The 144,179-nt window shown below is 41.0% G+C and overlaps 4 protein-coding genes across 5 annotated transcripts in view; 2 read left to right on the top strand and 2 right to left on the bottom strand.

The window, feature by feature from the left end:
* ect2 (epithelial cell transforming 2) overlaps positions 1–32,408 on the bottom strand; it is a 34,454-nt gene extending 2,046 nt beyond the window's left edge. The window contains exons 1-25 of one of the 2 annotated variants that reach the window (XM_070909100.1): positions 32,276–32,408; positions 31,433–31,512; positions 27,058–27,150; positions 23,289–23,471; positions 21,994–22,083; positions 21,173–21,280; positions 19,803–19,876; positions 18,991–19,121; positions 18,686–18,801; positions 17,829–17,891; positions 16,844–17,069; positions 16,461–16,652; positions 15,660–15,784; positions 13,688–13,807; positions 13,516–13,584; positions 12,680–12,790; positions 12,308–12,404; positions 12,028–12,109; positions 10,426–10,504; positions 10,031–10,150; positions 8,746–8,884; positions 7,771–7,925; positions 6,432–6,539; positions 4,762–4,896; positions 1,663–2,214 (exon numbers count right to left, since the gene is read on the bottom strand). In XM_070909100.1, coding sequence (XP_070765201.1) covers positions 1,663–2,214; positions 4,762–4,896; positions 6,432–6,539; positions 7,771–7,925; positions 8,746–8,884; positions 10,031–10,150; positions 10,426–10,504; positions 12,028–12,109; positions 12,308–12,404; positions 12,680–12,790; positions 13,516–13,584; positions 13,688–13,807; positions 15,660–15,784; positions 16,461–16,652; positions 16,844–17,069; positions 17,829–17,891; positions 18,686–18,801; positions 18,991–19,121; positions 19,803–19,876; positions 21,173–21,280; positions 21,994–22,083; positions 23,289–23,471; positions 27,058–27,150; positions 31,433–31,512; positions 32,276–32,408 — 3,381 coding nt within the window. Of the gene's footprint in view, positions 1–1,662; positions 2,215–4,761; positions 4,897–6,431; positions 6,540–7,770; positions 7,926–8,745; positions 8,885–10,030; positions 10,151–10,425; positions 10,505–12,027; positions 12,110–12,307; positions 12,405–12,679; positions 12,791–13,515; positions 13,585–13,687; positions 13,808–15,659; positions 15,785–16,460; positions 16,653–16,843; positions 17,070–17,828; positions 17,892–18,685; positions 18,802–18,990; positions 19,122–19,802; positions 19,877–21,172; positions 21,281–21,993; positions 22,084–23,288; positions 23,472–27,057; positions 27,151–31,432; positions 31,513–32,275 lie in introns of those variants that run through there. The other variant, XM_070909102.1, reaches the window with a different exon arrangement.
* A 16,813-nt stretch (positions 32,409–49,221) lies between these two features.
* On the bottom strand, positions 49,222–131,713 carry mcf2l2 (MCF.2 cell line derived transforming sequence-like 2). The gene is made up of 34 exons (XM_070908226.1): positions 131,635–131,713; positions 109,939–110,022; positions 106,701–106,815; positions 105,766–105,856; positions 104,810–104,929; positions 104,459–104,575; positions 104,139–104,288; positions 102,585–102,709; positions 102,358–102,472; positions 101,739–101,858; positions 101,134–101,325; positions 100,344–100,535; positions 100,062–100,248; positions 99,103–99,105; positions 98,633–98,736; positions 97,965–98,053; positions 79,212–79,278; positions 77,037–77,152; positions 73,435–73,504; positions 71,969–72,061; positions 71,665–71,757; positions 69,891–70,013; positions 68,057–68,137; positions 67,258–67,398; positions 65,408–65,500; positions 64,904–64,982; positions 61,072–61,108; positions 60,763–60,860; positions 57,853–58,011; positions 55,519–55,617; positions 52,744–52,815; positions 52,177–52,287; positions 51,086–51,195; positions 49,222–49,341 (listed from the first exon to the last, which is right to left on the bottom strand). The coding sequence occupies exons 1-34, from the start codon at positions 131,711–131,713 to the stop codon at positions 49,222–49,224; spliced, it is 3,645 nt and encodes a 1,214-aa protein (XP_070764327.1).
* b3gnt5a (UDP-GlcNAc:betaGal beta-1,3-N-acetylglucosaminyltransferase 5a) lies at positions 94,711–96,079 on the top strand. The gene has a single exon (XM_070908227.1). It carries the CDS (start codon positions 94,711–94,713, stop codon positions 95,908–95,910), a length of 1,200 nt encoding a protein of 399 aa, XP_070764328.1. The 3' UTR covers positions 95,911–96,079.
* Positions 131,714–134,168: 2,455 nt separating the features above from the next.
* Positions 134,169–141,114, top strand: rfc4 (replication factor C (activator 1) 4). Its single transcript, XM_070909207.1, has 11 exons — positions 134,169–134,293; positions 135,731–135,854; positions 136,270–136,348; positions 137,300–137,379; positions 137,528–137,647; positions 137,807–137,950; positions 138,039–138,159; positions 138,547–138,672; positions 138,973–139,053; positions 139,322–139,435; positions 140,733–141,114. Exons 2-11 carry the CDS (start codon positions 135,739–135,741, stop codon positions 140,826–140,828), a joined length of 1,077 nt encoding a protein of 358 aa, XP_070765308.1. The 5' UTR covers positions 134,169–134,293; positions 135,731–135,738; the 3' UTR covers positions 140,829–141,114.
* Positions 141,115–144,179: the final 3,065 nt, after the last annotated feature.

The raw sequence follows: 144,179 nt of genomic DNA, 5'->3' as shown, positions 1-144,179 counted from the left end.
CGCTGAGCCTATTTGATGATGGGTCAGGTCCGGTCCTGACTTGATTTACAGATCATTTGAGGTAATGGGTCGGTTCTGATACTGAGCTTTGCAGATGTGGTGCGGGTTGCAAACTGGACCAGCTGGGAGATAAAAAAAAGGCCATCAAACCTGTTTTTTTTTTTTTTTGTTTACTATTCACTGATTTGGGTGAAACTGGATCATATTTTATGGAGAAAATATTATAATATATAATATGTATTTTTCATAGCTACTTTGTAAATCGGAGAGAGTTGAGGCCGAGCAGCCGGAGGACATAGACCGTTTTGTGTGTTTTTAATGAGCGAGTACGCATGTCCGCTTACACCGGAGGTCTGTTGAATAGGCGGTCCTTCACCGTGGCCCAGGATGCATTTGCATACACACTGCTAAAAGAATGTGGTCATATTCCAGACCACCTCAGAATGCGGTCTGAGCGACCAGATCTCGAAGCGCCTTGGATGCATTCACAAATGGTATTATTTACTAATTTACCCATTTGTAGAGTGAGTTTATGTATATTTATTTGGTGTGAATTTGTTTCAGTGTATTCTAATGAGAAACAGGGATAGATTAGCAAATGACTACCCCACTAACAAACCTCAGTATGTTTTGACCACACACATTTGAATTCTTAAAATCAAATTGATATGCAAGATAGGAGTGAAATGGGCAATTCCTTGACTGTTGTTTTCTTTGGCAGTTTGCAAGTAAAAAGCATTGTGAAATGGTTCAATGATCTCCATATAGATGACACTGTCATTCTGTTATGTCAAATGCCATTTCTTAAGCATGAATGCCTTTCAGGCGGGGAGAACAGTGTTCACACAATTGGGAACTGGTTAAATGGCTATGGTGAATATGAGACAGCCATCAGCCAAGTGGTTAAAATGTAGAACAGACAACAGGAAGAAGAGAAGTCAGTCTGGCTCGCAGGAATACCTTGACATTTTAACACACAAAGAGCATAGCATTCAAAATGCCTTGACAATTTCATTTTTACTCTTGATATATTCTTCAACTCCACACTTAAATTATTACCTCAGGTTCTTTATGAAGGAACTGTTTAGATTGAAGATCTGTTCATGATTCAATGATATAATGTTCATAGACCTGCCCGTACTAAACTAAAACATTAAAATATTCTATATGTGACTGAGGAGGCTTCCACCTGGACAAACTCGTATGTGCCCGCTCTACCCCAGCCCAGCTCCATTATACCCTTTTGTATAGAGCTCACTATTAAAAGCAGTCACCTAGTGAATATTCCCAACCACCACTACCACCAGTTACTAACCCAGGTGATTCATAGGAACAGAGCTATTCCAAATCAACCCTTAAAACTTCTGCCCTTTGCCTTATGCCAATCTCAAGTGGGGAGGGAAGCATTTCACCCACACTACTTACATATTTCTAACAGCCTCTTAATCACTGGAGTTCAGAGTTCAGCTGTAGAGAAGACCCTTGTTAATCTCATCTATCTTTGTCGTAGGCTCTCAGCTTCTAAGGAGTTGATTTGGGACTAGAAATGCACCGGCAGTGTTTGGATGTTAAAAGGCCGACAGGTAATAAGGATTAATTTGAAATTATAGATCACAATAATGTTTGCTCACGTCAGACTCCAGGACTGAGCTTAGTGATGGTTTAGAGCAGAGTCTCCCTGCGAGGACTGGCCAGGACAGACTTGCGCGGGTCCAAGGGGACAAGGGGATCCCCGTATGACTCGGGAAAGGTCCTGCCTTTGACATTAACAGGCTGAGGAGCCGAGGACCTTGGCTGGAAGCATACAGAGGGTAGGTGTCTGGACACATGCAGGCTAGATTTTGGCTGGGAGTTTTTGGAGTTGAGCTGAGTGGAGTTTCGGACAGCTGGAATGGAAGTGGAGGTGGGACGAGTTGAAGAGGTGGACTGTTGGAGAGTGTAGAGGCCTGAAGGAGGTTGTGCTGGTTGGGTCGATAATGGAGCATGAAGGGTTGACTTGCGTTCTCGGGTGCTAGGGCAGAGGGTTTGGCTGAACTCAGGGGCAGTGTTGGGGCTGGGGCTATGGGGAGGGTTTGGGGTTGGGCTGCAGGGGGTACGCATACAGACAGGGACCCTGGCTCTGACAGGAGGATGGTCCAGAGAGTTAGAGCGCTGCACCACGGCACTGCTCTTGGCAGAATCACTCAAACTGAACGTGGAGGCAGAGCGAGACATCTAGAGTACATAACAGAAGGGAGACACATATGGAGCAGGGATTTACATATCATGACGAAAAATAAGACAAGACAGGGAGAGAATAGACATGCTGAAAGACAAACGACAGAAACACTTGTCTTCATCTGGAACGGCATAGAAGGACAGGGAGAGAATGTATATTACATAAAGTAAGACAGAAAGTTTTCAGGCAGATTAGGGGAGAAACATCTGTAGGGGGAAATTTAAAATCACAGACCAATACTGTAGTTTTAAATACACAATGCACAACAGCCTATGATGTTAAATTGTTAAACACAGGTTTAAAAGAAAGCTCTGATAATCAAATTCAAAGTGTCTTGTTTCAATTAGCAAGTGACTGTTGACTGTGACCCCTCTCCCAAACAGATATTGTCCAATCACAGCCAGGGGCATTTCATACAACATTATTTTGTGGGGTTACAGAAAAAAATCCCCAAAACAAATAAAAAGCCGTGTTCACTGCTAGCACAGTGTAGCATTTCCCCACTGTGTGGCAGCCGGTCCTGGATGGTACCCTGTGAGTGTAGGCTCTGTCCTGCTTGGATTCAAGAGAGTTTACACTCCAACAACCCTAGCCGAACTTGTTATCCTCTACATGGATCATCAACTGGTGGGGATACATGTCTATAGCCATCAATGAGTGTATTTAAGACACAGGTTTACAGGGTTCTCATTTTAAAATGAGACAGCTGAAAGCTTTAGCTTAATTAGCTTGCTAGCTACAGGTGATATAATCTGCTTCTGACAGATGTCATTTCAGCTGGCAAAAGCAACAGTTTCCGGCTTGAAATGAGAAGCCTGCTTTTGTCTCTGTATGAAGAAATGAAAAAGAGGCAGAAACAAAACAGTACATCCTTCCTCCTCCAGAGTAAGTATGGAGTATTTTATATCCTGGTTCTCTGTGGCCAAGTTTGTATCAGCAGCTCCACTAAAGGTCCCTTTCCTGCTCTATTTGTATTAAAAAGGTTCAAGAGGCAAAAAAAAGGGGACAAAACACAATCTGCTTCCACCAATGATGAATTAATCCTTTTATAAATTAATTTAGTGAGAGATGGAATTGATTAGTTGTTAGCAAATTTCACTACTTGTGTATGATCTTTGCATTCTACACAGCAATCAATAATATGCTAATAAACAGTGCATTTCTAAACTCAGTCAATAACTTTTGTGTCCTCAATTGTATTAGTCTTTTTATTTATCCTTGGAGGTGTCAAGTTTCTTTAGATATAAGCACTTTAACTAAATCACTGATTAATTACTGACAATTGAGGATAATAATTAACACAAAATCACAGCTAATTATGGTTCAGAGGCACTTTTGATGAATTAATGAGACTATGGGCGCAATAATAGCCACAGCCATGTGTAATGGTTGTGCGTAAGAAGAATGAATCTTCTTTGCCAGAGAATATTTTCCTGGTCTAAAGGCTGGTGGAGCAGACAGAAGTATATTACTATTTACAGTGTATGCAAACAGGTGATGAAACTGATGAATTGCACTCCAAAATGGACGTGGACATAGACATGCGTGTGGTCCTGTTTATACTACACTGATAGACATACGGTCTACATGCATGTCTGTCTTGTGCATGCGTAGGTTGTTTAAAAGGTTTTTTTTGCCATGCAAAGTTTCCTGGCCAGAATCCAACTGGGGACATTGTGGGAATATGGTTTGCATCTAATATGGGCAAAAAGTCTACAAAAGAATCTACTGCAAAATAAGTCTTAATATTTATCCTTCAATTATTTTGCAATACAGCTGCCAAACACAGCATTTACATCCTTGCATCATTGGAAACAAGGTGATAAGTTAGCTGAGTGATATATTATCATTTATTTATAAGTGTGTAAATGGTGTGAATTATGTTGGAATTTGACTTTTTCCTCACTTCTTAAGAACTGCCTTCCTCCTCTACTTAACAGCCAGTTGTTAATGAAAAAGTATTATTAGTATCAAATTAACCAAACACTGGCCATAACACAAAAAGTGTAGGAAAATAAGTAAGGAAATTGCCAATATAACGCATTCCTACAAAAGAGCATAAAAAGTCCCAGCACATTTAAGAGCAGAAGCCCCTTTCCTGCTTTTTCATGGAGTCAGATCAAAACGACACTGAATGAAAGCTGTTCCATCATGGATTGATGGAGAGATCAATTAACAGGTTCTCCGCAAAAGGAGAAAGAGATGGAAAGAATAGAAAGGAGATGAGGAACAGATGGACAGATAGACCGCCAACAGCCACCCAGTATTAATTGTGACGTGAGACAAAGCAGACACATTGTACACACTTTTGGAAATTCAGTAAACTTAACTTGATAATTAAAAGGTAGTGATTATGAAGTAAGTAAACCAAACCAGATATTGGTCTTTCAATCTCTAAGAACTTGAATATGGGAGAGAGCATCATGTCCTTTTACATTTGTGTTTTAGTCGGGTTCTGACCAAAACAAACTGATAAATAAAAGAAATAAGAAATAACACTTTAACTCAGTGTAGCTATACCATCAGTACAGCTCAAGACTTACAGCGAGCGTGGAGCTGCTGCCGATGCGGTTTTCACAACTCAGCCTCTGGCTTTTCTCGTCCGGAGTATTGTTGGCCATGAACGCCCTCTGGATCACACGTTTCGGGGTCTTTGTGAAAGAAAAAGCCCTCGTCACCTAGCACACACACACACATACACAGAATGTTAGTAATCAATACATTTGTGTTTTGTAAGCGGGTCTTTGTCATAGGTGCCACGTTTTTTGCACTGAACATCTTGGATTTTCTGTCGATAGCACTCTACTTTTGTCTGTTTGCACTTCGTATCCATCACTGCTGAGGCTAATGACATGTTTTTTACATGTTACAAATAACACATCACTTACAGTACTCTTTTGGCAGAGAACCATCTGTACCAGGCACTACATGGTTAGAGCAAAAAATGTCAAAGCTTTCATCGAGTATAGTTTGTTAAATTATAATATTTGATTCCTTAAAAGGGTAACATGGTCAATTAAACAATAAACAATAATAATAATAATAATAATAATAATAACAATACAAAAACATCCAAAGCAGCATCTGATAAGTCATGGTTTATATTTTATAATTTTAGTTTTTTATTTTACATTTTGCCAGTAGTAGTACTATTATATGATAATACTATGTGCCTTTGTCCATTTCATCTGTTTAAGTAGTCATGTATACAATGAATACATGCAAATCAATTTCTTGAACAGATAAAAGCTGTTGACCATATGTGGCTTTTTAAAGTGAATCAGGAAAAGCAGATAACTTCGTAACAGCAAGAAGCAGCTGTCATTCTACCGATTTCTCTTTCTTTAACCTCTCAACCTTCACTGCTCTCAATTGTTCCCTCAAATGTCTTCTTAAGCAGCTTTAAAGTCAGATAAACCACTTTTTTCACAAACTGTTTGATAATGTCACATATCTTTATCCGTATGTTCGAAAGATCCCTTTAGGCTATATCATGCTTCTGTTCTGTTAAATATTCAAATCCTTCAGCTGCCCTCGCCAGATAAACTGGAAAGAGCAGCTAAGAAACATCTAAGGCAGATTTCAATCCCAGCACATTGCTTTATGTCTGCACAATTACATCAAAGGGAAACGTCTGCACTAGATGTCTTGTGCGTAATTTCATTCATGCGTCCGTGTAATTCAGCATGAAACAGTTTGCTTTACCTGGACTACAATTTATAAAGTCGTGGCAGTCTGACCTAGGGCTGTACCCGAATGACGACATTTGGGTCGACTCAGAGTCAGCACTTCAGGTCGATGCGTCTCTCCTGCGTGGCTGCTGACAGCTCTGTTAGTTGAAGAGTCTATCGCACTGGACGGCAGCAGAGGAGGTTGTGCCTAAAGTAGTTTTACCCAACTTTCCTGCTTTCAGCACCGGAGTTGTGAGCGTCAAAGCAGCAAACAGAAACAAGACCCGTAAATATCCTTACATGCAGTCATTCTGTGTTACTCTATGCACAATGACACAGCTGAAAAAAAGGGCAGTGGTTCGACTGACAGAATGAGAGTTGACGCGAGGGCTTCTCAACTTATATTCGAATCATCAATGTTTAGGGGATAGCCCTAGTCTGAACAACGATTGGCTGCTCAACATGTATGTTATAATGACCCACCCCTGGAAAAGGTGCAGTTGGGAAGGTTAATGATGAGAAACTGATTATTTTGCCTTCACCTTTTTAGAGGTCTTCTTAATGGCCCTGGAGGCTTTGCTCAGGGTGCTGTCCATGTCCTTGGTGCTGACCTGTAGTGAGTCTGGGTCTGTACACTGAATCAGGTCCTCCTGGTTACAACACACACAAAGAAAAAATACAGCCTCAGACTTATTATCAGTCCTGACCTGAGGTGTGTAAGTCATGTAATCAATACCAATACATGCATTATGCTTTGCTGTTAAATTAGTTGCAAGAGGGGATGTGAAGTAGAATATACACACACACACAGTCTTTACTTCTCGCTCCCCCCTCCCCCTGCAGTGGGCTTGTTATCAAGCAGGACTCAATTTCTTTGGTATTCACACTGCAGCGCTGACCCAGTGAAAACAGAATTAGGAATGCAGCTGTGAGGCGGCAGGCAGACCAGAGGCCAACATCGCCCACTGCTGCTTGCTCTGCTAAATACAGCAGACAGCCTCACCACCACATCTTCCAGTGGGTCCAATAATGATTAATCAGCCAATAACAAGTAATTTTCTTCATAAACCATTAAAGGATAAAGTTAACAAGTATTTCCCGTGTAGCCCGTATTTCTCTGTGGCCTAGAGCTCGGTTGTTGTCCAAAAACTCTTCAATGGGTGCACTGGATGACATGTTCCTATATTACGATGAACACACACATTTGTAGCGGATGATGATGATGATGAATAATTTTAAATCTTTCATAAAAGAATTGAGTCCAATTCTACCGCTTTCATTGAGAAAGAAATGAACCTACCCTGAAGTTGTCCATATGGCCCGTGGGTCATGAAAAGAGGCTCTGTCATGACTCAAGGATTAACTTCGCCTCAAACACCCTGTCTTCAGATGACATCTGGGTCATTAAACAGACCTCAGAGTGGACACTAATGGAAGTGGAAGTGACAATTGGCCAATTTACGACAGGACTAACCTGATAACTGCTAATACTCCGACCTTCCAGGACGTGGGCAAATTCACATTTAGCACTCTTAATTCTGCATGGCAAAGTCAGTTCCTTTGTTTCCCGAGTTCAGTGTATATTAATGAATATGCTCTGTTTAACTAAGCATCTGAAAAGTAGTTAAGTTTTGTATTCTGTATTTGAAATGGACAGTGGAAGGTTTTCTGTTACAAGCAGTACAGCACTTTTTCCTGGGGCTTCAGGATGGTGACGAGACTAAGACTGGACCAATTTGTTTTTGGAGAGAAAAAGGTTCTTTCTGTATAAACTGCTGTTGACAGAGCTAACACAGCCTCCTTCCCTTCCTGCCAATCTGTCAAACTACCTACTTTCTTTTATTTGCGCAAGTGTGCGCGTGTGAGTGTGAGGCTACTCACCGCATCGGCCCTGCAGATGGTGTTGGCGACATGGCGGCAAAGTGTTCGCAGCCAGACGCTTTTAACTGTTTCTTCTCCGGTCAGTTGGAAGCTGAACAACAAGTTCTCCTGTTCAGTTGGAGGGCGAACCACCAAGGCGAAAGCATTCACACACTCTGACGGGAGGAAGCAAAGAGATGGTCAGTCAGCGATAGAGTGAGAGAGGGAGAATAATGAACAGTGACAAAAAGGAGGGGAGGAGGAAAATCAGCCAGAGATGATATTGAGATGAAGAGATGAGAATGATTGCGGAGGAGTGCTGGATGGGGAGAAAAAGAAGAGAAACAGATGGAACTGTAAGAGCAGAGAGAAGTGGTGGAAGAAAGAAAAATACAGAAGACAAATAAACTTTAGTGCTTCGTCCAAACTCCATAAACATCAGTCATTACTGTTCCTGTGTAAAGACAGCATTTGTCTCTGAACAATGTGTTTTCACATGAAACCACAGGCGTAGACAAAATAAAGGAAACACCACACTAAGTAAGAAACACTTGCTTTCCGGCCTCCTTCACTTATTCCTGCCAGCGTCTCATACCGCATCCTGAAATGTGGGATCCTGATACAGGGCTTGACAGTAATCTGGTTTCCCTTTTCAGCAGCCTTTAGTGCCGTTTTTAGTTAGTTTCAAACATACAGTATGTACATCTCTAATGTACAGTCTTCTGCCTAGACAAAGAATAGTACTAACATTTGACTCTTCTATGAGGCTTCAGCAGTCTGAGTTAGACAAATCCAGTGACTTTGCTAGTTATAAGAAATTGCCAAAGTGACATTAGTAACATCAATGCTTGCTGTGGGATGAAATGATTTTTGAACATACTGGGAAACAGCTTCTGCAATCAACTTTGTTCAAATAAATGGAGCTTTCAGGTATTACAATGGAGTGCAGGTTGAGAAGGGAACATAAAACACCCTCAAATGTTGTCCCTGTGTTACCCTCTGTGTCCTGCAGGTCCAGCACTCTTCGAATCTGGGACAGCGGCATCAGTGCAATGTGTTTGAGCGGAGGCGGAGGTCTCGTCTGTCCCAGTGGACTCTTAAACGTATTGATCGCCTTGTGTCGCTTCCTTGCAATCTGCAGAGACACACACCCAAACACATGCACAAAATGAGACAGCAACTTTGGAGGTAAATGTGAAGACAGGCAACTTCCAAATAACATCCTGTGTGTGTGTGTGTGTGTGTGTGTGTGTGTGTGTGTTGCTTGCGATTTAGAATCGAGTGTGGGTGCATTTTCCAGTGTGTGGGTGAAGCTGCTATTGGTTACTTGGCAATAAATCAATGAGGCCTTCATAGATGTAAATGATGCAACTCATTAATGCCACATTAATTAGCTGCTGCGAAAGACAAAAGAGGGAAGGAGGGAGGAAGAGAGCGATGGGGGGAGAGGATAAAATAGCATGCTACATCATAGGTCACTGTTATTTAGGCAGTGTGAGTGAAGAGGGTGGGAGTGATGATGCAATGAATGCAAGAGTTAATCAATGATTAGTGATGACGGAGGGGAGTGGTGGGGCTAACCACTCTAAAACAACATTCATTCAATATACATACAGGACTACGTGGAAAACTGTCAGAAATCCACACATACATGTTCATTAGGAGGTGTCGCTGCTGATGTAACCAATCAGATAGTGCTGTGGGTGGGACATCAGAGCCAAAGTAGCTAATTTCAATCAATTTTACCCTATCCTTACCCATAAGCCTTTTTTTGCTGATCACAAAGCAAGACATATTTCAATGTTAGATTGCTAATATCTCTTTTCTTTTATTTCATTTTATTAATTACTATTGATATTATTTTGTTTATGAGTGACTTTTTGCTTTGGTAACATGTTTGATCCAAAACAACATGCCAAAAAAGCCAATTAAATTGGAATTGGCCTGTCTTCAAAATATTTAGAAAGCTTTATTTGAGTTTGACAGTCTCTGAACACGATCTACCATCTCTCTGTATCCTACACTCTAACACTATAAAATAGGACCAGGATTTAGATAGTGTAATAAAGTGATGGTACGTGTAATTCAATAACTCAGAAAAGTGGATTTAGTGTTAACACAGCTAATAATTAGCTAATAAGCTAAAAGAAGTAAAAGAAAAAGTCTCGGGTCAGGGCTATAGGCAAAACGTCAGATTAGACTATGATAAAACAGGTAAATTAGGTGTGATTGTCTTCTGTGTAAAATGGTCAAAAGTGTATGTGTTCGTGTGCATTCTCACTTCAAGGCAGTCATTGAAGAGGAAGAGTGTGACATGTTCTCCACGGTCACATGGCTGGTCTCCCAGGGCAATTGTTTCTACTCGGTAAACCAGACTGCGATGGGAGGACAGCAGGTTGGCCTACAGAGAAGACAAAGCACAGAAAGTAAGAAGAAGATGTGGAGACAGACAGAAACAGACAGACAAAGAGAGTGAGAGTGACAAAAACAGGCATACATGGGATCAAATAGGATAATGGTAAAATATTGGTGAGTAGACTGGAAGGTTATGGAGAAAATAACGAGTAGTTATTAGTTGATTCTGAATTATGTCTTCATATTACAGTTTGTTTTGTTATAATTATAGAACTTGGTCTACATAACAGACATGCAAACAACAGCAATCCTCAAACTTACAGGACAGCCATCAACTTCATAAACAACATCAAAGATCTGCTTCTGGCCTTCAGTCTTCCTCTTGTCCTCGTTGATGTGACTGGTGGGAGAGGGAAAGTTAGATTTTAATAATCCATCACTTGTCTTAGTCGTTGATGAAGGAAAAATGCCAAACATTTGCTGGCTCCACCTTCTCAAATGTGAGGATTTGCTGCTTATTTTTGTTTTACATCATTGTGTATTGAACAACAAACAATGTAAAGACATCTCCTTGGACTCTGGGAAATTGTATTGACATCTTGAACTATTTTTTGACCTTTATAGGGTAATCAATTAATTGATTAATTGTAAATATAAATTGACAAATAATCATTAGATGCAGCTCTACTTATGGTTACTAGTACTAGTTCATAGGAACCACAATTAAAAACAACAACTTTCATTCAGCAATTTCATTCTCTAATTGCATTCGTTTACCAATGAAACATTCATCACACTTTTTAAAGTTTAAATAAATCCAACTTTCTCAGGTCTCTGATCTGTTTTCCTCAGAGTTGCTCATAGTTGGAACACAAAGTTGGACCAGATGAAAATGGTAAAAGATTCAAGACCATCAACAGTCAACACCATTTGATTTTCCTGCTCCAAACAGGAGGTTTTCAAGTATTCAATTACAGATTTTCAGAATCAGAATCAGAATCAGAAACTGTTTATTGCCAAGTAACATACATTACAAGGAATTTGCTGTGGTCTGAAGGTGCTATTGTTTGATAACAAATAAGTAGAATATAAAAGCTAAAATAAGAATAAGAATAAAAATAAAAATAAGATAAGATAAATAACAACAGTGCAGTGACCAGAATAAAGTAAAGTGTCCAGATAAAGTGTCCAGTAGGGGGTGAGTGCGTTAATGTAACGCAGTGGGGACAGGGGTGATGTACGTTAATATAACGTATAGCTTGTGTTTGTGTTCTGGGGGGGGGTCAGTGAGAGTTTGTCAGGTAAAACAAGGCAAAACAATGCGCTCCAACAGACCGAGGCAGCCATCCGCGGCGCCATCTTGGATTAGTTATTAGTTATTTTGACCATTTCATGGTTTTATGGTGGAGGCGCCCCACCTTGCCTAAAATAACAAGCACCTCTGCTTTACATTTGATATTTTTATGAAATATAATACGTTTCAGAGGGAAAAGGAACATAGGCACTATTTCATGCAGCATAATTCACGCACATATTTAAAAAGTGAGCCCGTTGTTTTTACCAGTAGAGACCAAGTAGAGGAAAAACGACTCCATCAGTCACAGTCAGGTGGGAATGTAAGAGTTACTTTGATGATCACCAGCTGGACGTACATCAAGTTGAAGTTAGTTTAAGAATAGACTTTTATCAGTACCTCTGTGGTGTTTGGATGACTGACTTATCATACATCACTCGTTTTTTGTTAAATCTTGGCTCAACAATGGTCAATTATTACGTTATTATTAAGTTAAACGTACGTAATGGTCAAGACTTATGGACTTATTAGTATGACAGGAGAGAGTTCTCATGGAACTGTTGTAAATGATCAAACAATGCTAGCTGTGGGATCATCACAAAAGAAAGGCTAAGGTCACGCCAACTCACGTCATGACTTCTTTCAGAGACTCAATTGCTTTCTCCAGCGTTATCTTGTCTGGGTTGTCATCTGACGTATGCTTCTTTATGTCTGCAATGGTGGAAGAAAAGAAAAGTTTGGTAGGAAGTCGACAGGCAGGAAGAGATGAAAATCATTTTGAGAAAGGCGAGCAGAAAAGAATAGAAAGGAAGAGAAATTGCAGACAGGTATCAACTGGAGATAATGGAGGAAGGAAGGATGTAATTAGCACAAGAAATACAAAGGGGTGTGTATGTGAGAGTGTATTACCGTTAAGAAGAAGGGCCACACTTGGCAGCCTCTGTACAGGTCTGATGAGCAGCTCGACCAGTGTCTGCCTGCCGCACTCTGGCTTGGACTGGTTGATCTGTAGAATATGTGTGTGTTAACCCAAGCAACACTGAGTCTGGAAACAAAAGTTTGCAATGTATGCCGACCACCAGCGAAGCAAAGGTCAATTTCGCTCAAGTTGATTGACAAGGCTATAGTTTGTAGTGTTGCTGGGAAATAGTGTCATGTATCATAAGGTTTTCCTGTTTTTCCTAATTTTCTTTGCCACCTCTTGCAAATATTTTATGCAAAATATATATGTGGGTACTATCCACTAGTCAGGCAGATACAGTACAAATGCAAAGGTCATACCTTGAGAAAAGCATGGAAGCGTGGCTTTTGTTTCTCACACCGAACAATGGTCTCCTTGCTCATTTCAAAAAAGTTGACAAAGGGTGGGTAGGCCTTCACCAGCTCTTTAGACTGGAGAGAGAGAAGAGGAGGACAGGTCAGAAGCATGAGGAAGATCCATGGGGAAGATCCATGAGGTTTCATATAGAGGGAAAAAAAACTCTCAATCACAATTTGCTTTGTTTTGTTTAAAGATGTTTTCAAACTAGTCTCATGGAATAGTGCCACCATACTTAAATCCCTCTCTGTAACTGGACAACCATTCTCAATCACCCGATACCTGCCTGTCATCTGCTTTAGTTGTGACTTCATTTTTTGAGTACCAAGAAGTGGCGCATTTGTGTAATAAGCATTTATGCTTAGCAAACCAACCTCACATAAATAAAGAAGATGAATAAAAGCAATATAATCATCGAAGGAGAATTCAACCCATGATGTCATGTCAACACAGCTTCACAGGCAACACATCCCTGAAAAGTGTTCATGAATCATTAAGGCATGATTTTAGCCTTGCAGGCAAAGACCTACCCTCAAACTGTTTTAGTAATTTACCAGAATAAATACTACAAGCCAGATGCCACAGTTCAATCCATATAAGCATGTAGAGACAGTGATACAGTTCATGATCAATGGCCTCGACCTTTTCCAGCTTTGATAGATGATTCGACTTCACTTAGTACAAAAGTTTTATTCCAACAAAACTTTTGAAATACATACTGAACAGCTAGGTGTGTGTGTGTGTGTGTGTAAATAAAATAAAACCATCTGCAGACTAGTAGAGCTTTGTTTGTACTCACATATTTGAGAATGACGTCTCCTACACTCCTGTCTTCTGACCAGTCTGTCAGTAGATCCTCAAGGTCGCTCTGATGAACAAACCATCACACACAGAAAATAACAGGTCTAAAACTAACTACGCAATGATTTAGTCGAGCTTTGTTTTGATAGGAACAGTTGAAGACACACTACCTTTATTCTGGTGTGAACCTCGTAGATGTCTGGAATACTGCCAAATATCGTCTTCATTTCTTCTTGGGCCAGGATGGGTCCGCCCACTTGCTCCTCTTTTTCCAATGGAAGCTTGAAAAGCTTAAAATAAAAACAAATATGAGAGAAGCGCACAAAGACACAAACAGAACTAACTATTATTAATAGCCACAATGTTGCTACTGGGAGACGACTACAGCACCCCTCATCAAGCTCATCAAGACCCAGGGGCAGTGTTGGTGTGGACCGGGGTTTTTAAATTCATCAGCCCAACCCTAGCCTTAAATCATATTAACATCTGCGCCTGCAGATGTAAATCAATAAACTAAATAATGTAACACATTCTGTGGAAAACTATAAATGTCCCAGGATTACATAAGTACCTTATTTTAGGAAAGAAAAGTAGTGAACAAAATGATTTGGCCATCGATAGTACACTGTACCCTGTTAGTGCCATATCCACATTGGCAGTCAACCTGTGTTACTGTTGCTTCATGATGAAAAATGACACCCAATTAGCAGCCTACTGTCTGCTTCTCATCTCAACATTGGCTTATATTATCCGCTGCCTCAGTGAAGGGCTGTAAGATGAAAAAGGAACCTGCTATACTCAGAAATACAGATCAAGTATATTTTGTAACTGTGAAGTGAAAAAGGAGCATGAATTAACTATGAAATAGGCAGTAATCAACAGCACTAGGACTCATGCCCAGCATGCAGTGATTACTAAATGTCTGCATTTTGGAATCAGCCTCAACTGTGTCTTTCTTTGATAAATGGCACGGTAGTGGAGATACAGCGGCATTATAAAGGTGATTTTAGCAGCATGTGGTGAGTTTGTTTTTAGAGGGGAATAACCTTATATTCGCAGATTTAGTTTAAACCGGCCAGCTTTTTGTGAGGACGAGGAACATTTAGGCCCAGAAGAAAACAACAGAGAAGACACATTACAATAGAGGGAGATGGCAGCCGTCCTGCCCACTGTGCCTAATCCAGACACTCTCCAGCAGCGAAGAACTGCTCCGGAGGAAAAGTGACCCCGAGGGGAGCAGCAGCAGGCCGGTTAGACAGCCGACGAGTCTTGTGTTTACTGGGGAAACTATAGCTCACAATCTGTATTAGCACAGCCGCTGGCTGTTTGTTTTACAACCGCAAGAAAAACAAAAACACAACTAGAGCTAGGGCTGCATGATTGTGGCCAAAATGATGATGATGATAAAATGACACGATTTATTTTGATCAATACTGAGATCACCATTATTATCAATATCACAGTTGGTCATGTTCATTTAATGGCAGCCCTAAACAGAGCTACACATAATACTGTTACCTAACCCCAAACTGTTAACTCGGTTAACAGAGCTGTTCTTTTCCGGTGCCAATGTTCTTGCAATGTATTTTCAACAAGTTAGCAAGACTAGTAATGTTAGTTATCAAACCATCCGCAAAAGCAAGTCTTGTGATTGGTTCGCTCACTCCACATGGACGTAACCATTTATGTGCTTGTCCCAGCAATGTAACTGCTTTCATTCACAACACTGAAATGTTACGAGGTCTTGAGGTGGGAAATTGACAGTACAGATTTTCCTGAACATCGATCCCTGTTCCCATTCACACATGACCCCATGCAGGAAATGTTCCTGAACATTTCAGGGGTAAACTGCATGTGTGAAAGGCGCTTAAGATTTTGAAGGGGAGGGAGAGAGAAAGAGAAATGGTCAGGCAGGTCATTTTCTCCCTCACTGGTCAGCTGTTTGACTCTCTGCTGGGACCAACTGATAAGACAGGCCAAGTGAGAGCAAACAAACACACACACACACACACACACACACACACACACACTTAATGATTGTAGCCTAGCCTGAAACTGTTGTCAGGGGCAACCGACTGGCCAACCTATGAGGGAGTGTTAGAATTGTCCACATTGTGCAAACACACAGACACACACAGCTACCTGTAGGACGGTGCTTAAAATGTCTACATAGTTGCTTTCAGTCTGGTAGAGCTCCTTGGAGACCTGCCACCTGGCTGACTGCTTGGACAGAACCGGAGTGGAACTCTTGGATGGCTTCGAACTCTCTGGAGGAAGAAGACAGGCAGGGAGGAAGGCAAGTTGTTAATACTGCATTGAAGCACGGACAGACGCTGCAAAGTTGTTCGTCCACTATTTTTTTTGTCAGCCATTGCAAAGAAATTAGGGCTGAATCAAAATAGCAAATTGTACTGAAATTAAACAACGTGCAGAACAGACACTCAGCGTCTCGTCTTGCTGCTGGCGTTTGTAGCATAGTGTAAATATGTGGCGCTCCTATTGCAAACAATTCAAAAAATAAGCTGGCCTCAAGAAAAAACTTTGGTGGATACAACCACCAAACACTGTTTTCCTGTGTCTTGTCGTTAAGTGTCTGAGTGAAACAAGCAGACTCGCGATTCAACCTGCATTGTGGAATGTCACAAACTCACCCACCACAACACAAAACCACTAACAATGGATGAGGGAGAAAGCTCTGAAAGCTCCTCGCCTCCTGGTGATACTCGTTTGTACTCTATTACACTCATGGCCTGGGCATAATCCAGGGCGTCACTAAACACTTTTTTCAACTCCATTGGTAAAACCAACGCATGACTTATTTATTGTTACCAGAGTTCTTTCATCCTCCCAACAACTACTTTATATTAGCCTCGAAAAGGCTTGATCTCTCCTAACAATATCAGCACAGTCCTTGAAGCACACAGCCTTGAAGCAAATCCTGACCTGCAGAAGTTCCTGGGTGCTGCTGCTGCTCCTTCTCTGGTTGTTGAAGGATACTTGTGCTTAGGTAGGACTTTTTCCTCCTCTCTTCCCTGTCTGTCCTAATCCTCCTTTCCCTGGTTTTCTTTCTTCTTATCCTATTCCTGGTCACAGTATCATCTCCTTTGCTCTCTGAACTGTTCCCTACTCTGTCTTCTGGAACGAAGAGGGGTTCATCTTGTTACTGTTCACTTATAAAGAAGAGAGAATCAACCATAATCACAGAAGAAAAGATCCTCTAAGGTATTGCATTGTTCCATCAATAACTGTCAACCAGAGAAAACAAGAAGGAGATTTAGGGTTGGATCAAGCAGGTGTTTTCCAGTCCCCCACAATTTTCCTCTTACCTGCCAAGGCCTTGCAAGTCTCAGGGGTGTTAGAGATGTCCAGCAGAGAACCCATGGACAGGGAGTGCTCTGCTGACGGCCTTTTGCGTGGTGGAGGGAAGGGGGAGATCTCCGTCTCCTTGGTGAGCTGAGCCAGCGTGTCCCTCAGACGCCGACGCTTACGATTACTGGTGGGGGTGGTGAGGGACAGGAGGGACACTGCCTTCTTCATGGCTGGGCTGTCGTTCTGAAGTAGAGTGGGACAAAAAGAAAAATATATGTAGAAGATATTCAAGATCAGTAAAAAAAAAGGAGCCAACATGAAGGCAAACTGCATGTCTTGCAAATTATGATACGGAAAATGTAAGGGAAAGAATGAAAACACCTTCAAGCAAAAACCTTTTTCCATTGATATCTGTCTATTTTTTTAAGTGTAAATCTTGATTGTTGGTTATAAAATACTGTCGTTCTGGCTAAACTGAATCTTGATCTCAATTGTGCTGTGTAACAGACGGCAGCCATCCCAAAATGTCAAACTTTTGTTGTTGGTTAAGACCAATCCTATTGAGGCTGCCCTGGAATAGCCAAAGTTTTCATAGGTTGGTTAGTCGCAGTTCGTGTGCGTTTCATGTAGTTTGTCCCTCTTCTGATCCCTTACAGACATGACCATATGAGAAAAGTCTTGACGGCTGCAATATTTGACAGCTACAGACGGGCATGTGACCACTAACTGCTGCTAACTGTAGCTGTTGTTAGCTAATTAGCTCAGTTAGCCATTCAGCAGCGCGGGGGGGGGGGGGCAAGGTTTTCAGGAGGAAACTCCAAGAGATGAATGTCTCAGGCATATATCAAAATAAATCAGCTGAAATCTGTGTTTTTGACCTGCTATAGTGTGGCACATCTCATATAACTTGCCAAATTATAAAAAGAGCACACAGAACCCTGATAATGAAACTGTCCTCCTGGAGATACTGGAGGAAACCTGAAATACCCGTAATACACTCACCTTCTTGTAGAAGTACATGGACTCTCCGGCCCGAGCGTCCATCTGAATGCTTCCCCAGAACCACTACCACAGAAGAGAGAAAACGGATTTTACTGAGCTTTGGGTTTGGACAGAGGTAGGTAGAAAAAAGAAAGATTTCATACTGTGGACTCTGCTTATAGTGATCACGTCTGTCCGTGTCCAATTGATCAAACCCAAAATACAGTACAGCTGTAATTCAATTACTGTACTTAGCTCAGTACTTACTGTAGCCTGAGGCCTGGCTCATTTTTGGCAGTTTATCATAAGCTTTGAGGAGATTTTCATTGAGAGAAAATTGTCATGGGAGTAAAGTAAAAAAAATTGTTAAGGAATGATTGTCCCACGCTTTTTGATCCATATAAGAGGTTGATCACTGTAACTATGATCACTATAAATAGTTACTACTGTATCATACGCTTTCCTTTGAAAACCAATAAAACTGGCAGAGTAAAGAAAAGATGATATCGATTGTAGGGTTAACCACCACTCTACCTTGGTTTAAATAGTTCATCCACGGGAAGTGGAAATCTATTATTGATACCTCTCTCTGACAGTGAGACAGAGACAGGGCTAGCAGAGACTGTACGAGACTGTACGTTGCTGTACCAGACGATTTAACCTAAGAGGAATCTTGTTCAGTTGATCATTTGGAATTCTGTCTAGGAGGAAAAAAACTGAGAGGATTCATTATTTTCTTCCTTGTGTCTGTACTGCCTTGCCAGCCAAAACCTCAGCGTATGCCAATTATTCTGCCATGTCCAGATAGTATTTGACCAGTATCACAAAAGGTGTCAAACTCTGAACACTACTCTTTCCGAAAAAACTAAAAGGCCTACCTCCTGTTTCACCACAAAGAGTTTCTTGGAGGGAGAAAAAGGCAGCTCCTTTACTGAGTTTTCCTCCACCACCATGTGTGTACACCTCTCATCTCCAATCTCAAGACAACTGCCACCTTAGACACAGAACAACAGGGAGATAACGATGAAAAAATATATACATGTGCAACAATGTCTGTCTAATGTAAGCCTCTAATGTTATTAGCATGCCTGGCTAATTAGCTTACTCCAGACAGACAGAACCACAACCAAAAAAAACTGCGCCAGTTATACAATGACAGATCACTGTGTGCTGCAGCGCTGACCATGTTTGAGAGTCCTCTCCTCCATGTTGGCCTTCTCTTCATCCGAGAAACCCAAAAAACTGAGGATGCAGTCCTGGAACGGAGGAACTTTGAACTCTGTTCGAAACTCCTCTTCTCCTGCATGAAAGTGCCTTAACACATGAAGGTGGGAGAAACAAGGTTACTATCAAACCATCACGTCAGAGAACCTACTATGCAATAACTATCCTTAAGGAAGCAAAAGGCTAAAAGCTATGCAGAATGAATGAAAAAAATACAGTAGTGTATGTGCTAATTCATAATAGTGTGCGTTTTAATCAAAAGTTAATTCTAAACATGTATTAACTGCAACAACAATAAAATGGTCTAATACTATCATAAAGAGAGACTGACATGAAAACTATATGAATGACATGAACCATTGCTTTTATTATTAGCATATTGGTAGGTGAGTAACAGGGATATATATACATATATAACCATGTATCTGCTGCTATTTGCTTTCTGAAAAACGAAACATTTTTAATAAGAATCTTAAGGATTTTTAAAATATAGCCCATAACCATTGTAGCAACTAATCAATTCCTGTACCAAGAGACGTAGTGTAGGTCGCTTTCGCCTTTTTAATGGCAAAATACACTATACATATATATCGATACGTTGTTATCAGAAAAGTTTAACTCTAAAATATCAATATAGATATCGGTCTCAAAAATCTTACATCAGTAACTTTTTTTTTTAATAAACATGAATAAAAATCGGTTAAAAATCATAAAGCACAAGTTTCAACAGGACAATGGTACATAGGTTTCCTTCAAGGATTTTAAACTTACACGTCATCTCTTCTCTCCCAGGCCTTATGAATCCATGATGGAGTGAGGATGGGCGTGCCCATGCACACTGCCAGCTGACGGATGAGTCACAGTAAGACACAGTAAAGAGAGAAAAGGAAACAAAGCACAAATGAATAAATGTGCAACCAAGAGATGAAGGAGACACAGGGAAACAAAATAACAGACAGAAAGGGCATGACATTTGTATGTGCACAATCTTATAACTATAAGACCTTCAAATAGTTCAACTGTCAATGCTCACAGTATAACACTCTCCCCAGTCTGTTTTCATTACTCCTGATCGCCCACTGTCACTCAGAATCACAATACAAATACGACACTTACAAACAGTTTCCACTTCAGACACAATACTAAAATTAGAATTACCGTACCACGGTTGAATAACTTATGCAACCTATTTTGAGGTCACAATAACCTTTGAGTACGAGAGGCTTGTGGTTGAAACAGTTCCTTTTTTATATGTTTTTCGTTAGCATCCCACTTTCAAACGGAAAACAGCCTTGACTACATGTCACAAAGCCAACAAGTTCTTACTACATTTTGTCTTGTTTTGATAGATCAAAATACACCCTCCACAAGACTGAGAGGGAAAGGGAGATGTGGCGAGGTGAAAAAAGTGAAGGCCATAACAGAGGAGGGAGAAAGAAAGAAAAGAAAAGATTAAACTGAAAACCATTGTCAGAGATGACTGAAAGAAGAACAGCATTAAGCATCATCAAGTGTCAATCTATTCATCCGCCCATCCATCCATCCATCCATCGCTGTGTATCCATATGGAGGACATGTGTTGTACTCCATTTAAAAAGGCAGTGTTTCTCCTGTATGTACAGAGGGTAAAGTGCATATAGGTTCAAATATGACCGTCGCTGCTGAATTTGTATTTTTTTTTTAACCCTTTTACAAGAGAGAGTAGAGGAAAAGAGAGGAGAAGAGAGGAAAAGGGAAGAAATGTTATTTTTTTGTGAGTATCGCACAGTAACGTTACTAGGGATGGGAATCGAGAACTCGTTCCAAATTGTCAGATCCATCGAAATCGTACGCCTATGAGATAATCAATTCCTTTCATCGATGCTGGCATGTTTTTCCGTCAGTTGCGCATTGCAAAACAATGACGTCAAACTCATGCGTCGCTGCAGGAAACTTGCAACAAGAAGTCATGCTGGAAAGGAAGAAAGTGTGGCTTCACTTCACAAAGAAAGATTGCACGCTGTATATTGGATTAAACGTTGATATACATTTTTAACAATATTGCCCAGCCCTACTACACAGGGGTATTAATGTCAGATAAACAGTAAAAAGATTCCAAGATCAGAGTAAACAGAAAAGTAAAAAAGTAAGCATGGACAAACCCTGTATTTCTCTCCATGAGTGGAATAGGCGATGAGATGAGTAACCTTGGTGCTGAAGTCTTTCCGGATGGTCCCACCCATGTGATGAACCAGATTCACCAAGTTCTTCTACATGGAAAACAAAAATACCAAGCACAAGCTTAGCACAAAGAGGGAAAATAATGTGCCGTTTTGATCATGATGGTCCCTGATTAGATGGCGTAAGCAAGCACAGTACATTTCCAAATACCATTTATGCCATGTAGTTGTTTAACAATGAAGACAACAACTCCCATGATCCCATGCTACTTTACAACATCATCAAACTATTTATTTTGTTATTGTTTTGATTGAGACCCATAGCCATATTAAAAAGTTCCCACCAGCACACGAGAGGCTTTTATTGTGAAGAAATACAGGAAATGCATGTGTTCATTATCAAATTAGCTAAACTTTCGATACTGGTTCTATTCTTCAATAAAAACAACACAATCTGGCAATATTTGATCAAGGGATCAGGTTTCAACATTGCAGGGAAGTCTAGCACAAGCAGAAACAATGTTGGATGAATAGCTGCAGGCAACAGGCTCTTACTGCCTTTTCTGTAAACCAGCACATCTTCAACCCATAATCAAGGTAAAAAACTTTGCCGTGATGTGCCATTGAAAAACCCTGTTAGTAAGTGTTCCACTACAATAGGCATACTAAATGAAATGCCATGTCAACTTGAATGATGTTCCCCAAAAAACTTGAGTGCTATCAACAAGAAAAATCTTTCTACGAAGACTGATTGAGATTATCATCCCTCAATCAAAAAAGTTGCATAATGTTAATAAACTCACCATTTTCTCTTTGTTCCTGAAGCCAGTGAAACACAGCGACAGGTTAAGCATGGTGGTACAGTAGAGAGGACGACATGAAAACTGTAGAGGCTGTGGGTAAAGAAAAAAGCAAAACTTTGTTTTAAGTACAAAATGCCATTTTTAAATGCCATTTTGTCTTTTAACAATATGATTTTTTTTTTTTTGTTTTTTTTTTTACATTTCACTGATTGTGCCTTATATGATTACATGTGACAAATAAACTTGGGAGTGCTGGCTGAATGGGCACTAAAACCGGAGCCCGGTGAGCGGGCAATGGAACGTGGCTCAGCAGCCTCCCAGAAGGGGTTGTGTTAGATGGGTTTACTTGTTGCTAACGTAACCACTTACTGCTGCTAACTGTAACTTCATGAGCTCGGTTAGCCATGCAGATAGTGGTCCTATTAGCTGACTCAGCCCCGGGGTGCCTGGAGCAAAACGCAGCAAGAAAACCACTTTGGTACTACATTCCTAGTTGTCGTCGGTCTCAGAGGGTGTGTTCAGTCCCAGTCCGGCCGTGTTCACTGGAAGCTCCCAATCCTGGCAGGGTCAGCTAATAGGGCAGCTAGCTGCATGGCGGGGGGAGGTGGGACATAATGCGCATTCAGCACTATGGCTACTGTATTGCTACGGATACTCTTTAAAATACATATTCATCAATTCAAAAAGGTGCTAAAAGTTTTGATAAATTACTCTTGTTGGCTTCGTCCATGCCAGGACCAGCCCTACTGTCCAACACCTAATAGTTTTTAGGTTAGATAAGTCCCTGAAATGGGTGAAAAATGGCATAACACAATTCCCCCCGTTATCAAGAGATACACATCTTTATGATGCTCTGCACTGCAGTCTAAACCTGCATGTAAGTGTGTGCTGTCTTCAGCTGACAAATGTGCAGAGCACTCTGTCTTGTTGACTGCAGCCAGTCAGGGCATATTGTTCATCTTCAACATCAGCATCCTATTTGAAGTCTCTGTCAGACAGACAGCACAGCAGGCAGACGCAGCTCCCGTTCATCATCCTGTTCAGAGCCATAATGTATTTTTTTGCATCCTGCTCTCTGAAATCAAGGTTCATCTCAGGCCTGTCTCAAGTGGGTCCTCCCCGCATGACAGACAACATATTTCCCTGAGCTTTAGACCAAAGAGGGGAAATGCTGTATTTGAGCTTTCATGGCCTTGAGATTTGAATGAATTTAATTATTTCTTGATTACATCATTATGCCTATGACACATCAAATCTTTTGCTTAAAATAAATATGTTGTGAATCAATTACTTACTTCCTCCTTCGCAGCACAGTGCAGCACAACAGGAGGCCCAATAATGCGGTTGTCATGTTTGTAGAGGTAGTTGTAATCGGGAGAGTCAAAGTCTGTGAGGATGAACACTGTTTCAAATTCAGTGTTGTCTCCATCTCCAAACTCCTGGATGTTGTCTGTAATTATGCACGGGGTGTTGATGTCCTGAAAAGGAAGAATCACAATAAGTGATGGAGTAATGGAGCATGACAGACCGGTAAAGCAAATTTAACATTCAGAAGTGCACAATTAACCAGCAAATTACCAGACAGTGTGAATGAAAGCCTTGTTAGCCTTGTTAGTGAGGCTGTCGGATGTTGGTAATTTATTAGTCAGTTTCATCATAAGCTGATGTTCTCTGTGATTTTTAAAGTATAATACTGGAATTATTTTATATTTCCTTACTGTCAAAAAAATCCCTTGAAAAGACTAAAACCAACAATGTGAGTCCATTAATGTGCCGAATTCACAAGAAGGCCCAAATAATTAATAATGTTATGTTAGGAGCGCTTATAAAGTTCCCTTAACTCAACAGATCACTAAAAAAAGGGAGCTTTGGGACTTTCTCCCTGCAAGACCAAAGAGTATTTTAAGGTTATCGTTTACTGTTTTGTAAAATTTGACATGTTTAGCATCAATAAAACTATAGCATGAGTTTAAGTATTTGTAGCCATCACACAATATATGTGCGTGCGATATGTGAGTGAACGCATATTCATTTAAGTTATTTACGCAAAGCAGCAGCACTTTATTGTTTGCAATTATTACTTTACTGTGGGTCTAAACTCCAACCCATTGGATGTGTTGTATATTAACATTTGGGTGTTGCATTATTGTGTTTTAGGACTTTAGTGCCTTACAGATGTGAACTTTTATTTCACCTCCATGGCATTTTGTCTGGAACTCCCCTTTCTCCCCATTTACAAAACATACTAATGTCAATGATGTTCTCCCTCTACAGTAGCATAGTGTGATACACAGAGGACAAGGAGTCTCCTTCTACAGGATATACAGGTTTGAGGAAAGCTTTGTTTATGCTCAAGCAAGACAAAGTGGAGTGGGCTACCGCAGTGCGCACAGATGTGAAATGTCACTTTGATGCTGATGAATTACCTATGATTTCAATATATAATATATGTAAATTTACAAGCACAACTTTAGACCTCATAATGTTCCTATTTGGAAAAACAAATGTATTCTAGTGAAACGAAGGTTGAAAGGTTTAACACATTGTGAAAAATGTTATTCTGCTGGCAAACTATTTACACAAATGTAGATTTTTAAGATGTCAGTATTTGTGGTAGTCATGTTCTCAGTTGTGTTGTAATTAACTATTGTCATGTTCTACAGAATACTTTTGTATTCAATAAATTGAGGGAAAAAAAAAGCTTCGAACTCTTGAAATGAAAAGCACAGCTGGCGCATAGTCTCAAAAATTGGGAGGTGCACAACAACATGATGCTATGGCTATGTTCATTTCGATAAGGTAACATTCATTAATATGGCTCAATCCTGTTTATTTAATAGTTTGTCGGACAACCACTATGGAACAGAGGAATAACGTATATAAAGCTTTGGATACACCGACAATACTTGTTAGTACGTCCTATTCATTGTTGGTTTTCATCTTCTCAAAGTATTTACTGACAATAAGAAAAATATGGATTCACCAAGCCTTCATGGCCTTCAAGCCTATGTTGAGACCAAATATTGGCATTTTAGTTTTAATAGAGATCCAATTCCTCACTAAAATGAAAGCCAGTAAGTACGCTGCATCACAAGAATGCCAGTAAGCTGTTTGATTTCAAGATTTTTTTGTTATTTTGTGAATTATTTTCTTGCACGCACCAAGGTCTGGGGAGCTCTTAAAACTCCCACAGACATCTTCAATCCATCAAGAACAATATGTGTAGAAAAGACTGCAGTACACAATCATAGTCTTTCTCTGTGTGCCATACAGCAAAATTGCTCTGTCCTGCATTAAAAATCAATTATACCCTCTCAGATGAGAGAATGTGCCGTTTGAATCAATGGCATCAATAACAGAGCAAAGATGAAATCACAAACTAACAGTAGGGCTGCTTATGGGCAGAGCTAGTAGTGCAGGAGGGGTGAAGTTACTTGTACAACCTGTAAACCTGCCCATAAAACAAATTACCTCAGAAATATTTGTTCCAGTAGGTGACACAGGACAGGCAGAAAAAGTAAGGAGGCATTGGCAGAGTGACACAGAGTTAGAATTACATTTGTTATTAGACTGTTAGAATCCACATTGCTTTAGATACCTGTGTGTTAAAGGAATAGTTTAACATTTTAAATACACTCATTTGCTTCATTTCTTAAGGTGAGATGAGGACATCAATATAATACCCTATGTTAGCATAAGGACCTGAAGCAAGAGCAAACAGCTGCCTGACCTGACTCTGACTCAAAAATACACCTACCAACATTTCTATAGCTCTCTGTGAGGCTGCACTTAGGAACATCAGGGATTTGAGCAAATACCAACATCAGCATGCTAACAATGACAATGCTAACATGCTGATTTTAGGCATGTTTACCATGTTCACCATCTTGGTTTAGCATGTAAGCATAAAGTCCTGGCGAGAGGGATACATTGCTGTTTGTCCAGAGATACTTCCAACACAACTTCTGCTAAAATGACAAATTGTTATTTTTAAAAATGTCCAGATTAAACAAGCAAGATATGAAGTGTAAATTAGTGAGCATTAGAGGTGTTGGTACTATAGTGCATTTATTTTAAATTTGGACAAAGCGAAGCTCGTCTGTCCCCTTGCTTGCAGTGTTAAGTTAAGCTAACACCATCCTGACTCTAGCTCTGTAAAGACATAAAATTGTTATAAATCTTCTCATCTCACTCTCAGAGAGAAAGCAAATTTACATATTTGGCAAAATGTTAAACCATTTCATTAACAGGAGATGACACCCAAAAATAAAAGCTTCTTATGCTGCATTCACATGGATTCAGGCAGACGGCAAACCAGATATCATTTTAGTGGACGAGAGCAGGACCTATCGTTTTTCAACAAACATAAACAAGGGATACACCACGTTATGTATGTATATGTTGGATGACCTTACCTTTAGGAGGTAATTTACATTTTGGAGGGAATGGAATATTAAGAGAAAGACGCACTTTATAGTTATATGCATTACTAGAATAATTACATAAGATAATACACACAAAATCATTTTATTTAATTCATTTTATTCCATTCTTGGTAAAACAATATGACATCACCATAGCAACATATTGTCATGCGTGTTTGTTTTGTTTTGCCGTCCAGCCAATTCTGTCTGATTGTTTGTTTGTTTTTTCCAATGCTGTCCAGAAGGTGTTGTCTGTCTGCCGTCTACCTGAATCCATGTGAATGCAGCATTAGATGCAAACTGATTTTCATGGGACTTTTTGCAACTTTAACTTCTGGCCATTTTGCCAGAATGCCATGAAGGTCAATAGAAAGCCTTTTAAGTGCCTTTAATATTACTCCTCAGCCTAGAAACTTGCATTGACATTTGAGTGCAAATCTCCACTAAAGAGCAATCCAGATATCAAGCAGTATATCACATATATTTTTATATCCACCCACAAATCAATTCCCCATCAATGACATGGCCATGCACAATGATTGAGTGAGTACCCAGTGTGAATTAAGACTCATGCAGCACCTCCCCAAGTTCCCATCAAAGTGTCAGATAGTCATACAGAGAGGCAGACACTGTACTGTACCATATTGACTATAGATTTTATCATCATTTTCTCCTCTGCACCCGCCTCGCCTTCTCTTATCTTTACCACTGGTACCTCCATTACTCTGATGGCCTGCAAAAACCAACCAGCAGGAAGTGGATGTCAAACACTGGCATTTGAAAAGACAACAGAAGAAAAAAATGGGGGGGGGGGGGCATAGATGGTTGAGAGAGAATGAGAAACAAAGAAAGAGTAAAAGAGAAAGCCGGAGACAAATTCATACAAATTAACCCCACATGAGGACAAAAGAGAGGATGGCTGGGTTTAGGGATGCAGGAAGGAGGAGGAGAGGAAGAGATGGGGCGGGGTCTGTGTCCTTGCAAACTCTAAAGACAGTGACTTCAAACAAATATGAGGGTGGAGGCTGGGGAGAAGAAATTTCAGTTAAAATGAATATAAAAGTTCAAAGCCTTTGGGAAGGAGGAGAAAAGGAAGAAAAGAAGAGGACAGAAAGGGTAGGGGACGTGAAGAAATGGTGTGGGGGGGGGGCTCTTTTTCAGCATGTTGCATGAACGCTGGCGGCGGGCGGTCAGGCAGGCAATCGGGAGCGCTCTGATGGAGCTGTTGGCAGATGTCTTTGGATGTGGCTGCGCTGCAGATTGGCAGGGAGAAATAGATGATTTAAGCAGAAAGCCTTCAGAAGTGACAGGGCTCAGGAGACCTGGGAAGGAAGTAATTCTAACAGCACTTAGTCTGCCGCCACGCCTCCAAATCACCTTCACATGGTGCTACTCAAAGACACAAAACTATGCTGCTTACTGGAGCGGACAGAAACACGCACTGATAGAAACATAAATATCCCCATGAAACAGTTTACACATTTCAACAGGATGTTATGCTGTATGTTTCAACAGCCTGATCAGGTATATTTTTGTCGTGTTAAAAGGTTAAATATTAACCCGAGGCTTTCTAGGTTCTGTAGTGAGCTCCAGTCCTAGCTTCCAATGTTTCCATCTGCTCACATGACAAATAAGCAGTGCATTTGAATTTGATATTGATCATGTAATTAATTAAAAATAAAAGTCTAACAATTGAAAAAACAAAAACAGTGTTCCCAGATCTGGGAGACAAATCCACCGACGGCCAATTTAGAGCTTTGGAGACCTAAGACAGCATCTAAATTCTGGGCAGAAAAAACTACTGCTACGACCTACATCTACTCACCAACCAATTAGAATAAGACCTGAAATGGCACATAGTACACAAGCAAGCAGCACAAATCTATTACCAAATTTTTTTTCGCTCAAACTCGATTTACAAAAGCAGCATTTCATGTGGCCAACTTTTCAAGCGTCAAATCTAATTTGCATCACAGAGTCCTGGCTTGATGACACAATTGCAGACTCTTTCTTTGAAAAGAGGCTGAACGAGTTTATAGGGAGAACATAGAGAGGCTCTTCCACGAGGGCAAAGCCATGGATGCGTGGAAAGGTGTTAAGACTCTGGCTGGCCTCCTGAACAGCTTTTACTGCAGGTATGACAAGCAAAACGTCATACAGGAGAGGGAGGAGCTGACAATCCACCTCTTGTCAAATGCACTTACTAACGCCAACACAGAGTTTCACCCAGGGGACTTTGAAAGGGTGCTCAGGAGAATAAATCCTAACAAAGCTCCAGGTCCTGACAATATCAGCGGACATCTCTTGAAGGTTTGCCATGAGCAGCTGGCTGAGGTCTTCTGTAATCAACCGCTCACTGTCTGAACACACTCAATGCCACATGGAAATCTTCCATAATCTGCCCAGTCCCCAAGAAAAGTAACTCCACCTGCAATAATGATTATCACCCTGCAACCTTAAGATTGCTGTTGATGAAGGGCTTTGAAAGGCTCATTCTACCCCAGCTAAGGAGGGAGGTTTGTGGGCTCACAGACCTACTCCAGTTGGCCTACAAGCAGCAGAGGTGTAGATGATGCAGCGCTGATTCTAATGCACCACACCCACACACATCAGGAGAAGCCCAAATCATTTGTCAGGATGGTTTTTGTGGAGTATTTAACACTGCACAACCTCACCTAATGGGACAAACTCCTTCAGATGAACATCAACCCCCACCTCATACACCTCATTGTCTCCTCCTCACAGACACAGGGCTAAAGCCAGATTGACACTGGATAATTGGGACCGATGCCAATACCGATATTAGGGAGTAAAACGTTCAACGTCTGTCAGCAGACCTGTGTTGTTTCTGTTGTCACTGCTCTCCACAGCCTTTTGCTGCAAAGAACGGGACCTGTTGATGCCAGAAAATCTAGATGTGTCCACAGATTGATGTGATCACAGCTGTGAAATTACAACAAATTAATTTGCAGCTCTGATCAAAAGTCGTCCTACAGAGTTTCACCAGACTCAACTGAAAGAAAAGACAGAGGCTGGCTAAACGGTCAGCTCTCCATACAGTAAGAAAAAGCCATTATTCTTGCAATTCGGAAACTTGCAGGCATGAACCATTTCATCTCATTTGCTACTACTTCTCTAGCACGCTACTGTTCAATACACGCTAAATGGACAGCGATCCATAGCCTTACACATGTAAACAAACAGCCATACAAGTTGGATGTAGATCCCAAGGCAGCTAACGGCCGTTCCAGGTGACCACTCAGAGTGTTTCAATATTAACCTGGAAATGTACAGAATATATCCCCTTTTTTAAAGTACAATATGTAACAATTAACATGAATTAGTTGCTGTAATGTGCGTTCCCGAGTGCCTGAGCCTCTCTTCAGCTCCCCTACAGCACAAACAGTGTGCAACACTAGCTAACGTAAGTTTACAAATGGAGTCCACTCACATCAACAAACGACCAGCACCCACCAAAACATAAAGTCCACATAGCTTCCTTGCTAACATGGATGAATTACTAGCTAGCTAACTAACATAGCAAAAATACTGTCTTGTGTGGATAACGTCAGCTAATTCATCCTGCTTCGTAACGTTAGCTGATGAAGTGACTTGCAAATGGCAAGCTAGTTTGTATCACGGAGCCAATGGTCCAAATAAAATACAGTAAGATTACATCATTCAGCATAGTCATCTCCTTATTCATCAGAATCACTCCCTGTCAAAGATTATAAGAAAACTGGATGAGATCATTTTCTTTTGCGTCTCACTTGTTAAGCACACACAAACACTTCATGAAAAGCCCTCTAAGCTGAGTGGAGTTGTGAAGTGAGCTGATAATCTCTGTTGGGCTGATATGGTAGTCAGGGAGGGGAGTATGGCTGGGATGTAAACACACCAGCCACAACCAGAAGCGGTTAACAAAAATCACAAGTCACTCATTTCTATGCAGAAGCTACACTTTATTACTGTAGGTTGTGAAGACTCTGCAGGCTGCCAGACTTTACACCCAGACCCCTGTATTAGCACGTCTTATCTTCACAGACCGGCAGATAGGGTGTGTGTGTGTGTGTGTGTGTGTGTGTTTGTGTGTGTTTGTGTGAGAGAGAGAGACTGGAGGAAAGTGTGCTCATTTCTTAAACAAACTGACTTTAATACGCATCTCGACAATCTTACTAAATTAAGAATAACAATAGGCTAAACAAGTCTCCAAGTGCAGAAATATAAGACTAATGGCTATTAACAGAGCTTCTCAGAGAGGTATGCCTCACCTTTAAAAACAACTGAAGATGTTGAACCAAACAACACAATAACTTCCAAGATCCATTATTTGGGGGAAAATCCTGCCTTTCCCCAGACATTTAACTGTAACTGGGTCTGCAAAGAGTGGTATCTGTTAAGTGTACCTAAGTATACAGCATGCTATGGGTCTCTTGTCAACAGACAAGAAATTACTTTTAACAACTTAAAAAGTAGCTATAATAATCTGTGTGGAATTATTTTAAATTGGAAATTGAAAGAAGCCAACAGTCACTGGTTATGTCGTTAATACCAATGATTCATGGGGCAGTAGTGAGGGTTACTTAACACAATGAGGTTCAGGTTTTAAATGAAACTCATTTAAATTAAAATTATTTTCATTATCAATTAATCTGCAAAAGATTTTCTCGATTAATGTCTATAAGATGTCGATGATGAAAAAGAGTAAAAAATAGTCAGCATAATTCCAAAAAGCCAGAGGTGCTGCAATCAAATGTTTGTCCGACCAATAATCCAAAACATTGAACACTCAAATTAAAAATTTAACAAACAATGGACACTGGCAAAAGGTTCTCATCTTTTGACAGTTTTAACCCAGAAGCATCAGTATCGTCCTTCAAAACCCAGTTTTGGTGTCCTACTTATCAAATCGAGAACAGCAGCGAGTTGATGAGCTCAGAGCATAGAGGCCTGCCACCTTAATAGAAGCCAGTGGATCACATTGGACCTTAAGGATTAATACAGGAATGATGTACCTGCAGTGCTTTGACCAGCGCTCCATTTCTGCCCGCTTCTCCCACCAGAACAACCCTTGTCTCCACTTTTGGCAGCATATCTGAGAGAGATGGAGAGCAACAGAGGGACAAGAGTGAACAAGGAGGGAAATGGAATGAGAATGAGACACACACAAAGAAGAATTGGGAGAGAGACAGATCAAGGAGTAGGTCGTCTCTGGGAAGAATAAGTCTTCATTATGACTGAGAGCCAGGGGTTACAGCCAGACAATACAAATATCAATGATTAAGAGGGGAGAGGGGGAAAAAAAGGTTGCATAGAGTGCAGTTTTCATCAACACTGTGTCACAAGGCAGTGTCTGTACACTGTTACAATCCATCATTGGCAGACAGAAAGATCACCCTCTTTGATATTCACAAAGATAGCCCATAGCTTGTGTCTTTTTGGCTGTTCAAAAAGGAGTGTTGAGTCTGTCTGTGATAAATATCCTAGCATTAGGTAGATTGTTTGTTATATGAGACAACTGCCTAACAAAGCAAATTACCTAGAGATGTTACTTGGCTGAAACTCCAGTTATACAAGTATGTAGGTAGCCCACTGCCACTGTATATTACACTAGTGAATGAAAGAATGTAAACACAGTAACTGGGGGGGAATGTGATTAGAAGCCCAAACAGCCTCATCACAAAAGATTTATCCTTGTAGTGTTGCGGTTGTGATGTCAATGGGTGAAATGCGATGCTCAAATATAAATCAAACCTGCTGTTAACTCCTTCTTTCTTTTTTAACAGCAGCATTTTGTTTTGGGTATGTAGAGATATTTAGGGAAAAAAAGAAAAAAATGATGACCCCTGCAGACTGACCTTCCCCGTCTTCACACGCCATGTCCAGAAATATATGGTCCTTGGTGGTTTCGGCTATCCTCGAGTCATAGACAGAAGAATCCACCAACAGACTGCGAGCTGTCCCCAAAGTCACTATGCTGCTGTCAGCCATGGCAGGAACTTAAGGAGACACCAAACTGTCCAAACTATCAAAAGTTACAGGGAATGAACAGAGGGAGACACAGAGGGAGAACACAGAGGGAGAACACAGAGGGAGAACACAGAGGGAGAACACAGCAAGGCAGGGAGGAGAGAGAAAGTATAGCAACAGGGAAGAAAAGGAGAAGGGTGACAACTGTCAAACTAAAGGCAAGAGACACAACTTGGCATGACTTCAAACATAAATACTGCCTGTCAGACAATTCTACCGTTGAGAAAGCAACATATTTGTGAACTATAATAACTTTGGTAAAACTAAGCATAGGGTTAGGGTTATTAATTTGTTTGATTGTTTACATAACAGCAGTCATACCTCTACCGGGTACTTGTCAATGCAATGCAGTAAATCTCAATGCCAACATTAAAAAGTAAAAGAAAAGAAATATTTATGGATATGGCTAAAACAGAGGACAAAAAGTAACATGGTATAAACATCAAACAAGCAACACGCTAACGTTAATGAGGTTATGGCTATGAATAGAATAGTTAACGTTATTTTACTTTCATATAACATAATAGGCAAGATGCCTTAAAATATTAGGAAACTTAATGTAAGGGATGTATCCAACTTTATTTAACGCTAGCCCAGTTAACGTCAGCTGCTTTCACCACAGCACCAAATTCCCTTTGCTTAACGTCACCAGTGGTTAGCTAACGTTAAGTGCTTAACTAGCTAGTAAGTTGCCTTTCCAGCAGAACAATAAAAATAAATTCAAAGTAAAGCAAACTTACCGACTGTTTTGGTGGCTGGTACCTTAGGTTAAAGAACAACAGAAAGAGGAGCTGGCGTGGCGAAACTGGCTGCTAAACCAGTTAAGTTCAATCAGCTCTCTATCTAACTTAGCTAGCAAGCTACCGAGCTACGTTAGTAAGTTCTGTCATCAATACAATGAAAAATTCCTGGGAATCCCTGTTCAACAAATCTGTAACATCTCTCAAGTCCGGTATCAATGCATGTTGCCCTTTAAGCGTGAAAATAGTCCAAATTGTCGAAATGTGGCTGCTTTCGTTTGTTGACGGCTAACTACTTCATAGTAGTCCAGAGAAGGTGTCAGTCTGTTAGAGCTCAATTCAAAAAGCAAGGCAAACAACGGCGCCGCCCGCTGATTGGGCAAGAGGGACGGAAGACCGGCGGCTTCCGTCCGGCGAGGCCAATGATTGGTCCGTTCATTCAAATCACGACGCACACTGTTTGGGTGCCCAGCCCTGCAACCTTCATGTACTGTCGGAAATGTTTTATTACTTTCCGAGACAAAGATAATAGTTGATGTACTAAAACTTAATTTGACATAATCTAATTACTACCTTAACACAATTCTGCCAGCATAATTCAACAGTATAGCTATGTAAATGAAAATATACAACCTAACGATCCACAAAGATTTTTCAATGCAATTTAAAGGTTTATATTCCTTCTGAAAATGTATTTTATAGGCCTTTATACCCACCTAAAGCCTAGTAAAATAAATGATAAGAACCGAACTTGCACGCCTGTTGAAAAATTATGCTTTGTATTCTGCTGCTGTAAAAACATAACTATCTGCTACATGTTACACAAAGCAATAAAAGCAACGTTTACCAAAAACAGTTCTGTTTAGGGGTCTATACTTAGACATAAAACATGATGCGACTTGTCGTTTATAATGATTTGTCATTCTACATGTTGCAGGATGCTGTATTCCTATGGACTCAGACGGCACAGAAAAACAAACAAGCAGTCCGACGGAAGGGCACGCATGACAAAAATGTTGCTATGGTGACATCGTATTGTTTACAAAGAATGGAATAAATAATATTGACTAAAAAAGCCGTATCTATTATTTAATCTGTTGATTCTAGTAATGCACGTAGCTATAATATGCAGCTTTCTCTTGATATTCTATTGCAAACTTAAAATTAATGTTAAATTCCCTCCAAAACGTAAATTCCATGCAAAACGTAAGGTCATTCACTCATTTACAACATGGATAGTGAAAGGAGAACTGCACTGTACCAGCCAATCCCATTGGTTAAGGGAAGCAGGGTGATGGTAATTTCTGAGTTGGCCTACAAAAATATGTCATCCCTGCAGCACTCTGTATGGCAGCCATCTTACTTGGGTCCAGTTTTAAACTTAAGCCTAATACAAATTTGTCAAAATTTAAATCCAAACACACGTCAAATTGCATTGACATCTATACAATCTTTGGTTTTATATTCCCCAAAAAGAGGCACAGCTGTGACGTTTTGTCGTACCCGTATGTGGTCTGGTCTATTTTCACCTGACCTGGATACCCTTTGCAAGTGGCATTTAGAAATATTGAAGTCAGATCATACAGTTTACAAGGAGTACATGCAAAAAATATATATGTACCCGGGGGATTAAGCTATTTTATAGCCTAATGGCACATGTTATATCCTAGATAGTTTTTGGCAACTATGAAAAAAGAAGGTGTAAAACATATTGATATTTCTTATTTCAGAACTCAATCTTAATCATTGCCTTTTTAAAAAAAAAACAACTGACATTTCTCCACAGACCTAGATAATTTGTTCCCTTATTTGTTCATATTCCACAGTAGAACAAGTCATGTGTGATATTGCTGACCCTGAAAAATCAATAAAATATTCAAACTTATTCCAAAAATAATGTATTCCTTGGCTACTTCACTGAATAGCTGCTTTGCATTGATTCCATATTTAAATGTGGTGCTACTGTCTGTAGGTTATCTATAATATTCCCACAGGGTGCATTATAATGCCCATGCAGTACTTGTACAGTACTATGGTTTTCTCTCCTATTTTTCCTAAAATAACAGGATGTTATGTACGCGTTTTCATTTTAACTATGATTATTGAAACACATGCTTCAAAATTTGTGACAGAATCACTTATACCTATAAAACTCACTTTCTCGCTTGCCCTGAAACAACATACCCTGTTGCATTTACTCAGGTGACTGTAATCTTTCTCAGAATTGGTTGTTCCTGTAAACTAAACCTACTAACCCAAAAATAAAATATATGTGAGATGCCTGGATTTCACCTCTCAGACTAAAGGAGAGGTGAAGAGCACATTTCCACAGGGGTTTTGTACGAGCTTTGTGAACTGGCTTTTGTTTCCCCAGCATAGTGAAACAAATGTGTGTTCAGCACACACACGGATGATAAATCCTCTCAGGCAGACAGCAACCCCTCTGCTTGAGGTTAGGCACATCCACATACACACAAAAACAAAACCCATCATTGCATTATTACATTAGCAAATCCACAAATTTTTCTCTTTCTCTTTTTTGTTTGTAAAAATAATCAGGAGAGAATGTAATGTTTATTAATTTAGGGGCATGTATATAGCATGAATCAATGCCACATACGCCAGCATTTGTAGCCTAAGTTAGTTTACAATGCCAGTCCCTACAATTCTGATACTGATCCCTCAACTCAGGGTAGCTGTTGATACCAATTCCCAATCTAATACCAGTGCTCATTTTTCTCCCACTGCGTGGAAGTCATAGGAAAAGTTTTTATCATATGGTGACATGAGGTCAGGGATGAGGCTGGTTTAACTTTTGAGCAGAGAAAAGAACTGATTCTGCGACAAACTGAGCAGGAAAATTGGCTGTTGAGAAATTGTGGAGGGCAGCAGAAATCAAAGGACTTGAGGTGGAGGAGCGTAGGTTAAGTTTAAGTGGACCTGATGCAGGTGTGGGCCATGTCTTCCTTGCTGCTCCTCCTGCTCCTCCTGCTGGTGTTGTTGATGTTGCCAGTAATCTGCGTTGGGTTCCTCGAGACCTGGATACTTTTTTTTGCACTTTTTGAGAGGGTAGTGGTCAGATTCTGACCGCACATTACTTTTACAATGCGTGCAGACAAGTAGAGTGCAGGAAGCTTACTATGCTCTCACTGTGGCTGAAAGTCAAGGTTCTGCAACGGTTAAGGCTGTGGTGTTTAGGGCATACAAGTCGCTGCCCGAGGCGTGTCGGCAGAGGTTTCGGACATGGGAGGCGTCAAGCAAGCAGACGCATGTTGAGTTTGAGCTTTGTGTGATTTGGTGATTTTGGATTAATTTCAACATTTTGTTTCCAGTCACATTGCTCTCTACATCAGTGAGATTAAAGTGAAAACTGCTGCAGAGGCCGCTGGACTGGCAGATGAGTATGTGCTTATACACAGGGGTGGCCGTGAGCACCAAACTTGGGACTGGTTACGGGGGGATTGCAGTACGTTTCGTGCAACAGGTAAATGGGAGGAAGGAGCTAGTCCTAACTTTAACCTTGAGAGCAAGGCTCCCAAAAAGTAGCCTTGGATCACTCGGACCAAATCCTTGTCCTAAAGTAACCGCTTAATGATGCAACAACTTGCTGGAATGACCTGACTTTGGAAAATTGACCTCATCTTTCTGTCTTTGTGAAGGCAAGAAATGGCTTCACCAATAGAATTACAACAATCTGTCACATTACACACTCAAACACACACAGAAGCATGTACACACACACACACTCACACACACACACACACACACAATGATGCAATCAGAGAGACACAAAGTTAAAAAGACAAACAGACACACACACGGTGGCCCTTTGGGTAGCAGCATGTGGTCTCGAGGACAGTAAAGACATTCACTTCCAGCAATTCCTTTGTTTTTCTTCCTCTACTTTGACTTTTGTGAAATCCTTTGTATGCTCGTCGCATTCTTGGGGCTGTCGGACCACTCCTCCAGTCATCTTTCTGACACACGCAGACACAATCTCTGTCTGTCTTTCTGCATTCAGCCCTCAGGAGGTTCACTGTGCAGAACAAAGCTTTATCAAGACCATATCTTCCTCCTACCCAGCTTTGTCCTCTCTGCACTTCAAACCTTTATAGTTCAAGCTCAGTCCTCTTCTTTGACGCTCAGTCACCAAACACACACAAATATAAAGACACACGAAAGTTAAGGGAGACTACCCATTCTTGAGATAAAAGCAGGCCTATAGAGAAATATATCATACACCTCATCAGACTGCATCCGGAAGACATTACAGCTAAAAACGTGTCAATAATATTCTGAATTAAACACATCATTTTTTGTGGAGCTGATGATGGAAATAGTGAACGAGTGAGCCATCTCGCTTCCTTCTCATCTCTGTTGTCCATCAGAGTTGCGGGCAGTGACGAGCCCATGTTGCTTTGTTTAGAAACAAAGAAGTGCCTGAAAGCACAGGCAAGTTAAAGTGTAAGCAACTGTAGCAGAGAATTACTCATTACATAGACTCTACACTATGCTAACCGAATGGCCACAGTTGCAATGAGTCATTGTTACTCTTTTTATAGGATGCGCTGACAACAACAGAAATATAGAACGTCAGCAGCAGAGTTTACAGCCGTGCTACTCTGTACATTACTTTGGCATAGTGATGCTTTAGCGTGTTGGCATGCCAACATTTGCTAATTAGCACTAAACACAAAGTACAGCTGAAGTTGAAGGGAATGTCAATTGTTTTTTTCCCCACAATACTTTTGGTAAGGTTTGGTAAGGACTCAGCCAGGCTCTACATGATGAGCTACTGGGGTAGCACAAATGTCAACCTCATGCAGTCTGCAGTTTGCACTGTATGTTCAATATAAATGTTTCCTCATTATTAAAAAGAACATAATGTGATATATAGTAAGTACTATATAGTAGTTGTATATTAACACAAACACACATATATACAAGCAACTGTAAGCATCCTGATACAATAGCAGCCTTAACTCGTCTCCATGTCAGTGTCTGAGGCCAGACAGACAATCTGGAGCATTAAAGACTTTATAACACACGTCTCCTCTCTTTAAATTATGCTTTCATCTGGGGGCAGTGGAAAGCAGATTAAAAAGTTAGCACCAGTCGCAGACAGAGAGAATACATTATGCTTTAAGTCTAACATTAATAGCTTGTTCTCTTCCCCTTGATGGGGGAGCAGAGGCCCGGTTGGAATGGTAATGATGCAGAGGCTCCACTCCACCACACCTGAGGAGCCACTGATCACTGACAAAAGAACAGAAATACACCAGGGCTTTTCATGATGGCTCTATTTCATCACATATTTCAACATACGGAAAAGCCATTTACACTTATCACCTTGATAGCCATGTCCGCGGCAAAAACAGAGTAAAGTCTGTTTTTACTTCTTCCCCTGCTATTTATTATTTGTATTATTATTATTGGTATTACTCTATTCTAATATAGTCTTAAATCACAATAAAAACAAGCTGTGATGACGTGCAGAGAGGATTCTTGACAGACAGCGAGTAAATTCACCGCCTGCTTGGCGCAGACTTTAATAACATCCCGTTTGAACACCCATCTTTTCTTGACTGGTCTGGAAGAAAGAGAACACAGCTCACATTCCTTCCACATACTTTCCACATCTCTTCCATTCTACCTGCGCTTTTTTTCTCTCTCAGTTTCGGGTGCAGTCTGCATGGTTTAATCTTCTGTTCAGACAATGTTTTCTCACTGTCTTACAAAGTGAAATACTTGTGTTTTTCCTCTTGTTCATAGTTCTACAATGACAACAGAAGCACAGAGAAAGTCAAGGATGACGCAAAGAAATAGTTGTATGATTGCACTCTTGATGACTTGAAAAGATTTCCTCTTGAATGCCAGTAAAAAGAAAGCTGAGTTTGCAGCAACCACATGAATGCTTATGATTTTAGCAGCATTTTCTGAACTTTTTGTTTTTTGTGAAGCAGCAAATGGATTGGGACTGAACAAAGGCGATATTTTGAGCACAAATAATACTTTTCAAGACATCTAACAACTGCTGAATGCGGATCTTCAAATTGTACTACCTTATCATGTAGATGTAGAGAGCCTGGTGATTGAGCTCCGCATATATTAGTAATTTGTACCCTTGAATTATGGTTAAAGGTTTATTACAACTTGGGTTTCATTTTTGTAGTTTTGGCCATTGGTTATATCGTCATTATAACACTGTTCTCATCATAGTAACTTCTTAGTAACTGTGAAGATCTTGGAATGGGACAACAGCACTGAAAATGTGTCCAATGGGGCTAGAAACACCACCAGTAATCAGATGATCAGGCAGGTTGTAAACTAGCCAACAGTTTTTTCAGATTAGCTACCACTTTATTTCAAGGTAAGTCAGAAAGTAAGTACACGGTTCTAAATTAACAATAATCCCTAATTGCACAGGAAAAGTTTGAGTGTGTACAAACACAGAAAGCTGGTCAGCTGCTTGTGTTTCTTGCCCCCTCAGACTTCATTGCAGTGATGTTAATGTGTTCCCAGATCTCAGCAATCGCTTTGCTGAGTACAATGTTATCATTATAAATTGAAAAATGTTATCAGACCTATGAAAATAAAACACAATTTGTAATAAACAGAAGTTTTCTTTTAATATTGTTCACTTATTGCTTTCATTTCATTTGTCCATGTCCCTTCAACACTCTTTATACAGTCGCTACATTAATTAAATAGTGAAAGTCAATGACAATCTAAAATAACCGATTGGATTTATACAGTTTTGTTTTCATTTTGGACTGAAATAGTTTTACTTTGGGTTTTGCTTGTTAAAACCGCTGGTGTTCTCACTGAATTCACAACACCAGGTCAAATTAGGTGGGAAATGGATTACTTTATGGCACAGTTGGAGGGCGCTGCTCCACAGAGCAGAAATGTTTCAAGATATTGAAAAGCGACAAAAGCTGTCACAAAGCCACAAATGTTGTCCTAATCAGAAACCTTGTTTTGCTTGCATGCATAATAGCTGCATCATTTTATCTGGTTAGCTCACCTGGATAATGTAACAGTCGCTCATATCAAAGGATGTTGTCTGATTGTATGTGGTCCTCTGGTACCAACAGTCCTTTTTCAATATGAAGTAACGTGGTCTATAAGAAATGTGGTCTTAATTTTAAATCTACCACCTCTATGCATTTTAAAATTCGGAATACGAAATAAAATAAAAAAACAGGGTGACAAAATCCATATTGTAAATGCATATTATTACAATGAACCAATATGTACATTACAATGACAGATGTGCAATATACAGACTTGATGAATTCTATAATATAGATAAATGGCAATTAAATTGCGGCAGGATGCAGTACAATAGAAATATTTTCTTTACAAAGATACAATATTTTTCATTTAACATAGGATAAACAAAATATACAGCATGTTGAGTACTTCTTTACAGTGAAATTAATATTAATGTATATGACCTTTAATAGAGTTTGGCCTTCTGTTTCAGATTGTAAATCCAGTTTCAGTGTCAAAACATCTGTCTATCTATTTTTCCATCATCCATCCATCCATCTATCCATCCTTCCATGGATCATCCATCCACCACCCACCCATCTACTTAGCCATCCAATCATCCATCCATGCATTTTCTTTGATCGCTTATGAAGGTCAGGATGCTTAAACTCTGACTGATGCCAGTTACTTACTGTAGTTGTATTACTCAGTAACTAAGTCTAACACATTCTGACATGTATTTAGTTATCAGGTGAATCTTGTAATGTCCTTTTGGTTTCTTCCTTCCATTTCCAATAAGTTACAGTGAATAGCCCATAGAATTCAATCTGTCAGCAGAAATACAATACAATACCGAAAAGCCTCCGAGGGAGAATGGTGTGCAAAATACAGCAGTCATACAGAAAATCGATCTTAACTCAAAGAAATATGCAATAAACCAACACTGATGTTTATTTACAATTACCAAGACGTCCTCCCGACCCTCTCTATGAATGAACATTCAGTGTACAGTGCTATCTTCCTGTGAAACCTATACAGCTGATGTTAGGAAACAGCCCAGGTGCTGCTTGCTAAAAAAGCATTTCCCTGAAAAATCACTTGCAGCAAATAACAGTTCCCTGACTTTTTCCACAACATACTGTAGTAGACATGAGCACATGTCAAAGAATGCTTTTCAGTCTACCTGGCCTACAGTGGTGACGTTCACAAATTGCTAACAAATGTTAATATCTCATCAACAAAAGAATTGGTGTAAGTGCTTTCGACATGGACTTTCATGAATGAATCCTATAATGCTGAACTATTGCTTGGATTTAGCCAACAACAACAACCTGGCGCTCAAAAAAAAAAGCAATTTCAAGGTTAGAATACAATCAATCTGGTCTCTGATCAAGTATGCGTCTGAACACTGCTAGCCATGAGCCGATGCTATATGAATGTGGAGATAAATCAACAGGACATGAAGAGATCTGTGTCCATGAATTAATACAATATTCTGAATATTATCCATTGAAAATGAGCTTGCTCACAATGGCATAAAGTCTACACATTGTTCAACATGCTTACAAACTCATATCTTGGTTTCCAATTGCCTGGATAACATCGAAGCTGAGTTATTGACCATGAAGTGTTTATATGCACACAAATCAGAAACACAACGCTTGAACATGTTCTGCCTAGAAATGAGTACAAGTAGCATATCAAGCCACAGAGATACATTTGTTTCCTAAAAAACGACCCCATTAAACCATGTAAAATAAATACTTTTTCTCCTTTAGTGCACAGAGAAGAACGACTGGGTTATAAATTCAAATATGATATCTCTTAACCTCTTGGAACAATTTATACAGATAATTTGCATGTCTACAGGGTCAGAACGGGCACGTTGAGATAATACATCTGATGTAACCTAATGACATTATGTGGGTGCTCTACAAGGGCGAAGAAAGGCAAGCAAGACAACTTCTAGGTTCTTCTGTAGATTGCAGCCACTGTAAAATGTCTGTATTTTGAACCTGAAAAGTTGGAAGCAGCTGAAGGAGGTCAGCGGAGGCAGAACCTGGTCTGAAAGAGTTTATCCAAGTCAGAAATGGGATTTGAGTTTTCAGGTATCCAGCCCAACCACTCGGGAATTGCATTTTCTACAGTACGTAATCTGAATCCATCCAACATTGGGTATAAAGTTCGGAGTCCACATCCATGCAGTCTTCAGTTCTCCACAGTTGGCAGCTGGTACTTCCTTGAATTAAAAGTCTCATATGGCTCTGTGGCATTCAGGCATGTTAAGGTTCCAGATTTTTCCAGAGTTTTCATTGAGAAGCTTCATGAGTGAGAACAACTACAGCTGCAAAACAATAGCAGGCCATATTTGTAGTCCAACATGAAGAACTACAAGTAGAAAACTAATATGTGCTTAAACTCCTCCATAGGAAATTACAGTTGAGTTATCATCCATGTTTGTGATCCAACAAAAATATTTGTAGTCCAATGTAATGAACTACAAAAGTCAGCCATGTTTATGTGCTGTCCTGAAACACATCTCCACACGTACTGGCTTCATTTTCGTTCGAGCTGGAGAGCGCTGCTGTACACAGATCACTGAAGATATCTGGAAAAACAATAAAGATTCAAATCAGATTAAACATTATATGATATAGAAAACAAGCATGGGGAAATATGGACAAACTGTGGCATTCAAACACAGTGTTTCAGAAGAGGGATGCACAGCCTGTACTGCAGTGCCAATAAAATATGACACACCAAAATAAGCAGCTTTAATAGGAGTGTAAAACAAGGAGACATAATAGTGAGGCGTGCCGTATCTGCAACAATATCAGCCAGTAGAGTGCATAAAGAATTATAGGGAGGCCAGACATGGGCAATCAACACAGACAGGTGAAGAGGGCTTTTTGTAAATGGGCTCCACTTAACCAAAATACTGAAGGTCAACTGCTAGAGCGTGGAGTTATGTCCTCCAAGTATGACAAAAAAACCCTCAGAAACAGAGGAAGAAGGAGATGAAGGGAATAGAAGAGGAGGGCAAGTGAGGAGAAGGAGGGGATAGTTGTTTTGAAGAGGGGCGGACAAAGTTCTGTAACAAAACAAGTGAGGCCACGGCAAACATTTCAAGGACCAGCCTTCAAGTCGGCATGAAAGGGAGACGGTGGAGAGATGGATGGAGGACAGAGGGGACATTGAAGCGAGAGAACAGAGAAAGAGCAAAAAGTCCAGGAGTGAATGTTCTGTAAAAAAACCCCAAAAAAAAACCATTATTTATTTTTTTTATTTTATGGCACCAAACCATAAACTTATCAGTAAGGTGTTGCATGTCATGTCATGATTGATATAAAAACATATACACACACGTGGAGCTCTCAATTATCTAAAGAGATGTGAAGCGAGAGCAGCAACTGGATCCATAAGTATTTTGTTAATTGTTAATTCCTATTTTAAAGTTGTTCCTAAACACACGAGTCTCCTGGATAACTTAAATTCAATGTATAGTAACTTTATTGTTTTTGGTTGTAGTCTTAAGTGTTCATTGCATTGATAGTTATTAGCTTTTTACCAAAAAGTCCAAAGACTATTTTTTCTTCCTACATCCACTCCCAGCATCTATAATAGAGAGAGAGACAGAGAGAGAGAGAGAGAGAGAGAGAGAGAGAGATCATGGGGAGAGTGTAGTAGAGTGACATCATGCTCTGATTATTCAACTCAACAAGCCAAAGCTCCTCCATCTCCACCCTTCCATCCAACCTGAACCCCATCCAACAGTCCCTCCCTCTCCCAGAGCAACGGCCCACCCAATCCCTCCCGGCCCAAATTGCATTTGAGAGAGTGACGGAGCGATTGACGAAGTTGGAGTAAAGGAGGGGAGGGAGGAGTGGATGGGTGAGTGAGTGCGTTACAGCAAGGCTGCCAGTGGTTAGTCAGAATAAGCCGTGTTGTTACTTAATGAGTGACCTCCTTCAGATGCTGTCTGCAGTATACTGGACGGGACCCGCCCTGTTTCCTCTGTTAAAAGGTTCTTGACTAGCCTAGAACATGAAACACAATGCAGGGGAGGGTCTTCACTCGCTCACAGGAGGAAAGAAAACACAGTAACATTTTATTTTACAGGTCCCATAGTTTCCATATTTCCTAGAAACGAATTGCTATGTAACAGTAACTGCTTTTCTTCTTTGAACACAAACTTGAGATGGGACAGATATAAAACGGGCAAATAAAACTGAGCAAGTCCAAATCCGTCTCCATCTCCCCAGTAAAGACGCAGAGTGCGTGCCTTCCTGGATGCTGTTAGTGCAAAGGAAGGTCGGAGGCAGTGACGTCTATATCAGTGAGTAATGTCAGGCATTAAATCAATAAATACGGTGTTTGTGTAGGCCTGTAGGAGAACACACATTATTTCTGCTTGCAAACAACAAACAACACACCAGAGTCTACTGACTGTCCTGTCACTGCCACGGTTTTCTAAAGATCAGACTGAGTTTGTTTTTCAGTCAGTTACGATTGCAGTTGTTCAAATAATAATAAAATCATGAGAAACTAATCGGATGTTTGAAGCACACTATTTATCAAGAACCAGGAAGCTTGCGTGGGGTGTTGATAGATAGTGTGCTTGAAAAATCAGAGACCATAGCTTTCAAGATGTTTAAAGAACCAAAAACACAATGTGATCCCTGTTACTTTACACATTAAATAATCTAATAACACTGCAACCCATCTTATATTGTTATGAGAGTAAAACTGTTAATAAAGTAAGCTAAACATTTGAATCCAATTCTATATATGTCGAACTTAACACATATAGTGTGATTTCCTGTGATACATTTAGTTAGTATTTGGCTTTATTATTTGATTTTGAAGCATGCATGCAAACATTAAATGTGCATTTAAGAGCACATAGGAGATACTACTGTACTCTGGACTACAGGAAATTGAAAAAGAAAATCTCTCCACAATCCCCATGGTTGCTGCTCGGCCTCGGTTTCCTGGGGGGAAACTCTGATCTACACAACTATGTGACTACTATATCATTTCATGGTTCATTCCTTACAGCAATTGATGGCCAAGTAAAACACAATTTGAGACCAGTAATGACAAAGAAGCTGTCAATATGTGTTGAATGTGACAATGCGCCATCACTTCCACCATCTTAAAAAGTGATGGGTGCGCTCTTACATATTGAACAATGTTAACTAAGCAAGGAACTGAAAGAAGGTTCTAGACTAAAACATGAAACAGAATATAAAGACTCCCAGAGTAACCAGCAAGTTCAAACATAAAACAGAATGTAATGTTGGTTCTTAACTGGTCTTGGCAGATTATACTTGATGTTCTTGTGAAATCTAAATGAATATTAAAGAAACACAACAAGTAGACAACACAGCTTCCATTGTGTGAGTCTTGATGTGACTTCTCTCTACAAACTGAAAATAGAACACCTTAACAACCTATAGACAGGAAGAAGCTCTGAAGTGCAGCAGCCCCCATGTGACTGACTGACATCAGGACCTGAAACAGAGGATACATTTCTTTCTGGGGAGTAAACACCGGTGTTTCAAGTGGTAAAACACAAGCCTGAAACAAGAAGGGGAAATGTATTTGTGACCGTTTTAGAGAGTTTAACATGAGGCTGCATGTGAGTGATTTGTCACACACACAAAATCAAACCAACTCACTGAAAGTCTCATTGAAAAATTGTTGAAGAAGCATTAGACTAGATGTCCTCACCTTTGAAAATGTTTTGGGGGATAGAAGACCTGAACAGAAACATGTGAAAAGAGACCTAAGCTGGATTTGTGGATTTAAGCCCAGGATGACAGACATGTGGTGCCTTTATTAAAGAGTAACACAACACCAGGCTGAAAAGCAGTGCCCTCTCCGTCTGTTGCACCTCTTACCTACACAGCATCACTGCTGGGTGTGGCACACACGTCTGACCGATGTCACGGTGTCCTGGACATCAATTCAGCAAGGTGAGAAGTTAAACCTCCGCAAAAATAAACATTTTCAGCTGTTAAGCTGCTGTTGAAGCTGAAATTGATATGATTTTATTGAAACCTACAAAAAATGACGGCATCAAAACAAAAAGCTTTCAAGTCCTGAGAAAGAAACACATATTGGACGACTGACAAGGTCAAAAGAATGACAGGTGCACACCACCAGGCAACCTGCGAAACCCTGCAAAAATACTAATGATCATTTGTTGCTATACCAAAGCAGAAATGAACACCTTAATATACAGTTTCATTTAATAAGTTATGGTGCAACTGACAAGAAAAAGGCAATAAAAAATGAAATTGCTAAAATTTGGTGTAATGGTGGTGCAGAGAGTGTATGACGTAATGTGTCATGCAATGACAGCGTTTATTTAAAAAATGCTTCTTTCAACATTTCTGAGCAAATTATAGTCAGGATGAGGTTAGGGAGAGATCCTGGTTATGGGGAATACATTACAGTTAAGGTATGGTTACCGTAAGGCAACTAAAACCCTTGGTAAAAGGTCACACTCCCCCCCCCTGCATTAGCACTGAACATTGGAACTGGACAGAAACCGTGACCTGATGAATCACCTAATATTAATGTAATTCTCAGGCCGGTGCGATTTTATCTCTTAACTTTGTCGGCAGGAACAGCAACTGGCCCAGACTGGAATGGGTTCTGTCCAACTCTGTCTGACCAGTCGTAATCTGCCACCAGCGTGCCACGTAGGAAGTTGCTGCGAGGCATTACACATCAGAGTGAAGTAATTCCCTCTTTCTTCTGCTCATATTGTGACTTAGTGTTGACAGGACGTGGTTGGATGCGCTAATGTGTTCTCAGCCCATATACAAATATACCACACATTGCCGACAGCAAGCCCACACGGGCCGGGATAAGGACGCTGTGTGTGTGTTGTGGGTGTGAAATGAAAGTCTAAATCTGGAAAGGTGCAACACACTCATGGGAAGGGTACGTTAGCAAGCATATTACCGCTTGCGTTGGAAAAAGTCACTGTCAGCAGTGTACACACACAAACACACGCATAAACACACACTTGTCCCAGAGGTCCATCTTTACACACAAGAAGCATGTACCTAAATCCACATGGACAGACACAAATGCATGAACACACACCCATGCACATACATACAGCATATATGAGGGAGTTTACACAGTTAATCAGTCGGTGTATTAAAAGGGAGGACTTAGGAGGTTTTCCTCAAGTGTGGAGGACAGACGAGTGAGTGAGTGAGACCTTTTAGCAGCAAAAACCCACAGAGGCAGACGACAGGAGACGGTTTCAAGGGCTGAAATATGCATGAGCTGATGAAAAATGAGCATTTTTCAAAGCAAGTCGAGCTTTTATCTAACAGAGTGTTAGTCGCTTCCAAATGCAGAGAGCTTGCAGGAGACCAAACCACTCTTTCAGCGACGGATTCCAGAGGCTGTTTCTCCATAAAGGCAGCGGCCTCTGTTTTTCAGCCGAGCCGACAGGATAGATGGTGGTGGTGAGGTGAATGAAACACAGATTTATTATTCAACTGAAGCCATTGTGTTTCCAGCCGCCTCCCTTGATTTGGCAATAGACCATTAGTCACACGTTTTGTTGCTGTATCTCCCACTGCTTCATCAGGGTAATGTTATAGTGAATGAAATTTTAATTCCAAACGAGCCACACTGAGCCTTTAATCCTGGTAGAGAGAGGGAGCAGGGCAGCAGAGGAGCAGCTGTTGCACTAGTCTCATTTCCCTTCTCGGGCTTGGTTGACGAATGTGGACCAAACTCAAGACAGGCTTTTAACCAGGGAAGCCGTGGTATGGGTAATGATTACAGAAAGCAGTGGATTAAGTGGGAAAAAAAGTCTTTCCTTTTGTAAAATTACATAATATCATCAACGCTAATACAATCTTACACAATCCAACATAAGAGCTCTGCATGAAATGCTGCCTTTCTGAAGCTTAATGTCCCATTTTTCTTGATACCCTGTCAGAGAGGACAGAACTCAATATCTGAGGCTGAAGTTTATGGTGTTGTTGTTTTGCGCTGCATTATATTGTAAAGTCCATCCATTCATTTTCTATATCCGTTTATGCTGTTCAGGGTCGTGGGAGGCTGGAGCCCGGCCTGCATTTGGCTAGAGGCAGGGTATACCCGTGGAGTGTCATGAGAGCATGTAGCACATATCACTGGCATGTACTGATGTTCATTTGTCCAGGTTTATATACAGGCTTGGGAATTGTTTGAAATTCATATAATTCAACGGTGCCGCAGCAAAGCGTGTGTTCTAGTATAATGTCAGTAGAGGGGTGCTCAGCAAAGACACATCTTTGCACAGGTAGACTTACTACTATACTGCGGCCTGTGTCACGTTCGGCTGCATTGAGATTGTACAGTTCACTTCAGAGTGCAGGTAACATGAATACGATATGTAGCCACACAGTTCCACAACATGCTGCTCTCTTCTGTCCACCGACCAGTAAAATACTTCTAAGTCTCTCTCAGAGTTTCATAGTCAGTAATATTCCAGAAACGCGAATCTCCGCAGCAGAGACCATAAAGTATTCTATATGTGAAACGGTGAGGCAGAGAAAAAGCACTGTGATCGTAGTTTAGCATGATTATATGCTTTTGCGTCAACAATCTGTTAAAATGATTGCCTGCCTAATTTAAAGGTCCCATATTGTAGGAAGTGAGATTTCCATGTCTTGTTTGATTATAAAGCAGGTCTGGGTTCTGTATATAAATACTGTGAATCAAAACGCTCAGTCCACAGAGAAATGCACACAGCCCGTATTCAGAAACTGTGCCTTTAAACGAGCCGTCATGTCACAACTATACAGTCACTGCACTCAGCCACGCCCCCCCAGCAGGTCATCTGCTCCAGGTACAGCACACCCACCAAGTACAGGGACGCTCATCCACCCGCTCAGTCTGTCTAAGTTATTGGAGCGCTCTGCTCAGGACTACTCTTCAAGTTTTTAGAGGTTGTTCAGTTCGTCTAAAACAACAGTGAACTCTGTCTGAAACAGTTCTATGGTGGAGCCAAGTGGAACTCACCAGTGACCGTTCTCCGCTTCCTCCAGAAACTGGACCAGGTCACCCGTCTCCAGAGAGAGGTCTCGCGCTTCATGAGACTCATAGGTCAGCTGCACCCGGAAACGACCACTGTCACCCTGCAGAGAAAAATGCCACCCTTTGCATTTATTTGAAATCAAATTGACAAATGTCCCCAGCAGCCGATTATATGAGCTGAAGCAATTAACGTTAATTAAGTGAAATGTGGTTATCATGCTTTATCAGCCCTTAAATGCTCTTGGTCATGTCACATCAACTTCAGAATCTCCCTGTTAAACGTTTGTACATACAGTATCATATTCATATCTGGAGCTTTACAATGTAATTGTTTATAATCAGGACCTCCAGTGTTTGGAGCAAGTAGCTGTAGAAAAATAAGACGTGGAAAAGTAATAAGACCTTTTTCAGATGCTTATCTAATCAAAATGTCATATTTTCTGCCGTTCATCTCATGTTCAGGTTGAAGCTACAGTTTGTGAACATGAATTAGGCTGCCACTCAAAACTGTGGTGTTTTTAAAGCTGCAGTCAGAGCCTGCACACTGCTCTTGCTCAGCATCCCAGTTTATTGATCATACTAACGTTACTAACAAGAACAGGAACACATGTTATATTTACAAAAATCGACTACATCGACTGAATGAAAACATCGGCCTTGGAGGTTTCATAAATCATTCAAAGTTGTGTCATCACATTAACTATTGTATTTGTATCTTGAGTGTACCATATAAGGTCTATAAAAACCCAAACCTCAGAGCATGACATGCCATGGAATCTCATCGTTCAGTATTTGGGGGATAAAGTTTGCAAATTAAATATCCAGTAAACCTCTCGTCTATTCAGGATTTTATCAATGTTACCACCTCTCTCTGGCAGAGCCACCTTTCCAACGCACCTGCATCAGAGACAGTTGGACTTCTCCTTGAAAAAAATATAATTTTGGTTGAAATATAGTAATACATATTGTAATAATAGATTATTTAAACCAAAAATACCTAATGTAGCTTTAGTAGCCTTTGACTTACGTTAAATCTGCAATAATTAGGTTTTTTGGTAACTGACAATTTGAGGTTTTGATTACATCAAGACACCAAAGAAAGTTGGTTGTCTCATTTCTGCACTTGTGTCTTGTCTGCAAGTTGCATCCACAGGCAGGATTCACAATTGTTTTCCTGTTGATAAAACTTAATTTGCCGTCTATCGCATGACGCAAACATGTCAAATTCCTTGGGAGAGTGTGTGCGTGCTGAGTGTGTGTGTTGTTGTTATGTCTTGTGTGCCTGTGTGGCTGTCTACTGTGCATCACATAGATTATAATGGATCTGGAAAGGCTGCCATACCCAGCAGACCTGTGCAGCTATAATTCTCCCTGTCTTTCGCCTCTCCTCCCTCGTTTCCTAAATGTCAAATCGTCAGTTCCCGCCGCTAACGAGACACATGTCCACGGGAAATAATTAAGCAGCGAAGTAGCCCTGTTTCAAGGGGATCAGAAGGGGATTTAATAGAAAACACGGGAAAGTGTAGGATGAGTGAAGAGGGACGGTGACGGATCGTAGAATGTGATGATTTATGGCGAAGCTGACGTGACCCAGCAGGACCGGAGGGGGTCGGGCCGAGCTACATGTTTCACTTGGGCCAAGGTTTCACAGTGTTGAGTGGTACTGAACTCGACTGAAATGTCTTGTTTCAATTCAGAATAAAAATATTTGCAACTTTGGGTTTTGTTCAGTTTCACTATTTAAAACATTTTAAAAGTAGGCCCAGTCATGCTCCAAGTGATATCCGGGTTAAACTTTCCTTCATTTTCTGGCCAAAGTGAGCTGCAATCTTGAGTGTCACCTACATTTTTATCGTTGCCTTCCTCTTCTGAAGAGTTGGACGTTTCCTCTGCACTGGAGGGGATCGTCTCAATGTCGTCTGTGTCCATGGAAGGAAGACGCCTCTGGGCCCAGCCTGACGGGAATCAATACAGATTATTAACCACTAAAATGTACTCATGAACGAGGGGATTATCACCATTCCACTTAGCAGATGATGGTGCTTCATTGACAGGAAAGTAACGACGCTATGCAGTTAAGGAATTTGTCTCATGAAAGCTTGATGAGTCTGTTTGCAATAATTAAACCTGTAGCCCGAAAGCATGTAGAACAATTTCTAATACTGTTAACTGATTGTAAATGCATGCCAGAGACGTGGTCGAGCACACTTTATAGAATACTTAATGAGAATTCCTAACTAAGGAAGAGTTCATGCCAAAATGAAAAGTTCCATCTAAACTTCCTTTTAAACATCTAGCCACCCTGAAGCCAAATGATTGTAAGATGGGTCAAAGTCAGCTATTTACCTTGTTATGTAATAGATATTTATCATTGACAATTTGCTGGTTTCTGAGCAAACTTTGCTTGCAACAGGAGAGCAATGCAACAAATGCTTCAAACAACCCATGTTTTCCTGACAAGCGACCTCTTGTGGTCATCCAAATCAATGGTGGAAGTAGCGTGATGTTTTCTTGAGAAGGAGGCCAGGGTTGATTGGTGAACGGTTCATCGCAGTGGGGGCTGGCCATTGGAGGGTGCATAGAATCAGCATAATTATTCTTAAATTTGATTTTCAAATAAGCAAATGAATTCGATTTTGCTTTTAATGCTTTTTGATGGTAAAAGACGATGGAACTAGAGGTTCCATTCCAGCTGAGTGTTTGGAGAACCATTTCTTTAAGACCAATCTGAGGGTAGAAATCAATGTTCCTCAAAAAGAAGATGAAGTTACGCATCCAAAATTGGAAAAATGAAACACTGAGGCAAATAAAATATTGCCCAATACCAAATAATGAACCCAAACAAACTCTTTCTCAACAACTTATCGACACGTAAAGCTGAAATGAATTCCACCAAGAAGATAACCACACACAGATGAGTCCTCCTATGCAGTTACCTGGTTGGGAGGTGGATCTAGGGACAGCTGAGGTGCCGCCAACAGCAGTAGCAGTGCTGTTAGTCATGCTCTGACGTTTCCGGACTGCAGCCATAGCACCACGCAAAGTATCTGGAGGGAAGCCAAATGCTTTATACCATCCTCTTCATCATGGTCGCCACTCAACATCGTCAACCACAACCAAAATGTAAAACGTAAAGGTCCTGATAGATTCAGGAAAATTAAATTCAGTTGATCGAGTAAAGAAAACAACTCGACTCATGCAGAAATCAACCAAGTAGTCAACAGGCCTAAAAACCAACTGACCCCTCACCACACAAAAACTACGACAAAACAATTCATCTGATTCTCTGATTTGATGCTCATGCAACACCCTATCACATCACAAATCACAACACAAGTCAACACAGCAGGCCAGAAATTAAAATACAGAAAGTGAACAGACACACATCATCCACAAATGAAAAAATAAGTTGTGCATAATTAACCAAACAACAGGCTGAAAAGGCTCAGCATGCTCAGAGCCTGTACATTACATACATGACATATTTTTGCATGTTCATGTACCTTCATAACCAAATGGAGTGGGGTCACTCTTTATCTCATGTCTCTTGCTCTTTATGCTAGCAGAGAGGGGACCTGGCCAGGGGAAATAAAAGGAAACTTCATTAGATACTGACAGCATTACCCTAAAACCCCTTTTAGACATGAAATATCACTGATAACACTGAGCTTCCATCTGTTAAAAGTAACAGCTTTTTGTCATTTAGACATACAGTTCTGTAAAAGTTCGTTATGACTTTGTTCAGACCATTATGAAAAGAGCAACAATTCTCACGCGATAATTGCCATCTGGTACACAGAGGAAGCGGTGGCACTGCTGGAGAACAGCAATGAGGTGAAAAAATTATATCAAGAAAAAAGTGTTCCCTTCCTGGTTGGGTGAGTGTGGTTTAGTTTATAACCATCATGAGCGTTGAAGACTGAAGCTCACCACCAATTATCTGCTGTAAATATAGTGCTGGATATTCATACTGTAAGCAGTTGGCATGAATTAAAGTTGAACTCCTTCTTTTTCATGAGGAAAAATATATTTAAAAAAAAACAATTTTTGAGGCTCATCCGGTGTGAAAACAAAATTCCATGAAAGCTTACAAATTGGCTCATAAGTCGCTCTTGGTTTACACTGATTTGATTTCCTTTTGCACCAAAAAATGTAAAATTAAAAATGTTGATTCGATTGCTATGGCAAAAGTTGTGCCTGTTAAACGTTGTGCATGCTATAGCCTGTTTTTTTTATTATGACAGCATTAAATTCAAACTTGGGCAGTGCAGGAAGTGTTATGTATATATAACTAGGTCCTACCTGTTATGACTTTTAAGGATAATTGACTCAAGGGCTTTTTCAAATTTGAGACCTGCATGTAAAAATGCTGGTACATTTGCAGAGTTCAGTGCTTGTCCAAAGCATCACTCCGGTTACAAGTTGGGTCTTATTTTTTTTTAGTTTTGGAATATGCCAACATTGCTACAACAAAGTCCGACGGGGCAAGACATGAGTAGTCAGACGGTCAGGCAGATTGTAAACGAGCCAAAAGGTTAGCCAAATTATCAAGTCAAGTTGGACCGAGTAGTTGTCCCCGTCTCCCTGATGACTCTGTTCTGTCCAAGGTGTGACAGTGCGCCAGCATGAACAATACCAGGACCCTGAAACTAAAGCGGCTAAATGGAATTCAGCCATCATTCATTTTACTTTTTACACTGTGCTTTTCCTGCTGTGACATGTCAAAATGTCTTTTGTGTAAAAGGAAATTTTAACATGGTGAATATAATGTTTTTATTACAGTTAGGAATGATGGCCAAATTAACAAAAGACGACCAATTTTACAAAAAAAGAAAATTATCCTTTAAATAACTCAATTTGCGAATGAGATTAACAGGGTTGATATTAGGAGAGTCAATCCCATCTGCACGACACAAACATATAAAACTACATTGTGGCTCACATATAGCATAGGTACAGTAGTGCCGCTGTATGTGTTTCTATTTTACCAATGAAGCATTATATTCTTTTCTTGATACGAGTGCACAAGGTGGATGAGAATTAATATCAGGGGCCAAAATGCTAACAGCCACATTCCCAACTCCGCTGAGCGCTTTACAGTCAATGTGACCCACAGCGCTCTCATCAGTCGTGTGTTATTGAAACACCCTCGACTGTATGCAGGAAAAAATGAAATACAATAAAAACGAGTGGAAAGAGTTCAAGGGAAAACTTCAGTTGCTCTCTTCTGGTGTTTTTAATTCCTCCCCTGTCTGGTTGAAAATAAACTTCTCATCTGTATTCCTGCGGTAAATTGCACTTCTACTGTCACTTTAAATGTCACCCTGCGTTCCAAATGTCAGCTTATCAAAATTCTTATTTCCTTACTGTCGCTTTTTAAAAAGAATATGTATGACGACTCATTTCAGCTTTTTTTTTTTGCCTTTAACATTGTTTTCATTCTCAGCGAGGCTTGACTTTCTCTATGCATCTCATACATTTCAAGAGAGAAGGAAATGGGGAGAAGGTAATAAGAAAAGTGCTCTCTTTGCCCCCACTCTATACATGTACACACATACGCATGATTTTCTCACCACAGATTCAATCTGAGGGTGTGTTTTGGTCATGACTGACCTGAGAATGTGTGAAATTGCAAATTGGTTGTTGAAAAATGATAACTGAAGGGCAAACCTACCTACCACTGTTTTCTCATCTTTTAAGTGGAAGTTTGGTGTCAACACATTTTTCCACTTCGAAATTAGCCTTGAATATATACTGTACACATATCAAGTCTTAGCATTCCTCCTACTGAGATGTACTGTATAAACCTTACTGTGCATGTATGTGAATGTATTGTCTTTAAAGTCTACCTGAAATCATAATTAGTTATTCTTTTTTCCATTAAAAAAAATCACATCAAAGTGCTTCTTAAATGTATTATTATTGACAAGACGTGTCTATGCTTGTAGCTAAAAAAAGAGAGGCATGCCCAAGAAAGCTAATGTGGGATGTGGTCCACAGCCCTTTTTGTGTCTGCTGTCACACAGCTGTTTTCTTACTAAAGGTCTTCATTTACCCACCTTTCTGTTCAACACTGCACCACTGAATTCAGCGTAATAATTAGCTTTTTACCTGTTGAGCTGCACCACTCTGAGTACAGTATGTGCGCTTTAGCTTGCTGTGTGCGTGACTGTAGGAGTAAAGAATGTGAAGAGAATAGAAAAAGAATAAAAAGAGTATAAAAGCAAGAAAATATATCGTAATAGCAAAACGTGGAGGCAGGAAGGCTATCCAGGTACCTTTTGTGCGTCTCGTAGCGAAGGAGGAGGAGGAGGAGGAGGCGAGAGAGGAGGTAAGAGAGAAGCGGCGGGAAACTTCTGCCTCCTTAGCAGCAGGCTCTATAGCCGGAGAGGGGTCAGGAAGGAGGAAGAGTCATGGAGAAAGAGCGGGGAGGACAGATAGAGCAAAAGGGAGAGGAAATGAAGAAGCAGAGCAGGATGGACAGGGAGATGGGGCGTTACATTGAATACAAATGAAAGGTGACAGTGTAACACAGAATAAAAGAAGGGAAGATGTTATTGGTTTAACATTCTTCACTCCCCGTTTCTTGACACCCATCTTCATAATAATAATAATGACTTATAATAATAATAACAATAATAATAGCAGTTTATCTACTGAGCAGTTATCAAGCATTGCAAATTGCTTTAAAAGTGAAATTCATGAAAGCAAATGGAAGTAAGCAGGAATGCATGAAATAATACAAGCAAAACTAAATAACTAAGCTGAACATTAAAGAGGAAAATCAATACAATGGAGGTGAATAATGTTCCAGTTACTCTTGATAATCCACAGAACACACTGGGAACAGTTTCCATTCTGTTAAGACATATTCATGCTGACATGTTTGCCTCTGGGTGGCGTCCTGGAAAGGATACCACCTGGGAACTCTATAATTCTTCTGGGGGGTTTCAATGCTCACATTGGTGGCGATGAAGAAACCTGAAGTGCAGTGATTGAGAGGGACGGCCGGCCTGATCAGAACTGGAGTGGTGTTTTGTTATTGGACTTCTGTGCTAGTGAGGGATTGGCCATAACAAACACCACGTATGAGCATTGGGTGATTCATAAGTCTACCAAAGGTATCCAAACACCTTAGGCCAAAGATCGATAGTGGTTGTGTCATCAGATATGCAGTCGTATGTCTTGGATACTTGGGTGAAAGCAGAGCTGTCAGCTGATAACCTGCCAGACAGACATGTTAAAGCCACATGTGTAGTGAGGGTGAACTAGGAATGTCCAGCAGAGGCCCCTGTCCACTAGGTCTTCAACTCCCATCTCCGGAAGAATTTCTCATGGATCCTGGGGGAGGTTGAGGACAGGGCCCCGGGTGTGGGAGGAGCATGGGGAGGCTATGGAGAAGGACTTTTTAGTGTGGCATGGAGGGGACAATGCATGGAGCGGCGGAGTGGGGTGGTGGTTCCCATTTTTAAAAAGGGGAACCGAAGAGTTGGAACGCTGTGTCACTGGACGGAGCAGACAGAATGGCCCTTGACTTCAGTCCTTTCTTCAGTGATCCAACATGAAGCAAAGGAAGCTGCAGAGAGACCTCCTGTTAAAGGTGAGTCTATTCAGCAGGAGGACGCATGCCATCGACTGAGCATTGATTTCCATCTCATACAGCCGACGGGACATTCATTGCTCAGATCACTGCGTAGGAGTGTGTGCACTTCCTGTATGACTGCAAAGTGTGTATGTGGCCATTGTACTTACTGCATGAGGGTCAAACATAAATCCAGTCATTTTTTCACTTCCTTTCCCTATAAGGTTGTTGGATTACTGTACTTGGTTTTCTGGACATCTTTGCTTGTCTACTGACTCCATTACCTGACCCACCCACCTCACTTATCAGTCTCATTAGGAGCATGTGTGGCGTGAAGACTGGCTGAATTGCTGCGACATGGAAAGCAGAGTCTGGAATCAGGGCCTGTCTTCCTCCAAAAATGTTAATACTCTTCCAAATGTCAGGAGGGTTCGAATATTAGAGGGTGACATTTAGCGCTGCCTCGCCGCACTGTCACCACTGCTGGGACTCTGATGCAGACGAGATGTAGATTCTCGTTCTTTCTGTCCATCTGTCTTTCTGTCTTAAAATGTTGTCTCTTCAACAGTAGCCCGTCACTCTCTTTCCTAAATCACAGTTTCCTTATTGTAGAGGGGACTGATGCAGACGATACTGACATGAACAGATAAAAGCAAAGAGAGGGGAGTAGAGGGAGATGTGGCCTTTATTATGCTGAAACACTGAGGGCACTTGGATGACTCCTGACAACGAGATACACGCTGAAACAGAAATGTATATAACATTTGAGGAAGAAAAAGGAGAGGACAGCAGCAGTTGTGTGACTGGAGAGAGGAGCCTGAAGTAGAAATAACAGAGGCAATGCTGCTGCTCAGGATGATGACGATCGTCATTATGATGAAGATGAGGAACAGATGAAGAGAACAAAGACCAGATAATGAGGACTATGATGACGACAAAGATGCCAGTGATGATGATGATGATGATGATGATGATGATGACGATGAAGGTGGCATAAGCGAGCACCCCATGTGTCACATCGTGCTGTTACCTGCTGGAAGAGACCTCCTGTTGGAAAGTCCCTGCAAGGTGAAGCGTTTCCTAGCGTTAGCAGCTGAGCGGCCTGATTGGCCGGCCAAAGCATCAACTGAGAGGGAAAGCAAGAGGGAGCAGGAGTTAGTGCAGCGGGGGACGAAGAGAAAGAGCGGGCCTTGAGTGTCGTTTGAAAATGTTCGATATTGATGCCAATATGATCCGTTTCAGTACTGATTCCAAAACAATACTTTTTTTTCGATTCCCTAGTTTGGTATGTTTGGTAGATGTTTTAACCCCAAACTGATCGGTGCATCAGTGATAAATTAAGAACTAAAATGTGGCGCTAGGCGAAATGGCAAACACTTTTATCACAATAAATATTTTTCTTATCAGTCAGTATTGATATACATCGCATTATAAATCACAGTCACTATTTCTGTTGGCCTTAATGACTCACTTAAGCTTAGAATTCCCCATTAGTAAATTCAAAACATAATGTTATATGAGCTGCAAAGAGAAACTCTTTTTAAGTAAATAAATATACAAAAACAAAAAGAAAAAACTGTTATAAATCCTCCAAATGTTTACAGCCAGGGAGCCGAGGGTCAGTCATGCTCATCAGTTAAAATTCAAATTTTTTTTGCTGTGTGTGTTCGCACCAAGTCTTACATGTGTAAATAGCATTATAAAATAGCATTTAGGAAAGTTGCAGTTTGTTGCCTCGCTGCTTGTTCCAGTGGATGGGTATAATTGCTGGTGCACTTGCAATCTGCATTCTTTATTGGGTGATGATGTTGTGAGATGATGAACTTAGTTTGTGGTATTCCAGACCTTTGTTAGCATATGTTCTGAGCATGAGTCTCATCCACTTCGTAGCCAAACAGGGCTTTAAGTAGCCAAATCGCCACACCACCAATGTTTTGTTACCTCGTTTCTCCACAAGAGCTCTTTATGTTTAAGGTTGTTGTAACTGTTGAGCGGTCACTCTTTTTGCCAACACAGTTTCCTGTGAGGGAGCACCTGTCTGTGTATGTATTGACATTGATACAAAATATTAGGATTTGGTGTGTTTAGCTGGCTCAGCCAACCCAGCTGTGCATATTGAGAAATCCGTTCCTACAGAACAGCCACGTTAGATTTGAAATAGATATAGTTTGTCATTGAGGAAATCGGGTCAGTGTTTAAATCGTTTATATTGGCCATCGGTAATAATCTTAAATTAGAAAAGTTTCCTCATTTAGATCAGGAAATATCTGATCAAAGAAAAAGTAAACAAGCCTAAGAATTTAAGCAAGCAAGGTTGTATTGCAGGAAGTGATAGATAGATAGGAAGGGATGATGATAGACTGTTGATATTCTCACTCACTGGAAAGTAACACCAAGGGCTTCCTCACAAGCATGACAGCGTACCTGTTCTGCATCCCTGCATGCTTTGGCCTGGCTGTATGTGCAAGGGTTGATAACTGGCCTTGAGATTGTGTGTGTGTGTATGTGTGTCGGTGTGTGTGTGAGCATGTACTGTCTCACCTGGCCTTTTGTTATTTTTACACTTTGATGCCACAGTAAACTCAGCAATGGATGCAATCTGCATAAATGAAGGTTGGTGTGCAGATATCAGTCACGCACTCTTCATTTAGAGACCGTTGTCATGAATTTATCCCACCTCAGGCCTGTGTTAGTGAGGCGCTACAACACCTGGCTGACTAGATAACTTCCAAAGAGCACAAACATCCAGACTCCCTGCTCACTGTTCTTGGGGACTTCAACAGACCAAAAATCAGCCATGAACTTCCAAAATACAGACAGCATATTAAGTGTCCCACCAAGGATAAAAACACACTGGACCATTGCTACACCACATCAAAGGACGCCTATCGCTCTGTCCCCCATGCAGCTTTGGGACTCTCTGATCACTGTCGGGTTCATCCCTTACAGGCAGAAACTAAAATCTGCGAAGCCTGTGGTCAAGGCTGTGAGTATATGGACCAACAAGGCAAAGCTGGAATTAAAAGCCTGCTTTGACTGAGGCTGCAGCCACAGACCTACAGTACATGAACTCACATACAACAGCAAACCCTGGTTTACAGCTAAACTCAGGCAGCTGTGTCAGGCCAAAGAGGAGGTCTACAGCAGCGAGGACAGAATCCTGTACAACCAGGCCGCAAACACGCTGACAAGCGTCAGTGTGGAGAGGCCTGCAGGACATCACCAGCTACAGGAACCCAACCCCCACACTGTGGAGAACCGTCACCCGCCCGACGGCCTGAATGTCTTTTACTGTAGGTTTGATGAGCCAACATCACCCAGTAACACTAAAACATCCACTAACCTACAAATCATAAATCATATACTTACAGTTTAAAATACACACTGTGCTTTAACATGTACATATCAGCATATATTTACTGTATATATACATGTATACATACATAATTTACATATACTGTACATAACCACCCACTTCATGTATATAAAGTAATTGAAATATTAAATATTAATATTTAGATATATTTATATTCCTTTGCACTATTTTCATAAACACTATATGTTGTTGGTCATTGTTTCTTATTACATATATTTATATACACACTTATTTTTGCTATAATAGTTCTATGTTTGTTCAGCTTTATTGTCCTTGTTTTTTTAGCTGTATGTCTATTTCTATATTCCTGCAATTTGTTCTTGGGACTGTGTGTAAGTACATTGAGAGCAACCAAAGTCGGATTCCTTGTACGTGTACACATGCTAGGCCAAAAAAGCTGATTCTGATTCGGGGAACCTAAAGGGTTCACACTTCATTTCCCATCTGCAGTTTATTTCACTTACTCCAGAAGGTAATAGGAGATGTTTGCTTTTGCAGGACAAAAAATAATAATTTCTAGAGTTTACTTTGGAGTCTTTTCTAAGATAACAAGTGACCTCTCACCTTTCTTCTGCCTCATATTAGGGCTGGGGTTGGTCCTCCTGAAGCCTGACTCTGGACTCGAGGAATCAGACTGTCTCAGCACCATCTTACGCACATTCCTATTGGAGTAGAGGGACAGGTAAAATCGGTGTAAGTCAATGAAATAGCTGAATGTCTAGCAGATTGTCTAGTTAACTTAATTTCCCACTATCCTCATGTTCCCCATCTGTATTGTGGTAGGTGATACATTTTCTAACTCTTATTTTAGCTTTTTTTGTGTTGAGAAGATTCAGTCACTTTGTAGTGTGTGAGATGAAGTTGGTGGCTCACCTCATGGGGGGCCCAAAGATGTTGAGCTGACTGGCTTCTGTGGACACAAGAGAGACATTACATTTACATTACTGTTCATCAAACAACAGCATCTTTAGTGCCCTCCACAGTGACGGTTACAGAAATGATTTGGATGTGGTGAGATTGGGTTCTTCCTTTAATCAACTACCAGCTCCACTGTCTTCAGAGCTAACTGCTGCAAACTGTAGCTGCCAATAGCAAGTTAGCTAAGTTAGCTGTGCAGGTAGCGGTCCTGTTAACGTTACCTGACGTTGCGGTTACTTTGGCAACAAGTAAAGCTACCTGTCCATCTGGAAAAAACATAACTCACAAAGAGTTGAGGCAGAGCAGCCGGAGGACATAAGAGGGGGAAAAGAAATTCAGTCCTTCAGTATTTATACTGGTCCAGTTTCATTAACTCCCTGCCAGATTGCCTCATGTGTTTGCCTTGCTTTGTCTGACCTACCTGTTTGGACCTTCGTCTGATTACCTGGACTTCTGATTACCCTGCCTGCTCCTTGTCAGATTTGTTAGCCTGCAGCTCCACCAGAGCAGCTGTGGCTTCAGTACCTTGCTCAAGGGCACTAATTTCATGTCCTGTCCCATGCAGTGAGTTTAGAGTGTAATCAGGGCCTTGAGGTGGCTACTGTGTCCTGTTTGTAATCCTGTGTCCTTATATTGGTGTCTAGTCCTGTTGAATCTGTGCCCTGCACCGTACAGAACATGAAGGACACAGGACAGGATAGTAGTTAGAAGTACAAACGTGAGTCCTCATTACACAGATGAAGATATTCAAAGAGGTAAACAGATAGTACTGGGCAGTATACAAAAAGATCTAACTCCACTGTTTTTCTGATCAGTTGCAGGATGAATCTCTTACACTAAAAAGCCTCTCTGACACTTCTCTCTCTCCTTCCGTTCTAATATTTGAGTTATTTCCAAAATTTCCCAAACTGCTGCATCAGCTCCATAAGAAAGAAATCAGAACACTAAAGTCACTGGGGATACAGCTTCAGATATCAACCCATATCTGAACAAGAGGCTTCATAAATGCAACGTTAACAAATCTGGCCTGCCACAGGATTCTGCTGTGTGACAAGAAATCTCTAAAGAAGAATCTAGTAAAACAACTGCAGATAGTGAGGCGCAGCCGTGGCCAAATGTATAGCTCACCTAAGTGAAATACCAAGCCCCGTGAATGATCTGGCTTGTCACCTCCTGTTCCAAGCAACCAACGAACCTGTCGCAGAAATGCAGACTCAGCATGGAGCCATTCCACATGCTCAAATCTTGTACTCAGCAAAGGGATGTATATTTTTTCATCATGGATCTAGTAATGTTTTATTCATAACGTCTGGTCACAGCCAACAACAGTCGGAGAGGAGAACCTTAGCAGAAAGTAGCAGCGAGGAGTAACACTGTGCACAGTAACGGACACAGGATGGCATCGAAGTCTGAAGCCTGTACTACGAAGCAGGTTCAACATACCCAGGATACTTTTCGTTATCTGGCTTCACTGAGCCTAACAACTGCGATCCCGCTAAGCAGTCACACCACGGTAGTTATCAACTCTTTAAGTCAACCCACGGGTTTCCCGTTCACATAAAAGGGGGCGGTGTTTGCAGCATCTGACCAACCACAAACATGGACACGTCTACTGGCAGCAGAGCGGCACATTTTACAAACTAAGAGCAAATTATAATATTAAACAAATAGGAAGACATTGAACACATCATCTAGGCTGAAAGCATCACAGCTGCAGCTGCCAAATGCAGGACGGACAGCTGGCAAAAAAATCACCACTGTGTGAATGCAACACTTTTAATATCACTGCCCCATCATTAGGGCACGAGGAGATCTGACTGTAATTACATTTGTGTATTCCATTAAATGAATGTGTTGCTTAGATATATTCTCATGGCGTTTATGACAATTTTCTCATTCTGTCAGCTGCAACCCTGGTGTTTGAAACGGACTTGGGAGTAAATAAAAAAAATATATAAAAGCAATTCAAAGCAGTGAGTAGGCTTACTGTCATCTATTATAAGAACAAGTACAAGGCTTTAGTGCTTCAGTCAGTCTCCAGAATCTATATCTCTCATATGAAACACCGTAAGGGAAAGCCAAAGACTTAAGAGACGCTCTCACGATCCACCGAGCTCCACAGGATCTTCTATGATCGGCGATGCCACTTTCCAAGAGAACTGATTGGTCAGTAGGTGTTGCTTTTATACGACTGACGCTGCTCTGTTATAACAGCTGTCTGTCCTTTTGAATGAGGATTCTATCTGTATTTTACTTTACACATCCCTCACATTAGATTTAATCTCTTCCTCCTTTCTCTTTCTCATCACATTCATGCTATCTCTCTCTCTCTCTCTCTCTCTCTCTCCAGCACACAGTCCGTCCCTCCTTTCATCCCTTCAAACCTCTCTTCATTCCCTCTGTGCTGCCCCTCACTCTTCATATCGACTCTCCAAAATCTCTCTTCTCTCTCTCTCTCTGTCTGTCTCTTTGTCTCCCTCCACCAATCATTCCATCACCCTCCTCTCTTCTCTCCCCATCAATTTCAATCTCCTCCCTCTCCTTTTCCCAGACCCATTTCATTCCCTCTCCCTCTGTCCGTCTTCTCTCCACCCTCCTCACTTGGAGTCAGAGGAGCAAATCACTCTCCCTCACACACTCTGGACCACACTGGACTCAGAGCCTGCTACAGCCTCTGCTCTCCAGGTTTCATGACAGGGCAGCTGTGTTATTAGTCAGTCTGCTCACACACACACACACACACTCACAGGTAGAGTGTGTGGCTCTCAGAGGCTGGTTTTCAGTCGGTCAGGACCACAGAGTCGGACTGATGTTTACTGGTACAAAGAGGGCCGAGAGAGGTAGAAACACACAGGGAGAGCGAGGGGACACAGAGGAAGGTGTGTGTTGCTGTGTGTAAGTGCATATACACATTAGGGTGTTTATGCACTATCTTTACACTCGGGCTGCAAGTATTTATACATTAATCGACGATGAAAATCATTCGATAGTTTGATTATTTTTCTCATTCATCGATAAATTGATTAATCTCTAAAATGTTAGTGAACAGTGAACATCTACTCCCGCTTCACCTACGACTGCACACTTGGACATGGTTCTAATGCCATTATCAACGGTGGCTGACCTCAGCGTACAGGGAGGAGGTCCAGCACCTGGAGGCGACAACAACCTGGCCCTCTACACCAAGAAGACCAAAGAGACGACTGTGGACTTCAAAAGTTTTTGTAGTTGTCTTTCTAACAACTACAAAAATCCTAAACAGACTGTCATCATGTTCGTATGTTGCAATGTCTCTGTCTGCAGTTCACAGACAGTATCAGACAGAGGACATTTCCCTGACTTGGCAGTCGAGAATGACGGGCCTATCTCCAGATTGCAGCAAAGGATGACTCCAAGATGTGCTGATAGATACGGGTGTTGACAAGAACATTTTAATGATAAAGGAAGAAAGAAATTGAGTTGTTGGAGCAGGAAATAATGATAGAGCCATAGCGTGGGGAAAATGTAACAGAAAAACAAACTGAAAAGGTTTTATAAACGTGTGACTGATAATTACATGAAACGTACAGTATAGGAAAACGTCTGGACACAGGATGTGTGGTTAGAGATACAAACAACATGTACGTATGTCAGTATGATGTTAGATGTATGAATAGATTCATATAGTGCCTGTCCTTCAGCTGCAAGTTGGAAGTGAAGTAAGTTCTTATGAAATACATAAAGAAGGAGATATTCTCAAGTGCATGTGTGTGTGTGTGTGTGTGTGTGTGTGTGTGTGTGTGTGTACCTCTGCATGCCTCTAGCTGGCCTGTAAGAACTTTACGAATCTCTGACACCCACATATTTTTCACATCCATGGACGGAGCCTGGGGAAGAATACACACACACACACACACACACACACACACACACACACACACATAAATCAAGAAACATATACAACAAAAGCCTCTCAACACTAATGCTGTTTTTCAGAGTGAAACTGTTTAGTGGGGGTGCTGAGTGATGCAACACTGCCCCCAAGAGGAGGATTGTGGAACAGATCACTGAACGCCTCCTGAGAAGGATCTACGACAAGGCCAGCACCTTGCATGGCAGCCCGGTCACCATCAGATCTGATAGATCTGTAAAGCGCTTTGGGAACCGTTAAGGTTGAAAAACAGCGATATTAGTGAAGTCCATTTAATTCTAATTAGTTACATTCTGTCACTGTTTAAAAGTTAAAAAGCATGACGATGAAGTTGAACATAAGTGAAGACAGGTTTGTCTCGTTCCTCCAGCGTCAACATACCTGAATGATGTAAACCTCCTCTCTGCCGTTGTACCACACCTCAAACTTCTTGCTGTCGCCTTTGACGTTCTCCGTGATCCCCACAGCGCTCATCTGGACAGAGACAGGAGGGCAGACACTGTGAGATGCAGCAAAACTGTATCATCAGCAATGACTGAATGAATACAACCCAAACACACACACTTGCTTGGCACTCCCCAGCCAAACACACACACTTCACGCCCTCTGTTTCCATGGTAAAATATAGTGCACATCGAATACTAAACATAATTCATTATCTTCCAAGACACCCAGGAACCAACCAGTCCTGTGCTGAACAATACCCCAGATTTACTCTCTGTCAGTTCATTTGTGGTCATTTGTTTGAACAAAGCTTTAGTTGGCAAATAAATAACATACAGTACACAATGTTCGCCCAATAATTAAAGGATAAGACGAGCAATATTCTATATTTTTCGTATTGTCAGAAATTCCCATGAAAAAACAAAACCAACAAAGCCTGATGTATCTTCTTCCTCTGTGCCACAGACGTCCATTGTTGTCCAAAAACTATTAAAAACACAATAAGAGAGCCACACTGTTGAAATGAGTGACGTGTTCCTTCATTACCATGAACACACCGTAGGTTATTTTGGCTCAATCCTGCTTATGTCTACACATACGAATATCTGCCACTGAAAATCGTCCCAAACAAACTATTTCCTCTTATTTGAGTAACCTTTGCTAACAACTACAGTTCAAAAATCAAACTATATACAGTATAGTCGTTAATAACGGGCTTCAGCCGGGAATGTTTTTGGATTGGACGGGCCCAGAAGATAGTTGACCACCCGCCCGGAACTCAGCTGGATCCCAAACCGAATCGCCACGTGGGATGGGCAGCTAGCCCACACGAGGAACACCTTCCCCCTCCCTCCAGAGCGACTTCTCCATTGGGACCACCAGCTGAAAGTTTACTTAGTGGCATTGATGCTATAGATTACTAAACCTAATTTAACGTTCAGGAGTAGGATCTCCCTTCATTCAGGTGATTTCACTGGTCAGTTTTAAAGTCTTATCCACTTAGTGGCTTAATGTTTACACAATTAGATACAGCTTTCCAAGACAATCATTCACTGTGTCATCTGGTATAAAATGACCCTCCTATCATGCAATCATGCATTCATTGTCTGCCGTTGTATTCATGGCTTCATTCATGCATTTATTACTTCACCGTGTTCTCCGCATTTATTCATGGTTGCATTTATTCATTCATTTGGATGTTTTGTGGTTATAGTTGTGTGTTTGCAGTCCGCAGTTTAATAAACCTTTCATTCATAAAGAACTTGATTATTATGTGGTTTGAGTGTATGAAGTATTACGGTCACTGTGCACAAGTCAAGAACTCCGGAGCAACCTTTAGACTAAATTCATTAACTTCTCTTTTTCACTTTTTCAAAGGGGGGCGTGCCGAGGTAAACTTAATGCCAGTTAGATTCTGAGGTTCAGCCCTCTACTTCATTTTGTACAATTTGTATTTGTATGCTACATATTTTTGGTGCTGCCTTAATTAAGTATTAACTCTACAAGATAAACAAAACAGGGTCCACAGCTCCACAGCGCTCCACAGAGGTCAATAACTCGACAGGGACCCTTTCATTAACAGTTATTTCAAGTGAAGTCAGGTTGAAGTCAGTTAAGTTCAACTTAAAACCTTTTGGCCTGCAGACACCATTAAAACAAGCAGTTGGGAGTTTTTATAGACCTTCAGATAACAGTGGGGGTCTTTATCACTTTACCACAAATCTAGGAGTGACACAAACAAAAGGGACAGCTGGACAAAGGACCACACACCCCCATGTGTATCTTACCTTGAGTGAGTGTTTGAAGCTGTAGGACGGGGTCTTCTCGTGTCCCTCTGTCGTCTCCTCTCGTTTCTTACAAAACAGCAGCATCTTGTCATACAGGAACAGGTGTCTCTGCATGGGCTTAAACCTGGCCAGGTCCTTCACCTGAAATCAGGTAATCAGTATACTGTATTATCAGTTCACACATCCATCTAATTATAATATTCATGTTAATAAGTGTCAAATTAAGTGTTGACTTTTCAAATCAATCTGCAACCAAACTGCATTACCACACAATGATAATAGTGACCGGCAGAAATACATAACTAATTAACAAATCAATAAATATGGTTCTCAAATTAATTTATTATTTAGTTTTGTTTTATTTAACATTCTTAACATAACAATCTTTAGCATATGCTTTAGGGATGTCAAAGATAACACTCTTTAACATACCTCCATCCAAAATCTAAACATAACTGCACTAAATCCAAGACTCATGAATACACTTTGCCTTTTGCCAAGTGAACAACACTGTTATCTTCTTATCTATCTGACATTCCTTAATGTATGTCAAAAAGTTACCAATCAAATGTTATGTTGTCTTCATTCTTGCGGCTTACAAATGAGTAGTTTTAGAGCATAAATACTCATTTTTTTCTACATGACATCTGAAAGACTCTGTTGAATGAATGGCTGCCTGGAATGGCAGGGAAAACACTCACAAATGTGGTGCAAATGCTCAGCGAAAATGATTTGTAGTTAAAGAGCTAAAACTTGCAAAAACACTGGTGTGGTGCTTTAAAGGAGTGTGGGGTTGTACCTTGCTGTGGCCTCTCTTGTGGTCAGTCCACACACTAAACGATCCCTGCATCAGCAGCTTTCCAAGGTCACTCAGGTTTCCCTGTGAAAAATCAGCAGTCAGGACAGTCAGACTCATTGCAGTCACAGCATTCTGTACATATTTCTTTTGTATGTTGAGTATAATGTTGCTACCTGTACCATTGTCTGTTAATGTTACAAGCTGAAATGCATATTAACCGTACAGTGCACTCCATGCACTCTTTCACAACCTGCACCATGGCTATAGCTATTAGCTATATAATAGCTATGTATCATACATATTCAAAACATTGTATTGGCCTGATATAGACTTTTTGAAGAGAATAAAAAATTCACGAGTGGTCCAGACCTGCCGGACAAGTCATGTATAGAAAAACATTATGCCTTAATCAGACTGAAATTAGTTTAATTATGGTTCCAAAATGAAGAAAACTTAATGTTAAGGGAACATAAGTATGGGCAAAAATAACTTATTAGTAACTTAGATCAAAATCAACAACTTAAAGCAACCTGAGCTCTCTCTGTTGGTCTCTCTTTTTACCTTCTGGGAATGAAACTTGCCCACTAACAGAGCAGAACAAGTCATTTAGGGAGTAATAAAATATTCTTGCATGAGGCCCGATATCTGCTGTTGTGAATACATACACTAAATGTCTTGCGCTAGATTTTATGACCCCTACTTTTCTCAAACATAATTTCCCCCAAAAACATGTTAAAATTTACATTTCATATAGTTTCATAAAAAAAAGGTTTTCTATCATTTTCTTTCAGAGAGTAAGCTTTTCAAATCAAGAGACAGTGTGACAGCTGCACAGCGTGGACCTGGATTCAGCATGTGATGTCAAAATTAATTTCTTTACAGAGGCATTTCATTTCACAGCTTCACAGCTGGGCTACCCCATGATTGAATTTGCCACAATTCAATCGTGGGGTAGCCCAGCGCTGTTATCCGTGGTCAAAGCCATCATGCTAAAAATAACTAAGCGTGTTGAATGCCACACAACGTTAGCTACAGTAGCTGTATGGGTAGTCGACTCATCTAAGTTAGGAAGTTAACATTACATTAGCTAACGTTACTTGCGGCTATTTCATTAGAATAAAATGTAATTTGGAGGACTTGTTGTGTATCGTATAATCTGTTCGAACAGATTGAGCTGAGGATCGTCATTTGGCCCAAAGCTCTAAATTGACTTGTCGGTCAAATCAATCATGTGTGATAAGCAGACTTTGATCCCATGATCGCAGACTGTGTAACCAAGCAGATCCATACCATGACATACATCGCTAAGTCTTTCTTAAAACACACACATCCACGCAACTTCCTCAACTACCCCTCACCTTTTGATGATTTATTAACCAAGTACGGTTTCGACGCCCTGACCTTCTTAAGAATGGTGGCTCACCCCTGAGAGGATTTAGTTAATAAATAATCTGGATCTGAGTTTTAGCTGTGGACAGACTTGTTCTGTGTTTTCAAGGGCTACAGGGAACTATAGGTACATTTTTAAGAATATCTGACGCAACAAGACTGTGTTTCCATTTGAAAGACAGCAAATGCTCCAAAAGATGTTCATACGATCACAAAAATCACATACTGGTAGCTACAAAGAAAATTCTGCAACAAAGAAGTTTTAATAGACAAAACTGAAAATAAAATCAACAAAATATATCTTGGACTGTTATCCCTCTGTGGGATACTTGGGGAGCCTCACGCTGAGTGTTGTGTGCCTGATTTGCGTTCTAGTGTTTAGTGTACTGTACATGATGATGATGATGATGATGATGCTGATGATGAATTCATTCTACATACTGACCTCAAAGCCAGTGATGGCTATCTGGTGCATGGAGTCGTTGACAGACTTGATGATGTCCAGCATGGTTGCTAAAGCCTCCTCCAACTCTGCTGTCCCCTCACCCTTACTGCATTTTAGCATCTCCTGGAAGACAGTCAGGCGAACAGGGGTCAGAAAGATTGAATAAGGATAGAGAGGATAAAAGGGAAACAATCCGCACTGAGCTCCACAGGATCTTCTATGATTGGTTGCCATTTTCCAAGAGATTTGATTGGTCAGTAGGCGGTGCTTTTATACGAGTTTATCGGTGATCTCGAACACAACCTGCTCCGGAGTAAGTTAGGTGTGCAGTCACCATGATGTATGGGCCTCTGGTGTGCTACATCTTTATTTCTCACCTGGCCTGGGAACAAAGTGCTGTGAAGCTCCTGTGCCAGGTTTGGTTGTTTTAAAGGTGTTTACTCTGTGGTTGGTTGGGTCAGTGGTGGACCTAAGGGTGGGGCGTAACACTTGTATACTCACAAATTGTATATTCTGTAACAGCGAGTTGTAGGACGTGCTTAAAACGTTTCAATTACTTCAGAGCTTGGAGCTGAAATCTGCAGATTAGTTACAGATTGGGTGTTTCACCTCTACACTCCAACATGAGGAGCGTAGCAGTAGACGTTTATAACTCTGGGCCCCATGGTGAAAGACTAAAGCCTCATTGTGGCTTCAGCCTCAAAAAAAGAGCTCCTGTGGGGGATTACGTGGAGCAGGCTGAACTAATTATCCAGATAATTGCACAAAATAATGCCCTATTATTAATGTACTGACATATTAGTCCAACAAAATTGAAGTCAAATCAAACAAGCAAGCAAGCAGACAGCAAGAGTCATACAGCTGACAGCATTTTAATGTGCGTGTGTGTGTGTGTGTGTGTATTTGGTGGAGGTAATGGTTAACCTCATAAAGTCCTTGTATCATTCCAAGCCTCAGCCAGCAGCAACAAAAGGAAGCATTGTCAGGTGTGTGAACAATCAAAGGATGTACAATATACAATACATGAGGGAGAAGATGTCCCCTGCATTAATTATAAAACATTTGAATTATAAACGTTTTTTAAAGATTCTTTTTTGGGGGGTCTTTTTGCCTTTGCTGGACAGTGATAAAGAGAGAGGAAAGGTGGGAGATAGAGGGGGGATCACATGCAGCAAAGGGACCTGGGTCGGAATTGAACTTATCATGATGAATCCTATTTTTTTTCACTTTCAGATCATATTTTTTCAGTTCCAGACTTTTGCCATTGATCTGGTGTGTGGGGGGGGGGGGGGGGGGGGGGGGCATGGCATCAGCTGAGCGGGTCGTGGGCTCATGAGCACAACAAATACGGCTAAGGACCTTCCTCAATCACGTTGCCTTCAGGAAACGTAGGTACTGCAAAAAGTGTGACTCAACACTTTCTATACAAAAATATTCACACGATTGGCAGCGACAAAGTTCCATTTAGCAAGCAGTTCAATAAGATTTCCCAGATTGGGCAGTTATCTATATACACCGTATGTAAAGTAAAGTGTCATGAGATAACTTTAGCTGTGATTTGAAGTGGCAAAAGTCAATCCAAGTGTGGCCAAAATTCAACAGAAAAACCAGCGGAGCTACAATCTGACTGCAAGGATGCGTCAAAGTAACAAGCTAGCCAATTACAGCACAGTAAGGTGGGACTTGATGCAAAATACCGAACGGTTCAGAATGATTACATGTACCGTCACCCCATCCCTGCCCAAAGAAAAAAAAAAAAAGGTAAGGTAGTTACCTTGAGCATGAGTTGGTACTTGGTGATCCTCTGGACAGGCTTCAGCAGGTAGGCATCCAGAGACAGTTTGTGGTCCAGTTTCTTCTGGCATTCCTGTTGTCACAAACACCAAACATTCTCCATCAGGAGGGGACACACGCTTGACCTACTTAACTTAGTGTTAAATATTTAACTCACCATATCTTACACAGTTACGTTACAGTTTGATGCTACTGTATATGGGGGCCGAAATAAGGAAAGTTAGGTAATGCAGCTAGAAATTGTTGTTGTCTCCTGAAATTGTGTGTGTGTGTGTGTGTGTTACCTGAAAGAAGAGGCTGTCTCCACACTGTCTCCAGAGGACTTCAGAGCGGGGTTTGTTCTGACAGTACTTCTCATACACCTGAAGCTCTTCTTTCTGACAACACAATGAGGCATGTCTGAGTGAAGAGAGGACCTTAAATAATCTCTTGACAGTTTCTGGTCAGTTTCAGCTGTTGCTGGAATATGAAATGCTTGTAAGTCTCCTCATCTACTCATTCTGTTACTTTGATTAAAAGGAGCCAACTATCACGAGACAGACAGTATATATAACCTGCCATACGTGTTGGAGGAAACATACTGTAACCGCTGCCTGGATTATGGTCGCTGGCAATTTTCTATTTTGTCAAATCAAGAAGATTTGTGAACGATTGGACTTTGACACTTTTATCTGAAACGGACCCACAGAAAACCTACCCGAATAATGATAAAAAAGAAAATAGTCCTACAACCAAAAAGGAACCTATTGGAAGTCGGACATGATCTGAATAGACCCAATCCAACGGAGAAAGAACACCAACACAGATAGCAGCATGATGCTCCATCCATTAAAGTCGAGATGAAACGGCATTTTGAGACTATCTAGCTTCCATATCGTGACCTATTTCCAAGTGAAACAGGAAGGCAGGCGGGACATAATGTTGGGCATTGTGGTTAATGTCATCTTAAGGAGATGGTGTTGTATATTCTTATCCTTCTTGTAATATACACTCCCTGGCCACTTTATTAGACACAGTACACCTGTAAAATCTAATGCAATCCAATACAACGGCTCAACCATCAATTCTACCTTCACGAAGACAATAATGTTCAGTTCAGTCACACTGTCAGGCCGGTATTCATTTAACTATATGTTTATTGTTATTGTATTGCAGTTTGTTGTTTGTTTTCATTACATTGAAAGGTATTTCTAATATTCTCCCCCCCTCATGTTTGTAAATGGGGTGGGCAAAACATTAGAAAGACCTCCTAATATAATGCAGCCCAGTTCAACACTACTGTAAACTACAACCTCAGTAATAAATATATAGTTCATTTAACACCTTTCTGATAGTTTCAATTAAAACTGAACACTATGGGTGAACTATTGGATTGGATTGCATTACATTTTACAGGTGTGGTCACTGAGTGTACTACATACATATTGCATAGCATTGTATACACATGAATGCACATACTCAACTTAGTCTCTCAGATGTGATGTAAGACATTTTCAGATCCTTTACTTGAGAAAAAGTAGTAAAATTACACTATAAAATAATCTACATGTAAATACTGCAAGTGAAAGTACAGAAGAATTATCAGTAAAACATATTTTAAATACTAAATATAATATTTCACTCTAAAATGTAGTGGAGTAAAAGTGTAAACTAACTAAACAGAAACAGAAGCACCTGTAAATTATACTTAAGTGCAGTACTTGGGTGAATGTACTTAGTTACTTTCCGCCACTGTGTCTATGCTACTCACCCTTTTCAGAAAACCGGTTCCCACCAGCTCTGGTTTCTCTGCACAGTTCTCCAGCTCCCTCAGGAATGTGCTGCAGGTCATTTATGAACAAACAGAAGAAGAACACAACACAATGATGAGCTGGAAGCCAAATGACCTAATGCATTAAGTGACTAACCCATTAAACGGACGTCTGTAAGCAGTTTTTAGCTTCAACAAGTCGGACATTCCTTCAGTGCAGTTGCTGTAGTCATTCATTTGGATTTTGGGTAAGTTGGATTCCAACTTCACTCGTCATAAAACACATAAAATATTGATGTGTCAGTTGCTCCAAACACCAATTCAGAGTGCTGTTGTTTATATCATTTCAAATGAAATATAGCCACCCTGTGAAAATACCTGTTGAAATGATTTTATTTAATTTTACACATGAAGGTTGGTTTACTCGTCATGAACAGAACTACTACAGTTGTACAATGTCTTCTGTGGCTCTGAAGGACCTTCATCAAGTCTGAGAAAATAACTCTGACAATGTCATCAAGATAATCTCAGCCTGGACCCGGAGACCACAGAGCATTCACAGAAAAGTCCGAATTACAAACTTGAGGTGTTTGAAAGTTGTGGGCTAAAAGTAGTAGTGACTAAAAGTGAGGATATTTCGGCCTCTTCGATTTTCACCATTCTTTTATAATCTGTCTCTCTGAAGTCTCACAACTTAATGGAAGTGTCATACTAAATAGCTGGAGTACTCCTTTAAAGCAGATGGCGCACAATAATTGGGATCTCGGCTAATTCGTTTATGAAATGCAAAAACCAAGGAGTCCAAAGATGTGGAAAGAATCCCAGGCCGTCTAAGGATGGCTCCACCTAAGACTCTTAGCAGTTACTGTACAAAGAGATGAGAGGAAGTGTTAACAAGTAGACTGGGAGAGAGAGAGAGAGAGAGAGAGAGAGAGAGAGGAAGTGTAAGAAAGAGAGAGGATGAAGATAAAGGAGGAACAACTCTTTGGTTCAGGCCTTCAGGCAGTCTGTAATCTGCATGGGACGCCTGTGATGTCTCTGAGTTGTTCTGCTTGGTGACAGTTGCTTTGAACAATTATCTTGTCGGCACAGACACTTTTGTTTGTACGTGCAGCACAAGCACACATGCTGTGGTTAAATACAGGTATTTACAGGGTGGAGCTACAATTTGAGGAAGTAAACACACATCGGTGCTCTACAGCGCAAATGTGTCCACATGCTGGCTGCACAAAAGTATTGCTGTCTACAAAACTTGATTGTTTGTTATACACTGTCCCCATGAATCTTTATAAGGGCAAAGTGGATGAAATCCAGTTTGTGAGCACAAATTGACTGTTAACTAAATTGCTCGCTCGAACAGCAAATGTCCAGTCAAAGCTAAGCAGCCAAAACTAGGCTTAACAGATCTGTCAAGCCTGCTGGAGTGGTGTGCTTGGGTCATAAGTGGGATGGCCGGTCTCTCTGATCCACACACACAGAACAAATTTGTAAAGAATGGATTAAATAGTGTGTTCGCCTGCTCAAATGTAGACTGAAAATGTTAGCATGTAAAGATGAGTAGCTTACTACCTCCAATAATAACCTGGTGTAACTGCCAAGGCCACGCAGCATGGCTACCTACATTATGTTTCTGGATTACAGGTTATGTTAGAAATATTCCCTCTCAGGACTGGAACAGTTTCCAGTCTCCTTAGCCAGGACAGCATTCCCATTATCAGTTTGTCCTCATCCTCAAAGCCTTAACAACAATAAATAACAATAAAGCTTAAATCTAATTGTTTTTTTCTATAGTAAGCATCCAAACAGGATTATATTAAAACAAATGACATTTTAATGAAATTATTATTGATAATACTGTACAATAAAAGCTAAAAACTAGCTCTACATAGACCATTAACTGGTGAGGATGCTGACTTTTTACCTGGGACAAAAAACAGCTACAGCCTCAGTCTTTTAGCATTATATTATGTATGTAGCCACCAAGTGCACCCTTATACAGCGTATACTTGTTTTCAACAACTACTCTCAATCACTTTCATTGTAGTCATCTTAAAACACACAAGTATCTCAAAACCTTGGCACATAAATCCACAACTATTTGAATGGCTACATCCCCTGAGTAAGTGGGATTTTTTCCCCCCTAAGAGGTCACTTTGTTTTTCTTGTGACGACCTCTCTCCATCCTCCTTGTTAAACAACAACAACAACTCTAAAGTGATTACTCTGCAGTCTGGACACATCCCACACAGACAGCAGTCATGGTGGTCATCGAGAAACAAGTACTAACACTGCCGCTAGAGCAAAGGTGAAATAAGATATAGTATGAAAAGTGTCTCATATCAGAGAACTAATTCGTTTAAAGTATTGCTTCCTCCTATTTATGACTAAAAATTAAAAGGATGAATACATCCCGTAAAAAGGTGCAACAGTTAAAGCTGGAGTCACCGTTATGGAAAGATTGACTGGACATCTCTCCTGATGTGGTGAGGTACCCTCCTGCTCTAAAGTGACACTGAACCTGTCGATGTGAGACTTAAAGTTTGCTTTCAACTGCGGGGAGATCATGCGACTTCAGCTGGAAAGTCACCAAGATGCACTGTCTTGGCTTTATTTGTTGTTCCTCCCACTATTTAAATAAAACGTCTTAGTCTTAATGATTTCTAGGAGGACAGAGAACTCACTAAACCAGTTGATGTGTGTGTGTGTGTGTGTGTGTGTGTGTGTGTGTGTGACTGCCTTCAGCAAACAGAGAAGCTGGAAGACAGACTGGATCGACTGATGTGGCAGTGAGCAGGAAGACAAGAGTGGAAGGCAAATCAAAAATCTTTGCAGCTAATGTACTGCTTTCCTTTTACGAGCATAATTATTCCAAATAAAGGCCATATGTAAAAAAAAAACAGTCATAAATGTTTCAAACTTAAATAAGAAAAGGGAAACATCATCCGTCGCAGATTGAAAACTCATCTGTTCAGACTGCACCGAGAGAGAGAGGCTGTCTAACGTCTGTCAAAATATTATATGTCTGAGATGCAGGTTCTGTTTGTGTTGTTCTGATTTAAATTTCTTTACTAATTTTACTGTATTTTAATGAAATGATGTTGTAACCTCAGTATTAGGCTCAGTTTTAATATGAAGGAAAAACATACTTCATACTGGCTGCAGGCCCACTCAGTAATCCATCCATGCTCAGAGTGCATAGCTAAACCTTTTGGCCAATCACTGGGAAAAGATGAGCTCACTCTGTGACCAGCTGTTCCACAGAGTTTTGTACAAATGAATTCAGAACTTCTTCAGGCCAAAAAAAGATTTTTGATTAATTAAAAATGTCCTTTAATTCAGCATGAGTAAAAGCCGATAAGTAAATTGATGAAGGTTCATCAAAATAATTACCAGATCTCTGATGACAAGAGGGCTTCAGACAGTGATACAACCCTTCTGCTGTCACTTTAAGGGGAAAAACATGGCTCTGTCCCTAATCTAGTGTGGAGTGGTTTCACAGTCCTCTATATGACAGGTCTCCTGTGGTCAGCCTGGTTGATGTCAGTGTTTCATGATCCTGTAGAGTATAAAGAAGGGCAGTGTACAAAATGCACTCCACCTACCTGTTGTGAAATTCATATATCTCTGGCAGGTTGCCAAACAGCACATCCCTTTTGTTCTCCAGAGACGGGGGGATGAGGTGGCTGAGCTCCGAGTTATCCAGCTCTGCAAAATAACCCTGGGGAGGAGGGTGAGGAAGTGTGTAGAATGATGAGACAGCAAAGAAGAAAAAGAAAGCAGACAGCAAACATTAGCTATAAATTAACAAAACATCACAGCTGATCATTTCAACCCGAGACAATCAGAGATTCTTAACCTCTGCCCAGCTGCAGTGTTAAACTCAGTCCACAGATCAACACCTTCCTGCTGGAGTTCAGCAACAGGAAATTGATTGGACGTTTTCAACCCCGGAGATCATATGGAGTTCATACACTGACTGAGTTTGAAGGATGGATTTATAGGGGAAAAGAAATGCAGTGTTCGTTCTACTAAGCGGTTATTGAACTCAGGGATGCACCAGCAGCCAAAGTGCTATTGGATGTCTGGACTGGAGACTATTTGCATAAAGAATTTACTGCTACTACCTACTGAAAATATAAAATCCAATACCAAGAGCTATGTCACAGTCAGAAATCAAAGACAAGCCGTTTGAATTTCTTCTATCATAATAATAATATGACAATTTATCTATTAACTCCAAACTAATGGTGTATGTTTAATGATCACTAATAAAAGTGACAGATTAAACCGCCCCTCTGTATTGGATTAAACTGAAAGATTAGCTCTGTACATATGACAGCACAGCTGCTTTGGGAGTTTGGTTAACAACCGGGATATACAGTACATGTAGTTATGTTTGGTGGCATGGACTTTATTCATTCAGATTCTATCAAGAACTGTTATTTATGCATCTTTAATTGCAGTGAAGGAAGTGTTCAGAAACTTTACTTAATATGGGGCTTTGCATGTCAATTTAGTAGTCATAGGCAGTACTACTCAGCCGGTAATACAGTTGTATTATCGGCTCAGGAGGATCCAGAGAGCAGCTCTTCATGGCTTGGGGACAACAAGTATTTAGCAGAAAGCTGGTGTTAAAATAAGCTGGTGTTAAAATTAAACTGGAGTCCAAATCTCTCTTGACCAGGCAGACACTTAACACTACTGTTAAGAAAAGGAGAAGCAGCAAATCCTCACATCTGAGAATCTGAAACCATCCAATGTCAGCCATTTTAAATTATGTTAAACAATGAATCAGTTATCAAAGCAGTTGCCCATTTTCTGTCGATCAACTAATTGATTAATGAACTAATCGTTCATCCCTTTTACCTCAACGATAGAAGTAGAACAGCTGTATTATCAGAATGGTTATAAACGGTCAAGATGGACCTAATTTACATACATACATACATTATTAACATTGCATCTTATTGCTCTTTTATGAATTCATATTTTTTGTGAGAAAAGTATTAATATGCAAAGTACCTCATGAAAGTCTATTTCTCTCTGAGAGAGGAGTAGAACTATAAAGTTGCGTCAAATGGAAATGCTCAATTACAGGAACCTCAAAATTGTACGAGAGTTGAATGTTTTCAGATACTGAAGGATTAAATGCTGCTTTATGGGTTGGAAAAATTCTTCTTCGTCATTGAATTACTGAAAATATGCATAAAATGTCATAAAATCTCCCGTTCTCTTTCTAAACCTGATTTTAGAGAAAAAAACATAGCATGTCTTCTATGGAAGTGCAGATATGTGTACATACTGTATAGGTATGCATGTATTTAATTAGCAATTCAACCCTCTAACCTATTTGGGACATGTTAAATATTACATATGGTAAGTATTGATGTCTATGTAAATGAAAGGAAATTAAGTAATTCTTGGGTCTTATTTTTGTTGCTACGTTAAAGTAAAAAAGCCAAATGTTTAGCCAGATTATCTAAACCACTTTATATGGAGGTGAAGCCACAAGAGAGAAAAAAATCTATTTCACTTTCTACAGTTTTGTGCTGTTGTACAAAAGGAGGGAATATTAGCCGATGGCCAAAACTATCAAAATAAGACCCAAGTGGTAATTAACCAGAATGATCCTTTAATTGGTGAATTAAAGGGGCATGTTAAATATTCAACAACAGTAGCTGCAGAGACAAATCCAACTGAACAGTGTAGGATGTTACAGATGTTTTGAATGTAAGTAAGCCATGAAGCAATGTAAAATGTGCAAGAAAATACCGTACCTCCATGATGCTTTGCAGTTCCTCCACATATAGCCTCTCTGTTTCAATCAGCTCAGTCATGATGTGTCTGCAGAGACAGAGGAAAGAGAAAATCATAAACACCTTCTGTGAGAATTTCCCCCAACAACCTGCCTATTCATCCATCCAGAGCTGCTCTGATGGGGGCTCTCTGCAAGCTGACAAACAAACTAATAATTCAGCAACCAGCAATAAATATGCCAGTGAAGTGCTCTTTGGTCACATGAGACCAGCATTTTGCCTCCCGAGCCATTCTACGCTGCTAAATTTGTCCACTTGGACCCACTAACTGGCTAATGATGACAACACGAAAGCGCGAATAATGGCTTTTGGATCTTGGCACGACAGTAATGACACCCTCATTGAGATTAGAGTGTTTTGGAAGCGCAGTGAGATCAGACCTCATCAGGATTTGCCTCCCAACGGACTAATGGGGCACCATTACAAAAGAACAAGGGAAAGAGAAGAAGTAGGAAAAATACAGTCACATACATTTAAGTTTTATCATATACACTCTTACAGTAAGTGCAATTTAAGAAGAGCCTCATTTCTGTGATCACCATAATCATTTTAATTGTAGGCAACCAAACACAAGCTAAAAACAGTCAGTCACTCTAGTTCACCACTCCTTCCACTACGTTTGATGTTGCCTCCTCTAAATAGGTAATTGCGTCCTTATCTTAATGTTCAATCAGAGGACTTTGTGAGTCATCAGCAAAATGAACCCAGACGAAGTCAACTTTTCAGGAATGGCAACGTCGTGAAATCTGGTACAGGCATGGTGCCCAGAGGAGAAATTCAAATTACTTTGGTGATCCCTCAACTTTTCCTCTAGCGCCACCCTTTTTCCTAAGGGTGTGGTGCAGAATATGTAGAGGGTAAGGTTTTGAGCAAAACTGATCTGAAACTACAAAATGAATCTACTTTTTTGTACAAGAAAGAGATTGCCTGGATCCACATTTGCAAAATGCGAGTCAGTACCCTTCCACTTCAACCATTATCTCAAAATCACCCACATTCCTTGCTTTCTCATTTTATGATCTGAAGGCTCAGAGCAAGCTGAGCTGGGACGTCTGAGGATAGAGTTGAATGGTGAGAATTGAGATACCGGTATTTGCCCGGGAGTTCAGAGGAAATCTAATCCCTGTTCTCAGGGCAAATCACCTGCAAGAATTTTTGGATTTTTAGCATGTGTGTGCTTGTGTGTCTGTGTTCACGTACTGAAGACTATCATATCTACTGAATCAAAGCTGCCTCCAGTTGAGCTGCTGTAACATGCTGTTACTACAGTTATACAACTGGATCAACTTTTCATCTGCAGTGGTTTCTTCCAATTATTGGTCATGCTAACAGTTTACAGTTCAGCTGGTGGCTTTATCAGACATGCAGGACCTCCATCCCCACAGAGCAGAGCACCACACAACAGGTGCAGAGCCTTTAAAGGCTACTCCACCAATTTAGCACTATATATAACATTTTCGGGCTCATGACAGTTTAAAAAAAGGATCCAAATTGATACAGCAGAACAAGAGATATTGTCTTTTTTAGTCCACGCATTCTTCTTCCTCGTCTACATCTGGCAATTCAGTCGGAGAATTGGGTGTTGAGTTGTGCTAGCTGTGGCTAATGTAGCCTCGAACCACTAGCCTCAAGCAAAGATGAGGAGTGAGCTATACGTCTTTCAGTAGCCCTGCCACTGCCCCCTACATGCCCACTGCTTTCAAACCCCACACCTCCAGTTGTTTCTGTTAAACATTACAAAACAACATCAGCTCCAGAGACACAGACAACATTATACATGTAATTGTTTTCACAGGCTTAGCAGTGGTTCCCCGTCGAGGTGACCACTACATTATTACCCGCCAAAATGAAAACCTAATTTAAAGGCTGAGTGTGAAAATGAATTCGGAGGATATGCGGTTGAAAGCTCCAGAGAAAGCTTGTTTGTTTTAAAGCCTTTAATATTTCCATAAAGAAAAATTAGCCTCGACAAAGCAAATATGTACATGCAGTAATGGTCCTTTTCATGTTCATGTGTCAAGGCCATAGAGATGTACTAACCTGTGTAATGTACACTACAGTTTTATGGGTCAATAAAGCTCAAAGCAAATGCATCAGATGCTACTAGCTGTCATATCACACACACACACACACACACACACACACAGGTAATAGAAGAAATGTTTGTCTGTGTGAAAACATGTTGAGCAGCCACAGACTTATCAGGTGTCTCTCTTATCGTTGTCACAGATCTGTGCTGCAAAACCTTCAGCAAGGCCCAGACTGTAAGTGAGGCGCATCTCTCTAACCTTGTTATAACTAAGAATGTGCACAAGTACGGGGACAGACTGGGCTAGCTTTGTGAGCTAATTACCTCACCGCTGCTATAGTAGCATAGTTTAGTTAATAGCTTAAAAATGGCTCACAACATAAGTGCTGACACATATTTGTAAAATGTCACACATGTGCTCATGCACACAGACGTGGACTCATCCTCCTGTCGGCGTACAGCCATAATTAGGTTTGTTGCACATGATGTGTGTATCAGCTGATGCAACTCAGAGGACATGCATTCTGTATGTTGCTACACATTTATACGTTAAATGGATGTTCTTTGCCAACACAAGTAGTTACATGAACCACTAATATTTCACTACATTAGCTTCTTGTATAACTGTAAAGTCAGACTCCCACTACAGGGCTTTGGTATTGGACTTACTGTTTTGATACTAGGGGAATTGTGTCTACAGCACTAGGAGAAAGCTTTTCCTTTTACTGAGGGTTCAGTCTGTGGAAGTGGGAAATGATTGCCTGTCTGGCGTTAGGAGAGCTAACAGTGGCTACAGTACATGGGGGTGCCCAGTCCCACTTGCAGGCAATAAGCAATTAGGATTAATATCCATCTATTATCCTTGTAGTGAATGACATCGTGTCTGTTTGTTCAAACATTATATGGTATTATTAGAGACATTTTAATTTGGGTTTTGTGTAAGTAAATATGAATTGCAATGATATGACAACTATTGTGCATAGTTTTCCATTTTTCAAAAGGGGATAAAACAGATTTTAGACATGCAGGGTTTGTGGAAAAATATTTATTAAACCTGCAGTGAACTTTTGTCTCCCCCTTCTGGCAGTGAGAGTAATTACACACTGGTGGTTAAATTGAGGGCTCAGCCCCAGAACATAGACCTACGCTCTTCTATGTCATCAGGGGACGCTTAACTTTGCACATCTTCAACAATGTAAATATTTCTACACTTTTCTCGGTCTTAATAATTCAAACAATGACTAAAACGCATTTTCTTCGTGGCTGCAGAGAACATACGCCTAAATGAGGTGACATCAGACCTTCTGCACTGAGTGTTTTGTCAGAGTGATTGATATCAGGTGATCGGTTTATGCGCTCTCCCTCCTGCCTGTCGGCGCATGGAGAGCTGCCTTTTTTCCCTTCTTCCCCTCCTCTGCTCCTCGACGGACGGTTACAGTACGTAACCTTCGTCTCCTCTTCCTCACAGCAGTAGGCTTGATTTGGTTCCCAGCCTTCGTCCCTTCACAGAGAATATGGGGGTCTATGTGGTATTACGCTGGGCATGGAACCCTTATTGTTTCATCTCGTGAAGTGGGAGTGTGTTTGTGCTTGTGGTACTGCGGCATAGACTATATCCTGCTTCACTCTTATCCCAAAAGTGATAGCCTCAGAGGGCGAAGCCTTCTCAATATATAGAGTGTTAGTTACGTACTGTAACTCCAGGTTCTATGAGTGCAGGCGCAGCCCTCTGAGCTCTGGGCCTCACTGGTTCCTCAGTCAGCTGAAGAAAAGGCTGTTTTGAGAGCCGATTGTCCGGTCTCAGGTGAGCGTGGACTAAAGTTTTCTCAGTGCTTTACTATTCATAATTATACAACCAATGTATTTATGATTAAATTGTTTACAAGAGCACAAAGTTCTTCATAAATGTAGCCTTTTTTGCTCTCAAAGTGCACCACATTGAAGCGTTTAACTTTAAAACTTAGTTTGAATGTAAGAGATGTTCATTTATATGGAAAAAGTGCCGCACAACTTCTTTCTTTTTTTCTTTTTCAACAACACCACATTACACAGTGCTATCTAATCGAATTAATTAATCTTCGTGTACGTTATTCTAACACCTGCTGAGTGCAATGGACAGCTCCTGCAGGATGATTAGATGTAGTTTGGTGGCTTACTTTCTAACTTGGGGGGGGGTCATTTTTTTTTGATTGCTCTTCCTCGATGGTAATAAATCCTGTGTGTGTAGCCTGTATCTGTTGGTAAGCAGCTAACTTACATATTCATTCCTCCCATGTGCTTGTGCATAAAGAATACAGACATTGTCTATACGGACGCACAGAGAGAGGGAGGTGAGATATAGTGAAGGGGCGGTAAAGAGGACTCCCCCTGCTGCTCAGTGGTTCCTCCCCCTTTACAAGAAGCACCCACCCACACACAGTGACACACACACACACACACACAGTCACACTGGGGCCTTCAGCTGAGGTGGACTACTGCATCTGACGGGAAAAAGTGAGAGGAAAAAGAAGAGGAGATGAGGAAAATCTGAGTGGCAGAAAGCGGAGATAAGATTTAAAAACGAATTGAAACCGTTGGAAAGAGTAAAGCAGAGAAAGTGAGTGTCACAGATCCACAGATAGGAGGAGAGAGTGAGTTTACAGGAGCAGAGGAGAAGGGTTTATCTGTGCTTTACCTCACATGTGGACTGGACTCAAAAACAGCTTGGTGAGTCAGGAACACAGTGTGTGCGTGTGTGTGTGTATATGTGTGTGTGTGTGTGTGTGTGTGTGTGTGTATATGTGTGTGTGTTTGTGTCCTACAGGGTGTTGCTCTAAATTAAGTCTACAATACCTTCCAGTGTTAGTTCCAAGGCTAAAGGTATCAGCTTGCAGTAGCCAGCTGACAGAGTTAGAGAGGCAGGGAGGAGAATAAACACACTGGATGTGTCAAGATGATGAAGTCAGACAAGTAGAAAGTCCCAGAACTCAAAGCACTTTTTCACCGGGTCTCTGTTGGGCGGTTGCAGAGCCAGATCCAGAGTTTACAGTGAGGCTGAGGGGATGAATCAGGGGCAGACTGAGCAGGCTGGGTTAGCAAGGGACCAGAGAGCAAACAGGATGTACTGCCACACATTTCAGAACTCAGGACAGAAAGTCCTACCAAGTACTGAAGTGGTCAATTCTGTGCAGCAGACAAACCCGCAAACCACAGAGGAAATTTGAAAGGATTTGTGTTCACTTTATACTCAGAGTATGTTTGAATATGTTGTCATTCTCATTATCTTTGGTTTCAAATATAAGGGTTTACATAATGACAGGGTTAGGGTTAGGTTATCAATTATATCAAAGAAATGACCAACCAACTTCCTTTCAGGAGCTCATCTGGAGTATAGGTATACACTTTTCTGTTTTTGTTTAGTTGTATGCTGAAATCTGGCAACTAAACCAGATCTAGGATACATTAGTGTCACTGTAGGTCAGAGCCAACAAGTAGGCCACACTGGTGAGACGAAAGTAGAAGGAAATAAAGTGAAGATAAAGTGTAAAGGAAACTGACTCATACACTTGAATGTTCTGTTTAGAAAATAGGATGTGAGAGTCTGTCACTCTCCTCTCTTCTGTCTTTCTTGGGTTTTAAAAACCAGTTCTGAATTAGAACTGGGTCCAAAGTTGTACGAACGCTGTCTACATCGCTGACCGCATACAGTATGTACGTACATATTTTGCCATTACCATTCATTAGTCACTGACATATTCATCCCAGTTACAGTTTACGGTTGTTCCTTTTCTAACGATTGTGTACGGAAAATGTTTTTGGGACAATGTGTGTCATGTGATTCTGTAATACTGAGTCTGGCCACTATGCCAAAATTGGCTCACAGCCCAGCGCTACTCCTGGGGTTTATGTCTAGGAGTGGTGGGGGTTTCACAGAATGGTCGACTGGTCGATAAGTCGACTATCAAAACCACTCGTCGACCCTGCGCGTGGTTGTAGACTAATCGTTCGTCCGTGGTTTTAGCACATGTAATCTTCGTGCATCATAATTGGCTATTCAGAGCTTTTGAGATGGCCGAAGGTGGACATAACTTCGGTTGTTGTTGAACATAGATTTGTTTGAGCAATCATTTTGTACGTTATGCCATGTTAAATAAACAGAATTTAGGGTTTTTAGAGAAGACAAGACTCCCACTAATCCTGAAAGTAAGCAGTCACACCATACAGGTTAGTCCCGTCTACATTAGTTAACTCTTTACTGGTTGTATTTGAGACATTTTTGACAGAATTGATCATTGTCAAAAAAATAGAATATCTCCTGTGATTAATTGACTATTCGACTACTGTTTGGGAGTAGTTGATGAAAAAGCCGAAGTTGTGAATGCCCTAAGGAGTGGTTAACTTTATCACGTCAATGAAAGAAATATGCAGAGTTATTGCGACCTATAACAACCTGTACACTTTCGTCCCTTCCATTCATGTTTGTCGCCATATTTGTTCCCAGTTTTATAGCTCTGGCAGGAATATGACATTTGAATAGCTGAAAAAACAGGAGCTGTGGGCAGTGATTCAACGATCTGCAACGAGGCTATAGAAAACTTTTCATTGTTTTCATTTGTAGTGCTAAAAGGTCCACAGGTGTGACCTCAATTACTGATGAGAGAACAGGAGATACTGCTATCATTTCCTGTACTGAGCCCTAAACAGACATTTCACCAAAGAAAGCAGGCTGACTTAATGGCTGGGCAGTGTGATATAACATTTCTAAATATTTGTAACGTTGAACAGTAAAAATACATATATCACATATTTTCATGTGGTGGTTGTGGAGTTTCATTCTGGTAGAAGTAAAGAGCGTATTTCACAGCATACCTGATGCGGAGTGTGTTTGTGTGTGTGTGTGTGGGGGGGGGGTTTGTTCTGGGTGAAATGTTACTATTACATACCTTGTTTTCACCAAGCCAGTTTGGATAGCATGTTTCATCATGTCCTCCTGCCTGTCTCATTTACTGTCATTTACCTTTATTGGCTCATGCAAATGTGTGTTTACTTTACTTTAAGTATGCATGCAGTATGTTTACTGGTTGGCATGCAGTAAATAACTCTATTGCTTATCAGAGTTTCCAGAGCCACTTCTTGGTTCAGTTTATACAGCGGTTGTGTACCCACAGATTTTCTGTACACTGAGGGATTATTACCAACATTTCGGGTATGCTCACTTTCAGTTTTGCCAACAAATAAAGTTCTTTAGATAATCTGGATAAACTGTCGGCTTGTTTCTAACTGATTGCCTGACAGCTCAGGTTTCTTGGTCTAATAGACTTTGTTGTAGCAAAGTTTCACCGTGTTCCCACATCTCAGCTATTACTTTGGAGGGCACGATGTTATAAGTGAGTAAACGTTGGCCAAAACTACAAAAATAAAACCAGAGTTGCAACCTTCCATCTCCAAGTCTCAATTTTCATACCTTTCTTCGTGAAATAATCCCATGGAATTCGGGGTGAGGACCTTTTGTGACACAAAAGATGGAACTGTAGACATTTTGAATCCCTTTGTCCCAGACCAGTGACAAGAGTTATCAGGGGCTTTGTGATTAAACTCACATTGAAAAAAACATGTGTGACCGCGGCCTAAATAACAGAAATATTATGCATTCCTGTAATAGTTCACCCCAATGACTCATGCCGCTCATTATTTAGAGAACCAACACTATGTCAGACTAAGTAGGTTACACAGCATGGGGGTTAGTTTAGGATTTGCTGGGTAGTGGAAAGGTTGCCTCTGTAGCACAATTGCTTACATTCAAAACTTCAAAAGGGGAGCAGGGCTTGAAAAGGCCACACAGACCGAGTAATAGCCTATTGGTCATCCCTGCCAGGGTTTCCGCCGGAGTATTGCAAGCCTGGTGACCCACAGGGCCTAAATTGACCCGCTGTCGGGACTATTTTCAGTGTATTTTTAAGATGTTATTAAAACTACAGTTACAGTGGGGCAGCTCTGTTGGAAACATAGATATCATGGTTGGAAAGCTCACCAGCAACATCTGTTGGTTAAAACATCAACACACTATAGGAAAACAGGTCTGAGATCAGTGTTCTTTACCCGCATTGTACGTAGAGTGACGTTTAACACTTGACACTTCCAACTATCACAAGTTAACGTTACCTAGTCGAGTTGACTCCAGGAACACTTTTATAGTGCTGATTTACCACACCTGAGGCCTTAAAGTGATCCGTTTGTATCTTTGTAGTGTGTAGTGTGCAAAAACGTTTGGTTTTAATTTATTTTGTTGTTATTAAAGTCAGGACATTATTCAAGTTTTTTCAAGAGTGCAAAAACTTAATTTAATTTGATTTATTTTGTTGTTGTTGAAAACACAGCATTCCAAGGCTGTACATTGTCAGATTCTTTGGAAGACCCTGCTATAGTTGTGTTGTTTGAAATGAGTCATTTATTCAACACACATCAACAATGCTTAGTCATATTTTCAAATCTCCCACGCCGGGCCGCCGGACACTGTCAGAAAATAGACTGGCCTAACAACTTTTCTGGGGGAAACCCTGCCTGCTGTTTAGAGAGAGACTTGCTCAAAGTCCAGTTCCAGTTCCTGTAATTTAAACATAGTAAGGTGAACTCATCTGCATTGTCTGCTGTAGTGAAGGAAAAACACTAGTTGGTCTGGTAATCTGGCCTTTTCAAGGGTTACTGCTTGGTGTCGAATATCAACACCTGAGCATTGATTAATGTGTGCAACTCAGATTATGTTCTCCAATGAATCACACTGCGGTTCTCGAGAAGGAGTCTCGTATTTTAAGATGCCCCACTTTGATCATTTGGTGCCACATCAGTTTATATGCTATTGTTCTCTTCTGGCCATCTGAAAGTAGAAGGAACCAGTAAAAACACACAAGTGACCACAAGAAAACTAACCAGTAGTTTGTTCATCAATTACTGCTGAGTAACTTCTCAGGGATTCCTGGGAAAGAAATGTCCTGCATGGACAGTTGTATGACAACACAACAATCTACACTGCATGTCTGATATGTAGGATTTCAAATCTGGATGATTACGTCAGCAGAGCAACGTGCCATGATTTATGAGATGTATGCCTCATTACTAGGCAAATTCTGAATACACAATATTTAATTACTATTCTCATATGCATACTGTTGAGCAATCCACCCCCCCCACCCCCCATTCTCTCTTCGAAGTAACAGTTCAAATTAAGTTCAAGTCAAGTGACCTGTTTTCCCCAATACGGGGCCAGACATTACGCCTTTATCCTTTATGAAACTGCAACTAACAGCGCAACAACAGGCCTGTGGTTTCGTCCCCACACTTGCAGTGAAAAACCACATGCGCTCGGCGGCTTCAGTGTCTCGCTAAACACGGCAGTTGAAGCATGCTTTGCTAAGGTTAAGCATGGAAAATGTACTTTGTGACCTCACATGTTGCTACCCAATGGCTAAGATGTTTTTTAGAGGTTGACCTTTTATGGATCTCCCACCCCCAAGAACAGGGGTCAAGGGTTACAAAAGGGAGAGCAGAACAAAGGCTCGCTCTCTTTTGCCGCCTTTCTGGTCCTTGGGGTTTGGTTTGGTTTTGGTTGTTTGAATAACTTGGTTATTGCTCAATTGCTTTTGTTTCTCTGAGTTTTATAATTTCTTCTTATATACATTTTGTATTCATTTACTCATTTGATAAAACTCCAATAAAACTGGGTTGTATTTTGTACACTCCAACCAAAATCCTGTGTTGCTCCTCTCTGAGATCATCCAAGTAGCCGCCCTCAGGTAAGAAGACTACTGTCCTTGAGATATGCCGACAGTAGATAATCATTTGACTTTGATTGGTGAATTTTAATAAAAGCTGCTGTGTTTACATTGCAATGTGCAACATGGAAGGACATGTTGAATAGGTTCAGCTCAGTTGTCTGATGTTTTGCGGCTATTGTGTTGTGTTTGGTGTTAAGGTATAAGTTTTCTGAATACTGGGGACATATAGGAGGGATTTCCTAAATTTATCTCTAAATTATAAATTAGGGATTAGGGCCCTGAGGCAGGCCCAGTATAAAACCAGGCAAGTAACCTCAAACCGTCAGAGGGGACGTCCTCCAGTATTGATCTGTTCCTTCAAGATCTTACTGAAGTACAACCAATCTCCAAACACCTACATCACAGATATTCCTGCTGATATCCGGTCGTCGGCACAGAGTCGACTATAAAGGCCCTAAAGACGTGATATTCTGGGAACGTAACTAGACTCCCTAAGCAGACTGAGGCGGTCTTGCGTGTAGATTTTGGGAGTCCGTTCGAAAACATTAGGTCGTAGAACAGCCGTCACTCAATGTAATATCTGCATTGGGTGGGGGTATCGGTTATAATATCTAAGAACCTCTTCAACACATAATGACATGTAAAAGTGTTGAACTTCTTTTGCTCAGCTAATAGTCCAGCTACTGTATGTGTCTCTGAACCTCCCTCTGAACAGAAGCAGAAAAGCAAAGAGAACATGAGAAGTGTGTTCACGGCCTAGAACGTGGTCTAATGCTTGTTGGAAGACGACAACAGACTACTCTTGATGAGATACAGGATTCAATGTAGAAGAGAAAGACAGTGTTTCTGAAGTGGCTTTATGTTGAATACATTTCAGAATGTAGTTAGATTGTCAAATATGAAAATGCACTTGAAGGATCATCATAACAAAGCCGAGACAGTGGATCCTCTCATGGTTTGTTGAGTCACAAGATGTCTGGATGTCAAGGCTCGGCACGTTGTCAGAGCTCTCTATTGTCGGTTGACCCCAGTGTTCAGTCTAAATATGCTGCTGTGGAAATACGTGTGCAGCCTACTGTGTGGCAGCATTGCACAGACGTCAGCAGCTTCCCTGCTCAGGGGCTCTATCGGGCTAAAGCCCCTCTTTTATAGTTCTTTGTGCTGGGTCGGCACTTACATTCACAGCGTCCTCCGCAGAGTTAAAGGCAGTTAGCCGACGTGGTGGACAGGCTGTTTTGGAGTGTTAACAATATACAATGGTGATTTTAGTGTTTAGGGGCCAGTCTGTTTTTATCCACCCTCTTCTGTCCCGGTTAGGGCTGAACGATTCGAGGTAAATACCTAATTGATACGAAGCTATTCATCTGTATCAAGCATGATTACCGATTTATCTTATTTCTACATTAAACGAAACATAAAATGATGACGTCCTGCCAGGGTTTTTTTTGCAAACCAGATAAGTCATTTTTTAAGTAAATTTGACGAGCTTCGTTTTGAAAATTGGCCTGTTAAGGCCACATTTACTAAAGTGGCCCTAGACAACTTTTCAACTTTCCCACCCTAGTGTTTCCAAGTGGTATTATTCAGACAAGTGGCTTGCTTTCCATTTTCCTCAGCGCCTAGCAACTACCAACAACACAATACACATTGCATTTGATTTCAAATTTCCACGAACAAACGATCTCCACCACTTTGGAAATAAGAAAAGAACCATCTTCACTGAGGAGGTAAAGTGAAATTGTCCCCTCCTTTTTTTATACACATAGTGTACATGTTCTCCTCGATACATGATATTGTTATTGCTTCATGCAAACAAGGAACTACTGCTAGCAGCCTGGCTACTGTCCACAGCAAGAAACAACCGTAAGAATCCCAATTTGAACTAGAGACCCTGATCTCAGTGCTATGACGAAGAGTAAAACACCCGGCAGTATTAATAAGCAGGCAGGTTTTGTTACTCCCTGACCTAGTAGAAAGAATGCCAAATAAATGTCAGTTTGAAAGCCCAGTTTCCACAGTTACTCTGGTTGTTCCACTCTCTTGTTCCTAGAGAATGTGTTCGTATAAACTCATGACTGAGTAGCCAGCCAAAGACCACGCCACAAATTCATATTGAATTCCCATAAACCAATTAATAATATTAGAGTGATGCCAAGAGTGATGAAAAAGACACTAAACTCATACTAATATTCACCTCTAGAATATTAAAGAATTATTGTTCCTGCAGATACATAAAATTCTCATACAAATATCAGAGATGCTGTATCATTGGATATCAAAAGAACAATATGCTATAGTCAGACAGAAACATAGAGGGTCCCTTAAGAGTTACTAAAATACTAAAATCATTTATTCCACATTTTGAGCACGACCAGCTTCATCAGATGCAGATGATATTGTGACTACAAGAGACAATTAGTGGAACAGGCATCATCATATCCTCGGGAAAACTGCTGTGTACTAACTCAGGCACTTTTCTGCTTTTCTTGACTTTCTCGCTACTAAAAAAAACATGTGATACTATATAAATATCACAGGATTGTTAAATAAATGATATCAAACATATTATAGGAATACCATAGAGATAGTAGAAGTGATACAAATGAGTTTATATTGTTATTATTGGGATACAGGATAGATCATTCACATGTTTTTCCAGACTAAAAGCGTCATAGCAGTGACACTAGACACATTTAAGTCCCTAAAACAATACTGTTGTAATTTCACAGGACTACAAAAATGTATTAAATAGCCACAGACATATTCAAGGGACATTATGTTGCTTTGGACATACTTTGAACCCTACAGAAATATCACACAGAGTAGACAGACTACAGATATCTACAGATATCATCACTATCACAGGATTAAAAATACATATTAAATCCCCAAATAATTATTGTAAATTGGTGGTGATAACAGACACACTGCTATCCTTGTACGAATATCATAGAAATACTTATAATAATATTTAAGACCCAAAAGAAATACTGTGGCAACATCAAACTGACAAACTGAAAGTCACTCTGATGTTTGAAGCAGGCTTCATGAGACCAAATGTCAAAACTAAAAGGAGTTGCATTTAACTCTGTAGGCCTTCACACCCCCACACACACACACACACCCACACACACACACACACACACCCACACACACACTGCACACCCCCGGGGGATGAATACACCTCAACAATACCTGTAGGTAGCTGTGCGTAAATGCCACGTGGTGACGCACGCACCTCCCCCAGCAGATCCATACGACGCACAGCTAATGATAACGTGAACCCGCGACTACCTCCGGTAATCACCGTCTAGTCCAGCTTAGTCTCCCCTCCACGTCTTCTGCCCCGCCGGTCTGGTTTCTACATACTTTCGGTGAGTAGCACCCCCCAGGGAAGCCTCTGTTGTCGGCAGCGATCCCGCGGTGTCTTCGCTGGTCCGGTCGACTGAAGTAGCCTTTTTAAACAGGTGGTGGCCCTGCGTGATGTGGCCCTGCGTGATGTGGCCCTGCGTGATGCGGCCCAGCTGATGGCGACCCTCTCACACGCTCTTGTGTTTACTTTCAGTAAATGTGTTGTACCTGTGTGAGCTGCTGTTCGCACACGCTGACCTGTGTGCGCGTTTCACCGTCACACCGTCACACCGTCACGGCCGACTTCATCCTCGAAACGTCGCAGAAACGTTGAACTCATATTGTACATTCTGTTACTTTGCTGGTCATTCTCTGCCGTCGCGTTTAAATACTAATTGCGCCCAAATAGATCTTGAATTGAACCCCGTCGCTCTTATCCCTCCCCAGTCTGATAAGATTCTGCCCCCGGGCAGCCGACCCCCTTATGTGAGGATGTTGACATGGAGCAGATTTGCACAACAGACTACAGCAACAGCTGTGACGCCTGTGATTAGTGGATCAAATTGGAGCAGAAACGATAAAATCGATAAATTGATAAACTGATCAAGAGAGAAACAATCTGCAGCCAATGTGTTAAAGGACTGATCGTTTCAGTCCTTTTTCAAACGGAATCCTAAACATTGTGTTGTTTCATCTTCGCAAATGTGAGGAACTGATGCTTTTATTCATCATGTATAATAGTAAATGAAATACTGAGAAGTTGTGATGAACATTTGTGGTTATTTTCTGACATGTTCTAGACTTAATGATTCATTGAAAAGTGTCATTAGTTGCAGCCGCTATATTCCACATGTTGCTGTGGTCCCTGGAGGTAGGGCTGCTACTGCTGGTTATTTTCATTATCGATTGATTATTTCTTGAATTTATTATGAAGCCTTATCTATAAAATGGCAGGGTATCAGTCAGTTGTATAAAAAGTATACAGTTTACAAGGATATGAAACAGACAAGCCGCAAATCATTTAGAAGCTGAGACCAGCAAATGTTTGGCATCATTGCTTGATAAATGACTTGAACTATTGTTGCAGATTCATTTTCGGTCAACTCACTGATTAATCTCTCACTCATCATTTTAGCTGGAACAACATGGCACTGTCCTAAACTGCAGTAGCCGCAGTAGTGCTACCCACCAATCTTAAAATGTGATATTTAGGCAAGGTCGTGATACCGTCTCAAAAAGGAATATAACATTTAAATCCTTCCCTTTTAAAGTCTCTCTCCCAAAAACAGAGATCAGACTCTGTTATTGATCAGTTCACAGTAGAGACGAGAGGAAACTAGGAGAAAGAGAGAGAGGGCGACGCTGCCACACAGATCCCTGGACAGATTTGATCTTGCAGCCGTGAGGTTTTGTGGTTTACATCTTTGGGCCACAGGATGTCTTAAAGAAATATATATTAAAATCATATAGTCATTTGATTAATATGTTGCTATTTTTTTTAAATTCATGGACTGAATAGATTGTTTAGTCTATAAAAATGTGACCGAATATTCCTTTTTCCCCAGATCACAAGGTGACGTCTTAAGATGTTTTGTCGGACCAACAGGCCAAAACCCAGAGAGATTTCATTTACAAAGATAGAAAATCTGAGAAAAGTAGCAAGAAGCAAATCAACTAATCATTTCAGAATTAGTGTATTCCCTCTTATATGCGTAGCCCAACTATGCAAAATATTGTCTATATGACTCTGATCTTAGTTTTCTCTCTCTTTATCAGGTGCCATGTGTTCCTACAAAATGCTGATGTTACAGTAACCGAGAGGAGGAGGAGGAGGAGGAGGAGGAGAGAGGTGAACCTATCCAGGAGTTCTCAAGAGACAAGGACGAAAGAGCATGTTGAATTTTTTGAGCTGAAGGAGGGACACTGAGCTTTACCTGGAGATACCTGATCAATATGAGGGAGTGGAGCTTTCGCTTCACACAGTGGAGGAAGATCAGTAACGGAGCATCCAGACTGCTGAAGAGCCTGACAAAATCCTACTGGACTTGACAACATCAAAAAGAGAGGCCAGTTGGTAGGACTGGAGGAGAGGGAAGGAAAAAAGGATACGTGTGAGGCCGGACAGGCGATAAGACAAAGGAAAGGAGATGATAAGGAAGACCGTTAGATAGATGAAAGGAGCTCCAGAGGCATAACATACTCTACGAACATAAAAAGAGGAGAAAGGTAAGACGGGAAGATACAGCTCCAGAGGAGTAAAAGTCTGGACGGATCCAGAGGATACGTGTTGTCACTGTTCAGAGATCTGCCGAAGTAAGCAGTAGTCGTGATGTTCATGAACTTCCGTCGTATCCACAAGTGCCAGTGCGTGCAGCTGCTGACCACAGGCCTGGTGCTGTGTGTGGTGATGGTCTGCTGGGAGGAGCTGGACCACCACGTGGTTAGCCACATGAGATCCTACACGTACCGCTACCTGGTCAACAGCTACAACTTTCTCAATTCTTCCTTCGCCATTAACACCAACCATCACCACAGAAAAGACGGTTCTGCTGGTGCAGATGGTCGGTTAGTGAACTATCCATACCTCATCAACCACCCGGATAAATGTGCAGGTCGAGGTGGAGATGGGAAAAGCGGGGACGATGTCCTCCTGCTTCTGTTTGTGAAATCTTCGCCAGAGAACTTTGAGCGGCGGCAGGCCATCAGGGACACATGGGGGAACGAGAGCTTTGTTTGGTCAGAACTGGGGGCAAGCGTGAGGGTGTTGTTCGCTCTCGGTGTGCACCCGGATATCGAGTGGAGATCCAGAGTGCAGAACGAGCTGCTGCAAGAGGACCGGGCCTACGGAGACCTGATCCAGCAGAACTTTTTGGACACCTTCCACAACCTGACTACCAAACTGATTCTGCAGTTCCACTGGGGCCATGAATACTGCCCTCAGGCACGCTTCCTCATGTCTGCTGATGATGACATCTTCGTCCACATGCCCAATTTGGTGAAGTACCTGCGGCAGCTCCTGAGCAAACCATCAGGGGCCAAAGACCTGTGGGTGGGGCATGTACACAGAGGAGCCCCTCCGATTCGCCGTAAAGAAAGCAAATACCATGTTCCGTATGATCTGTACCCCTGGCCTTCCTACCCAGATTACACTGCTGGAGCGGGGTACGTGGTTTCAGGTGATGTGGCCGCTAAGATCTACCGTGTGACTCTGGTGCTGAACTCCTCCATGTACATTGACGATGTCTTCATGGGGATTTGTGCCAAGGCCATTGGGGTCTCTCCCCAGGAGCATGTGTACTTTTCAGGGGAGGGCAAGGCTCCGTACCACCCCTGCATCTATGATCGCATGATCACATCGCACGGTCACGCCACAGATGTGCGCTCACTATGGCAGGCAGCAACGAACCCTATAGTGCACAGCAACTCCAGAGGATTTATGGGTAATCTGTACTGCACAGCAGTGAGAGTGATGTTGCTGTGTCTGCCATATTACCAGAACACGTACTCCTGTATGGCTGCTTTTACATAAATGGTCTTAAGATGACGCAGGGACTGCTGAATGCCAAATGTATCACACAAACAAATGACGGTACCTTTTTTAAACATTTTTTCCATTTTTTTTCTTGTTCATGTTACATGTCAGTTTGCTGGCTATACTTTGTATTTGCTATCTTGTAATAAAGATCAAAGCTGTTCTGTTCAGCAAACAAATGCACTCAGTTCTTCAGTCATCAGCAGGATCAGTTTAAACTTTAAAGTTTGTTTAAGCTAACGTGAGAAATGACGGTGAAACCTGGTGAAACCTGATTCACATTATTATTCGTTTGTGAAGAGGTTTAGCTCTGTCTGGAGAGTCGAAGGTAACTTCTAAACTAGCTGTTAAATATTATGAATTCTGGTGTCACTGAGGCAATTGACAAAAATAATTTCATGCCAAATTAAGAGCTAAATGCAACTCTAGATTATTAAAGTGAAATTCAATCAAATCTAAATGCACTTATGGTATAAAATGTGATTGCTACTGTATCTAAAGGCAGTTATCAAGGTTTGATGGATGATGCAGTTTTGTTATCAGCCTCAAACTACAAAGCTAAGTGTCCAAATATTGGATATTTTCATTTATGTTTCGTCCTATGAAAATCCCTTAGAGTGCTTGACTTGATATTGCAGCAGCCATGTGAGAGGATAATCTTGCTGACTCTAACCCTTTGACAAGCGGCTTCCCTTGAAAAACTAAACAACCCCAGACAAGAACGTCAATATTAGATGCAACTTGCGAGGTGCAGAATCATCCAATGTGAATGTAATTCCTTGGGATACTGGGCTGCAGCAAAAAGGGGTGCTTGTTAAGGAATTACTTTGATTGGCTACATAAATCAAATAAAAATGATACTGTGCGTGAGGGATCGGTGTATTTAGCTTAAAATAGTTAGTTCCGGCCAGACTCTGAGCAAAACTATGCCAGGTCAATGACTTTCCCTACCAAGGTGCAGACAGAACAGGAAGTAGAAAGTATTGTGTTTTTGTAGTTCGCCTCATTGTATTGTCACTTTAAGGGGACTAGAGACTTTGGTCATTTACATTTTGAGGTTTAGAGCCGCTTTTTATATGTGAAACATTCCTCTTTTTACATCTCTTAACCATGTCATGTAATATGTTACTTCAGTACACTTTGAGACCTATGTTACCGCAATCACCACAGAAAAATGCAGATGAACATTTAATATCCAGGAATTCACATTATAGACACGACCACTGACTATCCGTCTAACTATTTGGCCACAATATAGCAAATGAACACGTGGTCATCATCTATTCACCATCATCTTAAAGGAGACAGGCTGAATCACCAAGAGCATGCAAGGTTGTTGGAATTATGATCTTACATACAACATACAATTACATGCAATTATACATGATTGAACACAGAGGTTCCCATAAAGAAGTAAAGTTATCTATTATAGCCTAATCGATACTTTTTTTTGCCTGCATATTTCTGTAATGTCAGTGTTTTTCCCTGACCTGATTCAGCCCCACACGGTTGCTGCTTTGCAGAACCAATGAACCAAAGAACCATTACTTATTCTGTCCTCTCCCCCTGAACTTACCCATCTCTATTTTCACACTAATGCAGAAGATGATTCTCACTGAGTCTGCGAACATGGCTGACTGCAAATACCATTATCTTCCTCCGGTCCATTTGTTTTGGTTTACTTTACACTTTACAGTTGGAGTACCCGCCCCTTTTTATTGTGTTCTGCAAGAACTGGGAACAAATGTTTTTTTAGCTGCTACTTCAGAGTGAGTACTCGCAGCACAAGAGGAGCCCTGAGTGACGTGAGTGTACTGTGTAACAGCTCGTAATGGCAGCCTTAAAAACTGTAAGAAAACACGGACCAACGGACCGTCAGTGAAGTCCAGGCATTATTGAGCGACTGTGGAACTACTTGATTTTGACTCGTCAAAGTGCAATATAAAAATCTTCAGTGATATTGCTATAGCAACCACTCTTCGGCACTTCAGCGTTCCTCTTGGCAGTGCGAATGCAAACAGAAAAGAAGCCCTTGAAGGTTTTGCCCTTACCTGCGTCTGTTGGACAGACTCTCCTCTGTCTCATTGGTCACAACGACATGGGTGGAGCCTCCTTGGCTTTCCTCATGCATTACCTCAATCTGTGACACACAAACACACACATATACATGTAGGTTGAATTATTAGGGCAGGGGCTTTGTATATTATGTCTAAAATGCAAATGTAGATACCACTGCAACATCAGTAAACTAAATGTTTTGTTCTCAAACTTTGTCCCAATGGAGCTGTTTAATGGTGCATTCAGGGACCGTATCTGTGAATGCGTGAATACAAATGCTTCCTCGCGAGGATGCTTTTATTGACTTTTTTTTTCTGATTTTATCACTTGCATGTATCACAAAAAAAGTGATGTCAGTGCATAACCTCTGTAGGTTGAATTTAATAGAGAGCCAAACTAATTTGCGGAGGTGAGGTCACAGTGACCTTGACCTTTGAGTCCAAGTGGACATTTGTGCCAAATTTGAAGAAATCCCCTCAAGGCATTCCTGAGATATCGCGTTCACGAGAATGGGACGGACGGACAACCCGAAAACATAATGTCTCCGGCCACAGCTCTTTTTTTGAGATGAACATAACTTTAAAAATCATTTCAGTTAGGCTACCTGTTTTTATGGCTTAGTGTTGCAGTGAGATTTCAAAGTGGGATCGGAGGAGGGTACCTTGATGCCTCCTTTGGCCTTGCGTATGTTCTTCTTCTTGTTGGGATCAGCTTCAACTGGCTGCTTGCCACTGTTTGAGTTATCAGAAGTTCTGCGAGCCAGAGCTGAAATGAATGAACACAGCATAAGTAACTTTATTCTTTATTTGGATCCCTGTTAGCTTCCACAAAGTGGCCGCTAGTCTTCCTGGGGTCCACACAAAAAGTGAAATCAAAAGTATCAATACAACATGAAAAGGTAAAACAAGCCCAATAAAGAGTCTGTATGAAACAATAAACAATAGAAGCCCACAGTGGAAACAAAAACTAAATTATCAAAATACACAGCAAAATAAAGAAAGTAAAAACAATCAAAAAGGTTCCAAAAAGCAATAACATCTATGTGAGATTCATACACGTTTTAGCGCCTTTTTTGAAAGAAAATCTGTCTGATGTTAGTGGGGAGTATGACAGGATATCAAAACCTGCCACAATCTGCAGATGAGGACTGTAACCAATTATATTTAGGTATACAGTGGTGGCTATGTCCGCCCACTTACTGCCAAATAGAAAAACCCCTTGTGAGCAAGCAGGGGAAGGTTATGCGAGCAGGAGAGCAATGAGAGTAATTGTGCGCTCAGGGATAGCAGTCATGTCCAGAGGATGGAGTTATTAACAGTGTCTGAGGCAGCTGAGAAATCTAAAATAATTGAAATAGTCAATTAAATGTAGAAAATATAACCTGGTATTATTTCTAGTTGTTATTGGTTCTGAAATACTGGCATGTGTATGGGGAGTGGGACATGTTGCCCCAGACGCTTTGGAGAATTTACTGTGTGAAGTGGAACCAACGCTATGAGTTAAAGGGCTTGCAGAATAAGTAGAACTGTCAACTGTGTCAGAGTCAGGCCTAGGATGGCTTTGAGAGTCAGAGCACACAGGGGCGGGACTCACACTGTTAGAACTTGATGAAATAGTGGGAGACACAAAGGTCTGGATCGGGTCTTGCCGTGATGCATATCAGCACGAGTTAAAAGCTATAAACTGTTGTCTTGTTTCGGTGGAAGCTGGCGCAAGGCACTAACTAGGCTAGCTGGATTAGCATCAGCGTTGGTCGTGCCTACTTAGTGAGCGACACCCGAAGCTGCTCAGCTTGATTCAGTTAACAGCTGCATGAGTTCACACAGGATTGCAGAGATTCTTGTTAGATTTAGACATTATCAGAGACAAGGTATGACAGCCTTGAATTCAGTACAACCTCCTGTAAGAGGTTTTGTAGTTTTTAAGTGAAATCATTTCTTTGTTCAGAGCTTGTGTTACATTACATGCATGCAGTATTAAAATGCATACACTTTATGGCAAAAAACAAGCTTGTCGCTGTACAAATTTGCAGATCTAGGTGTCAGTCATTTCACACATAAATTAGTTCGTTATAACAACATCAAACTCACGCTGGTGGCTCCCTGTAGTCCTGGGGGGGTTCTTCAGTGAGGGCCGTTTGGGAGAGGACTCAGGCCGCGGGGCAACAGGCTGGACGGGCCTTGTCTGTTTAGCCGACAGTCTCTTCAAACTGACTTGTCGCTTCTCGAACATCTCCTGGACATCCTCCAGGCGCTTCAGTGCCTTCAGGACACTGGCCTGCGGGCAGAGAGCTCACTATCAACCCCCGTCCTCATCATTTCTGCAATGGGATGTCCAGTCATCCGGCAAACTAATGTTTTTGTGCACCATACCTTGATATCCTCGGACAGGACAACCTCATACTGGTTGTGGAGATTCCTCAGTTCAGTCAGCTGGTTCTTTTCTGCCAACTCCAGAAAGTGTTCGATGTCGGTCAGTGCTGACTCTGCCCCTTCCTGTGACTGACACTTATCCACTGCCTGGGAGGCCAGCAGGTAGATGCCAGACTCACACCACTGGTTCACCTATAAACAGCAGAAATTCAAACAGGTTAAAACTGACCAAGTGTTCAATGTACCTGACACCATCCCTTCCCCATGTAGTAAGATGAAGAGGTACCAGAAAGCTCTTGTACAGTAGATCATCTTGAGAAAAAAGTGTGAAAGATGTGAAAAATACATCAGCCAACAACAGAGAAGAGAATCCAGACAATGTTTTCAGAGATGCCGACACCCAGGAGAACCACATCAGTCTTGAGGAATATACATCATGACATCGTCACATCATACGTCAGCAAATGTGTTGATGATTAATGATAAAACCATTCCTCAGCCAGAAAGCCCGGATGAAAGAAGAGATGAGGGCCCTATACAGAGCCAGTAATTAAGGACTGAAGAAATACAAAATCACAAAGTTGACAACAAAAGTAAATAAAGGTAGGATATATAAAAGCAAGGCAAGTATTTGAGTGAGGTCAGACACAGACACAAGCATCATTATGTAAAAGCAAGTCTGAAAAATTTGATTTAGGAGATTCAGCAGCCTTCAGTAAGTTAGGTAAGTGCAGGGAATCTAATGTGTCTCTGGATCTGCAGATGTGTTGAAGTCTTATCATATCCTCACCTTGTCAATGCCCATGTGTATCTTCAGGGATTTGGACAAGACATTTGTCTTTTTCTTGGCCTCGTTGCTGAAGTCGTCACAGACCCGCCGGAGCTCCACACATTTGGGTCGAATAGAGTCCACAGCGTAGTGGTTGCTCTGGATCAGCTGGTCACCGTGCAGAGCGTGGAGCTGGGCCTTTTCTAGTGTGGGCTGGAAGAGAAACCATCCACAATATATTATGGCATTTTAATTTGTATAAACAAAATATTGGTGTCAACTGAGCTAAATATATGCAGACGGGTGCAAAATACTAATTTGAGATTATTGCTTTCTGGTCAATTTAAGAGCCCATATAAAATAGCTGTTTGACTGAGCTTGTGCTGAGATTTCCATTTAGCAATGTTCCAGTTAAGTTTGTTGGAGATGAAAGATGTTTTTGCTAAAAAGTTGCTAGTTGCTTTAAAATGAAATGCACAGATAAAAAAAACAATCAAATTAATTTATAAAGCCTTTTATAAAGGGTGAATTATACAGTGGCCCTTGATTTGGTACACAATAGAGTAATGTTGTAGATGTTCGATTTAATAACTTTGGTGTTTGGTTTGGTGTGTGTGTTGACTGACCTGAGCCTTTTCCTCCAGTGTTTTCAGTTCCTTTAGCAGGTGTTCAACTCTGGCCACGCAATCCCCGGTATCTAATAGGCTGGTTAGACTGTCCATCAAACTGTCTAGAGACACTTTGACCTGGAGAACCAAAGAGGGGACAGAGACTGAGCAAAAACAGAGAGGATCATTATGTTACTTATACTTATACACACTTTATTTAATAATTGTATAATATTTATTTTCAGCTTCCCCTCAGAGTTGTTTTTAAGTCCAACAATGTCACCAGTGATTATCTCAAATTATCTCATTTTGCTTGTTTCACTCCAGACTCTTGAAATGAAATGATCCTGAGAGGACTTAATTTCTTAAGCCTGTCAAATGATCATATCCAATGTTAGAAATGTCAACGACACAGACTCATTGAAACATACAGCAACAAGACACCTAACACAGAGCATGAGGTGTCAGGTAGGACATGAAACCAAGTCATTCTGTTTACAACTTCTGTGTTTTGTAAAGTACGATTTTACAGATGAAGTCTTTTGAAGCTGTATGAAGAGGAGACACAGGTGAGATCCAAAGGTTGCAGGCCAGGGGCAGTGAGGCAGACAGAGGGACAGACAGTCCACAGATATACCTCTCTGAAGTCCTGTTCAAAGTGGCGTAGCTGCAGGCACTGCTCCAGTTTCAGATGATGTTTACACCAGAACTGTTCAAAGGCATTCTCTGTCTCATCCAGCTGGGCTAGGAGCCTGAAACATACAACAGGAACTTCATTACACACACACACACACTGAGAGGACTACATGGCATTACTATAGACTGAGATACATTATATAACAGAAAAGCTTTGACAACTGTCACCTTTCCACAGTGATTTGGTTCTCCATCTCGTCTGGGTTGAGCTTGTGATTCTCTGACTTGGGCACCTGCTCCTTGATACAACCTAACAGGGTGGTGCCCTGCTTCAAAGCTAGCCTCAGTTCATCCTGGTTTAGAGACATAGAAGCATTGAAAGTAACATTAATATCATCTGTAAAACAGCTGAGGGATGTGTATGTACACCTTACTGGAACATGCCATCTGTATCTGGTATTTTATGTGGATAATGACATCTGTTTACTGGCCCTTTGCCTTTAAACCTGATATATGCAAAGTCGGTAGGCAGGGCAGGTAGACTTGTTAACAAGGGAAGCAGTGCAGAAAATTCTTCAGGTGCTGCTACAACTTGCAAGACAAGAGTCACATGACAGATGGAGACCGCCAAAGGCATCCATAGGCTACTTTACAGCAGGCTTGCTAAGGAGGCTAAAGTTACTTATATAATACTGTTCACACATATGGATTCAGACACTGGAGACATGACAAGATGCCACTCAATGTGAACTGAACCTTGGAAAACAAGTCTCCCACTGCTACTCAAGATTCAAAAGTCAAGGGAAACTGAGAAAGGTTCAACTTCATGCAAATGTGTTCTGATGCTCGAGAAAGACTACGTGGTGACAAACAACTGACCACCAATTGTGTTTATTTTGACCCCCTTGGGAAATGTCAACAGTTGTTTTCTTCTCCAATTCTACTATGTAAAATGGAGAAAATGCTGATCGTCACATCAAAGGCTTCCGAATGGTCTATGATATAACTTTCTGAGATACTGGGATTTGAAGAAGGACAAATAACAGCCCTTTTGGAGCATGTCAATTATGTTTGTACATACGTTCAGCACTGAACACACCCACAAGCTTAAGGCTAGCCATTCTGAGTCTGTATGTGTGAACAGAGACAGAGGCACTTGCTAGAACAAGTACAAGCTTGGCTACCCCCATCAGTCACCTGACTCTCATCGTGCAAAGCGAAGCTGCTGTACTGTATGAGTTCTACTTCCTACTTCCTTTACAGAGGAATGGCTCGTCTGTAGCTTTTTGACGGCCAGCTTGAGATAGCAGGAAAAGCTTCTCTTTTTTGTTTTTTTTTTGGTGTCCCTGAAATGTTAACACTGATGGACATATGAAAGACATGTTGTGTTCACGTCTTCATGTTACAGGCCTGGTCACACCAGCATTTACAACAGCACTGTGCTTTTGTGCAGAATTCAACTTTGATAAACTGGCAAATTTGCTCCATTAATCAAAAGCAAACCATTGTGTCCATGCTGACCTTTGAGTGAACGGAGATAGTCCAAAACATGAGGAAGCTATTATATTTAGGTCCTACTCTGCCAAATGCAGAGCTTTCCTCTTCCTGTCCATTTTGCCACAAACTAACTTAGCCAATGTACGACCCCCAAGTAGTCCCAAGGTCACCAAGCTTCCACCGCCACTAATTTCATGAGGATTCGCAAATGAGTCTCGCTGTGCCACTTTCTGGTGCGACCAGGCACTAATGTAACTCTCAAGCTTTCAAGCATTAATAAATCACCTTGAGGCTGTTGTGTTTGTCGGTGTGTGCTGTGAGCAGGTCTTTGGTGCACTGGACGTCATTGGGCAGCTCTGTCTCTGCCAGGTCTGTCCCAAACTTCTGTAACATCTGGGCTGTGGTTTTCACTGTCATGGCAAAGTTCTCTATGGCCTAGGGAAAAAGATCCACACGTGACTGCATCCTAGAATGCAAATGACCATACAGCCACTGTAAGTAGAAAAATCACAATGATTTCTCTACAACTGTTACATTTTGGAAATTGCCGAATCGCTAGTATTAAGATTAAAGTATTCCGTTTTTAGTACTATATGTTTACTCACAGTTCGGTGGTGTATCCACTGACTGTGACAGTACTCCAGGCTTCCTCCTAGCTCCCGGGTCAGCTGGCCTTTATCCACATAGCCGTGCAAGTCCGAAAGAGAGTTCAGCATCACAACCTGCAAACACATTCAATACATCACTACGAGTGCTTTTGACAAAATACCCTATTGATTATAGGAATTGTAGGATCCTGTGTTTGCAATCTGAAATCTGTATTTCATTTATCATGTATTCGTCAAGCATTCAGTTGAAAACCTCTAATTAACTTCCCTTTCTTGCAAAAAATGAATACATTTTCCTTGTGATTGCAGCTGATAACGTTTATACGGTTTTTACTGAAGCATGCTTACCGGTACCTTCATTTTAAAGTCATCCTTGTGCAGCTTGATCCCGATGTCTGCTATAGCCCTCTGGAAGAACCTGGACGGCCTCAGCACCAACACCAGCTGCAGGTTTCCTGGAAACGCCCCCTTGATAACAACATGTGAATTTACAATACATTTCACTCATTCATTCACTGATTTTCTTTAACCAGGCTACACCAACCGGCAGGCAAGTGCTGGGACCACAATGACAGACATGTGAATGCATACACATGTACTGTATATCCTGAGCAATCTGACGCAGTAACAGGTCAGTGGAGTATGTCTGTGCTAGTTAACACTGCTGACTCATAAGACTAGCCTGACATTGCCAGACCAATTGTGCAAATGTGAATTAGTCTGGAACATCTCAGTTCATTTGTGATTTCCAAGAGGCGTTATCAACGGGCACCAACCAAAATGCCTCCGGACACAGCTGGATAGACCTACAACCAATCAGAGCACACCCCGGACAGGTCGCCAGTCAATCACAGGGCTGGCACATAGAGACAAACAACCATTCACGCTCATAGTCACACGCACAGGCAATTTAGAGTCGCCAATTAACCTAATGTGCGCGTCTTTGGACTGTGGGATGAAGCCGGAGTACCTGGTGAAAACCCACGCAGGCACGGGGAGAACATGCAAAAGGTAATGGTACACACAAAAGTGACAGTACAAAAAGTTATTGAATGTATGGCTTGATCTACCTTAACATGTGGTGCAAAGGCAAGATAACTGTGGTTGCAGTAGTTTTTATAGCTTCAACTGCAGGATTAAATACGCAATTTGTCTGCAGATGTTGGTGTTTTATTTGGTTGTACATGAAATACTGCTTGTTTGCAGTATTAGACATAAATATCTTTACTTGTATGTACTTATAGTATGTATGTATGTACTCTATGCACTTAGAAGTTGATTTGATAATATGAGAGAGAACTTACAGCGATCCTGGACAGAGAGGCCTTTACTGAGCTCCATTTGTCCTTTCGTCGGTCGATGATGATAATGAAGCCGATACTGGCAGCATCCAGGCTGGAGACGAGAGGCAGACAAGACATGTAACTGGACAGCTCCTTTGTGCATGTGTGTGTCTGTGTAAACTGTAAAATTGGAGGTTTACTGTTCCTGAGCATGCAGAGCTCAGCCGAAGAGCTAAACATTTTAAAACGTTGTGTGTATGTTAAACCATTACCATATAACATATATAGTGATGCGTTAGCCAAGCTAATACACAGACAAGCCCAAAAACTGTTATAATCCAGTCGACAAACTGTCCATGAGGAGAACTTTAAGATACATGAGGATCACTGCCAACAGTTTAACATATGCTGCAATTTAAAATATGCTGACTCCATGCTAACTCAGAATAACAGCAGGTTCTATGAAAACACAATCATATCCTTTACAAGCACATAAAAACACTTTCCCAGAGTTTCTGGGGTCAGGTAGTATTGCACTACAGAAAAACTACACAGAGTAGGAAAAAGGGACACTTTATAGGGGCCCAGCTGCTCATTTTTGCGCAGGGCCCCCATGGTAGGTGGGTTAAACTGGCTATGACACTGGATTCCGATAAATCTTGATCTTATATAGCTTAGTTCCTTATGTTAAGCTGTAATGAAATAACTAGGAATGACCCCATCAGTGTAAATGGATTAGAAATCACCACATCCTGAGCTAGCTGCCATGTTCATCCATTAGAGTAAATTATTGGACATCAAAACATGTCCAATGTGATGCTGTCATGTTGGAGTGTCTGAGAGGTTAAATGGAGGACTTGCACAGTCTTTAGTCGAAGTCCAGTGAGCCTCACTGTGGCTATATTTATGATAGCCACAATGAGAACAAAGCTGTATGTGCATGAGAGTGAGTGTACCTGGGGATGCTGGTCAGGTAAGTAACAACATTGAGGAAGTCGTCTTCTGGCACTTCGTTGAAGTCTGAGTACTCTGGGAAGGTGATGATGGGGGCGCCATCTTTCCCTCGTCCTCCTGCAACACAAAAACACACACATTTACTAGCCCTCCTTCTAACATAATCAGAATCAGAAATACTTTATTGATTCCCGGGGGGAAATTATACAGTTACAGGTGCTCCCATTCAAGAGTAGAAAGTAGCATTCATTTAGAAATGAGAGTATGTACAAAAATAAGATGTAAAAATAAAGAAATATACACATTTACAATATTTAAGTGAAAAATAAATGTGTAAAGCCACCCTGAAGTCTTCCACCGTCTGACAGTATCACTTATACTGTATATTCTGTATTAGCTTGTTCCAGCTCCTCATTTAAGCTGTATGATGTCATATGTTTATACTGGATGTCTTGTCCTGCATCATTTTATACACATTTCCCACAAATTCAGCTTTGTTATCATCTATGGTATTGTTTGAAACGTTGGGATCTGCACTAGAATTTAAAATAAATCTGCGGGTTTGAACGACGTTTTCTGTACAGCTTGAGTTTGCACTGACTGTCATATCAGTGAAATGTATTTTGCATTAATATAATGTATCATCATTGTTGTCTTTATTGCCTTACTTGCTTTTCAGCCCGGCTGTAGGGAAATCAAACTGTTCATCGATTCTAAAACAACATTTAAAGCCAGGAAGAAGGAAACGATTTAAAACATAGAAGTTACACTACGAGACACAGATGTTCCTGTCTCACACTTCTGCAAAAAAGTCACAAGATGGCAACCTTGAGCTAAAAATCTCAAGTCTGGCTCCTCAACTAAAACCTCCTGACAGTATGTTACTTATCTTAATCTCATTTTAGAAATTACCAACACATGTGAAGTACAGAAGTGTCTAATTTTGAGGTAATTTTGACATGAAACATAAAACTAATCCTCCAGACACACACACGTTTCACACATTACACTTTCTCTGCTCGGTCACCTTCAGTCTCACCAATCATCTTTCAGCTGCAAACATCTGACTAACTTGCTGAAGATGGAAAGTCTTCCCTGACATGCTGCAGGACGAGTGGAACGTGTGTCATGTGGTCATACAGTGTGTTGAATTGACCTTGTCTCAGCAAGGCGACTAGCATATATCGTAAACTCTACATTAACACATCAGCAGTTCAGGACCCTTCACAACCTCTGTTTAATGAAGTTGAAAAACTCCCTTCAGGAAGACGATATGGGGTACCCATGTATATATGTATTTATTCTTAATATTTTATCACTTTCATCCCAATCATCATGTCCCTTTGTTTTACTTATTTATTTAAATGAATTTCCATGTGAGTGGAGACTAAAGGTGTTTATTATATTCTATGAGACCATGTACCAGGGCTTTTATTTGCCTCAGCAGAAGAGGGAATAGGTCTTTATTTTAGGCTAGTATTAGAGAAAATACTTATATTGCTGATCATATTTGTAAGAAATCTTCCTGTTTTCTGATCTGCTCCCATTTGCCCTGTTTTGCCCTGTCCCAAAATGTAGTGTTAAGTGTATTGGCTGTATTCCTAAATAAAGTAGAGCTGAAAGGAGAATTAATATTGGATTTACGTTTATCAGGTGACCCAGAGACACGACTCCAAGTGAACGCTGTGTTGCTCTGTTTCAGCTCGATATGTAATTGTTTGCTAACACGTTAGCCACGTCAATTGTCTTGGAAGAGTAAAGATATGACAATATTGTGTTTTCAGCTTATTGCACTGCCCCTATGTGGCCAGAAAATGAATAATGATTACATTTCTAAGGGGCCCTCTAACTCTCTTTTATAAAGATATTGAATATGCTTGTAGTAATATTAGCTCTGAAAAGAGCACCATCAGCAGACGTCCAAAGTTCATGAATAGAAAATAAGCAAGAAATCCAAGAAAAGACACATCCCATTGCTAGTTATACTGTGTGACTGGCAAGAGGAAAATTCACTTTGCTGCTGTAAGTGAAGAACTGTTCCAGTTCACATGTGACAAAATTGTATATAAAGAAAAAGACCAAAATATCCAGCCAGAGGATCATACCATACCAACCCACATACTACTGAGAAGGCACAAATTGTGAGTTATAGACACACACATGTGGTGAAAAGCCATAAACCAGGCCTGTGTTGCTGAGAGAGGGATTTCTGGAAACGGCTGTAATTTGGGCTGTTGTGAGAGAACTGAGAGAAGGAATGAGGAGCATCCCCGGAGAACCACACAGGCTGCTGTGCCTCCAGTAACAACACATCTGGAAAGTCTGAGGGCACCCAGGGTGAAAAGCAGTGTTCCTGTCTAAACTTTTAAAAATAAAGCCATGTGACTTTCCAGCTGTCAGAGAGAGTTATTTTGAATCCATACTGTAGGAACACTGCATCCACTGGGTTTAAATGATGGACTGATTGAATGATTGAACATTAGTTTTCTTTCCTTAAGAGATATCAACAGACCAGAGCTTCTCTTTTTGGCTTTTGACCCCTTTAAAGTCACAGTGAAACAGAAGTTTGGTCTCTTACATTGCTACACTATTTTCCACACTGGCACATGTGAAAACACTTGATAGTGTGTTATGTTCAGAATACACATCCATACCGTACACATTTGGATATGTGTGTGTATGTGTGTTCACTACATGTATGACAGAACTTTACTGCAAACTGCTACGCCCTGCACACCGAATGTTTTTCATTCATGCTATCAGTGTGTAGTTGGCGCTTTGTGCGCTAATTCAAATACAAAACCACAATTTCTTAAAAGAGTTTGTAGAGTTTTGCAAGAATTGTTTGTTTTTGAGCTGTAAGACATGTATAATGTTTTGCTGGTTTTGTAGTTAGTGAGTAGAGTTTTGCAAAAAATAGCCTAGAGCTTCAAAGATAGTGCCTGAGCAATCAGAAAAAACTCTAAATCAAATCCTACAGAGTTCATTGGATCGCTCAAACGTGGCCGTGGCTTAGCAAATACAGCATGATATAGAGCTGTAAAGAGATATGAAGGACTGTTGGCCTCCACACACATCTCCCTCGTTCGCTGTGTTAAATCAGGAAGAGATGAAATGTATAAATTAGACCAAAGTGTGCCAGCTGAAAACTATGTACACACCTCCTACCATGATATTATATATCTATCTATATATATAAACCCACTAGCTAATGGTCAAATGTGGTTTTGAGTTACATACCTGAGAGCAAGGCAAACTGCCGATGAAGCTGCTCTATGATGTCTACAGCCAGCAGGGGCCTGATCTCCTGCTGCATGATCTCATCTGTAAAGAGAACCAGAGGTCATAGGGTCATTAAAATCAAAATGGTTTAATCATCAGCAAAGCAAAATTTGGATATATTCAGATATCTGTTAATAATAATATAATAATGTAATCTGTTTCTCGCATCTCAAGTTCCTGATCTGACTGTAAACAATGGCCGACGCACGGAAGAGGAAGTCCTGGCTCGCATCTGTGGTCCGAAAAACTGGCCATTGCCCAAAGATGCTAAATCATCGTCAGATGATAGCTGATGGGCTCTGAGATTGGACCCTCCCCTGCTCTGGTTTTATGATTATTATGGTTCCCCTGTAGCCTGAAGCTCTAAGCGCAATATACGATGAACAAACCTTTCTCTGTCACTGAGAATAAAGACATGCTTTAACACTGACTGTACTTTATTACTCCAAAACATGCCTGGCTAGGTTGTGTGCTGGTGGGGGTGGGGACAGAAGGAGAGCACAATGGCTGCTAGTGAGCCTGGCCTTTAATGGAGTCAATATCAATGTGCCTCTGTTCTTAGTATCTGAGTCTGCTGACCCACCAAAGATATAAAAATACAGCTTCCATTACTGTCTGTTCCTCTCAGAAATCTTTGGGAGAGTTTTGCTGATTTTTTACCAATACACACTTTAATTAGTATCCATCTGGACCAACCAGTGTAATTTTGATAATCCCCAAAATAATATCTGTTTTTAGAATTCGTCTAGATTGCTTCATTCTGTGTTAAATTGTTTTAGACTTTCATTTAGCTCAAGCATATATAGTCTAATAATATATAGTCTAAACTAAATCTAAATAAAATCTGTGAAACTGTTAATGGTGCGGGTGGAAGTGGAAATAGAACAGGAAAATCTGCACTTTTGAGATGATTGCTGACTTCAGATCATCAGTTCCCTACTGTCAAGGGCACAAGGCTTCACAAGGATCATGCGGTAAAACTAAGAATATAAGACCCCAGTGTTACATTGTAAATGCATATTGTAAATGTGGAAATTCATTTTTAAGGATGAAGCAAATTGGCACATGCACAAAACACGGTGTACAAAAAAAGGTAGAGGAGCAAGGAAAGGTTATCTAGCCGTCCAGGAACGTATGTAACAGCGGGGTTATGAAACCAGAGCCAAGCACTGAGGATGTTCTGTATTGTTGGAACATCAAAGCAGAAAGGAGTGGTGCAGACAGACGTGATGTATGACCACTTCAAGGCTCGACAGAAACACTCCGATTTTAGAAACTGGCTGAGGAGGGAAGCGGCGGAGGGTAAGTGCAGGAAGCACTTGTATAAGCAGATGTCAGCTTGTGTTACATTGATTGTTAACACACTAATGTCATCGGGGGGGGATTCTTGATTTGGGAGATTACGTTTAGAGGCTAGAATTGAGGAAGTAACTTGTCAACGTTTCAGTAGATGTTTTAGACAACTACAATTAGCTGCTAGTCAGCTGTCATTTGTTTCTATGTTAGGAAAACACTCCTGTTCAACAATTATGGTCCCATGAGGAAAGCTGGAAACTCTGGAAACCCTGAAAAGCCTCTTGAAAGGCCAAGACATTCCTCAGTGTGACACACGGAGTTCCTCCTTAGCAGACCGTCTGCTGACTTGTCTTTCTGAAGCCATTCATCAATTGAACATAAGATACTGTACGTTCTGTAAACAACCAGCCCAGTATTCCTAGGAGTTACATTCATATCGGATGAATCTGCGTTGCAGGACTTCCGTCCAGTGCCGACATTAGAACTACATAAAGCTGATAACTTCTGAAATCATTAAATGTTTTACTTTACGTACCGTGATAATTGTGTTCATGCTAAAGCGTGGATTATTTTTTACACTAAATAAACAAATCGACCAACTTGTAGCAAGACAGTAGCAGAAATGAGAAATGACCTGGACACAATAAAAGTATTTAAATCAATATCAAAACTCCAGAGTCTGGGTGGTGTCTCTGTGATAGCAAGTTCATTTTATTTGTTTTCTTTAGATCACGAGTTGTATATGTCATTATCTTGAAATAACAAATATTGTTTTCCCATGATAATGGAATCATTTTCTCGAGATAACAAAACTTTTTTTTCTAGAGATCACGAGAAAACTCTCGTAAATTAAACAGGCCTAGGACGTTGTGTCTCGAGATTTGATGACTGATGGATGACTTGAACACTCATGTAGATGGGTAAGCCAATTTCTGCATTTGTTTTGTGCTTTTATGCATTTGTTTTTGAGTGAATAAAAAAAGTGAATTATTTAATAGCTGCCGGTCGAGCTCACTTCATAGTTTGTCAACACTTCTGTCATTTATTCAGCACCACCTAAATGGACAAATTGTTCCTTGCTGCCATGAAGGAAAAGGGAAACAAACCTCGAAAAAATGTTGCAGGACAAGGTAAAACACATCTGCACAAACCTTTTCAACCTAGCTGCTGCTAACTTTGGCACTAGCAAACTCAATTTTTACGTGGTTGAAACTGGATAGAAAATTAAGCCGGAAGTGCAGCAAATGTGTGTGTTAAGCCAAAATACAGGGCTGTCACATTAGTTAGTTCCACAACTGGTTGCGCTCATCTATGCTTAGTATTCAATGATGTTGTTAGGAGAGTGTTCAGGGCAAGAGTGCATTCTGCCAGAGCTCCCCATCCAAAACAAGCCAGGAAGAGCCATGCCTAAAAGCAGTGGTGTAGTGGTGCCTGGAAAAGTGGGTATACTCTCAATTTATGCCCCCAATGTTTTTTAAAGCAGCAAGTCCAGCAAATGATAAAACGCTCTGTGTATAAACAGTGACACGAAAGAGTACTCTTGTTTACAGTTCAAGGTATGTATGTCAGCAGTATCCCAGAATCCATCATTTCTGTCTTTTTGATTGTCAGACTGTCGGTTTGGTAATGGCACAAGCAAGTGGCGAGTAGAACCACTGAACCATCAGTTATACAGCAGGTGGATCTTGGGAAGGCAGGAATCTGTAACACACACGGCTGATTATCTGCCATATTATCAGGTGTCTGACTCCATGTTCCTGCGACAACACACTGCCGGTGCCAACACTACCTCACCCCCCCACCGTCTACACACACATACAACATAAGCACCTTAGTTGACACCTTCATCCATCTGCCCTAAATTTAGCAAGGATTTAGCAGCATGCTCTCACACACTGTCAATGCTGCGACTGCTAGTATTCACAGACAGATTGAGCTCAACATTTGGGAATTAACTTAATAAAAAACACAGTGTGATTTAAGGCAATGACTAAATCATCTTAAGTTAGATACAGTGACACAGGTGATGATAATGCTGCAAAAAGCAGGGGTCAATAGCAAGATGACATCGTAGGCTAAACTGCTTTTGCCACTTTTTATATACATTATTGTGTATTTGCGTTGCTGTAACTATCACAGAGGCAGGAGGCCTTTAAGCAGAAAAGCAGAATATGACAACAGTTATAAATGTACCTGTTTAAACGTTTAAAGAAACAAACAAAAGTCCAACTTTGTTTTGTATTCTAGAAGATGTTTGACGTCTCCCAGATTCTTGTTGCATTCTTGGACAAACTACACTTTGGTCATTCTTATTATTTCAAGGAATCAACCTTAGCAGAACTCTAATCAGCCAAAAAAACTGAAAACTTTGGAAATTCAATTAATCATATGATACAGTAGCACAATGGTAGCATTGAGCTTGTTGTTGTCAAAGTGATGAAGAGGTTTTCTTCATTTGCTTGTGTTTTGTCTACTTGTGTGTGTGTTTTCTTTTATCTATGATATTTTTTGGTCATTTTTGCCTCTATTATATAGTGACAGCTTAAGTGAGACAGAAAAGTTGGAGGAGACGGGGGGGGGGACACGGGCTGTAGTAAGGACTGGGCCTTTGTACATGGCTCTGGCAGTCTAGCAGGTGAGCTAGCGGGGTGCCCCGCATGTGTTTTCTTAAAGCTGTCAGGGCCAAAGCAAGTCTGTGTTTACCCCAAACAGCCAATGTACCAAATGTACAAACATTAACTGTAAGCTAGCTCGCAAAGTAGTGGATTGTGTGTGGAGTGCTGTGTCTCAGAACTCACCAGGAACTGCAGTTATTTTCCTCCAATCTCCGCTTTTTAATTGCGTTTGCTGAAATGCTAACATGAAGCCTGTGCGACTACACTGGCATGGTGACTGCATAGTGATTTTATTACCACCATTGCAGAAACCACCAAAAGCACTGAATATTAGCTGCCCGCTAGTCCATCCAGCACATTCCAGAGACTTATCCCCGAGGCTGAGTATTAGAAATGCTACTTTACATAACTGAAACACAATGAAGAAAGTATGAGCCCCTTGTTCCCCCTGCATTAGTCTATATAACAGGAGAGAACCATCACAGAAAGAGGTCACCAGCTACCTTGGACACAGCCTCAACATAATAGTGTGGAGACTAAACTGAAATTCCATCATCAGCTATTAAAGTAAAAGGAAATACTAAATCACCTCACCAGCAGACTGTAATGGAAAACACTGGTGAGATGGAAAAAGAGATGACACCAGGCAGACAGAGAGAGGCTGGTAACAGATGTGTGAGTGTGTTCCTCCACAACAGTCTGCTGCGCTGTCTAAATACAAGACAGTGTGTATGTATATGTTTTCAATTAGTTTTGACGGAGTGGGCCAGAAAGAGACACTTAAGTTAAGGGTGAAGTGACAAAGTGAGACCAAACTACTGTACATGTCAATGCAGGTTTCACAGTGTGTGTGTGTGTGTGTGTGTGTTATATTACCTATAACGTGTTTGACACTCTTCATCTTAAAACCTTCCCGGCTCGAACACATACACAGGCATGAATGTAAATCCCTTCAGAAAAAGCTGTAATCCCATCAAATGACATTAATCTCATGATATCCAAAACCAGTGAGACTTCACAACATCCAGCAACTCCAGTCTGTCAACAGCAGCTGCTTCTTCTTCACCATCATGATCCTCATTATCAACTCATGCTGTCCAGACCAACAAATTTCAAGATTTCTCTCTCTTTTATCCCCGTTTTTACACACACACACACACACACACACACACAGCCGGAGCTGAGCCCTGAACTGTGTGTGTGTTGTAGATGTTACATGCGTTTGTTTTTCCAGCTCCAGCTGCAGTGAAACAGCTCTGCTCTGCAGCTCAGCTCAGCTCTGAGCAGCGAACCTGAGCCTATCAGAAGTCAGAGTGGGAGGGCAGACAGACTCTGTGAGTTAATGTGAAAAGAAATAGACGGAAGGAGAGAGAAATGCAGTGTGTGTGTGTGTGAGAGAGAGTGTATTTTACGGATCCAGTCATGTGTGTTTTATTTTTGCAGGGTGGATGTTACGCTCAGTATCTGTGCTGTTTATGCATCTGTAGTGCTTTTATGAGGTCCATAGTGGACTGCCAAATTAGCCTGTGGAAGTAAACTTCATAGACCAGATGAGGGACTGAAGTTTACTTGAAAAGCAACTTAACACCAAACTTTTTTCAGTCTCTAAGCTAACATTAAGCTAGCAGTTCAAATGGCTCTGAACCGCCATCTGTCTGCCAATGAGGGTGGAGACTCGGGAGGGGGACTGAAGTCACTGTCTTTCAGTTTTGGACAGTAAAAAAAACGCCTCATGTCGTGCCATGACGTCATCGACCTAAAGGCCTCTTGAAATAGGAGCTCCCCGATCTCAAACTAAATTCACATCCATCATTTCAGTTCTGAGCCCCCAAACTTCATTAGATTGAGAGATAATATCACCATGAGCCACCATCTGCGCAAGAACAAACTGCCGTAAGCACCAAATGAAGAAAAGTTGAAATATTTCAAGGAAGACATCAGTACTACATTAGTGGAGCTAGCTTCTGAAGTTGATGCTAACACAATGCCAGTCATCATCACAACGTTAAACTTTCAGAGAAGGTGTCGGGATTTGACCAGGATTGGACAGGCCGAATCTCTGAGGCAGATGATCGAGTGCACACAACGGAAGATGGGTAAGACCGAGGGACATCCTTGCTTTCCTATCTCAGACAGCTGGAGGCTACGTGAAAAAAGACACATCACATCAAAAAATATTGTGTATCTTGCATGAGGATGTGCCTCTTACAAAGTTTAAATTCCCTGAATTCCATCCAACATAATTGTATTGTAATAAAATGGAAGTATCAACACAATTTCCCATTGTTGATGATTGATGGTAAAAAAAGAAAAAAAAAGGGCTCCTGTTGGGAAATCAGATGCCTGTCCAAAAAGTGGCCACGCGGCTGCATTCTGCAGATATTAGCTTTTCAAGCCAAACAGCAGCAGACGTCTCTCTATGAGACTGTCCTCCCAAGAACAACAATAGCATCCGTCGCTTCAGCAGCTGCACTAAAACAACATATGTTTATGTTCTTCTTCATGTGCCATAGTAATTATGACAGGAGCAAAGGAGGACGTCGGGGGACATTATAGAGCGTCAAAGTCCACATAGGGCGGAGGTCAGGATGGACGCATATATGTTGTAATGGGATAATGAGAGGTGGTGTTTGCTGTCTTGGCAGATGTGTACACTATCAAACAGGAGCAGAAATTGATTTTAGATCTAGTCTATCCCCAAAATCTTTATACAGTACTTCAAGAAACAGAACAGTTGTCTTTTGAAAAACATACATGACAAATAAAAAGAATGAGTGGATGGAAAAAGGTGTAAACATGCCTCGGTGTAAGGTAGGTCCAATGCTTACATGTACCATCTCAATAACACATAACTGAAGTATGCAGGACATGAACAGGATATTACTGCATGCATATGTATATATTGTGTGTGTGTGTGTGTGTGTGTGTGTCAGTTGGGTATCGACTGTGGTCAGTCTACCTTGCTACTTCTACTGAGCAGCAGACTCCCACACACTCACAATAGAGTCTGTGTTAAAGAGCTTATATAACAGAAACGATTACACTCAGTCTCTATCTGATGACTGAACCAGTAGGAAACCACAGGGCTGATGATCATTATGTGGTACACTGTGTGCTGCACAGATGTCCACACTGGTTGTATCTGGACTTGAACATTATTTTCCTTTATCCAAGCACCACAGAGTACATTATCTTGTGAAATAGTTGTGAGTTTATTGATCATATACATTGATCTGTGGAAAAAGACTAATTCAACACTTGATTTGCTTATTTTGTTATCTTTAGGATTGAATTACTTGCTGTGTGAACTCCACAGATAATCTCTGTTGGCGAGTAATATCTGTTTCTGCCGACTGACTCTCACATGTTTATAGATCTTACTGCCCAAAGGAGGATGCAGAAAACACTTGGCCCTCTTTACAGAACAACCATAAACCTCTGCTTCTCTGTTTGATGAAGTCAGACCATGAGTCACTATATAGCTCTCTCTCGCTCTTTCTCTCCCCCGCCCCCCCCAGGCCGAGGCTCAGCCTTTGTTCTGTGGCAGTGGATTTCTACTCTGGGTCTGACTGAGGTTAGAAGCTGATATTTGTCAATGACATGGTGCTATCAAAAGATATAACTGAAGATAAACGTAACTTTTCCCTTTTTATATCCGCTTTGTTGTTTTGGATATGAGCAGTTTCTCAAGAATATGGGATGATTTTAATGAGGAAATTGCCAAAAAACATGTGCACGCACACACACACACACACACACACACACACACACACACACACACATACATACATTGTGTTAAACTTCTGTTGTTTTTGGGTGGTTGCTCCTCAAGGTCCAGGGGAAGGGGGGTTTCCTATTGGTTCTCAGGAAGAAGGCGTCAGCGCAAGAAGACAATCAGAGGATGTCTAATGACAGGATCCGCTGATAACAGGGCTCTCTCACACACACACACACACACACACTATTCTAATGAATATCATTATCAACTCATGAAACATACATTACTGACAAACAGGCCTGACAATGTCTTAAGACCAAAAACAAGGGTTGACTCATTACAAATGCAAATGATCCTTCTGTGGCGTAAAAATGTGTGACGTTTGTGTATGTGTGTTAATGTGTGTGTAGTTGTCTCAATTGTCACTATAAATCTAAGCATGCTTGGGTTTGGACACTGAACAAACATAGCAGGGTTTTGGGAGATTTTCTCATTAATCAACAGACACGTTAAGTGACGAGACCACAGACACCAAAAATATCCAGTTAAAATCACTGGGTAGCGTATGAATTCTGTTCACTTAACTGTAGCGCAGTGCACATAACTATAACTATTCAAGTCAAAAATAATCATATTTTTGTCTTCATTAATTCATTTTAGACACTGACACATACAATACAAAACTATAACTATATAACAATAATATAATATAATAATACAATACTACAAAGTGAGATAAAATAGGGATTAATACTTATTTTTGGGTTTTATTTTGGATGGTTTCAGGGGATTTAAATGCACAATTCCTCTGAATGTGTGAACTATGTGATTTGATACCAATTTATGTTCATACACATAGTTCTTATATACTGCATTTCTATTCTGTCCTAATGTGGGACACTAGTGTGCACAGGTGAAAAACATTTTCATATATTACTGTATTTACTGCACCTGCAGGCACACAAAGGCACCAAAACACACTCGATAATACTTGTACAATATGGAGTCTGTACAAATATTGTGGCTTTGTGGGGGCTTGTGCTATTACATTTTACAGAAAATATTGCTGATGCAACACATATTTTGAATACATCTTTAGACCGCATTGTGCGTATGCTGAAGTTGCTGACTTTGTGTATTTGCATCAATGAAGCCAGCCGGCAATCACCAAGCCACCAACCATATTTTGCGAAGTCATGCGCTTTAATTTCACTGTGGCAGTTTCTGGTGTGACCAGGTCCTTACTGTGGAAAATATTGTTTGCACAACATGGCCTGATCACATACGATATATCCGTCCAGTGTTTTGGTGATGCTACCAACAGATGAAATATGATGCTGAACTATAAACTAATACCCAGCCGGAGAAGCCAACCTGAACTCTGCCAACCTCCCAACCTGCATGCTAGAATGCTACCTGGCCAGATTTCTAGTTGCTTCCATGATTACTAACTAACTTAACTGCAAGGACACTTTCTGTCTCAAACAAAAACAGGCTATGGACACTAAATTGCGACACAAATGGACATGTGTGATGGGATGTATGTATTGAAGGATGGTGAGATGGGTAGACATACTTGTTAGTATGGCTGACTCAGTCTGCTGACACACCCCCAGGAAGTGGAAGTAAGACTCCATCTCAGCGGTGGAGATCCGCACGGTGGAATAGGCGCGTCCATATTTACCACAGTTTGGACACCTAGACAGGAGGGTCTGGCACGGCAGCCCACCTCGAGCATCCATCTCAGGTCATAACTCCACCTAACCTCACCTGGAATAATCCATATTTCCTCGATGCTTCTGCTGTCTGTTACATGCACACGAACACACACACACACAGTTTCTTTCCCCTACTGCAACGCTGCTGCAGCGCTGTCCTTGCATGTGTCCCTGTCCAGCAAGGTGCCTCTAACCTCCCTGCTTCTCTCTCTGTCCGTCTCTCCATCATAATCTCTGCTTTAGAAAGTAAAGCCTATTACAGGACATTTGCATATGCCCGCCCCTGTGACTACCACAAACAACTACAACCTGCTGTGAGGGAGTGTCTCCACACTCATGTGGTTCATTTCACCTCTGTTGACTCTGTTCCTTAGCCGAGGTGTTATTTTGAGACAAGTGGACCGCACAGTACCGCAGTAATGCAGTCGATGCTGACACAAACTCAAGCCTTTGTAGCCTTTTCAGTGTGACGTGGCTGTGATGAGCGATGCAATATGATAAAATAACACAACAAAATCCAAATGTATCATTACCAGGATCACATTTATGTTGTAATATGAAGATTAAGAAGGCAACTATTTGAAATAAAAAAACATACAACTGCCTTTTCAGTTTAGTAATGACAGTAAGCTGGTATTTTACTGCACATGGTTATTGAATGGATCATTGTGATGATCGGAAAACATGTCCACAAAAGCACAAAGACAGATATAAGTACAGGCAATAGCAGTACACATACGGCGTTGTACATGAACTGATTACCACATACCACCGTCTCAAGCAAAGTGACATTGTGGTGTGATTGTGATATACAGTATATACATACAAATATGAGCTGTGTGCAGTATTTGTAAATCAAGGCCAATGGAGACAATAGAGAGGGAGCTATTGTTTTGTGCTAGACTCACACTCACTTCCGTTTCCCACGCAGCCCTGCCAGCTCTGACTCCAGTCCCTGTCTCTACCTCCAAATCTGGTCAAGCCCGCTGTTCAGCCCTGCCCGGATCCCTGCTCAACCAACTGCCCTGGACCCTACTCCGGACCTGCTCCCTCTGACCCGATCTGCCTAGCCCCAGCCTTAGTGCCTGGCTCAGAGCTACCAGCTTTAGCCACCCCTCTCCTAGTAGTCTGCAGTAAATACCTTCCACTCCTGTCTCCTCGTCTGTGTTTGCACTTGGGTTCACCTGTCCCGCAGCCCCACGCAACAAATAATAATACATGTGTATACATGATAGTTTTCTCATAAGTATAGTTTAAATTTGGTGACCAAGGTATGTACTGAGAGGGACATTTTACAGTTGTATTTTTGTTTTGTTTTTCACATTCTACAGACACTACGTGATGTAGACACATTTTCGAAATTACATGTCTTTGGCATTTCTTGTTGCTTATTAGCCAACATGCTAATACTTGCATGTCTGCAATAAGCCAACAGCAGGCGACATATTGATCTATTGGTTATAATGTTCAGTTTGTGATTAAACTGTTTTAGAGGTGTTGATTCTGCTGTAGGATCATTTTGGAGGGTGAAGTTTGTGGTGCTGTTGAGCTGCATTGCTTTATACTGATAGGTGTTTTCTACTTTTTTTGTCCAACTCATTTATATCAGCCTAGGCTTAATAAGAGGAACACCTCCGTACTGATCCCTATACATTTCTATTGATATACAGTTTCATATAAAGGGACATTGTGCAATAAGTCAGTATTCTTTGAAGAATTTATTTAAATGTTTTTCTTTTAACTTTCTTTCTGACAACTTCTTCAATTGGGGAAATGTTTTTTGGGCAATACATACTTATGTTTGAAGGCATATGTGTAAAATTTGTCACTTTAAACTATATGGGAAGTTTGCAATAAACACAAAGGCCATTCCAGTTGTTTGCTTACTTACATACGACAACGTGAGAGAAATGCATTAAACAAACATGAAAAGACACAATTATATTCATCTAGAATTTTACGCTTAACTTTGCCACATGATTAAAATAATTCAGCTGATGAGGTATTGTTTTGAGTGATGCTGTACGTCAATGACAAAAATACACAAAGGTGTGGAACGGGAGGAAGCGAATGTACAAGGGGACCCAGACTTCTCCTTGACTTCTCCAGTGCTTTCAACACCATCCAGCCCTGCCTCCTCGAGGACAGGCTTCTGGCGATATCCTGGTTCATGGACTACCTCACTGGCCGGCCACAGTATGTCAGAGTGGATGGGATAAGCAACACCGGCGCACCTCAAGGAACTTTACTGGCGCCAATCCTATTCACTCACTACACAAGACCAAAGAGCTGGTGGTGGACTACCAGAGGAACAGGAGATCCCCTGTCCTGATTACATTCAAGCCGTTGCCTAACAACTTCACATGCCATGGCTACAGCAGAGCCATGTAGAGAGAGAGTTACATCAAGAAAGTTAATAATGCTTGATCATCACGTGATTCACTTCAGTGATAGTTTCAGGAAGTTCTTGGCGGGCAGTTAGAATGGGTAAATATAATACATTCATGGTAAATACAGAGAGACAGAACTCAGTAATTAGTTAGAGAACAGAGTTGACGCAACTCTCTCTCTACATGGCTCTGGGCTTCGGAAAAACCTGTGGGCATACACGCATGGAGGGGGAAACAAAAATAATGCACTCCAGCTTTACCAAGCTGGTAAGGAAGGTCAGCTCTGTGGTCGGGTTGGGACTGGACAGTCTTGAGTCACTGGCGGAGAGGAGGATGAAGGACAAGATCAAAGCCATCTCAGATAACCCCTGTCACCCTCTCCACGACGAGCTGTGCCGGATGGGCAGCTCATTCAGCCACCGGCTCTGCCATCAGACTGTACAACAGCAGTGGAGATTACAGACTGTCATCGCTCTGCCCTCCTCCCCAAAACACACACAACACACACCCAATATCTACAGTGTCAAGCACACTCCTTTCACTCACACCTCTCTCCCATTGTCTCTCTGTGGGACTGATCTATATACTTTGTCATATATTATATTTATATTATATGTCATATATCTTTTTAGATATTATACTATATTTATGATTGATTTCATAATGTACTATATACTACACATGCTATACTATACTATACTATGCTATACCATGTTACATAGGATATTCTGTGCTATGTTGCTGTACTAGACTATACATTATGTTATACTAGATTGTAATTGCACTTCTTCTTTGATCCCATACTATGCTATAATGTACTATATTATACTATATTATGTGAATATGTTTTACTGTCTTACTACATTATATACTACACATTATATTTCTATGATATTGCTATATTAATTACATAATCACACTATATATTATGCTGTGTGTGTATGCTGTTTACATATGTACTAGACTTGCGGACTCGCTGCTATTGATCACACCACTGTCACTTTAATTATTCTTATATTTTTACTTCTTACTCTTATTCTAGTTTTATTTACCTGTTATTATTCATTTTTGATGTCCCTAGTTATCTGTTCTTATATCTGTCTTTGTGCTATGAGGATCAATAAAGGCTCATATTATCTGAACTTTGGACGGTTAGTGGTCCAATCCCTCACTGACTTGGAACCAAGCAAACAGGCACAAGTCCCAACTTGTTCCGAGTGCTGCCCCTTCATAAGACTTCTACCAGTTACAGAGTATGTCAACCACACACACTACACACACCTGTAACAGTCAATATGTTCATGACTTACACATTACTGATCCCATGCTGCTGTTCTCGCTCTAAAACAATCCACACAAACAGGAGGGTCCGAGCCGCGCAGCTAAACCAGCATCCAGTCCGATGTCCGCAGCAACATGACGCACAGCACGCACAGATACAGAGGTCCAGTGACACTACGGTCCAGTACTCAGGGCTGTCTGGTCTCCCTCAACACTGCAGGACAAGCCCTCCTCTTTTGTGTATATGAGAGCAAGAGAGGGAGGGAGAGACAGAGGCAAGGGAATGTGTGTGTGTGTGTGTGTGTGTGTGTGTGTGGGTGTGTGTGTGTGTGTGTGTGTGTGTTTTCTCCAGAGTGGGGGTCTGGACCTCTCCTGGCTGAGCGGCTCATTTTTCACCACAGTTTACACAAATATCCTCAACAATACTACCATCAGGCAGTGGGGACCCCCCCCCCCCCCCCCCCCCCCCCGCCCCCGCCCCCCCTTCCCTGTTTACTCCCTCCTTTCCTTCTTCTTCTGTGTTTCACCTGAAATGATTTGAATTATTTTCTGTTTTGTTACATAGAAATATAGAATGATGTGTGACAAAGGTCATGAGGTCAGATTTGAACCCGCAATTGCTGTGATTTTCCCCAAGTGTTTCTCCACCTTTTTTCCTCAGTTTCCCCTTTATCACCTTCATCACCTTCATCAGGCAGATGTGAGACAGAGGACTGAGGAACAACACTGAAACACGTCCGGTGTAGAATGTAACCCCTTGTCTTTAGTGGCCATGGAGTGAAAAAGCAGAAGTGGCGTTAGTATGTGCGTTTCCATCCACCTGTTTTTATGCACATTTTCAATTTGTCTAACAAAAACCAGGACAAAAATGTTTTTTAACACTTGGCCAAAGAGGAAAAGTTAATGTATCAATAAAAACAAAATGCAAATAAGAGCAATGGAGACAGACTTAAACATCCCTCAAGCTTCCACTGAAGAGACGAAAATATCAGACCTGTGTGGACCGATGAGGAGTCCTAAAAATGAATACACAAAACGTTTCTATCAAGTTTTTCACACGGTTTTCCAATGGATGTATTAAGGAGAACTGGATACCATTATCAAAGATGGCGCCCCATTCATTCCCATAAAAGTCTCAGTGGGCTTCTTCACACAAAACCTTGGGAGCATTTTCGTGTGCATTTCTTTCTTCCTCTTGTAGGTATCTTCAATTATGTTTATGAGGAGGTGTTTAAAATCAGTTCCAGTTCCAGTCTGAAATGTTCAGGAACATTTCCATGTGTGAATGGGAGCAGGGATCGATATTCTGGGAAATCTGTACCGTCAATTTCCCACCTCAAGACCTAGACACATTTCAGGGAAAATGCCTGTATGGCTGCGCTGTGACTGAAAGCAGTAACATTGCAGAAACAAGCAAAGGGTTACGTGCATCTGACGAAAGTTGCTTACATATGGAATGAGCGAAGCAATCACAAGACTCCACTGATGACGTATTTGAATCCGTGACTTGTTTACAGTTGCCTTGCCAATGCTTTTTTGGGTGATTTGTTGAATGTTAAATAAATTACATTGGCGCTGGACAAAAACAGCTTCTTGCCTGTCATGTTTTTTGATGGCGGTTGGCATCCATTAGTGTAGCATTACCGCCATCTGCTGGACTGTCCCTTGCCCCATCTATTCCGGCACGGCCATGGAATGTGTGAAAAGGTGCAAGACGGAAATGTTCCTGAATGTAGCTGCGTGTGTGAATAGTGAAAATCACTAGCAGCTTTCTGATTTCTTAGGCACTATCTTTCAAACTATAGGCTATTTTTGCAAAACTCTATTCACTGAAACTTACACCAAACCAGCAAAACATTAAACATCTCTTCTCTTGCAAAAGCAAACAATTCTTGCAAAACTCTTCAAACTACAGTACACACAAATCATCATTTGAATTAACACACGAAGTGCCAACTATAACTGAAAAACACTTTGGTGTGCAGGGCACAGCAGTATATAGCAGTAATAAAGTTCATAATAAAGTCATACATGTAGTAAACATACATACACGCAGGTATCCAAATGTGTAAAGTACGGATGTGTACTCCGAATAAAACACACTATCAATACAAAATGTTTTCACATGTCTGTGTGGAAAGGCCACTGGCAAAATAGTGCAGCAATGAAGAGGCCGATGTTAACAGTTTTTCTAGAAATGTGTAATTAAATTGAGTGTAAAGCGGAGAACGGGCTTTCATTTTGTCACACTTGGGAAATGCATTGGCTACAAGAGTTCATGTTCAAGCATTCAGGAAAAACTGTAAACAATATATGATATATAACTCAAAAATGTGGTTTAAGTTGATCAGTCAATGTGAGTCTAGACACAACTGTTGTTCAATCAATGTGTGTTTTGGTTTCATGTCACTGCACTGACCATTGATTTTCTCATGTGTGCCTTGACAGCATGTAAATGTGAAACTGATGGTGTTGGCTGATTGAATAGCACCAGAGTCACAAGTAGAGAAACAGAGAAAATGACGACAGAGAAGAGATTATCCTAGATATCTATCCCAGATACAAGCCTGCTGTTTAATTCACTTTTTAATAAAAAGAAAAATGGACCTATAACTTCCCGTAAGCCACAAATTGTGTTTTTTACATTTCCGTCCGCGTATGGATTAAACAATCTCACATGATCTCAGAGACTGCAGTGGTGAACAACTTGCTGTAGTGATGCTTTGCAGTGAGAACTGAAAACTAAAGTAGAAGGCGAAACAAGTCTGGATGAGAAAATAGTTGAGGAGACTTGGTCAACACGGGCTGTCTATTATTCAGCAACAACTGGAGGTGAAATTTTAGTTTTAATATCTGTCAACAGTAGTATGCTAACGTTAGCCTCAAAGGCTAGAATTTTTCCCGTTGCCCGGCGACCCCACCAGCTGCTACGGGACTTGTCTGGACTGGACTCTCTCATTGGCTCTTGTGGTCAGACTCAGAAAGTACTGACATAATGATCCAGATTTTAACTTGTAAATATCATGTTTGAAATTATCGGTGTGGCCCCAGCGAGTCCGTGAGGGCTGAAAAACTCCTGTACTCTGAGCCCGGCTTAACTCAGCTTGTCCAGTTCAAAAGATGTCTCTTTATCCATCAACAACTGTCCTAACTGTGTACTTTAATAATCAGCTGCAGGGAGGAGGCTTCATTACATCATGGATTACATCACTGCAGGCCTTGGCTACCTCACTGGGAATGACCTTCTCCTGTTGGAACCAGTAAACACCACAGACGTGAAATAGCCAACCATTTAAAGTGACAGTCCTTTGAGGGCCCACACGATGAGCACATGAGCATATCACTGACTAATGCATCACTGAAAATGTCTGCCGTCAGTCGATGCCGTTTCATACGCTACCTTCAGCACTTTGAATAATTGATGACCAGAAGGTTCCCACCAGTCCCACAGCTAAAAGGAACAGCTGTTGTTTTCTGCTCTCTGTTGTAGTGAGCACAATGGGATCACATCCTGCAGAACTGCTGGAGGAATTGGGGGGGGGGGGCTTTTACTGAGCCTCCGTCCGGATCTGTAAACTGACTTCTCATTTCTCCAATAGTAAGTACATGGACGTCTCACCCCTGATAAATATGTCTTGACGAGATAACACAGCAAGATGTGAGGACAATAAAATTACTCTTTGAGAAAGTAACACTGTTATATTCTTCTTTCCAGCTCATGTCTGAATTAAGGTACATGTTCTCTTGATGAATAGCCCGACTCCTTTATTTGTACTCTGTAAAATGACGACTATGTAGCCACACTGCCATCTACTGACCAATGGACAAAAATCTCTGTAACCAGATCGGTGTGAGGTAGCGTATTATAGCGTTGTTTAACCTTGTGCCACCTATTAATAGCGTTGAAAATGATGTTTTGATAGTTTTATAGTATTAGGAATCATCTCAACAGCTGATTAGTCAGGAATGTAAGTGATGAGAGTGATTATGTGGAAATAAGAACTGCTGTTTTTCTGAATGTTTATATAGCGATTATGTCATTTTATGTCTCCAATCACGATTGCGTGACCATAGTGATGTATGGAAGTATGTGACTTGTTGCGCGTACAAGTTAAATTAGATTCACCGGGGTCAGTTTTGGCTCGTTGGTTAGTTAGTTAGAGCCTGACCAACCTCCTCCCTTCATGCTGGTCCTCAACAGGAGCTCAGGAAACTTTGTTTTGATTTTATCTTAGACTTCATTCTTTAATTTTCTTTTGTTCCTCGCCTAAAGTACACATACCAGTTGACCTTTTTCTAAACAAACCTCAGAGTGCCTTAGTATCAAATTGAAGGATTGTTTCTTTTTGTATTTTTATATTTTTGTACTACTAAGCCTTGAGGTTTATAGTAAATTTCTTATTGAAGTTTGTCACGCGCCCAACAGAGTTACAAGCTGAAAAAATACCTGGACAAACTTCATTCGACATTCAGCCACAATATCATAAGGACTCAACAGGAGCTGTGTTGCCAGTTCAACTCTGAAAGCCTCAGAGAACTGCGTATTTACCTTAACTCATCAGCCCAGCGCTGTTATCCATGGTCAAAACAATCATACTAAAAATACTGTGTAGCTTCCTTCCTCACTCTCGGATGTATCATCTGGTTATAGCAACTAGAGGGGGTAAAGGGGATATGACGCCACTGACAGGCGACCAAATGAAATGCACCAATACCTTGGATAAAATTACCGATTTCACTGGGTTTGAACATTGTTGTAAACATGTGGGATAATGTAAGTACACAACTGAACAAAACATATAACATAGGTCTAATTGTTTTTAGACATTTGAATGCAGAACTTTTAACCAAAGTGGTGGCAGATCAGAAAATTATCAAATGAATCATCTCTGTAATGTCTGGAAGCCACTAGTCTGTAGGCTGTTGGAATAAGTCTGCCATTGGCATTCTCCCCTTCCGCTGTCTGTTTTGCAATGGCACCGTCGCTGCGTCCTGGGCTTAGCGCCGCCCAAGACAAGTGTGATTGGTTTAAAGAAAAATAAAAAAGCCAGAGCGTTTTTTCCCCTACAGCAGAATGACGATGGGTTAAGCCAGACCCATCACCAGTGGAGAAAGGTCTGGCTATGTGAGAATAGGAGTCCACTGTCATTTTGGATGGCAACGACAACCAACATATATTCTCGTTTAGTTTGGCGGACTTTGTTGGCCGTAAAGTGCAAAGTAAGAATTCTGTCTGTGTCCACATAGCCACTAGGGTCTGATTTTGTCATCTGCCCATGTCTGCAAGGGTCAGCACGGACTGTATGAGCAGCCTTCACACGCCTTTGACACTTGTGTGAACACGTCCACCTATGCAGACACACAGGTGTAGTAAAAATATAAGTGGGCGTCATTTCCATATTGGAGTATATTCTGCCCTGCTTCCTTCAGCGAGCATGGTCTGCAGTCTTGTCAGTCAGCCACTTCTCGTCAACAGCAACTCGGCCACCAGCTCACTTGACCTTGGCTCGCTTGATAACCTGCTTATTAAATCTGTGCTGTGGGAAAGTTGGGCCAGACTGTGAAATCAAAGTTCTCTTGCCGAGTGGATCGGTTCTATTGTTCAGCTGTGTTGTTGTGAGCAGAGCTGGTCAGCTGGCCACAGTCCAGCTGACAGAAAGAAAGACAAACGCTTTCCAAAGGATGTGGTGACCCACCCCTCTCCACCACCACCACCACCCCTGTGTCAGAGACAGGAAGAGGAAGCAGAGAGAATGCAGCTCTGACGTCTTGACAACAAAGGTTGGGGGCTTATGGGTGGTTGGGGGGGGTCCTCTGGGTAATAACACAAACCCTGAACAGCTATCAGAGTCAGAGTGTAGCACTTGAGATCACGGTACATGTTGATGGTGAGAAAATCTTCCTTTAAAATCTAAACCTACCCACGACCTGGCCAATATCATAATGTCAGTTCTGAGAGCTTCCATGATGATGCATTGTGTCATCCAAGGTAAACTTCTACACTTCCAAATAAAATGCCAGGTATGTTTGGAAACGTGATTGTTACTTTAACATTTTGCATAAATACGTTTATTTGTGTTATTTTCAAGAGTGAATTGAGAAAATGAATATTAATCTCATGCCTACAGAGCTGGGGTCAGGATGTGGTTATTTTAGCTTAGCATAAAGACTGGAAGCAGGGGAATCAGCTAGCCTCACTAATTAACATGTTGTATCTTGGACATACTGGAACAATTTCCCGAAGTCTTGTAGTCACATTGAGGTCAGCAGGTTTAGTAGCATTGTGTCTGTTCAGAGACCAGGTGTGGACATGTCTGTCTGAGCAGCAAGCACTAATCATCCTGACAGCACGTGTGCGTTCATGAATTATGCATAAGGGGAATACAGGCGTTACAGTAAATTACACATCCTGGTTCTGCTGTGATGTCATCAGCCACCAATAGGACATTCATATTGTCACGTGGCCTACGGGCAATGACAAAGAGGGGGTATGTGCGCACGGGTGAGGATGTGTGTAGGTGGTGGAGTAAAGTATTGATGTCATCATAATAATACAAAAGGAAGAACAGATTTCCCATAATATACATATATCACAGGCAAACTAAGTTCCAAGTAACTAACCAAGTATAAATCACCAGAAGCCTCGCTATTGAGTTTGAGTAAGCCCAGGTTCTCATGAAGACTGGAAGCTAACCTGGCTCTGCCGAAGAAAAAAACAACAAAATAAAACCTGTGCCAATCAACACTTTAAGCTTAACAAACAGAAAAGTGAAATGACAAGTTATTGTAATGCATAGACATGTGATTTGTATCCAAACTATCAGCTAATTGTCAACTAGTTTCATTTCAATAAGCTCCATGGCTGCTCAGCACAAAGAGCTCATATCCAGCAGGTAATAAAACATCTCTTCTACCTGTGCTGTCTTTCTCTTACTCCTCCACATAAGCACACTGGGCCCAACCCAGCTGAGCAGCAATCTCATCACTATGTATCATCACACAACATCAAATCGCAAAAGACAACGGCAATTGCTGTGATTTGACTATGCGATGTGACACTCATACAACATAGAGCGAGCTTCCCGTGATCAATCTCCAGTGATTTGACACATAAGTACGAGAGCTGAGGTAAACTTAGATCATCATCGTCGTCATTTGAGCCCTTTTTCTCTTCCTGCTCTGTCTGTTCCACATGATGACTAATAATGGGCCAACATGACAATCAGACGGCTGTTTGTTGACTGGACAAAGAAATTAGGGAGAAGAGGATGAGCTGTCATTGCTTTCAAATCAATTAGAGGCGGAGGAATTCCATTATCAAGACATTACAGTGCGTGGTCATCCGATATAATAACCTTTGACCTACATCTCAAGAGCACCTACTAAATGGATCACATGGTGAGATTATTTTGTCAACTGCTGTTTTCAAGGTCAAATAAACGTTTAACCGCACATGGATGAGAAGTCCTTAAAGTGCTCAGAAAAAAATCCACAATTCCAAGACAACTGGGCAAACTCAAGAGAAACAAGATTCAAGGACTTTTCACTGTCACATTTCACAAGTAAAATGTGTAGTGAAATGCAGCGTGACAAACTCATTACGACTCGTGTGAAAAATAAGGATTAGAAAAAAGATAGAAATGTAAAGATAAAGTATTGGACTGGTTGGTGATATTATTTTGTCAACTATCTGAATCTTGATTTATATAGACCCTATAAATTGTTTTGAGTGTGTGTGCATCTGTGTATACTATGTAGTTCATGTTTGTACCGCCCTCTAGGGGTTCCACCATGTGCATTACGGTTTGCTATGCGAGCTCAATATACATGTACTCAATTCCCTAATGGTTAGGCATTGGGTAGTCGAATATGAAAATAGGCAGAGTGTAATATAAGTGAGAAACACACAAATCCCCACACAGAAAGAAAACATATTGACACCTTTAGGCAGCCATCCTATGGATCTGGCTCCCAGTATATCAATTCAGGGCCCCTTGCTTGACAGAAGCTAGCACAGTTTCCATAGTAACGCTCTGCACAAGCCCCCCCCCCGGCTACTATGCGACGCAGGAAGTGCAGTGATGGAGGATGCTTTGCGATAGTCTCCAGCGTGGCACATTAACCTACTTCTCCTCCAGCCGAGGAAATAACCCGGATGCAGAATGGGAGAGAAGGAGGAGGAAAAAGGATGGAAGGAGGAAAGGACAGGGAAGAGGAAGGGGAGGGAGGGGAGATGATGGAGAGGTGGAAAGAAAGGGCAGAAGAGATATAAAGGGATGTTGTATCCTGTATCCCTTGTAGTATCCTGATGACATACTCTCTCCTCTGCCCATGTGCAGAGCATCCCTCTCCGCTCGGTGGTCCTGATGAGAGTCCCTGCCTCTCTTTCATCTGCTCTGCTTCTCTTCACGTTTTCAACCAATTCAAGGATTCCCCGAAAAAGATACAACCTCATATCACATCTACCACCATATACTCCAAGTAACAACAGGGGGACACTCCAACAGAAGACAGCTCTCCCGTACATTTTCCCCAAAGGAGACCCTCTTGAAAACAAAAGCTCTTCTTGTTCTAACCATCAGACACGGTGAAATATGACGGGGAAGATGAGAATGATGAGAAATGTGACGACTTACCGACATGAGTGATGACACACTGCACCCTCTGTAGCACCTCCTGGACCGACATCTCGTCTTGTCTCAGCCAGCACAGCATCTCAGGGTGTGGGTCGCATCCACTCTCCTCCCCTTCTCTCTCTTGCCGCTCTCTCTCTCTCCGCTGCCACACCTCCTCTCCTCACCCTTCCTTCCCCGACAATCTCCACTCTTTTTGCTCCCCAATCCAATTTTCTTCTCTGAGTTTTTTCCTCCTCTTTTCTCTCTGCTGCTTCTCGTTTGGAGTTCTTTGATTCGTCTTATGCCGAGCCTGTCCTCTCCTTCATTACATCTCCTCCAAATCCAAACAATCACAAAGCCTGAGGGTGACGATGATGATGCCACTCCCAACCAGTCAGTAAAATAGTAAGCCTGAGAATACAATAATCAGCCTTCCAGCCAGGGACAGGTGAAATAACCAAGACAGCCAGCCAGGGACTAAAATACTAATTAATTAGTAGTTAATTTGTTAACTAGTCAACCAGACAATAAACACAGTCAGTGAACAAAAGAGACTACACTATTTGTAAACCTAGGCAGGTAGTGAAACCCAAGCCAGGAAATTATTTAAAAAAGGAGCCAGATTGTAAATTTGAAAGTCAGAGAAAAAACAGCCACTAAGTAGTTGGGTTAAAAAAGCTAATTAGGCTACAAAACAGTTATCGAGTCCTTTTAATGGTGCTGGCAAACATATTCCAACAAGCAAGAAGAAGCCTCCAAGTCAAAAACACAATAATCCTCACAGCAAAAAAAAAAAATGTTCAAGACATGCCAAACCTAAAAAAAAAGAAGGAAAGGATGCTCCTCAGGAAGTGTGGAAAAAAAGGAAAAGATTCCACGTATGGGGACACTCTTCAGGCTGTGGGTAGGAAAGCACTGCAGCTGCTGCTTTGATGATGCTCTGTTTGCTCTAATAAAGAAGCTGAGTCACAAAGAGGAAAAACGAATCAGAGAGCTGTTATACCTGCCTGCAGGGTGGAGGGAGAGACACAGAAACAGAGGGGAGGGTAGATAGATGGGGTGGGGGTTAATAGGTCCATGAGAGAAATCCTGGTGTCTGGAGCTGGTCTGTACATGGAATGGAGCTGCTGGAACACTGACTGATCCTCAAATCGAAATATTCTTGGATTTCTATTTGATTTAAAGTAGGGGAAATAAAACAGAATATCATTTTTAAATAATACAGAAAACACAGAAAGTTATTTTTAAATCAACCTTGTTTTTGTTTTTTTTGAGTCACTTATAAAGACCACCATCATTATGGCTCATGAGGGCTCAAACAAAACAAATCAATAATCTTCACCCAGGCCACTCCGCTGATCCTGCTCCACATTTTGATTAAAGCAGGGGTATTAGCATCTCTCCATGAGCCTATGGCCCCTGGGACTGTGGAGATTGCCTTGGAGATGACTATTAGCCAGAGACATCTGCACTCAGCCTCACCCTGCCACTCACTTATCTTCACTCTGCCAGCCAATTACAGGCCCTACTGAAGCCTTTCAAACAACAGAAACAGCAGCTGGCAGACAAAGGGCGTAATCCTAGGCAATGTGTGCTGTATCCAGTATGTTGATTCATCCATTAAAACACTATTGTGCTCATATGTGCAACATTGTTACAGTAAATTCGCTTTTTGCAAATTCCAAATTCATAATTAATTGGCAAAAATGCGGCGCTTCATTTATTTTTTTATCGATATCACACATCCCAAGAGTTTGGAATATAACCATACTGTTGTATTCATTGATTGTGCATTAACAAAGCAGAGCAATACGAGATAAGGGGATGAAATAAAAATATGCAGAAAGGAGAAGAGAGGAGGAAAAAGACAAGAAAATGATGGGAGGAGACGTGAGCGAGGAAAGGAGGGACAAGACCTGTCGCGTCATCTCCGTTCACTCCAACAGACCGTTTTTTTATAGCAATGGCGGCTCGTAGAGCCTCTTAATAGTTCCCGGGAGTGAACGGCGCATACTAGCAGCAGAATATACTGTTTTTTCTCCTCTCCATTGTACTCCTTTCTCTGAGCGACTGGAGCATCCCCATGCAGCAAGGACAACACGGAGGACAGGGGACAGACTAACTGCTTGACAATCTATTCATATTTCTCTGTGTCTTTAGATTTATTTAATGAATTCATTGCGGTTATTGAGTGCATAGTAAAAAAAGACACAAGATACATAAAATGTATGTTTTTATGTGTATAAACATATATAAATATATAAGTTTAATGTGTCCCGTCTGGATGTGATGTGATGTGTTTTAATATACCTTTTTTCTGCACATGCAAGCCAAAGAGAACTTTCTGCCTTTTGCACGCAAAAAGTGAACAATAAAGTTGTTTTGTATTTGAATATATTATGGATCAATGTATATATTAATAAAGAGTTAAAGAAAAAAAAAAAAAACCTACTCAAGCATCCGCAGCATCTGATTGGAAGCCACGAGATGTCGTCGGCGGAAGTCATCTTCAGCGCCAGAGCGGGAAGGCACTGCTACTGTTATACATGTCAACACCGGACTCCACCGGACGCTGAGACAACCAGTCAGAAGCTACATCGTTGTTAGGTTTTGGGACGGAGTAACTCCGACTGTGGGCTATTTAGCTCAGAGTTTGTCTGAACAGCGGTTGGTATATAAAGTAAGCGTGATACACAGCTAAAAAATGGCTAATACTATTAGCTAATAGTAAACAGGCCAGCACTGGTTAACTAAGTAGCTAATTGTTGTTGGCAGCGTGTGAGTTACTATTATATGCAACGCTAGCTATAATTTATTCAACTGCAAGTAAGATGTCTTCTGTCGATAACTGTAATTTTAACGCTAAATGGAAACGCCACATAATGTCATTTTAGCAGATAACTTGAGGCTTAACCACAGCAACATTCATTCTCCGTATTGAGGTAGTACTGCGAAACTTCGTTCAGAAACTATGTATTTGATATTCATTCGTCTCTCATCTAATATGGCTACACAATTCGGACAAAGTGACCTTTAGATTATGTTTCACTCCGTGAACTCTATTGTTCGGTGTCAACCACTAACTCTACTATGAATAACGAGCGAGGCAATTGTTATAAATCTGTTGTAAATTTAAGTTTGTTGGATGTTTTGCAACTGAACTGCATCAAACTAACGTTACAATGTTGAGTTTTGATCTGGTAGTGTAGAACAACACATATGGGGAGGTTTTTTGTACGAAAATTGGATCATTTGGAAACGTGCGACGCTTTTCTAAATTATCAAAATTTTAAATGGAGTCTGGCATTTAAGCATACCAGGTCTCATATACTACATGCGATGCAGTGGTGTTATGCTATCACAAAGTTGGTTAATATTCTCAGCCTCTCATGTTAGTTTATTCACTTTGATCAGATGAGCTTATTATCAGAAGTCTGCAATATTTGCACATGAGCATCGCGAGTGCAGCAGGGTTATTGTGCCGCATTCACATGGACTCAGGCAGACGGTGAACGGCACACCGGATATCACGTTAGTGGACGAGAGCAGGGCGGTAAAAATAGGTGAGGCCGGCAGAGAATACCGGCGACGGTAACGGTAGATCGGCATTGCTGTCCAAAGTTAAAATATTGAAACTTTTTGCCATCCTCCGAGACGGGATTTACAACCGGATGTTACGTAGCTCCCTTGCACAAGGAGAAAACATGGGCAATCTGGACAACAAGAAGACAAAAAGTTTCTTTTTCAGACAAACATAAACAAGGGGTACTCCACGTGCAGCTCTCCTGTCACATCCATGTTGGAAATGAATGAATGACTTTACCTTTTGCAGGGAATTTAACAGGGATTTAAGTTTGTAATATAATATTAAGAGAAAGCTACATGCATTACTGGAATAATTACATAAAATAATGAGACAAACTTTTATTTAATATATATATTTTTTATTTGTGAATGCGGCAGGTGGTACAATAGTTAGCCCCCTCTTAATAACCATCTGTAACGACGTAGCAGACGTGATGTACCTTCTATCCAATTCAATCTTTGTGCTGCAACTTCACTTTTAGGTAATATTTATCTAATCTGTGTGTTTGTTTTTCCCTGGGTGTTTGTGCAGCTTTTAACATGCAGGCCTTTTTGAAAGGAGCAACTGTTCAGACTTCCAGACCTCAGAAAGACAAGGCAGCAGCAGGGACCAGTACAGAGAAGAAAGCCAAGGCTATTCCTTGGGTAGAAAAATAGTAAGTAACCACAAAGTACTTTACTTACTTCTGCCTCTGTAACCTGAATCTACCAGAATCACAGGCATTGGGTACAGAGTCTTTTATGGCAAGCCTCTCCCAGGGGCTGTGTGATATGGACAAGAAAATAAAATCACTTTTTTTTTTTTTTCAAGCTTGGGGACAATTGACAATTAACTTCTTTAAATAATCAATTTCATCACATAATACATGTGACTTGTGTTTTGAGGTCATAGTTAGTGGTGGTGTGCTGGACTGCAAGGTGTTTCTAATATGCTGCCCCCTCATGTTTGTAAATGGGAGGAAAAATTAGAGACACGTCTCAATATAATGTAGTCCAATACAACAACACATTTTTACAATGATCTCAGCACGCTAAATAAATATTAACAGGCTGTGTTTTTGTGACTCCCAGCAGGCCAAAGTGTGTTGATGAGGTGGCCTTTCAGGAGGAGGTGGTAGCAGTGCTGAAGAAATCTCTGGAAGGAGCAGATGTACGTGTCAGGCTTTTATGATAACTTTTATGTCATTATTTTATAGCCACCCCTGTATCCCAGGTGCAAATTTTAAGTGTCATGCAGGGTTTTCCAGGCTCAGAATGGGCCTTTGGTGGGTGACACGTGTACAATATGAGTCTGTGTTAACTTATATGACAGAAATCTTTGTATTTCCCTGTTATTTCTGACCATTTGATAAACAAAAATGTATATTATGCTTGGGTAAATGAAAGGATTAGGCCTGTAGGAATCACTGAAGCACTTATCTTTCATTTACTTTATTTAGGAATATAGCCAATGGTCGGCTATTCTAATGAACATTCACCTTTCTCCCTCGTCTTCCTCTTTCGTTATCTTTTGAAAGTAGGCTGCAATTGTGCCTGGTCTCGTCATCATCAAGCTGAAAACAAAACCAAAAAAATACTGAAATGTATTCAAATATTTTATTTATACTATATTTATAACTATATATAGTTGGTACCGCTCCACCTCCCGCACCAGCTCTGATTCCTTTCCCGCCAGAGAGGTGAAGTTCCACGTCCAGAGAAAATATTTTGTTCACGTTATATTCTGTGGCTCGGCTGCTCCTCCACCTAAAAGCTCTGTAGAACTTTCTGGTTGGAGTGAAAAGCAGTGAAAAAGTTGTCGAATGTTCAATATTTCCTCCCAGGTGAATGTAATCAGAAAGGGAGAGCTGAAAACTGAACAAGTCAACAAAAAAAAGCTGCCAGAGAGCGCAACACTGAGGCTGCCATCCGTGGCTCAAAAACTAACAATAAAGCAGTAATATTGCAACAATAGAAGGGAATCAGTAAATAAAAGGAATAAAGTCAGTAATCACAAAAACAGCACACAAGCAAAGACAAACCTCAGCTAAATCAGTCTTTCTGTGTCATCCTACAAAGCCAGGAAGGCCTGGTCTCAATAGTTTTTGTGTTTTATTTGCAGCTTCCCAACTTGCTTTTCTATGGCCCTCCTGGAACAGGAAAGACCTCCACGATCTTAGCTGCTGCCAGAGAACTTTATGGGTGAGAGAAACAGAGATTTCAGAGCTCTTTGCATTTCCACAAAGTTCTGTCATATACTTTTTTTGCTTAGTTTGATCATTCACCTGTTTTCTGCTCATGGATTTCCCTCTTGTATGAATCCCGTCATCCTCCATTGTGTCTCCTCCAGCCCAGAGCTGTACAAACAGAGGGTGCTGGAGCTCAACGCCTCTGATGAACGAGGCATCCAGGTCGTCAGAGAGAAGGTCAAGAACTTTGCTCAGCTCACCGTAGCCGGGACTCGCTCAGAGTGAGTGAGAATTGACTGATAGTTGCTCTGTGAACCATGTGAACTTAAATCCTTCATTTTTTGGAAAAACCCTCAGTGTTGGGATAAATAGTTTCAGATGTTATTAAAGTCCAAATTAATGTTAAAACTTTAAGTCATTGTGTTTTCCTGTATTTGTAGCGGGAAGCTGTGTCCTCCTTTTAAGATCATCATCCTGGATGAGGCGGACTCCATGACGGCACCGGCTCAGGCTGCTCTCAGGCGAACCATGGAGAAGGAGTCCCGCACCACCCGCTTCTGTCTCATCTGTAACTACATCAGCAGGTCAGCTGACTAATCACAATCATCAACACACAAACGCACTCTCTGTGTGGGTGATCCTGACCCTGCTGTGTGTCTGTGTGTTCTCTAGGATTATTGAGCCTCTGACCTCCAGATGTTCCAAGTTTCGCTTCAAACCTCTAGCAAATCAGATCCAAGAAGAGCGCCTGCTGGAGATCTGTGAGAAGGAGAACCTGAAGTACACCAAAGAGGTAAAAGAGAAATGATATCAGTGTTGCTGTAATGTGGACCTGTAAGAAAGGTTTAAGCTGTCTTTCACACCTGTAGTTTGTTTCATTTGGTCCCAACCAAGACAGAAAAATCGCTTTCTAAGAGCGATTGTTGAACAGTTGACTCGCTATTCAACTGTTGAAGTAAAAAAAGTACAATCATTTTAAAATAATGATTTGAAAATGTAAACATTACTAAATGGGACTGTTAATCTATGCAAAACTTAAGTACAAAGAATCGACTTAAAAATGAACAAAAGCAATAAAAAAAGTAGTAGTTTGTGGTTCCATTTTAACCAATGCTGCTTTCTGAAGAATCATTTAAGCTTCAGGTCAACTGCTTTATTTGCACTGTTTGTGTTCATCTAGAGTATAGCAGCATTGGTGAGGGTGTCTGAGGGAGACCTGCGGAAAGCCATCACCTTCCTCCAGAGTGCTGCGCGCCTCAACGTCAACAAGGAGATCACAGAACACGCTGTCATTGAAATAGCCGGGGTGAGACATACTTCTTTGGTAGACTGGAACTGATGATGGACGATTTATTACACTGACACTGAAACAGGAATCTGTTCCTGTTTAAATCTGTACAGATTTTGATGCTAAGCTTACAATTTTTTTTTTTTTTACCAATGACTCATTTCTTATTTTCTTATTTAACTGTTGCTCAGATGTATCTTTGTCTCTTTCTGCCCTTTCAATTGTCAGTCCGGTTGAACCTTTGTACAGCGTTTTGTTCTCCATCTACAAAACATTTACTATATTCCTGTCATTTCACTCTCTTGTGCTCTCTTATAGGTCGTTCCTCCCAAGATGATTGACAACTTGCTCCAGATATGCTTCAAAGGAACATTTGAGAAACTGGAGGTTGCAGTCAGGGTAGGTGTTCTGACATGTCAGTGCTTTATCCCTGTGTTTGTGTCCAAATGTGCAGCACTTTGTTTTGTGTGACATACATTTGGTTTCAGGCCCAATACTTATATTATATATTTATTATCTATTTAATCATGACAAAGACAACATTTAAATGACCAAAAAAGCCATTTTCATCTGTGATGTATCCCTGATGTTGACATGCAATGAATGTGTATTGTGCTGGCTTTCCCTGTAAGTCAGACTCTCACATGTTAAATGTCTCCTCTGTTAGGACATGGTGGATGAAGGCTATGCAGCCACACAGATCCTGAGTCAGCTCCATGAGTCTATCATAGAGCAGGACCTGAGTGACAAGCAGAAGTCAGCCATCACAGAGAAGATGGCAGTAAGTGATTTTCATCAGGATCTACCTGATCCATCTCAGCAGATGGCAATGATTGACGGATCGATCACATTGTACACTCACTTTACAATAACTAATCAGAGCAGTACGTCTCAATGTCAGCCGCTGATAAAGCCTTCTGAGTTATTACAAAGTGGGAAATGTGTTCAGTCAAATCTGACTCATGGGGGGGATATGTGAGGAAAAGCTCACCGCATAAGAGGAGCAATTGCAGCGCTGCTGGTCACTAGGCTGAAATTAGTTCACAAGACGTTTTTAAGTTTGTGTGTAAGCTTCTGTGATCACTCAGAAAGTCGATGCGAGTGCCAGAAATGCATATGATGTAGCTACAGTATGTGCTGGGGCTGTATCCGACTCAGAATTTAGTCAGAATTGGATTTGGCTATTCAATACGAATACGATTTTTGAATGGGGTTCGGCGGGACGTTCATGGTGATAGCAACGCTCATTAGAGGGTTTCCCATACATGGGCTCCACTTTGGTGGCCCACCCAGGTAGATTAAGACCTGGCCAGGTAGTTAATGGATTCCATAATGAACACAGAAGAACAGCAGAACTTCTGTCAAAATAGTCCATTTATCACACTGTACCAGTTGTCTGTCAGCTGTAGCGTGCTAGTCAGCGCAGACATTTAGATCCACTGTACGGGAGCGTTACGGTTGATCCCACTCCAAGTCCCTTAATATTGAGTATCTGTTGATACTAAATCCGATGTGTCACTGATTGGTACTGATCTGTATCTGACACTCTGAAATAACAGGTGTAGCCTAAAAAATTTGACACACCTTGTTTTTCTTGATTCCAATACTGGAAGTCCTGGTTCAAAACCATTAAGCTGAAAAGTTGAAATTCTAGATATGAATAAGTTTTACTGGGAGATGTGACTGAAATTGACACGGCGTTTAACTACAATGGGCATTCGTATTACAAATCTGTTGTTGAATCACCCCCTTGTTTGATTTTTGTCTTTTCTAACCACTATTGCGTCTGTCATTATTGATTGAATTCACATGTGATTTACTGACGAGCCTTCAAAATCAACTGGAAGACACAACTGGGATGAAGAGTTTAAACAAACTAATACATTTGACAGATTATCAATAAACTGCTATGTGGCTTTTAATGTGGAGGAAGATATGACACATTTTAAATCTATGTAAATATCATACAACAATAACAATAACAAGACTGCATTTTGTTTAGACTTACATTAGAGTGAAAGATGGGGTTTTTTTTTTAGAAATCCTCAGTTTGTGCTTGTGTTTCCTCTCTGGTTCAGGTTGTGGGCAAGTGCCTGTCAGATGGTGCAGATGAATACCTGCAGATGTTGAGTCTGTGCTCAGTTATCATGCAGCAGGCCTCCCAGAACAACTAAAAACTCCACAAAGCAGGATTTCCTTCCAGCAGGACCAACGGCACTTCACTCAGATTCAGCTAAGTTTGTTCAGCGTTGCTGTTCGGGACGTCCACCAGAGGATATGAGATGATAGTGGTGGTGTTTACCATCAGAGACCAGACCTGTCAAGGTGTTTCTCTCTATTTAATACACAGTCTCCTTCTACTCAATAAATAACACACAACCACGTGAACATGCTTTCAAAGTCTTTGTTACTGTTAAATCACCCATCACATGTCTCTCGTTATTCATGTGACTACTTAGCAACAGATATTTGTACACTTCTTGTATTTTGGAATGTAATAAATATTTTTTTGTATCTTTTCAGTGTTTGTTTGCTTGATGTCATTGCTCATGATTAGTACAATCTAATTCTTTAAACGTCTTACCCTTTAAAAGTCACAAACGGTCTGTTCTGCTGCACTGCTAACGTTACTGCGCTGCTAGTATGTGCTGTAAAAGAAACGGTCCATTGGAGAGAATGGACATGTGGATCAGAGAATACATTAAGAAACTAAATCCCTTCAAGAAATAAATATATAAGAAAAGAAAAAAAACCTTTCCCAGGAACACATCCTAATTTTATCCTTTAGAATCTATTCTTATGAAATCTCTATCCATGTCAGTCACCCTTGCACCCTATCCCTGCTTATCCATCATATCCTATCAGTACCCTGACCTGTGATCTCTCACTCATGCTCAGTAATCCTTTTAATGAGGCTTGCTCCTGCACCCCTAATTCCCCCAGCCTATTCCTCATCAAGGACTTCTGATGGCTGTTTGAATGGAAAGACCTTAAACTTGCTAGGGCTGAGGATGAATCTGAGCATATTAACACCTTATCTTCTCTAGCTTTTTCCACCCATCGTAGTGCAACCAGCACTGCCGACATCTCCGCTGTGTAAAACCCTAAATTATTGGATGTTCTTCTGTTGATTCCAATTCCTTTTGCTGGCATTGCCACCCCATACCCTGTCACTCCTGTCTCAGGTTTCTTGGCACCATCTGAAAATTACTATGCTCATTCATTAAATGATCGTTGGATGCAACAAGCATCCATGGAGGCACCACTGGATAAACTATTGAAGGGCTTATCTTCAGATCATCACTCCACATTCTTTCACAATGTCATTCCCTACCCGACCAAAGTTACCCCTCCGATACTTCCCATTCTCCCAGCATTCCCGTGACACTCCTTCTGTCCCGTACAGCGTTAGCTTCATCTCTTCCTTAATTCTTTTCCTGGTTTTAGTTTGTCCTACTGAGAACCTACACCCCCAATCATAACCCCACTCCACCTCATCAATTGAGGTGCTACTGGTACCTTTGAGAAGACGTCATTGATCATAATGATGAAAAGTAGCGGGCTGACCACACTGCCTTGAAGTTGTGCCATTTCTAACCATGTACTGACTTGATACGTCTGACCCAATTCATACTTTTTCTTCCAAACAGAAAATCCTTTATCCAGTTCGAAACATTTTCACTTGTCTGAATGCTCTGTTGGTGTTTCTTACAGCCTGATGGCACTCCTCTGTCCACCGTGATACCAGTTTTCTATTCATCCTATCTTTACTCCTGAGTATAGATCCATCTGCTGCCATGATAATTGCTGAGGTTACCTGATTGTTTATTTCATCTATATCTCTGGAAATGTCAATCCTTGTCATTGTTTCTATACTCAACTCAACAGGAATTTATACCAATCTGCTTTGCCAAAAAAAAAACACTTTGGGATTCCACCACCTGGTCTCACTTCCACTCTTTGTCCCACTGAGCATGAGACTGGGTAGTGATCACTGCCTACTGTTGTAGCTGTCCAAACTTCCCAGTAACTCCATCCAAGTGATTAGACACTAAAGTCATATCTAAAGCCGATTCAGTACCTGTTGTACTATGAGCATTAGCCCATACTACTTTATGCCTGTTTTAGTAGGCTTTCCAAATCCAATCTTTTGCATGGATTGCAGTAGTTATTTTTAACCACCTCCTCCCCTCACACTTCCACCACTATGTATTCCTGATCATCGTCCTTTTCCAGAACCTTCTTGTCTGACAAGTGTAGCACAACCTCCTCCTCCCCCATGATCTCTTTCTTTCCGCCTATTATACCTGAATTTACAACCATTTCTTTAACGAACTGCTTACATTCCTGGCCAGTAAGCTCCAAGCATTCCATTGTAAGATAATTACCATGATTATTATTAGCCAACCCATGGTGCTTCCTGACTTGACTGATTGGTGAGGCTCTCCCTCAATTCTTCCCATGTCAGTCCCACTAATCCTAAATTATCCTAAATCCAAACTGCTGCTTTGACAAGCAGCTGAATTAAATTTTATTTTTTTTACTTAACTTCAGCCAGTATAACTTTATACTGAATAATTAGTAGAGCCCTTTTGTTCACATAAATCCTGTCATTTGTTCTGTGATATAGCTCTCGAACCCCCATTCCTCCTTGTTCATCGGTAGCATTGATCTGTTCTCTTGACACTCTTACAGCTTCTGCACAAGTGATCCTTCTTTCCACCCTTACTTTTTGGATTTCGTTCTCCTGTCTCATCACCTCACACCCACCATATGCCACATTATGGGCTCCTCCACAGTTACAGCATTTTGGTTGCACCCCTGCTCCACACTTTCCATACTCATGCTCGCCCCCACATCTAGCACATCTCCTCTGCTCTTTACAGTTTTTGGCTGTGTGTCCAAACCTTTGACTATTGAAGTAGCTCAATGGCTTTGGCACATACCCTCTCACTTGGTAACTCATGACACCCAGGAAGACCTTCTTTGGCACACTGTCTCCTTCAAATTCAATCAATACTGTTTCACTTTCCTTCTTCACTCCTTTTGTTGTTTTCAGTCTTTGTGCATTCGTTATTTTACCCCCTTTGAAATTAGTCTTTAGTTCCTCAGTACCTACACTCATCCGCCACCATTTCGTGCTCCCACCCTCCCTGTGCTTGCTACCTTATGTTTTCCTATCTCTATCAATCTCCTTCAGTTTGGGTGCTTCACTGGCACATCTCACCAGTAGGTTGCCATAATTAAGGACCTTCACATATAGTATTTCCCCTATATTACTTGCCAGAGTTGTTGTTAGTACAAACGGGTTAACTTTCTTCCGTCTCTATCACAATAACAATGATAATAATAATAGAAATAATAACAACAATAATAACAATTATTATACATTTCAGAACCAGTATCAGAAACTGTTTATTGCCAAGTAACAAGGAAGTTGCCGTGGTCTGATGGCGCTACATTTTTTTAACATATAACATATAATCTGACAGACAACAAGCATGTAACAATATAAGGTAAATAGA

This window comes from Enoplosus armatus, chromosome 7, assembly GCF_043641665.1.
Source record: "Enoplosus armatus isolate fEnoArm2 chromosome 7, fEnoArm2.hap1, whole genome shotgun sequence".
Classification (NCBI taxonomy): Eukaryota; Metazoa; Chordata; class Actinopteri; order Centrarchiformes; family Enoplosidae; genus Enoplosus; species Enoplosus armatus.
The sequence above is the reverse complement of the archived record's forward strand: the minus strand, read 5'-3'. Positions and strand labels throughout refer to the sequence as shown.

Coding starts and splice junctions, on each gene's coding strand:
- rfc4 (XM_070909207.1), top strand. CDS start 135,739: ATGCAGGCCTTTTTGAAAGGAGCAACTGTTCAGACTTCCAGACCTCAG. Junction 137,380..137,527: donor GCTGCCAGAGAACTTTATGG/GTGAGAGAAACA, acceptor TGTCTCCTCCAG/CCCAGAGCTGTACAAACAGA. Junction 138,160..138,546: donor ACCTGAAGTACACCAAAGAG/GTAAAAGAGAAA, acceptor GTGTTCATCTAG/AGTATAGCAGCATTGGTGAG.
- mcf2l2 (XM_070908226.1), bottom strand. CDS start 131,713: ATGCTGTGCTGGCTGAGACAAGACGAGATGTCGGTCCAGGAGGTGCTA. Junction 79,279..97,964: donor AGTCTGTCCAACAGACGCAG/GTAAGGGCAAAA, acceptor CTGTCTCTGCAG/ACACATCATGACTGAGCTGA. Junction 52,816..55,518: donor CGCTACGAGACGCACAAAAG/GTACCTGGATAG, acceptor TCCCCTGGCCAG/GTCCCCTCTCTGCTAGCATA.
- b3gnt5a (XM_070908227.1), top strand. CDS start 94,711: ATGTTCATGAACTTCCGTCGTATCCACAAGTGCCAGTGCGTGCAGCTG.